Genomic DNA, 144179 nt, shown 5'->3' on the forward strand with positions numbered 1-144179 from the left:
TGACCTGAATTAATTTGGGGCTGATTAATGTGTCACAGAATATTTTTTTAGCTGGCACCTGCTTCCTTAGTGCTTCCTGATTAGTGATCTTTTGCACTTGCTAAGTGCTTTCATTGTTGCAAAATTAGTTACAACACCTGCCCTGCCCCAACTGACAATAATGAATTAGGGGCTGATTAATGGATTTGAACTTCCAGCCTGGCTCCTGCTTGTCTCCCTTAGCTGTAATTCAGGACCTTTGTGGCATATGTGTAACTATTCTGAGGTTCAGAGCAGGGTCACATAATAGTTGCAACTGGCAACTGAACTCTGGAGGGGCCCCTCAGGAAGCACTACAGGAAATGGCTACTAATGATGAGCCTGAACTTTTGAACCTGGTAAGTAGTTTCAGTTTTGCTAAGATCGTATTTCTGCAATTTTGCACTTATTCGCGGGGCGCGAAGTTGTACTGGGAAGCCGCGAACTCACGCGAACAGTGCGAGCAGTGCGAGCAAAATCCGCTGCTCGCGGATTTGCGGATTTTGCGGGAGATTCGCGAATCTCGCGGATTGCGAATTTACCGAAAATCCGCAAAATCCGCGAGCGAAACGGATTTTCCGCCCATGCTTAGTGTTACGTGAGCGTCGGTGATAGAGAGGTCCTGCCCTGATTCCTGTTCTAAATCCTGTCCTGAAGTCTTTGTTCGCCAGATCTTTCCTGGGGAACCCCTACCAATTCCTAGGATTGGGAGTTGGTTTTCACACCATTCTAGGTAACTATAAATATATCTGTGTATGACCTTATGTGCTTTTCTCTCTATCCTCTCCCTTCCATGCATTGTCATTGCAAAATATAAATGAATCGATTTTGATTGATTACTTGAATTGTCCTTCATGTGAGAAACAGAGTTTGTTCTGTACTGTGTAAGTGGTTCATATGAATTATTCTGAGATAAAATGTAAAATAAATCCTGACTCTGTGATCATTTCCAACGTGTAAGTATATTGAATTACTCCGTCAACTAGTTCAACTAATGGTCCATTGATCAGAGGAAAGAACTCTTTCATTAGTGAAAAATTAGTTAGGGACTAGAGATAACTAATCTAGAGAATTACAAAACATGACCCCAGCAGTTATTGCCAGTGTGTTGTGAATGAATTGATGGGCCCAGGTGAGTATGTAGTGTTAGACTACCAGTTGCTGGTAACCGGCTGGATCAGCTACATTCTGCAATGGCTACAAAAGTAAATACATGGGAAATAAATGCAGTGGCTGTCCATCTTTTTTTTCTATTTATTTACTTTTGTAGCAATTCTGTCACTCCCCGCTTTAGCTTCAAATGTTTCAAGCTATTGTACAGTGAGCTAGCATTGCTACAAAAGTAAATAAATGGAAAAGAAATGCGTTGGCCACCTTTTTTTGTGCTTTAGATTTAAATGTGTGAAGCTAAAGTTCAGCTTGCCGCGAGTGCTAATAAAGTAAATAAATGGTAAATATAGCTTTACTTTTTAAATTTTACAGTAAAGCAGACTTTTAAAAAATTATTTCTCCTGCAGCGTAATAGGTTGCAGAAGCAGGATAACATGTCATGCCTCGTACAGCAACTACAAACCAAGGCAGGTTGGAAAAGCTGAACTGCATTTTGCTCCTGCTTCAGCAAGAGATTAATTACCACAATAGTGCTCACTCCCTGTTAATGAAACCTAGAGAATAAGGAAAAATGTAATAGGAGCTGTCCTCATGGGAGGTAACAATAAAAGAGAGGGAAGGAGGTACTAAGCACAGGCAACTAAGCCTATTCACAAATCAAAAGGAACCATTTACAAAGGACAATATGAGGAGCCAAATGAAAAGATGGGTGGAAAATGGAGGTTAAATTCTATACTTGAATACAGAGTGTCTCGAAGAGACAGAGCAAGTGTATGCTTGGCAAGACCTAAAAAAGGTAATAAAAAAATAACGAGAAAAAGAAAGATTTGGACAAAGAGTAAAGACACCAAAAAGAGAATGGGGGTAAAGGAGAGCGATAGCTATATCTTGAGAGGCATCAAAAGACTAATTCAATGTTAAATGAAATGCACTAGCATCTCCAAATTTGAAGTGTTGCATGTCTTTAATTTATAACACTCACAAATAATCAATTTTAAATGCCAAACTTAATATCCGATAATAGAATTTCAAAGGTAAAGATTTAGGGCCTTATGGGTATGGTGGGTCCTCAGGACTGCTGTTCGCATGGTGGCAGTCAGACTGCCACAAGACCGCTGTCCCTGCCGGGATTAAGGATCCTGCTGGGCCGGCAGTCTGCAACCGGCCTTAATATGATGATGCTGCTGCTGACGGGACAACCTAGGATATTAGGAGTTGTATTTTCCTGCCCTTTTCAAGGCAGTGAACCTGCCATGAAAAGGGTAGCGGAGATCCTACTAAGAACCCCCTAACAGAGGACCCTACCGGATCGGGGCCTGGGGTGCATGAAGGGGGCACATGCTGTGTACCCCTGTGATTGCACCTCAGTTCCTACGCGGTGTTGGATGTATACCACACTTTGCAGGAACATGCTGCAGGTGCTGTTATGGCAGCAGGCTGCATGTTAGGCTCTCCTATGAGCCCACCACAATGAGACCACCACAGCACAGCCTGCCCCCCATGGAATACACTCCGAATCTGGTGGGCGGATCCACTATGGACTTGGTGGTCTTCCTACCAGCACAGAGGTGTTGGGCTGACAGGAAGGCAGTCAAACTCGTAAAAAGGCCCTAAGGGGGTGATTATGATGGTGGGCGGATCGTCACCGCCAGGCCAGCGGTGGTGGTCCTCCCACCATCACAACCACATTTATCCTCCACCATATATTACCATGGCGGGGGTTACTGCGGCGGACAGTAAAGTCCATCTGACGCTTTTCCGCCAGTCAGTAATCGTCACAATTGCCTGCCGGGTGGAACTCGGACATAGTATGGTGGCACCGCCATCCATAATATGATGCCTGGTGGTAAAGGCCTTTCCATGGCGCCAATGCCGTAATGGAAAGCTGGTGGTATTGCTTTGGGGGTGAGGGGCTGCATTTGGGGGGTCCATTTCTATGCACAAGGTGGCAGGCACATCGCGGTGCCTGCCACATTGTGCATGGCAATGCACAGCATGCCTCTGTGGCATTTGAGCGGGTGCTACCTAGAGCAGCACCTGCCCCAATGCTGTAGATGCGGAATGCGACTGCCAGGGTGGCGGTCACATTCTAATTGGCGGTGTGGGACCACTGCACCGCTTGCGGCCGGTCCCAGCACCGATTGCGTGGCGGGCGGACGGATGTCCGCAAGCCATCCTAATGGGGTCCTTAGTATTTTAATGTCAGTTCCATATCTTCAGAAAGGTCTCATATCTAAAGTTGCTGAGAAAAAAGCACCAAACGTAATTTAATGTTTCTGTCAGTTGATTACTCTGTGGGTGAGTGCACAGGGCCTTTTCCATGGATTATCCACTGCATTATGTACAAAATGTCACACCTCCTCTATATTATTTGTTATGTAATCCAAGTGAACCTATGATTAAATGGCAGACTTAAAAGAAAATAGGGCATATTACCAAGGGCCATTATCGCCGCATTAGCTGGACTTTTTCCTGCTAATGCGGCGATAATTTCATCGCCCTATTACCAAGTTGTCGCTAACACCAGTTAGCGACAGCTTGTAGGTGATAGCGGGCATTTAGGGGCCCACTTTGCATGTCACCGAAAATTATCGCTAATTACATGCAAAGTGGGCGTGCCAAGATGTTAGCCACTGAAAACAGTAGCTAACATCGCTATCTCCGATTACCAACTTTTGGAAATATTTGCGCTGAGTGCGAATATCTCCAAAAGCTAACACCTGCCCTGAGCAGTTCTTAGCCATGCTATCCAATGGTAGGTGGATAACATGGCTAAGAGCATTAGCTCGGTAATGCATGAATATCACTGACTTTTCAGCGATATTCATGCATTTCGGCCAATTTTTATCGCTTACGAGATAAACCTTGATAATAGCAAGGCTCCTAAGCGATAAAAATCGGCGAAGCACGGCGATAAAACTATTGCCTCTAACCAAGCATAGCAATAATTATCGCTTATGCTTGGTAATATGCCCCAAAATGTTTACACTAAAATTAGACTGGCAATATCTCTTATGAGGGAAAGATATTTTTATTAGAGGGAGCAAGGTAAAGATGAAACAGTGGAGTATTTTGCAATGGTTTTTTGGAAGTTGGTATCAAGTTATACGTTTGGGGCAGAGACAGATGAGAGGATTAGGGATCTGTTTGTATTAAGGTGTTATAATGATGAAATATGGGAGGAATCGGTGTTAAAATATGAAACACATTTGTAGAAAGTAAAAACTATAGCCAAACTGGTGCAGCCCATGGTGAAATGTGTGATGGGTTGAATATGCAAGGTTATGTCCAGTCATGCAAGCTACTTCTAACACATGTCGTAGAAAAGATCAGTTTTCAAAATGTTTCTGAAGTAAAACGAGAAAAGATGTGCACCAAGATGTTGAAGAAATTGTATTCCAAGTGACTGGTGGTAAAATTGAGCAACCTGCGAACAAGGTGAGAATTGAGTGGGTGATCTTGACAAGAAATTTGATTTTTGTTAACATCTTACAATGGTTTCAAAGATCATGTCTGACACTCATTTCAAAGAAAACGTAAGATTGAGAAAACTGGATATATCTTGGTTGGGTTATGGTGAAGTACATAAAACAATGTTTAGGTTTGTCATGGCATGCATTGAAATCACTGGAAGAATGAGTGCAGGGAAAGTTTGTGTTTCAAAAAGAGGATATGACTTCCTGAGTTGGCTTTATCAAAGTATGTTGGGAATGGTAGTGAACCCAAATGCCATTCCTCGGTTTCAGGTGCAAGTAATTGAGAACACCATAGTGGATTTTGAAAAAGAGTTTAAAGGAGTGTTTCATGACGAGCTGGGTTGTCTCACAGGGTATAAACATAACATACAGTTAAAATGTGATGCAAAACCATTTGTTGCAAAGGTGCGTAGAATTCGACAATGCATGAATGGAGAACAAAAGGAAACTGAATGATTAATTAACTTGAAAATAATTGAACCAGTTTAGGCTACCGAGTGACTGGCCCCTATTGTAGTAGCAAAGAAAGCCAATTAAGAGATTTGCTTATACATTGATCTTCAAGCACTAAATAGAGAGACTGTAGTATACAGGTTTCCATTTCCCAACATTAGGGGGGTTCTGATTTTTTTCCCAACACAGGATCTAGCATCTAGCATCAGCTTACTTTCAGGATCAGCTAGATAAGTCCTCACAAGACTTGACCACGTTTATCTCATCCTTAGATCATTTGGATTTCTAAGAGTGTCATTTGGATTAATTTTAGGGGCCTCATGTCTTCGGTTCTGAAGGGAGTCTCTGGGGTTAAATGCTACCAAAATGATCTGCTGGTTTTGGGACGGACAAGAGAGGAGCATAATGCTAGGTTGTGCATTGTTTTGGAAAAGTTGTGGAAAGCAGAGTTGACTTTTAGACAGGACAAATGTAGGTTTGGTGTATAGGAAATACATTACCTGGGACATCATATTTCATGAAAGGGAGTGTCTTTTAAAGAAAAATTTAATGGAGACTATTGATACATTTCCATTCTGGGTGTCGTGGAATACTATTGTAAGTTTATTCAATATTAGGCAGACAAAACAGTTCATCTGAGGAGGTTGTTGGGAAAGAGTTAATTGCTGTAAAAATGGTCTTAACAATGCTCCTTGTTTACAGGCTTTTGTTCCTGCTGATGATACTTTTATAATAACAGATGGGTGTGCTAAAGGAATTGGGGCAGCGAGCATCCAAAAAAGAGGAGGAGTTGAATGTAGAAGGGGTAAAGGTTTGAAGTTTAATGGACGTAGTGAATGGAGGATAAAAAACCTAAGGGCCCAATTGCGATTCTGGAGGTGCCTCACAGGCTCTCCACCAACACAGCACCACTAAGGCCGCGAAATGACAACTTGCCTGATTAAGAGCTCAACTCATACAGGTTGGCAGTCCTTTAGCCTTTCCCAAGGCAGTGCCCTGAAAAAATGCACTGCAATAGGAACGGCAAAAATGTCCCAGCACGGCATGGACTGTGAAGTCCATGTCGTGCTGGAACTGGGGATGCAAGCAGACAGGGGAGCACATGTTGAGCGGCCCTAAAGCGATCCCCATGGCAGGGCATGGGGGTCCTGTAGGCCCCCTTTGTTTTCCCACCCCCATAAATGTCATGGTGGGCTCCCCGCCATGAAAAGGCTGGTGGTAGAAGATATTTGTAGTTTTCTCTGTGGGTCTGCGCCAGTCCCAGTCAGCATATTGCATTGCCCCTCTGCCGCCCCACCACCAGGGAACGGCAGTTCCTTGGCGCAGCCAGCATTCCGCCACTAGAATGACACAGAGAGTCATAATCCTACAGACGGAACACTGCCACTGCTAGTCTGGTGGTACATGGACAGCCAGACTCAGAATCAAGCCCTCTGACATCAGAATTGCAGGAAGGAATATTTTGATAGAAGGAAATGTGTAGCTCACAAAAATGTTTCTCTGGGAGATGTAGTGAAGATAAGCTCTCCGGTGAGGTGTAAACCCTTGTCCAAATTCTCAAGGGAAAGGAAGGTGGAGAAGTTTTTCAAATGTGCTATTCAGACTGTTGATTAAAGAATTTGGAACAAGAGTCACATTGTGGTACTTGGCCTCAGCATTGCTATTAACTTTCATCAAACAGCTGATGGTTTTGTTGCTGGGCATTCTCCAAATGACAGATATTCAGTTGTTCATGGGGATTTAAATCTGATTGTTACAAGAGAAAGATGAAGTAAGAATGCGTTAGATGCTAGCATACATGAAGGATAATGTATGTGACTTGCAACCTTGCTCAACTAAAGCATTTTTTTGAAGTTAACTAGTGTTTATAGTTAACATTATAGTTTTTAGTCTTTTGTAAAAGAAGGACTAGTGTGGGATGACATATTTATGTTCCGTTGTAGATCCTGGTTAAGGGGACCATTCCTTTACTGTGATGAAGAGAATGTGGGAGATTCTAAGGATCTCAGATGGACCAGCGCTTGATGATAAATGAAGTGCAATAAAGAGCTTCTCAAGCACTTATTCTACTTGAGAGTGTTTGTCTTATTTCCATTGTAAACACCACACCAAGCACTGTCATTTTGTTGTTTAATGAGTTCCAAACTGATCAGAAAAGAAGACAAGAATTGTAATTTTATTATGGTGGGGTTTTAAGCGAATTAAAGAAAGACAGCAATTTCCACACTAAGGAGCCGATTACGATGTCGGTCAAAAGCATTCCGACCGACTCAGTGTCGGAATGCTTTCTGACTGCCTCGGGCTCGGGAAGTCCGACTGACCGATTACGTTGTTTCCGAACACTGTTCGACAGAGTCTGTCATAGCACCCTTATACAACGCCTCAACAACATCGGAATTCAAGGAAAAGCACTGGACTGGATCACCTTGTTCCTTGCCGGAAGAACTCAGAGAGTCCGCCTCCCACCTTTTAAGTCAAAGGCCACCGAAGTCATCTGCGGCGTGCCACAAGGATCTTCTCTCAGCCCTACCCTCTTCAACGTATACATGAGCCCCCTCGCAACCATCGCACCACAACACAACCTCAACATCATCTCCTACGCTGATGACACTCAACTGATCCTCTCACTCACCAAAGACCCAAACACCGCCAAAACCAACCTACACGAAGGGATGAAAGAAGTAGCCGAATGGATGAAGCACAGCCGTCTTAAACTGAACTCGGACAAAACGGAAGTCCTCATCTTAGGTACTTCACCTTCCGCCTGGGACGACTCTTGGTGGCCAGCGGCCCTAGGAAAAGCACCCATCCCGACGGACCACGCCCGGAACTTGGGCGTCATCCTGGACTCCTCACTCTCGATGACCAGACAAGTCAACGCCGTTTCATCATCATGCTTCAACATCCTACGCATGCTCAAAAAAACATTTCGCTGGATCCCCACCGAAACTAGAAAAACCGTCACCCACGCACTGATCACAAGCCGAATGGACTACGGAAACACCCTGTACGCCGGTACCACCGCAAAACTTCAGAAAAAACTCCAACGCATCCAAAACGCTTCAGCCAGACTCATACTAGACATCCCTCGCAAAGACCACATTTCCGGTCACCTGAAAGACCTCCACTGGCTCCCCGTCAATAAGAGGATAACGTTCCGTCTCCTCACCCACGCACACAAAGCCCTCTACGAACTTGGACCCGAATGCCTCAACACGCGACTATCCTTCTACACCCCCACCCGCCAGCTGCGTTCGTCCAACCAAGCCCTCGCCGCTGTTCCGAGCATCCACAAAACCACCATGGGGGGAAGATCCTTCTCCTACTTAGCGGCAAAAACCTGGAACTCCCTTCCCATCCACGTCCGCCTTACTCAAAACCACCTAGCCTTCAGAAAACAGCTTAAAACCTGGATATTCGATAAGTAATTCTCCCCCTTCCTCAAGCGCCTTGAGACCCTCTGGGTATGTAGTGCGCTACATAAATTTCTACTTGACTTGACTTGACTTGGACCACCGAGCACACACTATCTTAAAAATAGATGCTGGGATGGTCTCTCCAGATGCAAATGATATAAACAAGGCAACTACTTGTCTTCTGTCTTGCATCATAATTTTCACCCTTTCTCTGTGATTTTTGTTTGACATATTTCTCCTTCTCCCATAGCATACCAAATTCACCACCATTGATCAGCATGATTACTAGACCAATAGGGGAAGCATAAATAGCAGGTAACCTATATACAACATGTGAAACTGGCAAAACATGTTTGTTTAGGTAATGTGGCAACTCCCATCTGTATTGTTCAACATATACGCTGCCTTCCATGCCTAAATCTAATATTTATCATTACAGAACAAGTTAACATGTTAATCTGTGGACTTCTGCTCTAAATTGTTCCAAACCCACATCTGTCACCCACAACGTTCAATACCAAACAAACAGACTATCAAATGTTGATTCTATCCATTTTGTCTAAACTCCTGTATTTCACACTCTGAAAACATACAGACACGCCACTTAAATATTGCATGAGGCGTCCCAATCTCACATCCTCTCCAGATCACAGCTCTCATGGCCATAACTTCAGCCACCCACTCTCACCGAAAGCTAAGCAAGCCTTGCAGTGCATCGAAGCAAATTTCCCTGAATTCACTGTGTATCTGTTTTTTAAATAGCTGATTATTCTGCAACATAAATATATTATTATTATAGACAACTTTGTGTCACTGAACTCTTCTCTAGACCTCACTGCAACCACGGGCCCAATGCTTCTTTTTAGTAGCTCTCCCCGATAATCATGCCCCATCTCACATACATCCTGACTCAGCTGCAAAAAGTGGATCATTTGATATTTTAATAAATTAAACACTCACTAGTTCCCTTCATTTAAACCCACTACTCTGCCTCAATTCAAATTTCACTCTAATCCAATCATTGCACCCTTTAAAGTCAAAATCAGGATGTTTTGCTGCCTTTCGGGCCCTATTGGTTTGCTCTTTGAAGTACCTGGTAATAGCGTTCTTTTACACTGTTTCCTGTTTAGAAGTGCAAGGCTGTAAATTGGAAGAACCATCCTAAATAGGGCGGGCCTTCTAACATAACCATGTCTTTGGTGGGCTGGGAGTGCCACCTAATTACAGTGCCATTCCTGCTCCATCAAACTCTAACAGAAGCCATATGCGCTCTGAAATGAACAGTCTAATGCTACTGTTTTGGATACATCCCTGGATGAGAACCCTCAGAGATCCCACTTAATGTAGTACTGAAATTCTTCGAACATCTAACCCATCATATTATCCCATTGGACTTTTACAGGCATATATATCCCTCCCCATACTCCTATCCAAACACGTATTCAAATCGAAACCCGATTACTCACACATCTGTTCACTCAATCATGAATTGCTACAAACAGTAAGCAATCACACATTTTCCCTTTTAGAATATCCAACATCTTTACTTCGTTCAGATTTTGTTTTGTATATTAATTGCTTTTGGGTAAAATGTAATTCAATCAATGATTAATGTATTCTTTTCATCTATGACACCATAAGGATAGTCGAGAATAGTAATGCTTTTTAAAGTAAAATTAGGGAAATAAACCACTGAATTCGCAAGACACTTCATTTGCATATCTGATATTTAAACAACTCGTAGAAAGAGACTCGGTCACCTAACACCATCTATAAAACTGACAGAGAACAGCATGTCTTTCACTGACATGTTCACACTATACATCAGTTCCAAGATATTCAATTAAACTGTTTCGACTCGAACTTTCTATTTTTCCAGACAAAATAAATGTAGCCCATAAAACAAATTCATTTATTTGTCTTTGCATTTTTCTCATGGCATACAAATGTGTCTATTTCATATCTTTCTCTGTGCCTCAAATATCTTTTTTAATTCTGACGTAGCAGTTGTCAAAATTACACTGTTAAAGGATCACACAGAATTTTTAGGAGTACAAATTAGATTTAAATACATATTTTGAAGTCCGTTCGAGCAGGTGGTAGGAAGTGGAACAGTGAGCTGAAGGAATAGGAAACTAGTTTCGTCAGTCACTATGAAGTAGACAAGAACAGTGTGAGAAAAATTGGTGGTAAAGTTTTAGTCTACCAAAGTATTTGCTTTACGTTTTCAAGCATTGAAGGTAACACACCTTGTAACTGAAAACAAAAGCCTCATTTGGAGAATGGGGCGCAGATTTACAACCCTCTTGCGCCACTTTTGCGTCATTTTTAACATGGGAAAAGTGACGCAAAAGTGGCACAAGGGGCTTGTAATGCTGCCCCTAGTGTGCAAAATTTCCTCCTTAGAGAGAGGATGGCCTAACGGCTGAGCTGCTGACTACCTAATTTAAGGGAAGATGTACTATATTTTTGTGCAACGAAGTAAAGCAACCACAGTCAAATTTATCATTGGATTGCATTGCCTTTGCGTCAAACTTGGTGCCGCAAGGGCAAAGCAATCTTAGGTCAGATTTACCAAGGAGCGCAAGGCCACCTTTAGAGTAAGGCAAGACAGCTCAAGATGGTGCCTTGTGTTACTCTGCCCTGGTAAGGTGTTGCATTGGTGGAGCATGAGTGTTCCCATGCATCCACCCATGGATTCTGGTGCATTCAAATGTTTACCAAGACTGGCTAACCTGGGAATGCGTCAAAGTGCTATGCCTTACCAGGGGGAGGTGCTCCGAGGAGAAGTATCTTTCTGCAGTACACTTAGAAAGAAAAGCCTCTAAGGATTGTTTTTGTGCAGGAAGGGGTACCTTCCTGCACAAAAGCAATCCTGCTTGCAAAGCAGCCACCCTTGCACCATGGCACAAGGGTATCTGAATTGGCGCTAGGCAGCACATAGTGTGTATTTTATAAATGTTTTCAATAAACAATACATATAACAAGACCAAAAAAACAAAAATCTAATAAGTAGAGGTATTGAAGTTTATGATGTTAAATAGCACCAAAAAGCACTTTTAGGGGCATCTGGATTTGCTGGATCAGGACAAAGTCAAAGGTTCAGGCCAACTGCTATAGAGCGCCGGCCAGCCACAAGGATCCAGGTAGGCCAGCTGAATTGAAAACTTGGTTGCTGAACATTGCATGATTCCGCATTGAAGATGCGTTGCACAGCCGAGGTGATGAGTTGGTTGCAAAATGTGGTGAGGCTGCAGTGCGAGGTGTTGTCTGATGTCAGGCATGCACTGCTCAGTCAAGGCAATGCATTGGTTCCAATGAGCAGTGAAGCTGAGATGTGGGGGTCATCATCAAAGCTGTGCTCAATAAGAGACTAACGGAGCTGCATTGGGGAATGTGTTGTGAAGTGGCGGTACTGATACAGGTTGTGGCGGTGAAGCAAGTCCTTTGTGATGGGTCCAATCCGTGCAATAGAAGCAATGGATCACCTCTGACTGGGGATATGACTCTCAGCTGAGTAGATGCGTCAGTTCTGCTTGGGGATGCATGGCTCAGCAGAGAAGATGCATTGGTTTAGCCGGTAAGCACCTTTGGGCCACTTCCAAGGGTCCAGGACAAGGGTGGCACCACCTGGCAGTGTAAAATCACAGATGGCAGAGTCAAGGTGCAAGAGCCTGTTATGTCTCTAAGGACTCAGATCATTTGTCCAGCAACTAGCCCTTGGAATCACTCTGGGTTCTGGGGTCAAGAGATGCAGGTCCAGTCCTTCTCATTCAGGCAAAGGGGCAGCAGATCAGCACAGCAAAGCTGGAGTCCAGCAGAATGCAGTCCACAACAGAGTGGCAGTCATTCAGCAGCACAGCAGTTCTTCTTCCTGGCATAGTATCCACAGGTACAAAGTGTACTGAAGTGGTGGTGTCTGAGGTCAATTATTTATACCCAGTGATGCCTTTGAAGTGGGAAGACTTCAGAAAATCGCCTTTGAAGTTCACAGATGTCTTCCCTTCTTGCTGTGACTCCAGACTCACTACAGGAGGGTATGCAGCCATTTGCATGTGGACGAGACACAACCTATTCAAATGTAAGTGAGGCTGGGACCAGCTCCCCCCTCCCATTCTGCCAGAGATGGCCTATTGCTAACTATTGCAACTAAGCTCTCATTATGTACGGCTGTCTAAAAGGAATACACAAAGCTCAACTGCCAATTACACCCAGCAAGGGTGATGGCTTATCTCTCCCCAATTGGAAATTACACTTATAAAATGTAATAACCTCAACAGACGACTTAGCTTCTACACCCCCAACCGCCAGCTCCGCTCCGCCGACCTCGCCACAGTCCCCCGCACCCGAAGAGCAACCTCCAGTGGCAGATCGTACTCCCACCTCGCCGCCAAGACCTGGAACACCCTCCCCCTTCTCCTACGGCAGACCCAGGACCTGCTAACATTGTGAAGACTCCTCAAGACCTGGCTTTTCGAGCAGTAGCAGCATCCCCCCACCCCCGCGCCTTCAGACCCTCACGGGTATGTAGCGCGCTTTACAAATGTCCTGATTGATAGATTGATTGATTGATAACTTAATTCCAATGTTTTACTATGGGAGAGATCTGGCTTGCAGTAGAGAAAAAAGAATTTGGAGTTTTTCTCTACCAGGACAAGTAAAACTTAAAATTATTTGTCCTGCCCTTCAAATACATTACACCCTGCCCTCTGGGTTGTCCAAGGCCTACCTTAGGGGGTGACATATGTACAAAAGGGAAGGTTTTGGCCTGGCCTAAGGTTTATTTTGCCAGATTGAAATGGAAGTCTAAGTTACACACACAGGCTCTGCAATGACATGCCTGATACATTGTTAAAGGGCTACTGGGTGGCACAATACGTGCTGCAGGCCCACTAGTAGCATTTAATCTACAGGCTCTTTGTACATGTATTACCACTTTACTACTAATGTAAATATACCAATTGGGGTTGTACCAATATTACCATGTTTAGGGGAGAGAGCACAAGCGCTTTTGCACTGGTTAGCAGTGATAAAGTGCTCAGAGTCCTTATACCAGCAAAAACAAGGTCAGAAAGTGTAAAGGGGAGGCAAATAGTTGGGGGGAAGACCACCCTAAAGCTGTCAGGAGGGACATATGTTGTGTGTGTTTGTTTGTTCCCAAACCCCACCTTTCTATTTCATTCTTACAGGCATTTATCCAGCGTCTTCTGCAGCACTGTGATGCATTCCCCAACTTCCCCCTTTAACCCCATAGCAATTCACAGGCCCCCTGCAGTGTGGCTGTTCAAGGATAGTGCCCTGCTACCTATGTAGGGCCATAACACTGTGAAATCCCTAAGAATAATGTGATTTCTCACACTGTTGTCATGTGTATGCTATGGAGCTCCAAGCATTATTATTTTTCAAGCAGCGTACCATTGGTTAATTTTGTGCTTCCTTCCAGCAGTTTCCTTGCAGTGCTATACCACCCATGCAATGTGCGCCTTACATTAACAGAGTATTGGAGTGCCTTTGATCACAATCTGAGCCTGTATACTCTCTTCCAAAACTTGATGCCTTGATGCAGCTGTAGGGTCACATTGAGATTCGAAGTCCCAGAATTCCACGAATGCTCTGTCTTTGCAGTAGAACACCTGCGGGTTGAGCTTCCCACCAGCATTTGCTGCAATCAAAGATTTTCTGAAGTCAGAGGGTGCCTCCTTCATGTTTTGACAAATACCTGAAATATTTATGAGTTTAAAGTTTCATGGAATACTATTGTCTGCTCTCATCTGCCGACAAGTCCTGCCCTTTGTAAAGGTGAAAGCACAAAAATAAATTTACCTGGAAAAAAAATCCGAACAGCGTGACATTTTAAAAGATAAACCTGTACATCACAGCAATGCCGATTCTTACCTAGATTTTATACACCAAGAAGAACAAGAAACAACAAATAAAGTAGTGTGAAAAAGGCCTGCATTAAACTAGTTTAAGACGATAAAAAGAAAAAAAAGAAGCATTTATGTTGCACTCTCTCTTTCGCTCTTTGTTTATTTCTCTCTGTCCTTCTCTAGCTCTCTTGATTTTTCTGTCTGCTTTTCCTTCTCTGTCTTCCTATTTCTCTCTCTTTGGCTCTGTGAATATGTATTAAGAAAGGCAGGCCCGCACAGCGTAGAAGGCACCCTGGGGCGTATTTACAAGCCACTTGTGCCGCTTTTGCGCTGCCGTTGCGTCACTTTTGTGACGCAGCGGCGGCGCAAAAGATGCGCCATGGTGCGAGGTATTTACAACGTGACGCCTCTGGGAGATGCGTCACGTTGTAAAGCTCTGCGCCAGAAGGAGGCGTTCCTGCGCAGGGGGGGGGGGGGGGGGGCGTTCCGGCGAATGGACGCCTCCTGAAAGTGGCTGAGTGAAATCTACAAGATTTCACTTAGTCACATTGGGGTATCGTGCACAAAAAGTGGCGCATCCCTGCTGATATGCAGGGATGCACCACTTATTGTAAATATGCCCCCGGTTTCTCTGCAGGGACAGTGGGATGACTCCAGAGGTGAAGATGGATATTGTACCCCTCGGCTCCATAAGAAACAAGGTTCATGTGTAAAGGGTTGTGTTGGATGATTTGGACGTTACCTGCAGATGTTCACTAGATGGGTCACAGGCCGGGAGCTGGGGGCTAATGCTTCGAAAGTAGTCGGACAACCTCTGGAAAGCCATATGGCCTAATGGATAGGAATTTGCAGCTGGTGACTCTTTCAGAAAAATGGCGAGGACTTACTTCTATGAGAAAGGCTTCTGGGTCTATCCGACGAATGGGGAGATTTGTGAGGTGGATCGGCACAGGAAATGGCAGGTCAGGATGAGATGAGTATTGTCAGTGGAGTTGCTGAAGGGAATAATACAGCAAGCAAGATTTGTTATATAGGGGTATGTTAATTCTTTTCTTTAGAATGACAGCTGTAATGATTGGGCCTCTGGCCATGAAGGGTTGACTCAAGGAGTCTTGCAGGAAGCTGGTGACAGGTTGCATGTTGTAATCCACGGGATCAAGATAGACCAGAGGAGAAAAGTTTTGAGGGTGATATTGTGTGTGTCAGGAAAGATTTACCTGGTTAGAGCTTACAAGCAGCATATGGATGTGAGGGGACAGGGGCAAGATGCCGATTTTAGGCATGCGGATAGCAGCAAGATGAAGGATAGGCAGGTCCTGGGTTTGCTGAGAAAGTTTTTAATAGGAGGAGTTTGGTTGCTCCCTAAAATTTGGACTGCTTATGTTTAGGATTTGGGTGTCATCAGAAGGATACAGCTTGGGATGAGTCACAGATACTGGAGTGCCTTAGGAAGATAGATTTCCATTTGTTTTTGGGACAATGTTAGACCAGGGTTTGAGCCATAGCTTGAGGAGTTGTTATTGTTTGCAAGATGGGGAACTCTGGGACATCACAGGACAGAATCTAGATTCATGGGCATTTCATAGTCAAACGGGCCCGGCCGCTTGCCAAGAGACAATGAAGTGGTTGTCAGCTCCCAAAGATAGATCTGAATGGTGAGGAAGCGTGATTTGGGTGAAAACTAATCTTGCTTGATCAAATATGCTCATAACTGCGTTCTTTCAAAACAATGACTAATGGCCTGAAAATTATCATTAATATTTACGTGAATATGTGCACAAAATGCACAACACATTTAGTAAACAGAAACTGCAACGTTTAACATGCCGAAAGCATGGAAAAAAATGAAGTGAATTTACATGAGCTAAAATGTTATGGGAGAGAGAGATTTGAAAATTTTGCATTTAAAAAAGGTACATGTAGACATATGAAATAGTGATAATAGAAACGCTTACAAAAAATGTTTTATGAAATGTTCATCTTTTCTTAAAGACAATCATTATTAATAACTTAATTATTGAAAAATTTAGATTATACTTATGAGTTTAATTATAATAATGAACTTTGAATAATGTATTTTTTTATGTATTTTCTTTTGTTTCCTTTCACTGAAGTGTGTTTTGTTCTTCAGAAAACTAATGGTTTCACTGGTTTTGCTATGAAGGCCTCAAACTCTGCTAGAGTAAATGTCCTTTTCCTAAGGTAGGCCACAGAAGAATGTAATAGTCCTTCATTATTTCTAAAATGCTGATTTTATTTGTTCAGCTGTGCTTAACATATCACTAGGATTTCCTATCTATGGTTAGATTATTACTTTCTATGAATAATTGTGTCAACTATGCTGGAAGCTGCTGTGGAAGTGAGCACAAGGACATGAAGAAATTATAATTTATTTTCCTGCTTCTGAAGAGCAATGATGACATTCAATTTTAAACAAAGAACTTTAACAGAGAAATCCGGATGAACTGACTGTGACTATGATCACAGCATAAAGTTTGACCAATAAAATTGTGTGGAACTGTGGAATTGCAACTTCAGGGAGGTATATTTATTACAGTTAGAAAAGTAGCTTTTTCTATGAGAAGAGAGCCTTTGCAGCTGTACTCTCTATGCTTCTCTGGCTGGCTATAATCCTTGCAAATCCTGAGAAAGACTATCCTGATTATCCTGCACTTCATCGGTTGGCGACTCTTACTCAAGCTATACATTTTCGTCTGAAGGGTTAGCTATTTGTGACTTCTGCATGCTGTGCATTAGTATTTCTTTGATCCAGGTGCGGATGAAATTTTGATTTGCATTCGAATATTGCAATGATTTATTTCTTTTGTCTCTCATCTCTCTCCTCTCATGCTTGTTATTGAAATTTGACTTAATTTATTTATTTTATTTATTTATTTATTTATAGTGTTTTTTATAGCGCGAACAAGACCCGTGGGTATCAGAGCGCTTAACATAGATGATTACAGATTGACATTATAATAACAATTATAACAGTTATAGCAGCAAACAGATATGAAGGTAGAAGGTGATATGCTATCTAGGGTGATTAGATAAATATATTCATAACGCCTGTGCAATTAGCATTTAGAGGTGCATAGAGTTTCGCTTGTGTCATAGTCATACAGTCAGCTCGGTGAGGTAGGGTTCCATATTATTATCAGTACAATTACCTGAGTAAATTAGTAATAAGAGTTGAATAGGTTTAGCTAGTAGCAAGGATCAAAAGATAAACAAAGTAAGGTAGAGGTAATATATTTTGGGTGTGAGATACAGTGTTGAGATCACATAAATATGAGGTAGCAGTAAAGTGTACAGCCGAGGCTTGAGCTGTACTCAGTCAATTGTCTTATTGATCTTCAGCTTATTCATGATGAGTCTGATCCTCTTTTGGCGTAAATGTTCATACTAATGGTCTGTAGGCATCTCTATGTAGGGTATTTACTCATCATGTGGCTTTTCAGTTCCCGTTTAAATGTTACAGTATTTTTAATCTTCCTGATGTTAGGAGGGAGTGAGTTCCAGACTCTGGGGGCGGCTCCGGAGAATGCTCGGTCATAGGTCTTTTTCTTCCGGAAGAAGGCCGGCTGCAATAGCAACTCTTTAGCGCTTCTAGTTGGTCTGTTACCTCCTGATAGCTTAATTTTCTTGGCTAGATATCTAGGCGTGTTGTAGTGGACCGCTTTGTGGGTGATACAGGCTATCTTCATTTTAATTCTAGCTTCGTAAGGTAAATAGTTTAGTGCCTTCAGGTGAGGAGATATGTGATCGAATTTCCTCATTCCCGTGATGAGTCTTGCCGCTGCGTTGAGACAGGCTTTTAGTGGTGCAGTGGATGTTTTCGGTAGGCCGGCTAACGTGGTGCAGCCATATTCGATCCTCGAGATAACTAGCGATTGGATGGCAAGTTTTAGATCCGCTTCTGAGATAAAGGGTTTCAGTTTTCTTAGATAGTTCAAGTGGAAACGGGCACTCTTCGCCATAGAGTTAATGTGTTCTTTCATGTCGAGGTTCTCGTCTAATGTAATTCCTAGGGATTTGGCTGAGTTAACTAGGGTCGGAGTGCAGTTAAGCGCGGTCACCAATTTAGCCCATTCCTTTACCTCTGGTTGACTCCTTGTCGGTGAGATTAACAGGAATTCTGTTTTGTTGGCATTAAGTTTCAGATGATTGGCTGTTAGCCATTGCAACGCTTTCTTTAGAGTTGTATTCATTAGGTCAATGTCATCGCTGCAGGCAATCTTCATATATATTTGCGTGTCGTCAGCATACATGTGGTAGGAGATCTGTGATTTTCGAAGAATCTCCGTGAGGGGTTCTACATATAAGTTGAATAGATCTGGGGATAACGTTGAACCTTGAGGTACCCCGATTGCGTTAGGGCATGGGGAGGAGATTGCTTGGTTGACCAGGAATAGTTGAGTCCTGTTCTGCAGGAAGGAATTAAACCATTTCAGTACGTTTCCAGATAAACCCATCCTGTCTTGTAGCCGGATCATCAGGATCTCATGATTTACCGTGTCAAATGCTGATGACAAGTCTAGAAGGATCAGTAGGCACGCATGATTTTGGTCAAGGGCTTGTAAGGCGTCATCAACAATATGTAGGATCGCAGTTTCGGTACTGTGCCCTGTTCTGAAACCTGATTGGCAGCCATCAAGTAATGAAAACTTAGCGATGTGTTGACTCAGTTGGCCCTGCACGCATTTCTCAATGAGTTTGGCCAGTAAAGGGATGTTGGTCACTGGTCGGTAGTTATTCGGGTCTGTTGCATCCGCTGTTGGTTTTTTGATGATGGGAACAACCTGCCCAGTTTTTAGGCAGTCAGGGAGGGTTCCTTGTGCAAGTGAGGCATTTATTATCTCAGTCCAGATCGGAACTAGAGTGTGGCTGATTTCTCTTACACATTTTGCCGGTAACGGGTCTTGATAGTGGTTGTTCGGTCTAAGTTCTGCTAGCGTTTTGGCGATCTTTCCCTGGTCATATAGTTCAAATGTGTCCCAATTAGCCTTATTTTTTGTTTGAAGATCCTCCGTTGACGCATTAGCCTCATTTTTAGATGAGGGAAGGGTCGTGAGGTTAGCCGCTGCACTTGTGAGCTCAATTTCTAGCAGTTTCGTTTTTTCCGTAAAAAATGAGGAGAATTCCTCGCAGCTTATGGGGTTTTTTGGGTTCTCTTGAGCCGTTTTGGTTAGTTTATTTGACTGTTGTTTTAGAATCTCGAAGAGTTTTCGTGGTCTGTTTATGGCATTGTCCAGTTCAGCCCTTATAAATTCTTTTTTGGAGTCGATTATCTTTTTGTTATATTGTTTCCTTGTTTTTCTGAGGGCTTTCAGCTCGGGGGAGGAGGGATGTTGTCTCCATTTCCTTTCAGCCATTATTAGCTGTGTTTCTTATTGTGAATTCACCTGTATTAACAGAATAATGAAGAATTTACATTTTCCTATGTACCTGTGTGTTGACCATTCATATTTTGAAATATTAGATCAAAATAACTTGAAAAGTATTCAGAGTTTTGTCACTTTAATGGAAATTTTAGACATCTGTATATTGTGATTACAATTGCTGGATAGGCTTTTCCTCATGAGGGAATTAGCATTGGTCTCTTATTATCCAGTCCCTATTAGCTCTACCAAATATCTATCGGAGTACCTGATATATGACCTGATATCTGTAAGTGATTATTGAGTTTATATGGGCCCAAAAATGTCTTGGTTTAGAGGAGGATCTTGATTATTACTAAATTAGGGATAAAGTGAATGATTATAATTGTACACCATTTCCATTTGCATCAAGGGGCTGCAAGAGAAATGAGAGGGTGCAGAGCTTGCTACACCCCAGGATGGAATGAAGGGCTGCCCATGATAGCGAGGGAAGAGGTAAACTGGAAGGTGTCTGGGTTTTGTTGGTCAAGGAATATAGGGGTGGTGATGATGCACATTTTGGGCACAAGTGGTGTATATTGTTTAGGCAGGAAAGAGTGTAATTATTCTTTTTGGGATAGTATATACTTAGTGGGTGCTCTTGGAACATTTAGCAGACTGGTGGAACAAAAACATGTGAAGTGAAGGGACAGAAAGTACTCCTCAGGGGTACGCATTTCTGCTGGTAGACGAATAGTAGTTAGGTTATGGTTAGGGGATAACAAGAAAGTTTGTATCAGAGAAGTAGGGATAAAGAACATAATAATGTAGCAAAACACGTGGCAGCCTGACCTTCAGTCCGCAGATTGGACAAGAATTCAGGAGATATTCTAACAAATGGAATAGGGTTAAAGAAGTTAGGAGGCAGATATCTTGATAAGTGTTCCATGTTTACTGGCAGGGGAGGGGGCATTTAAGATGTAAGGGGTAGGTAATGCTTTGTAAATATAAGGTGGAAAAGTGATAATTGGTACAATGTTATTTGGAAACTCTGGGCCCAGATTTATCAATGTCTTGCATTGTCCTTGTGTCACGCAAGGTGACATAAGGCAATGCCGGCCCTTACTTTACATTTACTGTGCCAGGCAGAGCCACTTTGCATGACTAGGTGTGGAAAGTAAATCTGGAGTAGCACAAGTCAGCACAAGTCATTTTACTCTGCATGCGTAAGGCATTCCATGGGTGGAGCATAGGTGTTGCCAAGCATTTACCCATGGTTTTTGACACACTCCCAAATATGCTAAGACTGGTAAACCTGAGAATGTATCAGAATGCTATGCCTTCCCAGGTGAGGGGTAACGAAAGAAATGTGCCTATTTCTTCTCGTTATCTCCTCTTTATTTATGTGCTGCATTCTGCATCACACATAGGAAGTAGAAAATGCATTGGGATTGTTTTTGTGCAGGTAAAAGGTCCTTTCTAATCCTGTCCATACAGCAGGCACCCTTGCATCATGCTGCACGGATGTTTGCTCGGGCACTTGGCAGCCACAAGTGAGTCTGTGCAGAGAGAGGGTAGTAATGTGCCATATGTTAGTAATTAGGGAGCATTCTTGCTCTCTCCACTTGAAGCAGCGGAGCACAGTGAGTTGTCTTGCTGCAATGCATATGTCAAATGTTAGTAAATCAAAGCCTTAGGAAAGGATTTTGGTGGAATATGCCTTAATTTCTTGGTTGCATCTCTTGTCATAAATGTGTTCAGTTTGGTAAAAGTATAGTTGTGAACATGGACGAAAAGCTGTTCTACAGTCAAATATTTCAAAAAATAACCAAAAATAGAGTGAGGTTGTTCACTGTGTAATTCTCAAAGTTTTGAACTTCAGACAGTTCTGTGCAGTACACTTAGAGGAAGGAGTTGTTTTTCCTTTACGGAGTGTTGTTCAAAATTACAAAAAGGGAAAAGAAATGAAGACTTATGAACCTTTCTTAATAAGAAATACTGATTACCAGACAATCCCAAATATTGTTCAGGGTGCTAATTTTCTGAACAGAAAACATATTGCAACTTATAATTGTTTAGTGGATGCCTGGAATCAACATCAGACTTTAAAATCTTCTCACTGAGCCGGTATTGGTAACTCAAACCGTATGGAATTTATTGTGGCCAGTCTCACATTATCTGTTTAATAGCTTGAAAATTTGAAATAGAGGTACGTATCATCACATGTATTAAACACTAAGAATGCATCTTAACACCAACAGAAAAACATAATCAAAAGGCCCTTGTCAGAACCACATTCAGAAGGCCACGGGGCAACCGTGGTGGCTGAGGCTTTTACTCCCTATGTGCCGGGGCCTGCCCTCTTATGAATCCTGCTCAACTGGGCCAAGTGCCCCTTCTGCACATGACTCTCAGTAGGGTAGAATTGGACAAGCAGGAAAGGCTCCTTTGGTGGGAAGTGCAGATACAGATCAGTGAGCACGACTCATAACTCAACGTGCAAGCAATGCAAAAAACAAATGTCCTGTCAAATATTTGTTTTTGTATAAAAAGAAGTGTTTTAATTCTAAGTCTACACATGCAAAGATACACAACATTCAAAAGCAATACCACAATCTGCCTTGAGATTGGGGCTCCAGTAGTTGTCAGGCCACTCCCAGTCCCACTACCTTTAGTACAACAGGTTTGATGTTATTCCCCATTCACTGATGGCCACACCCAGGGAATTCAAACTATTAGACCTTACTCAAGAGTTCTCCCCTCCGACTCCTTTCAGAAGTTCAGTCACAAGAGTCTATGAAGTCACACTACTGACCTCAGTATGTCCTCCGGTGCCCGAAGGGCCCGATTTACGTCTTACTGGTTCCAGCGGTATGGAACCCCTCAGTGGCATAGTGAAGTCCTGCTCTGGTTCAGAAAAGTCAGTCTGCGCACAGTCCCAAGCAGCAGCACCAGTAGGCACAGGCTGTCTCCTCAGAGTGATGCTAATGGCTTATTCTATGGGATCCTTCTGGCTGCGATGATCAAATGGTAATTCAGAGTTCCCTTCATGTGTGTGGGGGGGGGGGTTGATCTCCATGCTCCGACAGGGTGTTGTCTTTATATTTTCTGGCTGCCTGACCTGGCATTGATGTTCACAGTGGCCCACTCCCTGGCATACAGGGGTCACCAAATCATTCTAGTACATGGCCTAATACATGATCGGTGCAAGGCCTGTACCTTGCTCCTTCCAATGCTCCAGTCTTCTCAGCGCGCATTGGTCTCGGTGAGCAGTCCGGCGCTCGTGCTCAAGGCTCAAGGGCAGGTGGCTTTGGTTTCCCTGGGTGATGTTCCCTCCCCATCAGGGAGACTAGCAGGCATGGGCCCTAGCCCTGGTCACAGACATATGTCTTGCAGCGCTTCCCCTCCTCACTCATCCCCATCTGGATGCTCAGCAGATGATAACGTTTGGGAGTCTCAAACTCCCTTACTTACGGTCTATTTCTGACTCAAAAATAATTCACTGTCTTTGAAGCTTTATGGTGGGTTCTACTTCTGTGAAATTGACATCTTTCCCCTTTCTTCTTCCTCCTGAAGGATGTCTGTCCCAGCAGGCAGGACTCTGAAGCTCATTAACACCATAAAGGTTCATGTGAGTGACTACAGTTCACACTGTATGTCAACCACAGTGATATTAACATAAACAAGGTTAATACTAGGCTCCCTGTCCTACTCTTTATGACTCCATTATCAGCACCATCTATCTCTTCCTGAGATGTGTCCAGGCTCTTTTCTTGTGATCTATCATTGAATCAAAGAGCCTTTTGAAATGCTAAGATAGAGACTGGCTCTCCCATCCTCCAGTTCATGTCCCTTACAGCTTACACGGAATACAGCAATACACAAATCTGTCTGAGGGATTCCTCTACTCCTCGTGTTTCCACCAGGCAGGCCTGGGCTTCCCAAAATAGAACCCAAAGTCCTCTATCTAATGTACCAGTGCAGACACACTTGCTCTCCGTGAAGATCCACAGTACCCTTACTGCACAGCACTGTCATCCTTATGTATTATGCCACCACAGCATAACTACGTGTAGCAAACGCAATCAGTTTCTCCACATTGTTCAGTTCTGAAGCCTTTCTGTGCTGTACCAGAGAATGTTATTTTAAAAACTCACACTGCCAGCAAACATACATTTACCATGCAAGCACTGAACCACACTCCACCCCTTGTGAAGTATACTTTTTGCTAGCACCCATGCACTCAGGAGCACATGGTGAAGAGATACCAGAGGGCTAGAATTTTTGATGTTAAATGCAAACACCAAAAGCAAGATTTTTTCAGTTTTATCCCCAGAATTGGGAATAACTACACAGACCTGGGAATACTGTTTCCTTTTATGTGTGATTTATTCATGACTATGGGGAAAATATTATATGCAGGCCAGTGGAAACTGGGTGTGGAAGACAGAGCAACAGGGGTCAAAGCATTTCAGGGAAGAGCCAGAGGAGCATTGTTTGCTACCCCCATTTTGTGCTGTGGAAAAGGGGGAAGGAAGTCGCTTAGCAGTGAGCTCTGCTATTGGGCCAAGGCGACCACTGTTTGGGCTAGGGGTCAGGGCTGGGTGGGGATGAGTGTCCTACTTTGGGGAGGGTATCCAGCATCCCCTCCCATATTCACTGTGAGAGAGGGAGGAAGGGTTCACCTAGCCACAGGATTAGTCATTTGTTCAGGGGGTGATGTTAATGGATAATCCTGAGATGATGGGTAGTGCCCTGTGGCTCCCAGCCGCAACCTCTCACCTGGAGCTCTGAATATGGTGGAGCTGGGAGGAGAAGGTCTGGGGCTGACTTGAAATGACTGGGCAGAGCACTGTTTAATCCCCTTGTACTGCTGCAGGGATCAAGTGAGGTAGGACTGTGACTCTGCCCCCTGGCGAAGCAGTGTCTTTATCGGGTGCACAACCACATCTTGGTCTGAGTGTTCAGACCTGGGATCGCTGAGTGTTGGAGTTCCACACAGAGGTATTACTCTACCATTGGCATAGCAAAGAGGGGGCGGTCCGCACTGGGTGGCACAAGTTTTGGGGCAACAGCTTCCTCCCACACTTACCTCCCGTCTTGGGCCAGCAATCACCAATACTCGACCAGGCTCTACAATGTGGCTGCCACTGGGCTGCAATGGGCAGAATCTTACCAACACCCTCCCCTGCTCATCAATGTGGCCGCAGGAGGTAAACCGTAGGGACTGCCATGGGCAGCCAAAGGGCTAGATACACCACTGTAATGTATTGCTTTTCGTAATGAGGGTCAAAATGGCTTTTGCAAAAGAATGAAAGAAACTAGTCTTCTACAAAGTCTTTCCAGTAATTTTCTATATGATGGGTTAGCATGGGTTTGTTGATATACTCTAGTTATTTATGTGCAAAGGGATCAAATAATGAAATATTTGAAGGCAGTGGAATAAACCTATATTTTAAAAGCGTTTCCAAAGCTGTCACCTCAATTCCCATTAAGTTGAGGCAGTAGATATTTGGCAACTCAACTGGTGCAACATACGTCCCAACATAATGTAACAAAATATGGATACAATTTACATTTTGCAGGCATAGAAATGTATTCAGGGGCTTGGATTTGAAAACAAAAAAAGAAATCGTATTTCTGCACATGGGGCTCCTTCTCTTTGACCTGATTTTTCTTTCTGCATTTTGTTACACCTTAGTCAGAGAACAAAGATAGTTTTTCTTAAGCACCGCTGAATAACATGGACACTAAAGCAAAGGGCACTACTATTTGGCTTACTTCAGGTGCACACAGTGCCTTTTCCAGAAAAATTGTACGTAGGTCAGCCCTACTATATCATGAATGTGTATGGGTAGGGAAAAAGGACTAGTGAAAGGAGGCCAGAGTCATAGTGCCTTGAGGTGACAGAAAACTATGTTTAGCCTACCATAATTATGGTTCAGAATTAATAAACAGGATAATGGTAAAAAGAGTGCAGTATGTGACCTATTAGGTTGGCTGAACTATCATTTCAAGTCTGCCACAAGGACATCCAAGAATCTGTCCACATGTGTGGACTGTGGATAGCATCATGTCTGTCTTCGTGGTGGACTTGACATCCTTAAATATGTTTTAAGATGCTATGAGTTGTTTTGCTGAAAAACCTTCCTATAATTTATACTTGTATATTGTTTACCATAGTACCTGTCTCATAGAATGACAACATGTATGAAGTGAATTGCACTATCATCTTCCCTGGTGGACACCTGTGTTGTGTCCAGCAATGAATTGCTCACATTCTAGTAGTTGTGGCATGATCTGAGCATTTGCCTGTGCTACCTTAAGACCTATTCATTCCTGGATTTTGAAAAGACCACAGACAATGACCATGTGTCAATGCAGGGATTGTTTGTATGCATGAAGTCTTAGTTGGTATGGTCACATATGCTGTTTTATAAATATTTCCTTTGCAGAGCTTGAGTCTGCATTTATGATATTGGGCTGATCCACAGATTGTACATGGACCCTGCCTTGCTTGCCCACTAGCATTCCCTACAGGAGCACTTCACTAGATAAACACATGTCACTGTAGTTTGGTACAAAAAGATTTCAACATCTAGAAACATATAGAAACGAGTTGTGTAAGGGATTTGTCAAAACTGACACAATTCTTGTAAATAAGAATGAATGATTATACTAAAGTGTAAATTATCACTAAATATTAGTGTAAAATATATACACATTGGCAAATACCATAAATGTCCAACTCAATTAAATGATCAACATTTGATTAAATTAGAATGCATAATTAAATTTATAGCCTCAACATACAAAGAACAGAAGAAGTTCACAACATTTAAGGGTCCATTAGGATGTAGGGAGGTTCGCCACCGCCTGCATGGCGTACCCCGACCGCCACCCATTTACCCCGCCATATTAGTATGGCAGAGGGGGACCCCCGGCAGACGGAAACACTGTCCACCGCTTTTCTGCCCGGTCGACAAGACTGAAAAGGGTTGAATGTGGTGGCGGTGTCTGCTAGACACCGCCTTCCATATTAGTACGCAGACGGAGGGCAGCCTTTCAGTGGCAGCATTGCCTCCACGGAAAGGCATGCATAGTCCACAATTAGGGGCCCGTTGCAGGCCCCATGGTAGTTGGGGGTGGGGGGTGCACATGGGAGGGTCCCTATGCTACCCCCCTGCATTTGCATGCCCAATGCGGCAGGCACCGTGCGATGCCTGCTAATTTGTGCATGCAAATGCACAACATGCATTTTTAGCATTGCAGCAGGTGCTGCTGAAAACACCTCCCGCGGCAATGTTAAAAATGCATGATGTGCCCGCCAGTGTGGCGGGCCCATCCTAATCAACCCCACGGGACCGCCGCACATATGGCGGGCGGTCCCATTTTCCATCGGGATCTCGGGCATCCTAATGATGCCCTAATCTTCTCCTTTAGTTCAAAGATGAATTGAACAAAGTGAATTAATTGACTGCGCTTTTTCGGATAGCAGATTAGTTAGCAGTACGACTTCAGAACTAACATTTCCATATTCACTTTCTTAAGTCTAATGGCTTCTGCACGATTTTGCTAAATAAATATACCAATTTGATGGTGATAGTTGTTATCAAGGGTGAAAGATGCATCTCCTGCATTCTGGAAGAAGCAGCTGAGAACATGGTAAAATTTTAAGTATTAAAAACAACAGTTGCTAAGAATCTGCATTTATTCTGTGCATGTAAGAGCTTAATTACAAATTATTGAGAAACACAGGCCTGGGCCCGATTCACAAAGGTAAACTGAGACAAAAGTCTACCTTTACGAATTTCGGTATTCACAAAGGGCTTTTACTAGTAGTAAAGTTAGACTTTTGTCTCAGTTAAACTTACGTTTTGGCCTTAAGATAGGACTTTTGTTCTCAGTTTATCTTAAGCCTGAAACTTACGTTTAACTGAAACAAAAGTCTAACTTTACTACTCTTAAAAGCCCTTTGTGAATATCGAAAGTTGTAAGGATAGACTTTCAGCTCAGTTTACCTTTGTGAATTGGGCCCTCATTGTTTAGTATGGCTCTATGTCAGAAAGCCGTTGCAGGCTGTGCAGTAGGTGGTGAAGTAGGGAACCAATCTGTGCATGTACAGCATGCAGAGAACAGCTGCAATTCAAATGCTTTTCTTTTCTGAGAGCCACTGCAAAATGCAAACATACAAAATATTCTGTTGACTGATCGAAGATGCGTAAAACACTACACCAGGCAACGTTTGAAGGATTCTTACCCAAAGCGCACTTTATAGCCCTCATTACAAGTGTGTCAGAATGGCTTGGGGTATTTACCACACATGTAAATCCCATTTCTCTCGGGAGAGGTATTGACCGCATGTGGTAAATACCTCCTCTTGCGAGTTTTCAACAGGGAAACAAGGCATTAAATTTGGAGTCCGTTTTAAACACATCAAATTCGGCATGCTTTGCTTTTTCCCCAGGACTTTTCCCCAATAGAATTCAGTAAGTTTGACTTTCTGGAATTTAGCAGAGGAACGAGTGTGTGATAATTAGCATACAGCTCATAATTCCAATACCTGTATAACCCCTGCACTCGTAATGCAAGCATAAGTATTCTTTTTTTCGGTTTATGCCAAAGTTGTGTTTAGTCAGACCATAAAAATCAGTAATACACTGTACTAAAGAGTAAAAAGGGAGAGAAAGAGCTGTTGAGCACCACATAATATTGTTTAAAGCTAGATAGTTGAATATCCTTAAAAAAATCTATAAAGTACAATAATAAGAAAATACCCAAAAAGTATAACTCATTACATGAATACATTGTCCAGGGGCACAGAATTGATTTGATACATGAAATCATAAGGGTGCCTGCCACATGGCGCAGTGAAATGTAGGGTTGTACCATGGGTACCCCCTCAGTGTACCCACACCTACCCCCAACACAAGGGTGGCCCACAACGGACCCACAAAGCCAATCTCCACCAGCCTTTCAATGGCGGTTTTGTCGCCCCAGAAAGGCTAGCTGAAGACAGCATCCTAATTTGGTGGATCGTGCCTGCTAGGCACCGCCACCATTTTATGGATGCAGACCGCTCTGTCAGGCAATTGGTACGATTGCCTATGGCAGTTCCGTGGCAGATGGTCTGTGATCCTGCCACAGTCTCAGTGTGGATCCCCCGCCATCTAAATGTGGCCCTGGGAAATTCGCGGTCGAATGGCAGAAAGACGGCCACCGCATGGCTGGCGGTGATGGTCCTTCTGCCATCATAATCGGCCCCTAAGAGCCATGTTTGCTAATGTGTTGAATCTCTCTTGCATATGGCAAGGGAAGCACAAGGGCGATGCAACACTAAAGTAAGCTTTATCAAGCCATGCAAGGCCACCTTTTGTGGCCCTGTGTGGCTTGATAAATCCAGAGTAATGCATAGCAAATCGCTGTGTTATTCTGCCCCAGGGATACATTCCCTGGGTGGAGCATAGATGTTCCAATACATCCATCCATGGATTTTGGTGCATTCCCATATTTATCATTAGTGGTAGACCTGGGAATGGGTCAAAATGCTACACCTCCCCAGGTGAGACATAACAAGGAGAAATATCTTTATTTCTCCTCATTTTTCCTCTCTCTATGTATGCTGCAGAATGGAAAATGGCTTAGAGGTTTGTTTTCGTGCAGGAAGGTGCACCATGGTACAAGGGTGCCTGCCTACATTGGCAGTAGGCAGCCAAGAGTGCACCAGTGCAGGAAAATAAGTGTTATGCACCGTATGCTGTCTAATACAAAAACTGCTATGTTGCGCTGTGTGAATAATTGATGGATGTGGCCCAGAATCTGTACCCCTTGTGGCAATGGTTTGCAACTATTATTCTAGTCGCAAGCTTATGAACTGTTACTGACCCCAAAGTTGGAGCAGTAATTCATTCACAAAAGGGAAGTGGTCACTTTGGGTCACTTTGTCCTTTCGTGAATTATGGAAAATGTTTCTGGGGAAGAACGCCGTGATCCAGATGCCCAGTGTCAACTTTCAGAGAAATTATTTTAACAAATACATCTTTTTTTTAAAAACAACAGCCCTGTTTCCTTCAAGGACACAGCACTGCCTTAAATAACAAAGTGCTTTTTTTAAATGCAATCACAGACCTCTTGCAGGCCACCATCCTAATGACTGTATCCAATTAGCGTGAGTAACAACACTAATTCAGTTGATTCTAATAAAGCACCCAGGAGTAGACAAAATTCCAAGGGATTTAATCCAGAGCGAGATTAATATATGGAGCACTTATTTTTCACCACTGTTTACTGTTTTATTGAATGGGGCACCGTTGCCCTCAACGTGGGCAGGGGATGAAGTTATACCAATATATAACAAGCATTTACAATGGAATAGGTCTCGTGTTAATTAAGTTTGAGCTATTGGCATTGCTTAATATTGCAACACCAATTGCACCAAAAGTCTATAAATTGTAGGCCCAAAAAATGTGTATTTATTTTTGTAGCAGTGGTGGCATGCTTTAGATGAATATGTTTGAAAGTAAAGTGCGCCATAATGCGATTGCTACAATAGTTATTTGTGAATGCGTTAACAATTGATGTGTGCACTGATGGCTCACTACTCACTACTCTGTACTCACTACGCTGCACTCACTGCTCACTACTCTGCACTCACTACTCACTACTCTGCACTCACTACTCTGCACTCACTACTCTGCACTCACTACTCTGCACTCACTACTCACTACTCTGCACTCACTACTCACTACTCTTCACTCACTACTCACTACCCACTACTCACTACTCACTACTCTGCACTCACTACTCACTACTCACTACTCTGCACTCACTACTCACTACTCTGCACTCACTACTCACTACCCACTACTCTGCACTCACTACTCTGCACTCACTACTCTGCACTCGCTACTCACTACCCACTACTCACTACTCTGCACTCACTACTGACTACTCACTATTCTGCACTCACTACTCACTACTCACTACCCACTACTCACTACTCACTACTCACTACTCACTACTCTGCACTGACTACTCACTACTCACCACCCACTACTCTGCACTCACTACTCTGCACTCACTACTCTGCACTCACTACTCACTACCCACTACTCTGCACTCACTACTCTGCACTCACTACTCACTACTCTGCACTCACTACTCACTACTCTGCACTCACTACTCTGTACTCACTACTCTGCACTCACTACTCTGCACTCACTACTCACTACTCTGCACTCACTACTCACTACTCTGCACTCACTACTCTGCACTCACTACTCTGCACTCACTACTCTGCACTCACTACTCACTACCCACTACTCACTACTCACTACTCTGCACTCACTACTCACTACTCTGCACTCACTACTCACTACTCTGCACTCACTACTCACTACTCACTACTCTGCACTCACTACTCACTACTCTGCACTCACTACTCACTACTCTGCACTCACTACTCACTACTCTGCACTCCTCTGCACTCACTACTCACTACTCTGCACTCACTACTCTGCACTCACTACTCTGCACTCACTACTCTGCACTCACTATTCACTACTCACTACTCACTACCCACTACTCACTACTCACTACTCTGCACTCACTACTCTGCACTCACTACTCACTACTCACTACCCACTACTCTGCACTCACTACTCTGCACTCACTACTCACTACTCTGCACTCACTACTCACTACCCACTACTCTGCACTCACTACTCTGCACTCACTACTCACTACTCTGCACTCACTACTCACTACTCTGCACTCACTACTCTGCACTCACTACTCTGCACTCACTACTCACTACTCTGCACTCACTACTCACTACTCTGCACTCACTACTCTGCACTCACTACTCTGCACTCACTGCTCACTACCCACTACTCACTACTCTGCACTCACTACTCACTACTCTGCACTCACTACTCACTACCCACTACTCTGCACTCACTACTCACTACCCACTACTCTGCACTCACTACTCACTACTCACTCACTACTCACTACTCACTACTCTGCACTCACTACTCACTACTCTGCACTCACTACTCACTACTCACTACTCTGCACTCACTACTCACTACTCTGCACTCACTACTCTGCACTCACTACTCACTACTCTGCACTCACTACTCTGCACTCACTACTCTGCACTCACTACCCACTACTCACTACCCGCTACTCACTACTCACTACTCTGCACTCACTACTCACTACTCACTACTCTGCACTCACTACCCACTACTCTGCACTCACTACTCACTGCCCACTACTCTGCACTCACTACTCACTACCCACTACTCTGCACTCACTACTCACTACTCTGCACTCACTACTCACTACTCACTACTCTGCACTCACTACTCACTACCCACACTCACTACTCACTACCCACTACTCTGCACTCACTACTCACTACCCACTACTCTGCACTGACTACTCTGCACTCACTACTCACTACTCTGCACTCACTACTCACTACTCTGCTCTCACTACTGTGCACTCACTACTCACTACTCTGCACTCACTACTCTGCACTCACTACTCTGCACTCACTACTCTGCACTCACTACTCTGCACTCACTACTCTGCACTCACTACTCACTACTCACTATTCTGCACTCGCTACTCTGCACTCACTACTCACTACTCTGCACTCACTACTCACTACTCTGCACTCACTACTCACTACTCTGCACTCACTACTCTGCACTCACTACTCTGCACTCACTACTCACTATTCTGCACTCACTACTCACTACTCTGCACTCACTACTCACTACTCTGCACTCACTACTCACTACTCTGCACTCACTACTCTGCACTCACTACTCTGCACTCACTACTCTGCACTCACTACTCACTACTTTGCACTAACTACTCACTACTCTGCACTCACTACTCACTACTCTGCACTCACTACTCTGCACTCACTACTCTGCACTCACTACTCTGCACTCACTACTCACTACTCTGCACTCACTACTCACTACTCTGCTTTCACTACTCACTACTCTGCACTCACTACTCACTACTCTGCACTCACTACTCTGCACTCACTACTCTGCACTCACTACTCACTACTTTGCACTAACTACTCACTACTCTGCACTCACTACTCACTACTCTGCACTCACTACTCTGCACTCACTACTCTGCACTCACTACTCTGCACTCACTACTCTGCACTCACTACTTTGCACTCACTACTCACTACTCTGCACCCACTACTCTGCACTCACTACTCACTACTCTGCACTCACTACTCTGCACTCACTACTCACTACTCTGCACTCACTGCTCACTACTCTGCACTCACTACGTTGCACTCACTACTCACTACTCTGCACTCACTACTCACTACTCTGCACTCACTGCTCACTACTCTGCACTCACTACTCACTACTCTGCACTCACTACTTTGCACTCACTACTCACTACTCTGCACTCACTACTCTGCACTCACTACTCACTACTCTGCACTCACTACTCACTACTCTGCACTCACTACTCACTACCCACTACTCTGCACTCACTACTCACTACTCTGCACTCACTACTCTGCACTCACTACTCTGCACTCACTACTTTGCACTCACTACTCACTACTCTGCACTCACTACTCACTACTCTGCACTCACTACTCTGCACTCACTACTCACTACTCTGCACTCACTACTCTGCGCTCACTACTCACTACTCTGCACTCACTACTCACTACTCTGCACTCACTACTCACTACTCTGCACTCACTACTCACTACTCTGCACTCACTACTCACTACCCACTACTCTGCACTCACTACTCACTACTCTGCACTCACTACTCTGCACTCACTACTCACTACTCTGCACTCACTACTCTGCACTCACTACTCTGCACTCACTACTCTGCACTCACTACTCACTACTCTGCACTCACTACTCTGCACTCACAACTCTGCACTCACTACTCTGCACTCACTACTCTGCACTCACTACTCTGCACTCACTACTCACTACTTTGCACTCACTACTCACTACTCTGCACTCATTACTATGCACTCACCACTCTGCACTCACTACTCACTACTCTGCACTCACTACTCTGCACTCACAACTCACTATGCACTCACTACTCTGCACTCACTACTCTGCACTCACTACTTTGCACTCACTACTCACTACTATGCACTCACTACTCACTACTCTGCACTCACTACTCACTACTCTGCACTCACTACTCACTACTTTGCACTCACTACTCACTACTCTGCACTCACTACTCACTACTCTGCACTCACTACTCACTACTCTGCACTCACTACTCACTACTCTGCACTCACTACTCTGCACTCACTACTCTGCACTCACTACTTTGCACTCACTACTCACTACTCTGCACTCACTACTCTGCACTCACTACTCACTACTCTGCACTCACTACTCACTACTCTGCACTCACTACTCTGCACTCACTACTCTGCACTCACTACTCTGCACTCACTACTCTGCACTCACTACTGTGCATATTCAAGTGCAGCAGGTGCTTGGTAAACTTGCTGAAGGAAATCGAACCCTAAAAAGTTTGACAAAAGTGAGTGATGAAACGTTTGAAGCAGCTTCGACTCCAAAAGTAACAGTGAGATTGAAGAGGGGGAGATCCCACATAATAAATAAAAAACCTTGTTTTGATTGTATTTCTGCTGTTCCACATTGCACCTACGGCACCTGCACTCTACGGTATAACACAAAGTGTATGCCGGGAGAAGACCTCCAGCTGCAATGGGTTGCCCATAAACTTAAATGAAATATAATTCTCTTTAACACAACACACCTACCGTACGCTGTGAAGTTCTTTGCTTTTTGTGTACTTTCACAGCCTACACACGTGTTCCCGCATGCCATACTTCATTTTAAGTTCCACAATTGCCAGTGAATTTAAGATGAATTTTAACTCCAGATATGGGAGACCCTTACCGGAAACAATCATCCCCTTCACCTCTGCACCATCTGCATATTAACAGCCTTTCAGCATTCGAAACCTATCGTGGGGCGGAACTTCAACATCAGAGAAAAATAAACCTATCGTGGGGCGGAACTTCAACATCAGAGAAAACAAAACTTATCGTGGGGCGGGACTTCCGTCTTTTGAAGCCCAAGCCCACGGAGTGCCTGGCCAGAGGAGCGGTGGTGACTGGGAGCCCCACCGAGGCTGAAGAAGTCCGTAGTGGTGGTAAGTGGGCAAGGGGGGGGTGGGGGTCTCTCGGTGCGCTTGTGTGTGTGTGCGAGAGTGTGCATGTGTGCGACACCATGGGGTGGGGGTGTCTGTATGTGTGCGTGCGTGTATGTGCGCTCGTGTGTCTGTGTGTGCACATGCGTGCAGGGGGAAGTGTGCCTGTGTATGTATGCGCTTCCCAGGAGACAGACACGGCGAGCGCGTTCGCGCGCGCGTGGCCTGCGCCGATCTCCTTTTGCGAGATGCACGCGGCCAGGTGCTGTCTCCTGGGAAGCAGAGTCAGTAACAAAAGATCTCTGGCGAGACACAGCGCTTACGCGCTGTTTTCGCTACGAGACCTAAAAAGGGCCCCCCTGAAATGCCACAATTATAGACCTCTTAGTCTAATTGACAGCTCACAAAAGCTATTTAGCAGAGTTATGCTTGGCAGATTACAGGAATGGCTGGCTGAAAATGATCTCCCCATTACAGGAGGGCTTTAGCAAGACCACAAGCATGGATCACAGATAAAATATCAACGACAAAAACACCGGCCTACCAAAATATTGCGAAAAAAATATCATACACACATATATCGACACGCTATACTTAAACAAGAAATGACACAAATATTAATTAAAGAATCTCCCCTAATTAAATATCAAATAAAAAAATATTGGCAGCAAAAATGTAGATAACAAAAATATCAATAACATTAAATCATAATGAATATTGAAAATGCCATTTAACATTGAATGAACACTGGATACAAATATTTAGTTATTTAACATATCCCAAATAATTATAATAAATTATAACAACATATATAAAAAATATTAAATTATTTTTAAAACTATAATATAATTACACTAACCCAAATAAATAAATAAATACATTCACAATATAACTTTTAACATTTAAATTACTTTCTGATGATATTAAAATTACATATGTATAATATATAACAACAACAAATTACATTTACTAACAAATATATTTTAATAACAACAACAAATCACATAAATATAAACATACAATAAACATTACACATATCTACCTAATTAAAAGGTAACTGCTTTAAAATTCAAATAAGGTATCTCAACCAATGAATTTAAACCTAAAACATACAAACCAATAGGAAAATGTTAACTAATTAACTAAACACTATACAAACAATGAATTAATTAACAAATTTTACAGTTTATCGGCCAAACAAGGAGGGAGAGAATTACTTTGCGAAAGAGAGACCAGTAAAGAAAGAAAATCTACACAAACTACTATGTCAAATTATACTACAACAGAGGTAAGAACAACATATTTTAAAAAATATAAATACCTCGACGTCCTTGACTTAAATAACTTAAATAATGAAATGGTCCCCTTTTTTAAATCAAAACTAAAGTGCACTACGACCACACTGATAAAATACAACACAAATATGTTGATGGTACCTCATTTAACTCAACATTATAAAGAATATTACTATTTAAATGTACAACTTAACCTATAAAGAAAATAAATAACTCTGATTTTTTAAACGTGTAAAAAGTACACAATATAACTAATAATTGCGTTTCTCTTCACAGCTTTTACAAACTACACCTACAAAGAACATCCATGAAAATAAATGAATCAACTACAAGAAGTATTATTTGTTTCAGTGCTAAATAAAAAACATTTCAAATAATTTAAAAACATATATCACATTTAATTAACACATATTTATATAACGTCACAGATATACCCACAAAATGGCAGAAGGAGCGAAGTTTATTACATCTCAAAAGGGGAAACTAATGCTTTGCTACATGGGTTACACTTACACAGAAGAATACATTATAGAACATAAAACTCATTGGTAATGTAGCAAATAATATTCCAATGCCTGTTATGGGAGAGCTACTACAATAGATTTAAATGTTGTGAATGGTAGAGAGCACAACCATCCACCCAATGTGACTGAAGTGGAAGGAAGAGATGCCCTAGAGACGATAAGGGGAGTAAGCAAATGTTCCCAGCAGACAAGTACTCAATTTCTGAAAAACGTTTTAACCACAGTACCAGAACATGTCACAGGACAACTTCCTTCTATCATGATATCTTAGAGAGAGAGTACCCCACTACCACCAGGGATCAGGGTACAATGACAACCAGTCTAGGAAAAATCCCTGGGTACACACTAATAAGGAATTTCACTCTTTTTCCATACCATATCAGTCTAGGTATTCACAAAATCGTATTCCCACCAACACAACCCAAACAATCACAGTGATGGTAAATGGTCAATTTCCACACTAAAATTGAACGTTCACAGTCTCTTTAATAAAAAACATACAAGAATATATATACACATAAACAAGTTAAAATTTCAAAGAGTAGTCTTTGAATCTATGCATTAAAAAAACAGATATTCAAAAACAATTCAATATAAACATTAGACAAGCATAAATTCATATATCACAATTAATATATCAAAACATGTTAAAAAACAAATATAGCAGACAGAAATACTCTACAATCATAAGAAAAACCCCCCTCTACAATGTGGCCTTTAGATTCCTTTGCCACTCTAATATCTATATCCAATGGTCTTTAATTGATTTGCACTTGGTGTAGTCAATAGTACCCTAAATAAGTTAGTATCTATTGCTTCCCAGACCCTACTTGGATTCTACACACAAAAAAAGAATGCGTCGACGCGTTTCGGTGCTGTGGACACTTGATGTTGTAGCACCTTCTTCAGGACTGCCGTTTATTTGGGGTCACCGGCTTCAGGGATTACTACTTAACACACTCCCCTGTGGGTATAGGTGGATTTCCCCTACGGGAGTTTATCTGGTCTACTGCATTGATTCATGCCTTCTCACATGGGGTGAAATCCTTCCTCATTACCTCTTCGCTGATATATAGCTGAAGAAAAAAGGGAACTTTCCACTTCTTTGTAGATCTATGGGGACTCCTTCTTGTTTGACTGTATATGTCTGTTAAAAAATTGGTAAAATTGTTTCTGGACGGGCATATATCCACATATTTTTGTTGGGTAGCTTGATATATTCTTGTTTGCTCAGCGTTCGTGCTTCTGCCTCGTCCTTGTCCTCGTTCCGTCAACTTCCTTCTATCCCCAGCTTAAAAAGATTAATATAAACCTCAGATCAAACTCCACCTACACCCCAAATATTTGGAGAAATCCAAATACTCCCATAGTACACCATCACCCACAAAGAAGAACAATTCTTGCTCTATGACAACAAAAGTCACGAAAAATGAATTATTATGTTTGTAACTAATACTGCAAAAACATAGAAACTGCAAAACCTGGTTGATGGACTGAACCTTTAAAGTTTGTCCCAAACTATTTTATCAGTTTTATACAATTTCTGGAGAATTTGAAGAGACACATATCCCATTAATTTATGCATTGCTGCCTAACACTCAAAAGTAACTCCCTCGTGACCTATCTATTATATCATATGATTCAAACTATGTGGCCCATTAGGATGTCGGGCGGATCGCCACCGCCATGCTGGCGGTGGAGATCCGCCCGACATCCTTGCCTGCCCGCCACCCATTTCCCCCTGCCATATTACTATGACAGTGTTTCCGTCTGCCGCTTTTCCTCCCTGGTCGCCTTGCGGCCGGGGAGGAAAAGGGTTTATATGGTTGCTGTGTCTATCAGACACTTCCAGCAATTTTATGATGGGCTGTGGGAGATGCCTTTCCGTGGCGGCATTGCCAAGGCAAGGCAAGCCAAGGCAGGCGGTCTTTACTTTGGGGGCCCCCTGCAGGCCCCAATGGTGAAGGCGAGGTGGGGGTGCACATGGGGGATACCTGTGGTACTCCCCTGCATTTGCATACACAATGCGGCAGGCACCACCCGCCACAATGTTAAAAATGCGGGATGCGCCCGCCACTGTGGCGGGTGCATCCTAATTCCCCCATGGGACCCCCGCCCTTATGGCGGGTGGTCCCAATCCCCAGGAGGATGGCGGGAGGGCAAAGTCCACCCGCCATCCTAACGACCCCCAAAGATTTCAAACATGGGCTTTGAATTCATAGTTTGAATCATATGATATAATAGATAGGTCACGAGGGAGTTACTTTACAGTGTTTGTTGTATTTTCCCCTCTTCTCCCTGACCACAAAAGAAATTTATTCAGAGGGGGTCCCATCATTTTTGCATCGCATTGCAGCCTAATAAACATAACACCACCTATATGAAAGTACTAATTACAATAAAACAATCCACAGAAAATTACTATCCCCAAGAATAATAATAGATTTTGAACAGGCATTGATTCAAGCAATGCCCATATACTGCAATACAATTGTGCTACTACCATTTTAACCAAAGCATATGGAGGCACCTACAACAATCTACTTTGAGCATGTAATATTCAATTAACAGCAACTTTGCTGAACAAATTAAAAAATTAATATCCCTGGCCTACTTACTTACCAACTATTGAAGTATTCATCACTACAACTTACTAATAGAAAGTCATTTCTATCAAGCCAATGAAACAAAATTAAGTCCCCTGCTCGACTACTTCAAACACACCTGGGTAGGAAGGTTACATAGGTCAGGGCATCGTAGACAACCTACATTTCAAATCCCCTGGTGGAATGTGTATGCCAGTACTGTGGCTCAAAAATCCAAAACCTTCAACGCAGTGGAAGGATGGCCTAATGCCTTCCAAGCTACAATAGGAAGAGGACAAACAACATTACACAAACTTGCTGAAGCTTTTAAAAAAGAACAAAGCTACCAAGAGCTCAGACTAGAGCAATCTCTAAGCAAAATAGGACCTAAACTAAGCAAACAAAAGAAAACTATGAAGGCCATTAGGATGACGGGCGGACTTAGTCCCCCCGCCATCCTATTGGTTATTGGGACCACCCGCCATAAGGGTGGGGGCCCCATGGGGGGTATTAGGATGCGCCCACCATTGTGCCGGGCGCATCCTGCATTTTTGGCATTGTGGCGGGCGGTGCTCTCAGCACCGCCCGCCACAATGCTAAAAATGCACGTATGCATTTGCATGAACAAAGCAGCAGGCACCGCGCGGTGCCTGCTGCTTTGTTTTTGCAAATGCAGGGGGTACCACAGGTAGCCCCCATGTGCACACCCCACCTCTCCTTCATTCTGGGGGCTCACAGGGGCCCCCCAAAGTGAAGACCGCATGCCTTTCCGTGGCGGCATCGGCGTCACAGAAAGACATCTATACAAGCCCATGTTAATATGGCTGGCGGTGTCTATTAGACACCACCACCATAGTGGACGTTTTCGGCCCTGGTATTTCCGTCCGCCACGGTCTCCTCCGCCATCCTAATATGTCATGGGGTCATTTAGGTGAGGATGGTGGGTGGATTGCCCCCGCCAGGCTGGCGGTGGGCCCCTATGTATGAATACCTTCAATATAAAACTAGGATGTATCCAAATACCCAAGGTCTAGAATATCTATATATAATTGCTTAATCAATTCTTTAAATTAAATCAAATAGCAAACCTATTAAACATAGAAAACATAAAAACAAATTATTTCTCTTTTTTTCAATTAATAAATAGAATTGTCATAACATTTTAAATATAACACAAAATTATATGGCACAATATGAATATTAAAAAAGAGAATGTAAAAATAAACATTTCTCACCTACAGCAATAAAAAAAGAATTACTTACAGTTCTGAAGCTGTAGAATATCCTCAAAATCGATAACATCCACACCAAACCAAGCACAAATGTATCCATTAGAAAAAGGAAACCCCAAAGAAAAATTTAAAAATACAACTGTAGAAAAGGGAAATCCAACGCCGCAATCCTCTGAATAACGAAACCCTAAAAAAACAATAAATACTTTATAAAAAAACCCGGGAAGATAAGGAAACGTATAGTAACTTGTTATCAATCAAGAATCAACAATTGTACTTTATTTAAAAGAAAAAAAAAGTGTGAACAAATCTATCTGTGCACCGAAGACAGTACCTGTAAATTACAAATAAACATAATCCACCCACAACAAAAATACAAACCCACAAGAACAAATATCAACATAAAATACACAAAAACACATGTAATGACACATAGGGGCCCGTTAGGATGGCAGGCGGATCGCCCCCGCGAGGCCGGCGTAGCCACCGCCGGCCTGGTGGTAGCCACACAACACCGCATTGCCATTCAGCCCTAGAAGAATGTGCCGACAGCACTGAAACGCGTCGGCTAACAAGAGAGAATGACGGCAGCTGAGACACCTTCAATAGGCAATATATCAAAGTTTTAAACTTACCTGCTGTCGAGTGCTTTTTCTGCTGCAGAGCCTTTGGATGATAAAATTTAACACAACAGCTTCGTTGTGAGAGAAAGCACCACCTGGAAATGGAGGTAGGAGCCGCTAGAGTGAGGGGCCGTCATGCAGGGACTGTCCCTGATAAGAAACGGCACAGCAGAATGCTACTCTAATGCGTGTGTACTCTCCAGCCGGGGCACACTGGAGTGCCTGAATAATGCAGTGGACTGCCACAATACCACTGTGAACTTGTATAATTGCATTGTTAGTGCGGAACCCACTGTGGGTAAAAGTTAGCGGCAACACATACTACAATTCCCAGAATTCATTGCGAGCAATCACGTGCTACAAAGCGCGTTCTAAGCGGAACTACTAAAGTCAGCGGAAATATGGAATTGCAGTAGCCACACAACACCGCATTGCCATTCAGCCCTAGAAGAAAGTGCGGACAGCACTGAAACGCGTCGTCTAACAAGAGAGAATGACGGAAGCTGAGACACCTTCAATATGCAATAAATCAAAGTTTTAAACTTACCTGCTGTCGAGTGGTTTTTCTGCTGCAGAGCCTTTGGAAGATAAAATTTAACATGACAGCTTCGTCGTGAGAGAAAACACCACCTGGAAATGGAGGAAGGAGCCGCTGGAGTGAGCGGCCGTCACGCAGGGACTGTCCCTTACAAGAAACGGCGCAGCAGAATGCCACACTAATGCGGAAGTACTCGCCAGCCGGGGCACACTGGAGTGCCTGAATAACGCAGTGGACTGCCACAATACCACTGTGAACTTGTATAATTGGATTGTTAGTGCGGAACCCACTGTGGGTAAAAGTTAGCGGCACCACATACTACAATTCCCAGAATTCATTGCGAGCAATCACGTGCTACAAAGCGCGTTCTTAGCGGAACTACTAAAGTCAGCGGAAATATGGAATTGTAGTAGCCACACAACACCGCATTGCCATTCAACCCTAGAAGAAAGTGCGGACAGCACTGAAACGTCCGGCTAACAAGAGAGAATGACGGAAGCTGAAACACCTTCAATTTGCAATAAATCAAAGTTTTAAACTTACCTGCTGTCGAGTGCTTTTTCTGCTGCAGAGCCTTTGGAAGATAAAAAATATATATGTATTACTCAAAGTATGTAACAATACCGTAAATTATTTAACATGTTAAATATTATTTAATAAAAAATAATATTCAATATACTAAATTATAAAATATAATCTTGTAAAATTTAAAATATATGTTTTCAAACTTATTAAATTGATATAAAAAATATTGTTAAAATGTAAAGAAAATTATACAAATCTTTGTACAAAAAACAAATGAACAATACAAATGAAAATATTTATTAAAAAAATAATTGAAATGTTGTACTTTACCATTACATAACTATGCTACAAAAATGTACACTTGTTGAACACTGTACCAAAAAATATACATATGTAATAATATATGATTAGGTTGACATTTATGAATATTAAATGCATATTACAAATATATTAAACTATTAAAATGTGAATAACATCAATATGTATGGTTTATTGTTTTAAATGTTAAAATACATTTTCTAACCAAAATAAATATTAAAAATATAATTGTGAATGAAAATAAAAATATCTTTTTATCAAAAAAATATTCCAAAAAAAACTAACATCCATCTTTTGACTTATTATAATTTACACTTACAAAATGATGAATAATGAAAAATAATAATATACAGCTACAGGGCCAAATTCATGAAAACTCAGGGAAAGTGCTGGATAGTAAACAATAATAATTTACTATTCTAACTACAAATCCAACTAAACTCAGGGAAAGTGCTGGATAGTACGCCATACTAATTTACTATTCTAAATCCAAATCCAACTAAACGCAGGGAAAGTGTTGGATAGTAAACCATAATCATTTACTATTCTAACTTCAAATCCAACTAAATGCAGGGAAAAGATGGAACGTAAACCAAAATAATTTACTATTCTAACTCCAAATCCAACTCAACTAAAGGAAACTGCTGGATAGCAAACCATAATAATTTACTATTCTAACTGCAATTCCAAATAAACGCAGGGAAAGTGCTGGATATTAAACCATAATAATTTACTATTCTAACTCCAAATCTAACTCCAAATCCATCTAAACTCAGGGAAAGTGCTGGATAGTAAATCATCATAATTTACTATTCTAACTCCAAATCCTACTAAATGCAGGGAAAATGCTGAATAGTACACTGTAATAATTGACCATTCCAACTCCAAATCCAACTAAACTCTTATAATTTAAAATAAACTTACAAAACGCTGAATAATAAAAATAATAATTTACAGCTACAGGGGCCAAATCCAACTAAACTCAGGGAAGGTGCTGCATAGTAAACCATAATAATTTATTGTTCTAACTTCAAATCCAACTAAACGCAGGGAAAGTGCTGGATAGTAAACTATAATTATTTAGTATTCCAACTCCAAATAAGAATAAACTCTACATAAAAAATGAAGAATACCCCCCATTTTGATCTTTTAAATCAATATATAATAATCCTTAAATAAAAAATACATTACTAAATTTAATTTATCTTTCAAATATTATACAACATTTTTAAAATTTCTCAAAAATGATATTTAATTATAATTAATAATCCTTCACGCAATTTTCAAAAAAAATATTAGTACATTTTAATACAATTCAATTTGAACAATTGTTATTTTTTTACTTTTCTAAATTTACATTAATAATTTTGCCACAAATTTAACTTCAAACTTTTTAATTTTGTAAACTTTTATCAAAAATAAAATGTTAATATATATATATATATATTATATATATATATATATATATATATATAAATATATATATATATATATATATATATATATATATATATATATATATATATATATATATATATATATATATATTTAAAATGTTGTACAATGTATGAAATTATTAATACAAATTTCCATTCAACTAAATTTACAATAATAATTTCACAAACAATTTAATTTTTATTATTTTTATATTTCAATATTTGAAAATTTATTTTTACATTTTATTTTACACAAACATTCTTCAATAACCCAATAACGAAATACCATAAAAACCCTATATATCACAGCAAAAATGTATTTAATATTACTAATATTACTTCTCCCCTATACACCCAACATTCCGCTCCTAAAATATATACACATTATTAAAACATATGAAATTTTAAACAACATTTTTAAATGACTACCCACCCTTATCCTCTATTAACTCAACATCCCACTCCTAAAATATTGCAGCTTGCAGCACCGCCCGCCGCAATGTAAAGATACAGGATTCACCCGCCAGTGTGGCAGGCGCATCCTGATTCATATAGCAGGACCCCCGCACGTATGGCGAGCGGTCCCTTTTGCCAATGCGATGGCGGGTGGACTATGTCCGCCCGCCATCGTAATCGGCCCCTTAGATTCCATTGGGAGATGTCATACCTACTAACAAATGATTTTTGCTTAAGCAAGCCTTTAGTCAGCAAAAGGCACTCCAGTGGGTTTACTAAAAACAAGTAAGCCCTTTGAAGGTTGTGGTACGTGGAGCTGCTCTACTAGTGATATTTGGCAAAGACTGGCCATATAACACTTCACAGTCTTGTGCAGTCTTCAAATCAAAGTGGAAATTTCATTGAATTCTGCATGTAGTGTAATCAAACTTCTTTAACTTGAGTGCACAACCCAACAGAAAGTAATCACAACTTCATGATTGATTCAAAATTATAGTAGAATATACCTGCAAGGAGCCAATCAAACACTCTCTAGTCCTGCATTAGGGATCCAACATTCATTTGCAGAGGTGTTACCAATTCTTACACCCTCCTATCCTTGTAGGGGCAATATAAATGCACTTGTTGAAGACATTCCTTACATTCTAGTAACTTTTAAATAATGATTTCTCCCATCATGTAAGCTCAACAAAATACATTAGCTAATTTACATCTCTCCCTCAACTTGTGTGGATCTGTACTGAATAAACACACACACAACAAAAAGCATTGGCATGGTCATTAGCTCTACTGCTGCATACTAAAGGTGATGCCTATTTCTTTGCCTAAGCTTGTTGATTGAGTATCAAGGGTTCTTGTGTATTTTTCTCCAGAAATATGAGCATTAGTTGCTATTGAAAAACTAGTGGTTTCCAGGATTACCTAAGATTCTACATTTTTAATCAGAAATGTGAAGTACAAATAATCGACAACTAAATTGTAAGATATCTAAAATGAACTGTGACCTGCATGTAGCAGTTCTGTGAGGAAATATTGACAACTAAACTATTGCGTTTAGCAATATTGTTGTCAAATACCAAAAACTAACATATTAACTTTAATTACATCTAATGTAAATTACAGTAACATTGACAACATAAACATCATGGGCCAAAATACATTTTAATTTTTTTAAGTAACCAATATATATCAATAAAATTATATCTCCAAGAATACATAACACAAAAAGAATAATTTATTAACTTGAAACAGGAAAGCATTCAGGGACCTCTACTGTGCTTTTGAAATTGTTAATCATGCAAAGCAGCGGACCATGTTGAGGAGCCTGAGAGTCGAGAAAGCTTCAGACTACTTGCTTAGCCCCTTGCATAGGAACACATCTGCTAAGGTTTGCTATGACCAGGAAGGAGAACGTACCCACTCTAATTAGCTTGAAAAGAGGAGTTTACCAAGGTTTCATCTTGGCCCCTTTGTTATTTCACATATACATGAATGGCATGGAGAATGACATTTACCTTAAAGGGGAAGATGTGCTGCCAATGATGTCTTAAATTGGGATCACAACAGAGTGTTTGAAGCTGTTTATAGATTTTATTCTAAGCAGCATCATAAACCAGTGAAGGAATTTATGCTTATTTATAAGAGCTAATACATCCAGGTTGGGCTCTACAGGACAGGAGTGTGGGGATATACCAATGCTGAATCCCTTCAGATGGCTCATGTGTAGCTCACCTTGAATTTAAGATTGAGGAAGTTATTTGTCTCAGAGTTATTGATGGATGTTTGTCAGATTCATTCAGATGAATTTTGAGAGAAATTCTTAGGGCCTCATATATGAGGCTCCTTATGGCACTTTTCTGCTGCTGGAGCATCACTTTTTTTACGTTCCGGTGGCCATCTGTGCCGCAACATATTTACAAGGCAGCATGAAGGCACTTTTCTTTTCGTGGCCTTGTAAATATGTGCCCCTTTTGCGCAGAATACTGCGTGAAAGGGGCATTCCATGGGTTATGCTGAGGGTGTTCCCATGCAACACTCCTGAAATATGAAGCATTCCCAGATTTACAGACCTCGTAAACCTGGGAATGCGTCAGTATTTAGCGCCACCCCAGGAAGTCGTACTTCAGGTGTGGATTTTCTTTTCCATACAAAGATAAATGTCCCCCCTTTGGACAGATTTACAAAGGCTGTGGTTTGCAAGTTGAAGAGAAAAGTAAGTGCATCATGGCTCAAAGAAAAAATGACCTCCGTAACGCTCCGGAAGCGGCACTAGACACACTCCCACAAAACCAGTTGAGGTAAATCGGCACAAAATTAATTGTATTGTCATCTAAATCATCATCAAAATAATCTTCAGTATCAATATCATGTAAAGTGAAGTAGATAGTCATGCAATGTTGATGCTTACCTTAGTAAAATGCACATGTTGGACTGGTTGCATGTGAAGAAAAATACAGATCAAAGAAATATGTACATGAAAGAGCACCAAAGTCATTCAAACCTTGCCAGAAGAATACCCTAAAAGTAAACAGTTGCTCAAAACCTTTTGTTATTGACAGTGATGTGATGATAATGATCATGCCTGAGGAGAAATACAATTAACTATATCCAATGTCACGACATATGGTATTGAATACTAAAGTATATGCATGGACTATATCAATGTCAATAAAACACCATGGTTTATTTGAAGCAAATGATGAAACACAAGAAAACAAAAGTACAAGCACCCATGCTGTACTTCAAGGTACAGCATCAACTGCCTGTTTACTGAGCTTCAGCACAGTTGCTGATAGCGGACTGATATCAGTGAACTATAACATGAACACTCATCTCAAAATAGTAGGTCAATTCCCTTTATTGTTTCATGGGTTTGGAAAACTCAACACTATGAAAGTACAGCTGCACAATAATGAGGACCTCCGTCCTGTTGCTCAAAGATGAATTGCATTTCATTTACAGGAAGCTGTTGAAAAAGAACTTGAATCATTACTCAAACAGGATATCATTGAGTGATCCACTGGTCCAATGCCATGCGTCTCTTCCATAATGTTAGTACCCAAAAAGGACAGTGAAGGAGCTGTACGCATCTGTGTTGAGATGCATCAAGCGAATAATGCGATTGAAAGAGAACAACACCCTATTCCCAACTTTGCGTCATGATAACACAATTGAATGTAGCTAAGGTCTTCTCTTACCTTGATTTGATTAAAGGATATCATCAGGTTGGAACTTGAGGAGAATTGCATTCAATGTTGGGGTGTATGATTACAAAAGTAAAACTATACAATCATGCACCATCCAAGAAAAGATCAAATCCTGCGGACTACTTCTCAAGAGTCAATCAATCTATCATTTGTAAAGCGCACTACATACCTGCAAGGGTCTCAAGGCACTGGGGGGGGGGGGGGGGGGGGGGGGGAGCGCACTACTGATCGAACAGCCAGGTCTTGAGTATCCTCCTGAAGGTCAGAAGGTCTTGGGTCCGTCGTAGGCTCAGTGGGAAGGTGTTCTATGTCTTAGCGGCGAGGTGGGAGAAGGATCTCTTACCAGAGGTTGTTCTTCGGATGCGCGCGATGGTGGTGAGTGAGAGGTTGGCGCAGTGTAGCTGGCGGTTGGGGATGTAGAAGGAGAGCTGTCTGTTGAGGTAGGCTGGGCCGGTCTTGTGAATGCCTTATGTGTGTGGGTGAGGAGCTTGAAGGATATCCTCTTGTTGACGGGGAGCCAGTGCAGGTTTCTCAGGTGGGGAGTGATGTGGCCGTGGCGTGGTACGTCAAGGATCAGTTGTGCCTAGGCTTTTTGGATGCGTTGTAGTCGTTTGATGAGCTTGGTCAGGGCTCCTGCATAGAGGGCATTTCCCTAGTCGAGTCTGCTGCTGATGAGGGCCTGGGTGACTGTCTTTCTTGTATCTGTCGGAATCCATCTGTAGATCTTGCGGAGCATGAGGAGGGTGTTGAAGCAGGAGAAGAAGACGGCGTTGACTTGCTTGGTCATTGAGAGCTTTGAGTCGAGGATGATTCCCATGGTACGTGCATGGTCGGTGGGTGACGGGGCTGTCCCCAGTGCCATGGGCCACCAAGAGTCATCCCAGGCTGAAGGGTTGGAGCCAAGGATGAGGACCTCCGTCTTGTCCGAGATCAGCTTCAGACAGCTGGTCTTCATCCAGTCGGCGACGGCCTTCATTCCTTCGTGGAGGTTGGCTTTGGTGGTGATGTGGTCCTTGGTGAGGGAGAGGATCAGCTGAGTGTCGTCGGCTTAGGAGATTATGTTGAGGTCGTGCTATCGGGCTACATGTGAGAGCAGGGTCATGTAAATGTTAAACAGCGTCGGGCTGAGGGAGGATCCCTGGGGTACGCCGCAGATGATCTCAGAGAATTTGGAACGGAATGGGGGGAGGCGGGCGCTCTGGGTGCCTCCCCAGTGCCATGGTGCCTCTTCCAAGATAGCTGAAGCCTACATCAATTTAATTGCGGCATTAAGCACACAAGCTGTCATTCTGTTGGAACAAATTGCCACTGCCACGAGTCAAGATAGTGACATGCTAAAATGAAAAGACATTATTACACATCAGTTTTGGAATCAGCACACTCAAACTCCTGTCAGTGACAGGTGTACCAGAACTTTAAAAATGTCATAGACATGCTGTCAATTACTCAAGCAGGCGTTATCCTGAAAGGTCCGAGAATGGATATTCCGGAGAGTCTGTAACAACAGATACTTAAAGTGGCCCGTGAAGAAAATCATTTAATCATTGCCACAAGCTCTATTTGACCGAGTCTGGTTTCCTCACCTCAACGCACATTAAACATGTCAGAGTTGACAAAGCATGTATGGGAAAGAATTTCTGTTGATTTCTGTGATCCTCTTCACAATAGGCACCACCTGAAGGTGATTGTTAATGAATACTCTTGTTTTCAATTGATAGAAGATCACTCATCTATCCTTAGAGAAAGAGTCATTGACAGATTAGACGGCATCTTTGTGACTAGGGATGTTCTTGTGATGTTAAAATATGAAAATGGCCCCCTTTTTAACAGTCAAGAATGCAGAGACTTTCTCAGTCATCTGTATGTGAAGCATCAGAAGAGCCCACCTCTTTGGCCTTGTTGAACTTTTCACAAGTATTCTTAAGAATGCTGTTCAGGGTGCTGTATTGGAAAATGTCGAACTTAAAACAGTTTTTAATTCTATTCTTCTAGCTTACTGTTCAACCCCTCGTTCAATACAGGTGAAAGCCCTGTACCCTTGATGTTCGGGAGAGCCATGACAACCAAGTTACATCAATGGACAACAGATAATCAAGTACTGAGGAAGAAATCTGTATAAAAGATTTGGATTGTAAAAGGAAAATGAAGGCCTATGCAGACATGCAAAAGACTTTGCTTTGCTTTCATTAGAGGAGATATCTGTCTGTCAGTCTTAAAAACAACAGTCTGATGTGCCTTTTAAAGCTGAGCCATTTCATTTTGTGACCAGCAAAGGACACATGGTGAGGTGACTTCCCAACATCCTTGGAAGTCCATTACACAAAATTCCGCACATTTCTGACATGCGGCTCATTGCTCATCAGTCACTGATGTCAATGTAGAGACTGGGTCTGAAAGGACAATTGAAGACCCCTTACTGCTGTTGTTCCTACATCGCCAATGCAGATAAGGGACACTTCTACTGTCTGTCCCCAGTATCCGAAGACATGATCAGGACGTGTGATCAGAGCACCAAAAAGACTCATTGAAGAACTATGATTGTATAAACATTTTTAAACGTGTTATTTTTTCATTTAGCAGAGGGGGAGATGTAGTGTCATGTGAGTTAGAAGTAACGTAACCCTTTTGGCTCATGATAGACTCTGTAGAACTGTGACATAAGTGTTAGAGCATAATTAAGTGAATGAAGGTTCAGAATTTTGAGTTTGTGTTTACACACAGATGAATAAAGACGTGTAATACCTAAGCTCCATCTGTGGCATAGTTATTGGTGGGTACCGAGGCTGGGGAGGAAGCTAAACATCCCTCCATTTCTCAATTCTTTTCTTGATAGTTTCTCACATTTGCTAAGATTTTTTTTTGCAGCGTAATGTTCTTTTTTGCACCAGGTAATTTTGGCTCTTTTTTGCCCAGTTTACTTGGCTTTTTATAAAAAAGTTCCTTTGCTTCTTGTCTCTATTTGGCATTGCTTTCTGTTGCAACAATTGTATGTTTTGATGAATAATGTTGCACTGTAACAAATCCTTGTGTTATCCTTGAAAAAAAATCATAGGCTATGGTGAGTCCCCCAGCTTTAAATGGACCTTGTCTCATATGCAAATTTCAAACATTAGCATTTTGTGGAACGTAACTTTCCCTGGTGGGAGCTTCTTAGTTGGCCCCATCCCTCTACTAGGTCTGAGGTTGAGCTTGAATTTGGGTCTGTGTTACTCTTCTTCTTTCGAAATTTCTCGGGCTCCATTCAAGAGGTGATGCGATGGTTCCAAACTATTCTTCAGCTGCACCCTCTCCTGCTTTCCTGGTAGGGGTGGTGTTCCGTACGGAAGCAAGGTTCCAACACACACATGCTTTACACAGTTGCGCTTCAACATTCCCGGCTCAGAACTTTCCCACTCCTTGTTGCTGGTGCTAATGAAGTTTAGAGTATCACCTGCTTATAAAACCACCATATATTAGCCTACCCAGCCTAGGAGATGCCAGTTAGGGCCTAGTCCTACTCCCATCTTAATTATTAACCACAGTGCTAACCAGAAACTATTACCATCACTGCATAACAAAAGTGTGCACAATATTAGAGTGCTGTTATATTTCACCTTATAATTACTGTTTTGTAATCATCAATAGCATGTAAACGTTGCAAAGTGGGGGTTAGCCACCCTGCAGCAAGTTTGACTCAAAAATTGTTATGTGCATTTGTAAAGTGCGCTATCACCCGTGAGGGTATTCTGGTGCAGAGCAGGTGTGTTTGATGAACCCTGCCTAGGGTGGGATAGTTAATTTAAAAAAACAGGTCTTCAGGTTCTTGTGACTTCAATAAGAGAGAAGGAGGTTGTGATGTGGAGTAGGAGTTTGTTCTATGCTTTATGAGAAATATAAGTTAACGCTCTCCTCTTGATGTGGTTCTGTGTATGCATGGGAAGCATGCGAGTAGGAGTCTTGCAGAGCGGAGTTGTCAGGGTGGTGAAGAGTTTCAAATGAGATCATTTCAAAGAGAATGTGGCCTAAAGGCCATGGCGGTCAACCTCGATGCTGGGGATCTGGATTCGAGTCCCGGCATGGGCGCTCAACATCCTGTGAATCTGGGCAGATCACTAAGGCCCTAATTATTATGTCGGTCGGAAAGCCTCCGATTTCTGACCGACATCTTGGGTTCTATTCAGACAGCCATAGCCCGTCGGCCAGTGGGAACCAGCATGTAATCCCTTATGGACAACGTTTCCACCATTATGATGTCAGTTTCCCACAGGCTTTCATGTTGGGCTTTCCCACATAAAAAGCCTGTCAGAAAGCGACTTTGGGGGTTCCTAGCAGGGCCCTCCTGCAACAGCGGCCTCTGGTTGTGGGCCTGAAGGGGCAAATATGGTGACCCCCTGTCAATGTGTTGCCTGCCACTCAGTGCAGAGAGTAACACAAACTTAAATTTCTCTATGGGTGCCTTTTCTGTGGCCGGTTTCTGATCACAGCACAAGCTCCCATAAAGAGTGCTTCCTAACACTAAGGTCGGGAGTGCCAACTGGAGATCGGTCAGTCCTGGTTCAGCAATGGTGTCGGGTGGATGCGAGTCCACCTGACATCGTAATGAGGCCCTTAATCTCCCTGTGCCTAACAGAAAACATTTTTTTGTCTATCTGTAATGGAACTAGAGTTCATGCAAAGAGCCCTGATACCTTTGTGTCTAGTTCGCCCCATAGAAATAAACTCCATAAAAACAATAAACAGCTACATTTTGTATATAGGGAGCTGTGCCGCTCCTTGGGGGTGGTGTGATGTGAGTTCAGTGTAGGAGGATGAGGATGAGTATGGCTATGGAGTATTGGATTGCTCATAGTCTTCTGGTGAGTTGCTTGGTGATACTGGCATAGAGGGTGTTCTCATAGCCCAACTTGCTGGTGACTAGGACGTGAATGACAGTTTATCTGGTGTTGCTTGAGAGCCAGTAAAGACTTTGCGGCCCATTAGGATATCGGGCGGAACGCCACCACAATACTGTGGCAATCCGCCCAACATCCTTGCCAGCCCGCCATATTACTATGGCGGGGGGACCGCTGCGGACGGAAACACCGTCCGCCGCTTTTCCGCCCCGGTCGCCTTGCGACTGGGGCGGAAAAGTGTTTATATGGTGGCGGTGTCTGCTACAATCCATATTAGGATGCAGGCGGGAGGGTGCCTTTCCGTGGCAAAAGCATGCAGTCTTTCAGTTTGGGGGCCCATGGCGGGCCCCCAGGATGATGGGGGGGTGCGGGAGGCACATGGGGGGTACCCACAGTACCCCCCTACATGTGCATTCACAACATGGCAGGCATCGCGCGGTGCCTGCCACGTTGTGCATCCACATGCACGACATGCATTTTTAGCATTGTGGCGGGCGGTGCTGAGAGCATCGCCCACCACAATGTTAAAAATGCAGGATGCGCCCGCCACTGTTGCAGGCGCATCCTAATACCCCCCACGGGACCCCCACCCTTATGGCGGGCGGTCCCAGCATCCTAATGGCCCCCTTTGTGTCCACCGCCTGCAAAAGCCGTTTGCAGCAGGGCTTGGAAGCCCATGGAGGATTAACTATAATTTTCAATGTCTCTGGGAAAGTTGCCCTCTGAGTTTGCACTCTACACTGAACAGTATATTGATATGACCCTGTATTTTAAATTAGCACATCTCATGCTTTAATTATGTGATACAGCCCTATGGCAGTAAGAGATGGCACAACCAGGCTAGATCCATAAACTAAGTAGGGTTTCACTTTATTCGCCAACATGTGGGGGAAAGTGCATTTAGTTCAGGTGTAGGCTGTTTGATTGCCTGAATCTTAAAGTCTATATAAATTAAGCATGAATCTTTCTGTAATGTGATTCACTGAAGCAGCTCACAGCCTTATTGGATACCTTACGACAATTACACACACTTGTTGCAACTGTCTTTTTTTACAATATTCTACTAATAAGATTCCCTACAAATAAACCAAAGTGTCAAAGCTATAAAAACATCTAAGTCAATGAAAATATAGTCAGCTTTAAGCACGTAGGCGCTGAAAGCTTCTTTACCTTTGTACAACCACATTAGGCAAATGTAACATACCGAAGTATCCCATTATTTTATTTTAACCCTCAAAATTGACTTTAATAATTACCTGTCACCAAGTAACAGATTGACATTATCTGTGACACATCCATGCTCTGAATGATTTGTGAAGATGGCGTGTGCTTTGTTAATTGTTTAATTCCCTTCATTTATCAGCACTTGGCATCGTAATTTGCATTGGAGCTATTTTTCTAACACGCAGCTGCCATTGTGTTACTTTGATAGGCTCCAAGCTATCTAGAAAGAAGTTCATGCTGAAAAGTAATTGTTTTAATTCTCATTGCAATAATCAATAAAATTAGCTCGACATTTGACTTCAGTTAAAATGTATATACCTTTGTTACCAGCCCAGTACTAATGTTACACTTCAATTAGAACATTATGCTCTATCATTGAAAAGGTAGTTTGTACCTCTGGTTTTAGCTTTCTTGCAATCCTCAACAAACCAAGCTATTCATAAATAGAGAAAATAATTTAATTGTAATTGCATTTATAAAGCGCTTACTACCCCTGACAGGGTGTCAAAGTGCTTTTCGGTGAGAAGAACGCTACTCCTGAACCAAAGAAAGGTAGGTGGTGAGTTAGTATAGGGAAATATGAAATTTATTTGAGCGGACATGCACGTCTGTTATTTGGTTTTAAAAGGATTGTGGCAAGATAGAAGAGGTAGGGGTTGGAATTTATATAGCGTCTGGTACCCCTGATGAAGCATTAAAGTGCTTTTTGAGGAGTTGCGCACTAATCCGGAACACAAACATGTTTATTGGTGAATTGATATAAGGAAATATGAAACTAATTTGAGTGGTGGGCTTGTGAATCTGTTACTTGGATTGAAAAGGATAGTGGAGGGATAGAAGAGGGAAGGGTCTAGAAAGTGTTTATGTGGAGATAACAGCAGCAGGAGCATGTTTGGTGTGACCAGAGGGGGAGGGGATGAGTCAGAGGGAAGTGTTTAGAAAGGGTTGTTTTGGAGACTTGAATAGTAAAAGAGGTTTAAGATGATGCGAGGGAGGGGTAGAAGAGGGAAGAGTCTAGAAAGGGTTGCTTTGGGGGTTGTAGTAGTCAGAGAGTGGAGGTAGAGGATATATTGAGAGGGGTATGGGCCAAGAAATAGGGTAGTGCATTGAAGAGAGTAGTAGATTAGTTTGGGATGATACAGAGGGTCGAGGTAGAGGATACAGTGAAAGAGGTATGGGTTGAGATATAGGGTAGTGCATTGGAGATGTTGAATTAGGAGTAAAGTAATAAATATAAATATACATAAGCACAAGTACATGGAAGGCATATATGTATAAGTAAGGTAATATATCTAGATTTAAGTTGTAATACAGAAACTCAGACTTTCGAGTGTTGCTGTACTTTAAGCTAATGTATTTGTTTTTATTTACACACACATATATATATATATATATATATATATATATATATATATATATATATATATATATATATATATATATATATAGACACACACGCACACAGATATATATTGATATTTATATATATATATATATATATATATATATATATATATATATATATATATATATATATATATATATATATATATATATATATATATATATATATATATATATATATATATATAAAAATATATATATATATATTTACCCCATTTTTGAAGCAATTGTAGATGAATAGGTATTATAAAAATATACTCATTCATGCAATGACCTATATATATGTTAAATATAGAAAAATATAACCATAAGTAAAATGTACATTTGTTAAGCAGAACTAATGAAAATCTATATATTTATAAACAAGATTATACACATTTATACAAAAGAATACCCATATCTAGGTACACATATAATTCAAATACCTACTTATTAACAAAGGGGCATGCTGTTTATTTATGTTTGAGTATGGTGGTTATGTGGGTAAGAGTAAGCTCTTGAGTAGTCTTCTGAAGATAAGGCAGATATCCATAAATCTTATGTTTGGGATTAAGATTTGCATAGTTTGGCTACTTGAACAGAGAAGGATGTGCCACCTTATAAGGGGTTGTTACAGATGATCTGTGGCATAGGCTACTAGTGTAATCGAGTTTTGACAGAAGAAGAGAGATAGTAGTTCTGGACCTTGTTTGGAAGTCCCTGGTGGAGGAAAATGCGTTCCTGAGGTTTAATTGTAACAAAGCAAAATTTTGCTAGTTTGCAAAGTTGGGAATTCAAGTCCATGGTAATACCGAGGTTTCTAACTTCCTTAGATACTTTAGGTGGCGTTCCCAGATCGTCAGGCCAGGCGGCGAGTGTGGCATAAGTTTTTCAATTGCCACATGTGAGTATTTCTGTTTTAGAAGCATTCAATTTGATATGGCTCCATGTCATCCACTGAACAACTGCTCAGAGACAACTGAAAATGAGTAAATTGTTTGTGAGTTTGCAATGCCTTTGGGGCTTTCCAGTTTAAGGGCTATTTGTGTGTCATCTGTATAGTTATAGCAAGTGAGGTGAAATTGATTGATCAGTGCTACTAATAACTTCATGTGGATGTTGAAAAGCATGGGTGAGATGATAGAGCCTTTGAGGGACCCTCGCTTTTTGTGAAGCATGGATTGGATTAAATTGGTTCTGTTTTGAAGGTAGGGTGTGATCAATTCGAGAGCAGTCCCCTCTATGACAGATTCATAGAGTCTTCAGATTAGAGTGTCATTGTCAACCATGTCAAAGGCGTCTGAGAAGTCCATGGAAAGTAGTGCAGCAACTCTGTTCCAGTCAAGTGTTCTTAAAGTCATCCCAGAAGGCAATGAGGGCAAATTCTCTTCCTGGATGGAATCCTGTTTGGAAGTCTGAAAGTATGGAATTATCTCAAAGAATTGTGACATCTTGGCGAATGCTGCTCTATCAGTTTGCCCATAAAAGGTCCATTTGTAATCCGTCCGTAGTTGTCTGGGTTAATCGGGTCTAGGTTTGTTTTCTTTAGTAATGGGCGTATGTATGACTTTTTCAGGTCATCTGGAAATATTCCATATATTTTACTTTTTTTGTTTTTTTTTATTTGCATTTGAATACGAGCAGGTAGAATACAAGAAATGTATACAAAACATAAAAAAATAGGATACAATTTGTCTTTTCCCATATGGTTAGGTAATAGATAGCTCTATGGAAGGTAAAAGGATAGCAAGCATATAAAGCGTAAATATAAAGTTATATAGAAATAGATAGATAGAGTACTTTTGAACTGAATCCCCACAGTCAAACAATAAATAGTTAAATAGTTGGTGATTAACTATCTGGTGTGCACACAGCCCCTTTCTTAGGCATCAATCCAAATGATACTTTATTTCATCTACACTTGGTAGAGAACAGACCTTAATTTGATAAGTAAATTCATAACTACTTGAAAAGATCTTAATTTGTGTTACATGATTTGATTAGATGAATACTTGACTAGGCCCCCAAATGCCTCATTACATCCTTGCAGGAGCCCTTAGTTCATGGTCACTTGTTTTGATCATGGAGGTTGTTGCAGTTAACCTTGGATACTTCCCCTTCACATATTTTACCAAATTTGGAGATCGCCTCCATCCGAAGCATAAAACTCTTCCCATGTTTGCACCTGCTGCATCTTTAATACCCACTGCTCAAAAGAGGGGGCGTCTCTCGATTTCTGTTTGTGGAGGATCCGTGATTTGGCCACTAAGGTCAAAATAAAATATAACTTTATGATGCACCGTGAGGTTTTCTAGGTTAGATATCCCAAAAGGGCCCCTGTGATTCTGGTGGTATTGGAATTTGGCGTTATGCCCCTATCCATTAAAATACTTTGCTTCAAAATAAAATCAGAGCTGGACAGGAGAAGATTGTATGGAGCCATTCGTACTTATCCACCTCACATCTAAAGCACAACCCTGATGAAGTTGGAAGCATCCTTTGAAGCTTATCAGGTGTATAGTATGGAGGCCACTTCGAAGAGAACACCATCCTCTTGATGTGGCACCTCTAATGGCCTTATGAGCCCAAACATTATCAGATTTCCACATAGAGGGCTCTATCTTACATGCAGTAGTAGCCGTAATATTCCCTAGGGCTGCAGGGACTACCTTAGGATACAGTTGTTAGAGCAATGTATTATACCATTTCCCAACCCCCTACTTGTTCAGACACATAAAAAGCCTGGATTAATTCTAAAACTGGAGAGTCTGCAGGGGGATTTTAATCATGAATGAAATGTTGAATTTGATCATATGAAAAAGGCAACCCATCAGAGACTGTCGGGACGGAGACCTAAGACCTCACATTCTTCCAATAGAATGTCTTGGTGAAATTGAGTGAATTGGAATCATACAACTCCTTAGGATGGTGAAATCTTGAGGCAACTATCACTGGAAATTTATACCTAAAACCTTTTGGGAGCTCAGGAATTTTGAGAAAAGGGAAGAGCTTGATATTTGCTCAAATCATTTGTGGGGCAGCTTTAGCTTCCTTGCTGGTCCTGCAAGGGGGATGTGTTATCCTTTGAGCCACCTGTCCCCTGCCATCTCAGGCGCACTTACTTTTTTTCACCGCAACCGCTACTGACTGGACACACACTCTGGTAGGACTCCAAGTCCCAGAGTGCAATGCATGTTTCCCGCCCACAGCCAGCTGAGAGGGAGGCGTCAGCAGAGCCCTTAGTGCTGGTGAGACCCCGCGGCTCCTGTCCTTGCCCATCATTGTCAGGAAGAGATAGGGCAGGGACACTCTCTTTTCATCTGTCATGAGGTGGCAGAACCGTTTTTATGGTGGGAAACCAAAGGTACTGTGATATTGTATGATCCTTTCTGAGTCTATTAATTACGTATGGACTGCCTATCCGGACCTGTTGGTTGTATTCTAAGCTCCCTTAATTCTCTATTATTTCCCCTTCTTATTTATTTTTTTGGCACCCGAGAGCTAAGGTATATCCCGAACTAAGCGAAGCCCATTTACTTGTGTTGGCAGAACCAATATTTCAAAGGGTTGTTGGCAGCTTAGCTTACCTTAGGTTAATGGGGTAAAGAAAGACATTGTAAGAATGTGGGGAGGGAGGAGAGGCTGGAGCAAGGCTGCACATCAGGGGAAAGAAGGCCAGGAAATCACAAACAAAACGGCAGGCAGTAACTGTGTAATGGTAATGAAAAAAACAATTTCATCCAGGAATCTCATGCTGTCTTGGAACATCGCAGGACTGAGCACGAAGATGGGGTTTCCTGAGTGGCACGTATTCATAGAGGAACATGACATCTGCCTCTTTCAAGAAACTTGGGCAGAGGCTCCTCTTTTTTGTGTAGGGTATTTAAACTATCATATCCCTGTTAGTAAGGGAGCAAAAGGGAGGCAATCGGTGGCTTGACCATTTGGGTGCGACAAGAACTAGAGTAAAACCTACAGGTACTCCCAACCCAGAGTCAAGATATCCAGCCAGTTAGATTGACCACATGCAAACACTGGAACATAGACATATATAATGTTTAAGAGAGGTACTAGAGGGAAAAAGTCAGGAGTTTTGGTGGCTCTCGATGATCTCCTTGACTCACAACAGGAAGTTCCTAATATTATAGTTGAGGGGGATTTCAACACGACGTTTGAGCCCCTAACTAAGGAGGGAGGCCACCTTACAGATGAAGAAGATAATAAGTGGGGCATCCCAAAGTTGGAGCTAGACCCTATAAGGAAATGGTCTGATGTGGTTATTCAAATAAATAATATTTGTATGGAAAAGGGCTTGTGGGCCGTAAACAGATGTACACAATCTGATAGATTTGGGGCTAACTCCTTTGATAATGGCTATGATGATAGCAGGATAGACTACGTATCGACGAGCCTGGAATTATGGCATGCCCGAAGAGACATGGTGATCAGAGGTAGGCTTGAAAGCGACCATAACTCCTTGTGCGTGTCTATGGATTTGAGCAGCCAAAAGGCAAATACCCAACTAAGAAATGAATATTCTCCGAATGATGTTATTTCATCTAATGATTTGAGACATCTTAAATGGGTAAAAATAATAGAAATGCCAGATCTGCTAGATAACATTAACAAGGGCATGGACAGTGCTACAAATGAGCTAGAGGTCAGTGTAGCAAACCCCACGGCCGTAGCCCAAACAATGAGGATACACAACACATTTTCTACTCATCAGCACACACAGTTTTTTAAGCAAAGCAGAAAAAAGAATGTTCAAAATCAGAAAGTGGGGCAGTGGTACAATAAAGAATATTGAGAGGCACATCTAGCCCTAGGGGTAGCCATTAAAGCAGGTTACCCTACAAAAGTTCGAGTAGCTATCTATGGGGGTACCAGGACAAAAGCAAAGAAAACATGGAATGATAAAAGTTGGCAGGAATTAAGGGAGGCCTGTGCCGTGAAAAATTCCAAACAGTTTTGGAAGATATACAAATGGGACAACGGGGGACAGGCCCAGCAGCCCCAAAACCATGTATCACAGAAGGACTGGGTGAACCACTTTAAACCCCAATATGCCACATGCTCAGTTGAAGATGAGGGTGATATCATCAGAACACTGTACCAGGACAAGGCCTTCAGTAGGGCTGAGGTAGAAACAGCACTTAAATCGATAATCGCTGCTAAGGCACCCGGGCAAGAAGGCATACCTGGGGATGTCTTTCTATATGATTAGGCTAGATGGCGCCAATACATCTTTCTGCTGACTAATGCCATCACCCAAGGAGCACCAATCCCAGACTTCTTCAAAGGAGCAGAAATCATTCCTGTTTTTAAGAAAGGGGATACGTCATGCCCAGGAAACTATAGACCAATCAGTTTAATTGACTATATGCTAAAGGTAAAGAGTGGGTTGATGAGTTCAAGGTCTTATCTCCATTGCAAACAGAGTTTCAGGCTTTTACTAGCACCATAGTTTAGGTGTTCGGGTTTGTCTTGATTTATTGGAAGACAGTGACTTTGGGTAAGGGTAGTTTATATGCTGCTTTCTTCGACCTCAAGTTGGCATTTGACCTTGTACCCCGCACCAAACTATGGAATACTTTACAAGAATTAGGGATGCCACCTGAATTACTGTCTCTTATCATTAGACTGCACAAAGATAATAGTGCCACAATTAGATGGGGCAGGCAGGGGGAAGTCACTGAATCGTCCCCTGTAGAAAGAGGCGTGTCCAAGGATGAGTGATGGCCCAACGCTATTCTCATTATACATCAACGGAATAGTGAACTGCATGAGTTGTACCCCTTCAGATGCCCCGGTATTAGCAGATGAAAAAATCCCAATCGTAATGTTTGCAGACAACACATTGATAATCTCCAATAACCCACGGGGAATCCAGAAATCCCCTAAAACCTTTGAGGAGTTTTGCTTACAGCTGGGCTTGGAGGTCAATGTTTCCAAGAGAAAACTAATGGCCTTTACCACGCATAGGGCCTACAAGGTGGGCATCGAAATGAATGATAGGCTATTAGAACATGTCAAAGAGTTCATCTATTTCGAGGTTAACATTCAGGATAACCTGAAATGGGATCATCAGATTGACGTGGCATCCCTCAAACATAGGCAACTGTCGGAGGTGCTACATATGGAACATAACACCTCACACACTAAGACCATTAGTCCAGCACTAGAGATTAACAACATGAAGGTTATCAGCTCAGCCCTCTATGGACCGATGAAAGAATCTTGCGTACTGACACATCAGCAATGATTGCCATAGCCATGGCAAAATACTTAGAGTGGTCATGGTCATTAAGGTCTAACTCCCTACGTTTAGGCGAGGGTAAATGAGGGAGTGATTGACATCATCCACTAGAATCCCTGCAGTAGGTGTTAGATTGACTACCTATGTCTAGGCCAAGATAAGTAAGTGAGGAAGTGATTAATAATATCCAACCGAGTTACCATAGCAGATGTTAGAACGAATCAAGTGTTACATTTGCTCAAAAAATGTAATGCAAATTGTAATATTCAATATGTTTTAAATTGTTTGCTACCTTGCCAGGTGAATTCTTCTGTTATTGCCACTTCTATCACGGACTTACCTGATTTGAGCATAGCTCTCAGGTACCGGAGTGGCACCCTGTCAATTACGCCACAGCTGGGGGCAGTCTTGTGCATCTAGGGACTTCAGTTCCCGGCATCCCTGTGTGGCGCTCTTTTATCGCATCATACCATTGTACCCGGAGGCGCTTAAAAGAACTCAGTGCCTCCCACAGCGCGGGACGTGTGCGGCCGTGCCCGGGCCAAGCCCGGGCCCATCTGCGCCCGTCAGCGAACGTCAGAGGCCGGGCTGGGCCACCCCCCTGAATTTTACATTAAGATCTGAAGTAAACGGGACAATAACTTTGGCTCCGGTATTAAGGAGAACACTGTTGACATTTATTTGTAAGTACGAGCAGAAAGTTAACTGTGGAATAACTGCCTTGGCCATATCTGGGTAATATAGTGATTTATTGTGGGTAATTGATTAGTGTATATTCAAGATAAGCGATAGCTTAAGATATGAGTAAGCAACACGCACAGGAGGAAATGGGGGGAGAGCAGTGGGGACCCTGGATGCATTCCTCTCTAGGGCTGAGCCCATGTTATTACATGAGATCCAGCTCACAGAGCAGAGGTAATCACTAGAACCTCTTAATCGACTCCTACCTCTGGTCCCCCTGCTAGAGCTTAACATTGTCATAGTTAATAGACAAATAGCATCACAGAGTCCGGTACCCAACCAGCAGCAGGCTACCCCTGAACTGCCAACGTCGGTTAACTCCATATGTACAACACCATCTCCCTCTCCTCATTCTACCCGCACTAGGCAATCAAAGACCTTGCCAGCACCCACAGGAAAAGACCAGTCGAAAAAAAGAAAAGCACGTAGAACTCCCAAAACAAGCAACCAGATCACCAGACAGGCTAAAAATAGGAATGACACGCATGAGCAGGGAGGGCCGGCAGTTATGCTTCCAGCCTTAGACACCCACAAGGGGGTGGGGACAGTACTAGTTTGACAGAGGGAGTGCTGTCCCCCCAGGGAACAACGGATGTTTTAAAACAGTTGGAAGAGAGGCTTTCAGCAATAATCAATCCCGTGATGGCGAAGCTGGATGCAATTGCAGCCAGGTTAAGCAAAATAGAGAAACACCTATTTACTGATCCACCTAATTCTAGGGCCTCCAAGGGAGGGTGTTGATGGGTGCTGTGACATCGACAGAGCAGACAGGGGTACGGCCAAGCGTCCGTTACCGACACCGGCAGTAGGTCTCAGGACGAGATGTCTTCTAACTCCTCAAATTCTACGGTACTAGATCTACCTCCCCAATCTACACCCCTGGTGGTAATCCTGACTAACGTACCGCCTCTTCCTCATGGGACCACTGAAGTTTACTCACAACTCAAGAACAAGGTGACTCACTGGCTTTGCAATAACGTATCAGTAAACCCTGCAATAGATTGTAATATCATAATGGCTCGTCGGGTGGAATGGGTGGGAAACTCAAGAAAACCTGGAGGGGAGGACTGCATTGTTGTAAATTTTAATGACCGCGTGCTTGTCGAGAGGATATTAAGAGGAAACAGATCAGGCATCCTTAATACTAACACCGGAATCCAGATCCTCCCCCTGGGTTTTTTCTACCACCCAGAGCATCCAACTAGAAATAACCCACCATTACATACCAATTGGCAGCCATGTGGGCTACCCATAGCCATCAGAACCACACATCATATCCCACAGTCAGCTAATCATGTTCCCCAGGCGAATTCTACCTTACCTAGCCTACGTAATAGATTTGCAGCCCTCTCTTCTTTAGAGGACTGCGACTAACTAAATAGTCCTGAAATTGTCATGGGTCAACTGGGTTGCGGCAGAATGGGTGGTATACATTTTGAACATACTAGTCGGGGTGATGCCCTTAACCACTAAATGAATGAACATGATCTGGTAAGAGCTATGTCTGTGGTGGACGTTGGTAGCAAACAGGTCGTCCCCACATTCAAGGGCCACTCAGGGGGGTCCTTTATAGATCATATTCTAATTACGGAGGGTTTACGATCACGTTTATTGGGTTTCGAAATTTTAAACAGCATCTACAGCGATCATAATCCTGTCTGTAGCCACCTGGCTGGGAACTTATTGTTTTCACGGGAAAAGTCCTTACCTATCTGGGTACTGAAGCCTACAGACGGAAGGCGCCGTCTCAAGTGGTCAAAAGTGAACTCGGAGGCACTTTATGATAGTATCCATAAAACATGTGCCCCAGAACTTGAATCCTGTGTATCCCATGTCTCTGCCCCGCAGACATTCTTAGGGCCTTTGAGACAATTTCAACTAAAGTGGAGATGTTGTTGACCACCCCGATAACAGCCCCGAAGTCTAGGGACCCAAGGTTTCATCACAACTGCTCAAGGGCCGCCAGAGAGACCCCTTGCAGATCTGCTCACTACGTTCATCATATAAAAAAGCGCTTGTAAAGCGTAAGGGTGAACTAAAAGAAATGATCTGGATGGACCTTTTAGACCCCAGCACCTTGAACTATAGTGAGAAATTCTGGGGTATAGTCAACAGACCACTTTTTGACATAGGGTTGGTACCCGAACTAGGTACTCATATCCCTGAAAATTACTGGGTACAGCATTTTAGCTCCATTTTTAAGGCCAACACTCCCCAGCCTGACTTGGGCGAGGATGGGCAGGGTGCAATACGACCGTGCTTTTCTCCAAGTGAAATTGGGAGAGGAATTACCGGGTTGGCGAGAAATAAAGCACCGGGCCCTTATGCCATGCCCCCGGGTCTTTATAAGTCAAACACGGCGCTATGGTTGCCGGTCCTTACAGCAGTACTCAATGCAGCAGCATCCCTGGGCTGCCCTGGGTCATGGGGCACATCCACGATCGTACCTGTTTTCAAGAAGGGTGACCGAAATAGCACTACTTGCTATAGACTGATCTCCCTGATAGATTCTGTGGTTAAGGTTGTGGGAGGTGTGGTCTTGAATGGACTGTCAACTTAGGCCGGGGAAAATAAGATTATATCGGATATTCAATACGGGTTCTGCACTGGCCACTCTACACTAGCACAATGCCTAAATCTATATATGGTACTTGGGAAGTATGCCATGGCCAGGCAGAGCACCATCAACATGGCGTTCATGGATCTCTCCTCCGCATTTGATTGTGTAAAGCAGGGGAAATTATGGGATCTCATGGGCGCCACAGGGGTGGAGCCCTCCCTGGTGAATTTTGTAAGGGACCTTCACAAGGACACCAAGGCAAATGTAAGATATTCGCAAGACCTTGGGCTGTCCAGGGACTTCCCCGTTGAGAGAGGAGTAAGGCAGGGCTGCATTCTGGCCCCCTTCCTTTTTAACTTATACATCAACGATTTGGACACGTTTCTGGTAAAGACCAATGCTGATTTCCCTTATGTAGGGCGCAGGGGTCTACCCGTCTTGCTATATGCAGAAGATGCTGTTCTTTTGGCTAGAACCCCTAGAGGCCTGCAATCTCTATTGAACGCCTTTCATGGATTTATGGCTGCCCGTGATCTTGCCATAAATAACACAAAATCATATATCATGCAGATAGGGGTGCGCCCAAAGAAACAGTATTCATTTGTGGTAAATGCAGAGAAGGTACCTCTAACTACATCATTCTCTTACCTGGGAGTCTTATTTGACGACCAGTTAAAATGGGGCCGGCTGATACAAAGGAAAAGAGGGGCGATAATACGGGCAAACTCAGCAATATTCAATTTTGCGACTAAAATGGGCAAACGTCCGGTAGCCGCACTATTGAAGATATACTGGCAAAATGTGTTGCACTAGGTAGTTACGGTGGTGAACTATGGGGGTACGCCCCAGTTGAATGTATTGAGGTGGCTGAGAACACCTTCTTGAAACAGTTATTGGGGGTACCCAAGGGAACAGCCAATCTAATAGTACACGAGGAAACCGAATAACTTTTATTGGTGATACCATAGCACTGCTGCCTCTACTGTTTTGGCTTAAGTGCTGGTTAAATAAAGACCTGGCCCTTAAACTTTTGCTGTTAAGAGAAGTGTTGTCTCAGGATGACATGCTTAATGTACCATAGTTTAAATATCTTAAAAGTTGTCTTACTGATCTGGGGCGTCCAGAGCTTTTCTTAAACCCAGACCTGATTGTCACCGCTGATGCAGAGTTTGTTAAAAAAAAAACTTTATACTAATGAAAAAATCTGCTAGAGATGAGGGGGAATTGGCAAAACCCAGCATATGCAAATTTACGATGCTCTAAATCAAGCCATATCTATTATGGCCCATTACAAATCATGAGCGGTTTCTGCTAACAAGGTTTCGGCTGGATTATTATCATCTATTAATTGCTGTACTTAGGGGATCACATGGAGGCCAGATGTTACCTCCCTGCGGCTGCGACAATACATCTCTGCAGGATCTGGTGCATTTTATATTTTTCTGTCCTCTCTATAATGCTCCCCGGAGTTTTTTTTTTTAAACCTTTATTAAAAAAATTTAATTTTAATCAGCTCCGCCCGCACCGTGTTACCTGCAAATGCTAAAACCCGAAAGCACTTTATATGTGGTTGGATTTCTAAAATCAGCACTAAAATCCAGAAACGTAAGAGAGTCCTGACAGTCTTTCTTTTTTGTTATTAAAAATTTATTTTACTGATATATCTTATACCCTCTATAAATGAAATGATTTGTATAAAAACTAGAGCAATGATCATGTTATTTATTCTTTTTAAAGTTTTATGTCCATGTTGCAATTATGCTTTTATGGTTTTAACACAAGTAAAACCGAATAAAGTATTTTTAAATTGAAATTGAAATTGTTTTTTATAATGAGATTTTATCAACTTTTATGACAAGTGTACATATTCTATTTTTAAAGGTTAGCTTTGCTTGCCCTTCCATCCATTTTATATGATATACCATTGCAGATGTCTTATGTAACTAATTTTTATCTATAGTTTGTAAATGCGTTCATGACTTAATCTGTCGAATAAAGATGTTGGAATGGATACTTGCTTCTTTTAGCATTTGATTAAGATAGAAATTATCAGTGAGATTCTGGGAGGCTGCAGCCCTCACTCACCAATCTAATAAAGAAGCTTGAAAGTATTTCTTGAAGTGTGAAGTTGCAAGGCCACACTCTTCAATAGCTGGTAGCTGTAGGGTTTCTAATCTGGTCCAAGGCGTTTTGCCTGCCCAAATAAAATGATGCAACATTTGGTTGATTTCTAAAAATAATTTTTGCCGAAATTTTATGATAACTTTAGAGAAGATGAAAAGAAAGAGAGCTGGTATCATCATCTAAATTAAAGCTACTCGTCCAATGATGGTAAAGGGATATTGGTGCCATTGCGATAGTAAGCTTTTAGCTTTCGCCAGTGTGGGTATGTAGTTAATTTGGTAGAGATCGGACAAAACATGTGAGATGAAGACACCCAGATATCTGATGGGACGTAATAACTTGGACCTGAAGTTGCATTTCACTCAGTAATATCGAGATTGGAGTGTTGAATAAAAACATTTCCGATTTTGACTGGTGGATTTCATATCCCCCAGCTCAGAGAAGGCTTGAATTTTATCAAAAGTTATTTTAAATTAAATTACATTGTTCGGCGTTCAGATAAAGGATTAAGTCATCTGCAAACAGTTTTCGTTTTGGGGCCCCAAAGACAGGAGGTTCGATTTTCAGATCTAGCCAGTGAGAAAGAGATAACAGTACGATAAACAGTGCAAAGAGCATCGGACAGATCAGACAACCTTGACGAGTGCCTCGAATAATTGGGATTCTCCCTGATGGATGGGAATTAATCATGATCCGAGCTTGAGCTTAATTATATAGAGTGTCCAAGCACCTCACCAATTGCGATGGACAGCCAAATGTAGTCATGACAGCGAAGAGAATTTCCCACTGCACTAAATTAAATGCTTTTTCGATATCTATCATAATTATAGATGCCTTGATGTTATTATTAGAAAAATAATCTATAGCTTGGAGGATAAAGTTAGTATTCGCTGAGCGGATCCTTCCTGGCAGAAATCCGACTTGGTTGATATACACTACTTCTTTCACCAGAGGTGTTATTCTACATGCAAGTATTCTGGCAAAAAGTTTATAATCACTATTTAGACGGCTAATGGAATGGTACAAGCCAGGATGATCTGCAGGTTTTTTAAAAAAAGCAAATGATTACTGCTTCTGAGAAGCCAGAGGGAATATCAGTACTTTCTAAGATCTCATCGAACAAAGTGACCAAGAAGGAAACTAGATGGGTCCAAAAATGTGATACATTTCTGCTGGTAGGTCATCGTTCCAACATGCTTTCCCTGTGGGGGCGCTGTTAATTGCTCCTACAATCTCCTTAGGGGAGATGGTAGCGATTGCACTCTGTCGCTGTTCTTGATCTAGTAGATGCATATCAATGCCATCAAGAAATTTGTTTAATACCTCTGGCCTGGTGGCCGATGAAGATGCACACACATGCACATAGTGTGTTAGAAATACTTTTCCTATTTCTTCTGCTTAAGAACCATCTGACCACTGGATATTTAAATCAATAAAACGAATTCCGTTGCACGCGCTGCATCGCCAAATGAGATGCAGCGTGTGCAACAAAATTCATTTTATTGATTTAATTGTCAATTTACCTGAATTCATCCATATTCCGGTGTTTTCTACCCCCCACCCTGCCCCTCTCCCACCCCGCCCCGCCCCTCCCCCATCCCGCCCCTCCCCCACCCCACGTCATTGCTCAGTAGCACTCCCACCAGGAGCCGCTAGTGCCTTTATAGCTCGGTGTGGATAGCACTGTGCTAATCCTATGCTTGAAACTTTCCTGGAAACACAGACATTTGAGGTGAGACGATTCAGAGTGTTAATGGTGTTGTAGGGTGCTATATACAGGAGCTGATCTCCACCTAAACTTGGAAATTACCCAGAGTTCGATGCTTCTAATTTGCATATATATATATTTTTTTCACTGAAAAAAACAAAAGTTACAGAAATGTTATAGTTCGGCTCAAGTTTCACTCGTACAAAATCAATTAAATTCAGCAGTTATACTTAGCTGAGCTATAACTATAACCATAACTCACTCCCCCGCAATGTACTGCTTATGACCGCACATATTAAATCCCTCATGATATGATCAGTGACATCACTGATGACATCTCAAATGACATCACTGATGACATCATCCACAGAATCTCTGACGCACCACTCTCATTCAAAACAACTCTAAAATGTCAACCTCTTCAACTTTCCAATCTATCATCATGAGAAAAGGAGCAGATAAAATCATGTCTTTCATTTTAGACTACTGCATATCCACTTGTTAATGGTTAGCATCCGTTAACCCGTTCCCTCTATTTCAAAACGAGGTTCCTGTCGGTGCATTTTCATGATGGTTTCGCATTATCGCTGAGAAATCGGGGAAGAAAGAGGAGTTCAAACTTATATCTAGCTTCATTTTTCTTAAATACTACACAACAGTTTATGACATAGTCCTAAGTTAGAAATTAAAAACTTGCCATTACTTAAATTGTGTCATCACTCCTCAACTTAAAAAAAAAATGTTCTGTCTCTTTAACACCCTTCCGCCCCAATACTGTCTTAGCTCAGTGTACCAGCCTACCCAGTTGAACCAGTAGGTCACAGGTTCACAGGACATTCTAGAAGAGACATGCTGCTTCCAAATAAGATACAGCACATGTGTTTTTCTCCACAGATTCAAAAGCACATCCATGTCTGTATTTCATTTCTTTTTCCTAAACAACAGTCAATGATAAGACATCTTGCTAAGGCATCCAACACACTAGCTAATTGCAGTAACTTTCAGGCTGACAGCATCCAATTAAATATATCTTTTAAAAAAATGTTTTAAACTAAATTTTTACTACTTTTCATTTGGAAAACAACCTCATTGCGCTTCAGCCTTCTAATTATTACTATTTCTCCTTAAATTTAAAATGGTTACAGTATGGATTATGGGCCACAGCTATATCAATTGGGCTAAAGAGGCTCCAAAAAAGAGAGGTATTGACAGGGTCTTTGGGTTGCCAAATGTGCGGATTACTTGGTTTTGCCAGAGAGGGTTAAAGTTTCATCATTTGCTGGCTTTGGTTAAATCCATTGTGGATTCCCAAGCTCTTCACCTCATGATTGTGCACTACGGTGGCAATGACCTGGGCACATTGACTGGGGTAGGGTTAGAAATTCTAATGAAAGAAACGTTTGCAAAACTGACATTGCTTTTTCTTCGCACTGTCTTGGGGTACTCTAATATATGTCAAAGACAGAAATGGTCAAATCAAGTCTGTCGAGAGACTGACAAAGCCAGGAAACATGTTAACAAAGCTGTTTCTGCATTCGAATGGGCTGTATGTATAACAACAATCTGCATTTTGGCATGCATGAAATTTATAGAAATGATAAAGCACACTTTACAGATGAAAGCCACAGGTTGTTTCTAAGGAACCTGAAACTCTGCATCTGGTCTTATGTATAGCAGCCATATGCACACAACCAACATACCGGTTCTTGTCAGAGCCACTCTAGTACCCAAAATATTTTGAAGTTTTGTTTTGGAAAAGGATTCATCCTTTAGTTTTTGGGGATCTTCGTAATGATGATGCGATCCCCACGGACACGTTGCAAAAACGGAAAAAAAGCAGACGTCAATGACCATCAACGCATCCCAAAATAATATGTAAAGAAATCCATTCTGAACATTGCCCTACACATATTTCTATATAAATATATACTTCTTTCAAAGCATGTTTAAACTCATATTTTTCTACTAAGTTGCTTTAAAAAACATCTTTAAGACCTATTTTCCATTGTTGCGACTATCTGGGACGTTGCGATGATGTCGTTAAGTGTGACGATCATGCCTTTTCCATAAAGTGAAAACACATATATACAAACATATTACAGTATTTTACACACTAGGAGTTTATATCTGTACACTTCAAACTATTGGTTTATGGTGTTTTTCTAGTACAACCATCTCTAAAACCTATTTTCTACTTTTGCGGTGAGGCCGGAGTTCGCAATGACGCCGTTAATTCTTATCCCTGCAGTTACGTCATGAAAGCAAAAAGCAAAAGCAGGAATTCAACAGCCACCACTATCTTAAAAATGTATAATTATATAGGTAATTCTTACCATCACAGTATATAACTCATTATAAAAATACCTCTATAAAAAAATGTATGAAAGTCTCAAATCTAAAAGAATGCTTATTAACGATTCACTGATATTTTTCATATTTTCACCAAAATTCGCGGCAATGTTGATAGGTGCAATGTTGCCGTGATGGTACAAGGGCCGTGCTGGTGGTTGCTAACACCCCCGTTTCTCAAACATGGGGTCAGATAGCCAGGGTGTGTAATATTATTGGGATTCCCCAATTGTTGTTGAGACCCAATATGGTGACGGTACGTGCCTCACAAATGGCTACACCCAGGAGCCATTAGAAGAGAGATAATGCAAGTGGTTGGTAGAGGTTCGTACCCCTTAATCATGAAATTATTTATCGGAAATAATATCTAAAAGATATATTGTGTTAGACAATAGTTGGCACTCCTTTATTGTCTTTGCTAAACGTGGTAATGATGCCACAAAACAACAACAGACGAAACGTGTTTCGCCCAGTGGCCGATCAGCCAAGGGCTTTTCCAAGGCTGATAGGTAAAAGAAATCACGAGTATGAATGGTACATGCATCATAAATACCTCATATGAGATGTGGGGTGAGCCCCAATCAGTGGTTGTGAATGAGTAGAAATAAAGAGAGTAAAAATTGTGAGAGCCAGACGATATACAAATATAAGAACAGAGGTAATATCAAGAAAAAAAGGACAAAAGATGAAAAAGGAAAGAAAGGAAAAAACACGGAGAAAACAATTATTAGAGTTTGAGATGTGAGGACACCTCCGAGGCATCATGAAACATATGATCAACAGCTGGCAAATGCTCATGATAAGAACATAATGTTTACATCTAGGGAGAGAGACACACAAGGTTACTCATTAGACAAAGTTATGAAAGGTAGCAGAATGTTTTCACATCAGTCAGCCTGTGTAGCAAATATTCTTCACTTGAAAGTACCACAGGTTTTTAAAAAACGAGGGACATACTTCCTTTTCAAGATAAATGTACATGTATATCATACTGGACGTTAGAGTGGGGTAGAAAATGTAAGTAGCTTATCAAGATTCTGTCAGACAGGTCCCTGTAAACTAGAATTAAAAGAGGGGGTATGACAGGAAAAGCAGACAAAAACAGCTTGAAAAAGGAAATAAAAAACAATCCAAAACGACCTCGCGAATATGAATCAGGGTTAAGGGTCAGTCTGCGGCATTAAAGCTAGTATCCCAAAGCCACCTATTATACATTATCAGAGGTATGGCAGAGATAGGCTAGTCCATAGTTATTAGGGTCAAGTGCGTGTATCAAATGGTTGTACTGCACTGGTCATTAAAAGCAGGAGAATATCACAAGGGAAGCAGCGGTATGAAGTATGCCTGCCATGAGGTCTCGATTGACAAAGCAGTAATGAACTAAGGACGTTAACCGCTGAAATACACAGTTGCAGTCATTCTCTGGCCCAGTACTTAATTTGAGCAGGTGCTTTCGGGTGCTCAGCACTGCACTTCTTTCACAGGGCCGGGGCTACAATTTCTGAACCTGCAGGTGGTGGTCTCAATATTAATTGTTCAATTCAAAATAAAAAGAATAACATACATTGCATGGTGACTGGCTGGTAAATGTTCATAGGCAGACTGGCATACGCCTATCCAGGCAGGCATGATTGTGTATCACCACGTTAGTGATGATGTCATCACGCTGATCACAAATCCAAGAAGTCATCGACAGAGTATGGCTTGCATTCTATTCCCCTAGTCTGCTGCACACTGCCAATGCCTGAGCCTAAACCTCCCATTGAATAATTGTAGCTGGGGGCTGGCTCATGACAGAGTTGAGGCAAGGAAGCTGCAAGAGCGCATTTGGAACTTGGGAGTGAAGGCTCTCGAGGAAGAATACATGAAAGTAAGTGTGGACTTTCCACTTGTTGCGTAGCCAGAGTAGCATATCAGGCAGCACTGCATTGCTGCTATCCTCAATGTGCTCGATGAGGCTGTGGCCCAACACAACTTTTGTGCGCCATGGCATCACCAGTAGAATCTGTGCACTGCACCCCAGCATGATAATTGCTGAGCTTGAGTGAGTCCAGTAGGCACCACAGCCATACTTACCGGCATTGGCAGCATTACTGCTGGGGACAATGCCTGTGCTGTAGCAGGCAGGATCACAGCAAGCTGAGCAGTGGATGCCGATGCCTGGACCTACTAATTGCAGGCAACACTAGCAGTGACATGACCTGCTGTGCTCAAGCAGCCACCTGTTCCGCAATAAACCCAGTCATACCACAATGATTAATATATGCAAAAAAGCATTTTCATTTGGTGTGCACTTGTTTTTGCACTCAGTATAGGTAAGAAAGAAAAACGTCTTCCAATTCTTTAGGAATGACAACAGGAAAACGCAGAGTTCAAAGTAGCAGGGACATGTACAGGCTGACGACCGGTCACAGGCAGCAGCAATGTTAGAGATGAGAGACAGCGAGAGTAAAGAGGAGAAGAAACAACAAGAGAGGAGAGAGATAAAATGGAGCAAAGTAGAAGAAAAAGAGGAGAGCAAATCAGATACAAGGAGAAAGCAGCCATGATGTGAAGAAGAGAGCATTAAGAAGAGAAAAGATAGAATAAAAGGATCTGGAGGACAGGACAGAGGAAAAAAAGCAGACAAATAATAAAATGGAGACACAGCTCATCACTGCTAGAGAGTAATAGTAAAGAGCCAAGATCGAGGAGAGAGAGAGCAGAGCATGGATAAAAGTGAAGAGAAAAAAGGGCAGGGCTACAATGGATAGAAGGCAAATCAGAAAAACAGGGTGTGAAAAAGGTGATAGAAAACAATTAGAGAGGTGAAAGGATAGACTCTTAGAGCAAAGCCTTAGGGGACAGGCAACAGATCAAGGTTAGAAGATAGAGACTGAGGCAGTGAGAGTGTTGAAAGTGTGGCGCACCGGAGGAAGATGTGTGCGGTGGCATCTTTGGCAAAATGTTCAGCACCTGCACTTCTTTTTTTACAAATTAAGCACTGCTCTGGCCTGTGCAGGTAGGGATGCCTCAGTGGACGAGAGGGTGCCCAGTTACGTACTTTAATATACTATTTCAAAACCGTGATCTCTGCTTTCTATGGGGTCTCTGCAGTCTGTAAAAAGATTTCAGCTCAAAGCTGTCAGGGTGCATTGTACATCTACCCTCTCACCCAACGTGAAAAACGTACTATGTCATCCGACCGGGAAAGTTGGGATGGCCATAAAAGAGGTACTAAAGGGAATGAAGGGAGTAAATACAGGGAAGCAATTAATGAGGGACCCTATAAATGCAGGAAAGTTACTACAAACCAAAAGTGTTAAACTAAATACAACTCAAAAGAAAAAAATCAATGTCCATGGGACATAGAAGAGTTAATCCTGGTAATGATGCTCTCGATGGGTGATGCCAAGAAAAACATGAACTACTATGAAATAGTAGTTAAAAATTGTATATTGGGGGGATAGAGGAACGGAAGCACAAACAGGGGCAAAGTATAGATCGACAGGGCCAGACCATTCCTAATGGACAAGATTGCAAGAACACAGGTACAAGATTTGATGATTGACAACACTCATTAATAAGACTTAAAAAAGAAACTACATGACTATACTCACCTGGTCCTGTGTTTAGTTCATTGGTGGGAGGAACCCTCCAGGGAAGATCTGTAAAAACCATAAGAATGGTGACGAAATTGTGATTAAAGCTGAAGTGATAATATTCACTTACAAAGCAGTACTATGAAGTAAATTTGCTTACATCCTATGATTTATATAATGCATGATGGCCTCAGGACACGGTGATACATGCAAGGGTAAGTACTAAGAGTGACTTTATAGTGTTACATATTTGATGATTGTGAACTGTGTTGCATGCAAAGTACAACACATAGGCATTCAATAGAGCCAGTAATGCATCTTTGCATCTTTATTCAGTCCTTGTTTCACAGTGTTCATACGTAGGATGTGTTCGCTCTCCTTCTGTGTTAGGACAAATTCATTATTGCCAGCTCTGGATGGTGGTTTCACCTGTTCCAGTCCAAAAAATGTGAAGTTTTTGGGATGTGGATTGTATTTTCGGAAATGTTCTGTTAGTGGAGGACCCACCTCAGTTCTATTTATGTTCCGATAGTGCTCCAGTATCCTGATCTTGAGGGGTCGTATAGTGGGACCTATATATGCTTTGTTGCATGGGCAGATAATGACATAAATTACGAAGGTGGAATTACAGTTTATCCGATCCTTGATTTTATGGACCTTCTGTTGTGTGTATTTAAATTCCAATTGTTTGTTATTCCCCAGTTTACATGCATTGCACTTGTGGCAGGTGTGTGGTAAAGGCATTTGTGGTAAAAGTATATATGTGGTAATGGATTTGTTATAAAGGAATATGTGGTAATGGCATGCTTGGTTCTGTCATACATCCCACTCGAGGGTGCTGGTGCTGAAGACCAAAACCCACTCTGCCAACTGCTCCTTGTCGATGTTGAACATAATTCCATGGTCAGTGTAATACAGTTGACAATCTAGTAGCTGGGGTGGGCGGAGCTAGGTGGGCTGAGGGGAAGAGGAGGAGCCAGGACAGGACGAGGGTCAGTTAGAGTAGGGACAGGGTTGATGCTGGACGTGAGAATAAAGATCCAGTGAATGAGTATACAGAGTGTCTGTAATAATTTGTAGCGCGATGCTACAACTGGCGACGAGGGTGGGATATTAGACTCACCGCCTGCAGCACGCTGAGAGAACACCCTGTCCCCAGGCAGCGTCGAGGAAAACACTGCCAAGTGGAGCTACGCTGCCGCCTGAAAAGACGAGGCCAGCAGCCGGTGACCCTGCCCCTCCAGAGACCGTGAGGGAGCCGAGAGGGGCCGCAGGAACGAGCGCTGAATCGCTCGACAGCAAAGAAGCTGATCGCGTTGAAACGCGTCTCACTCTGGAAGCGTGTGCCCTGGGTGAGTGGTACGAGTACAGAGATCGGGAGCCCACTCCGACCCTGTGTTGCGCCCAAGAACGAAGAAGAAGTGCCCCCAGCGCAGTGGACATCGTCCGTGAAGTGCTGCTGGCAAGCGCTGCTGAGCGTGCGAGACCTGGAGCCCGGGTGCCGTCGGAGGTCGGAAAACCTCACGCCTGATGCGTGAGCTTTGGCACGCTATCGGCGCAGAAGAGCGGGAACTTGGAAAGTGAGCTGGGAGCCCACCCCAACCTCACCTGGTGGTCGCAGTGGCTAAAGAAGAGTGAATATTGGTGTGGGCTGCCCCTGAAGTCAACCGCCGGTGAGTCCTGGGTGAATTGGAGGTGAATGAACCTGGAGAGAAAGCCTCGTGTGTGCCTGCAGTGACGGCGGCCATCTTGAAGTCAGGCGCTATTCAGGACAGGACCCTTGATTGTTGCAGAGCGGCCATTTTGAAGTCAGGCACCCAGCAACAGAAACAAGCACTGACCAAAGCAAATAAACAAGCATTGGCGATTAAAAGCAAACAAGCATTGATAAGAGCAAATAAACAAGCATTGGCGAGTAGAAAGAAACAAGCACTGTCAAGAGCAAATAAACAAGCATTGGCGAGTAGAAACCAACAAGCATTGGCGAGAAGAAACAAACAAGCATTGAAAAGAGCAAATAAACAAGCATTGGCGAATAGAAAAAAAACAAGCATTGACAAGCGCAAATACAACAAGCATTGGCGAGTAGAAACAAACAAACCTTGGTGAGTGGAAATAAACAAGCGCTGTCAAGAGCCGATAAACGAGCATTGGTGAGGATAAATAAAGACACAGCGACACCATGACGACCCCAGCCAATTCACCGCCGCGAAATGAAGTCAAGGGAGGAACACACCTGTGAGCGCCAGAACCCCTGACCGTGACCACAGGAGGGAGCATGGGACCCAAGTGGCAAGAATGGCTAGAAGACTTCGAAGACTACAAAGAGGGGACCAAAGTAACAGCAGATAAGGAAAAGCTAATTGCCCTCCGCAACCTAGCAGGTCGAGAAGTAAGCAAAATAATCAAGGACATCCCTCCTGCAGATGCTGGGACGTATGACAAGGTACGAGAGGCATTAAATAAGAAGTTTCTTCATAAAAGGAACATGGACTATGAACGCCACACATTTCATCAGGCATGCCAGGGAAAGGAGGAAGCGATGAGTGCATTCATCACCCGACTACGACAGCTGTCGAGACACTGTGAGTTCGAAACCTTCTCGCCTGATGCTGCCATCAAATCGCAGATCATAACTGGCTGTCACTCAGAAACGCTCAGAAGGAGGTTGCTAAAAAAACCCCATGAGTTAGAAGAGATTGAGGAGATGACTCGCCTGTATGACCAAGCGAAAGAACACGCCGCCACCATTGAAACGGGACACAGTGTGAGTCATGAGCAAGCACACCGCATTCAAAAACAACGCCGGAGCGGACGAAAGTATTCACAAGAGAAGCAATGGAGGCCCAGACAATCATCACACCAATGACGCCCGGAATATAGAAGAAAAGAACCAGGGCAAAGAGACCGGAAACCAGAAAGGACTCGACGATGCTACCGATGTGGATATGATTATCCCCATATAGACTCCTGTCCAGGTATGGGCCAGCGCTGCAGGAAATGTGGGCGATCGAATCACTTCGAGGCCTTGTGTTGGGACTATCACAAGGAAAGGCGAAGTGGAACAACGAGATCGCCTCGCTCAAACACAAGAAAGCATCACATCCGGGCCGTTCAAGGAGAGCCCGTGTGGTCCCCAAGCTCATTGCGTTCCAGCCGAGAGTCACGCAGGTCACGATGGGAACGCAGATCTCCATCTCGAGAGTCAAGATCGTCATCCTCCAGGGATTTGGCTTACACCGTGGAGTATGTAAACATGATTGCTGATCCCGATCAACTCAAAAGGTATCCACGACTAGACATAAAAGTGGGGAATCATGACCCCAAATTCGTAATGGACAGCGGGGCTTCGCTGAACTACATTCCAGTAACAGAACACGAGAAAATGAATCCGAAGCCTCCACTAACTTTTGCACCAGTCCGTGTCTTCACGTGGATGTCCAAAAAACCACTTCCTTGTCTGGGTAAATTCCACACGACACTCACACATGACAACATTTCCATACCGGCAGTAATACACGTCATCAAGGGCCCTGAAGCTGACTGCCTACTCAGTCTCCCTACTGCAGAGCGTCTGCGTCTAGTGGAAATCTTGTTCAAAGTCAGTGATAATCCAGACTGCATCAGCAAATTTCCCAAGCTGTTTCAAGGCCTAGGCAAACTGAAAGGGTGTCAAATCAATCTGCACATCAACGAAAGGATCAAACCTGTTGCGCAGCACCCACGACGTGTTCCATTTCATCTTCAAAGTGCCGTTGAAGACAACTGCAGGAACTTTTGTCCGCCGACATCATAGAGCGGACAGAGGCCCCGACTCCCTGGGTGTCCCCGGTGGTCATTTTACCTAAGAAAGGGGCTCCCAACAAAGTGAGACTATGCGTTGACATGCGCCTGCCGAATACTGCGATTGAAAGGGAGCGACACCCTGGACCGCATCTAAGTGACATGATTCCTGCACTGAATGGCGCTAAAGTATTCTCAAAGTTGGATTTGAACAAGGGCTATCACCAACTTGAGTTAGACACCAACTCTCGCTATATCACCACGTTTGCAACTCACCTAGGACTTTATAGGTACAAACGGCGGAGTTTTGGTGTCTCTTCTGCCGCTGAGATCTTTCAGGAGGCGATCCGGCAAATCATCCAACATATCCCAAACACCTTGAACTATAGAGACAACATCCTAGTCTATGGATCCGATGTTCGCGAGCACGACATCGCTCACGACCGTGTCTGTCATGCCCTGTTGGAGGCGAACCTGACGTTGAATAAGGAGAAATGTGAGTTTCACCAAGCTACTCTACAATTCTTTGGCCACATCTTCTTAGATGAGGGCATGAAGCCGGATCCGGACAAAATTGCGACTCTGAACAACACCAAAAGCACGCAAGATGTCGATGACTTGAGATCCTTCTTGGGGATGGCCAGCTACTGTGCCCGCTATATCCATGACTATGCGACCATCAGTCACCCCCTTTGGGGCGTCACCAAACTGGGTCAACCATTCGACTGGACCCCTGAGTGCGAGCGAGCATTCAAAGACATTAAGCGTGCTGTGGAATCAGCTGACAGCCTCTCGTACTTCAACCCCCAACGGAAAACCGAGATCACCGTGGACGCCAGCCCTGTCGGATTGGGAGCCATCTTGGCTCAATATGACAACGACTCTGACCAGAGGCGTATTATGGCTTATGCCAGCGCAGCTTATCTGATCCTGAGAAGAAATATTCTCAGCCGGAGAAGGAAAGTTTGGCAGTCGTTTGGGCATGCGAACACTTTCATGTCTTTGTATATGGCAAACACTTTACATTAATTACTGATCATCAAGCGCTAGTTACCATCTACGGCAACCCAAAGTCTAGGATGCCTCCGAGAATCGTGAGGTGGGGCCTCAGACTTCAGGAGTACACTTTCACCATTGTCCACAGACCGGGGAAGGCGGAGAACCCGGCTGACTATATGTCCCGCCACCCTCAGACATTGTCAGAGTCCAAACCATCGATTGCTGAGGAGTATATCCACTTCGTGGCCGACCAGGCACTGCCACCTGCCATTCCCATGGACGTCATTCGGGAGGCCACCGCTCAAGACATCATCCTGCAAATGGTACTCCACCGGATCCAAACCAATAGATGGAGATGCAACCCGCAAGAAGAGGACACAGACCCCACAATCCGGAAAGAGATACAAGCATTCCGGCACGTCTGCGATGAACTGTCGGTCACCACTGACGGAGTCATTCTAAGAGATCATCGACTTGTCATTCCTAGGCAGGGCGTTGTCAATCTGGCCCATGAAGGCCACAGAGGAGTAGTATCCACCAAGCGCGCGTTAAGAGAACGCGTCTGGTTTCCTTCTCTTGACCAAATGGTAGAAGAGACATTGAAAGACTGTCATCTCTGTCAGTTGACCAGCAAAAGTAATCCTCCGGCACCACTACAAATGACCACCCTGCCCAGCCGAGTGTGGCAAGAAGTTGCCATGGACTTTTATGGACCGCTTCAGTCTGGGAAGTATGTGGTTGCTATAATCGACGAGTACTCCAGATTTCCTATCGCCCAAATAGTATCGTCCACCAGTGCCTCCTGCACACTCAAGGTGCTTGACGAGGTATTTGCAACTTGGGGTGTTCCCAGAGAGGTTAAAACGGACAATGGGCCCCCATTTAATGGACTCGAATTTAGTGCATTTGCAAAGCACAAGGACTTCAAGCACAGAAAAGTTACATCACTCTGGCCACAAGCCAATGGCACCGTTGAAAGGTTCATGGCTACCATCAAAAGGACCTTCCAGCAAGCGACAGCTGAGAAGAGGGAGTTGCAGGCTGCCCTGAATGAAGTTCTCAGGGCTTACATGACGACTCCTCACTCAACTACCGGGCAATGCCCCGCGACCCTCATGCTAGGGCGGACAATGAGAAATCGCATCCCGACATGGGAAGGAGCCCTGCAAGAGGTATTGCTAAGTCACAATCACCAAGAGATGGCCGTGACCGACAGACACAACAAAGACAAAATGAAGGCATACGCCGACGCCAAAAGGAGAGCGAGATCGCCTTCCTTGCATGAGGGAGATCATGTCCTCGTCAAACAGGAGCAACAGAAAAAGACTGATTGTCGCTTTCGTGATGAGCCACTGCTGGTTACCCAACAGAAGGGCACCATGCTGACAGCGGAATCTGAACACTGTCGAATTACCAGAAATGTTTCTCACTTCAAGAGGTGTCCTCAAGACATGAAGGAGCCGGTGACGAGCCTGACCAGCACTCCTGCACTTGTAGAACCTGACCATGGTCACATGGAAAACAAAGGTCAGCAGGATGGGCCCTCACCAAGTGTGTCTACTGGGACCATGTCTTTGCGACCACGTCGTGACATTCAGCCACCAAAGAGACTCATTGTAGAGATGGACTGAAGCCTGGTTTGTCTGTTTTTTTTATTAAGAAAGGGGGAGATGTAATACAGTTGACAGTCTAGTAGCTGAGGTGGGCGGAGCTAGGTGGGCTGAGGGGAAGAGGAGGAGCCAGGACAGGATGAGGGTCAGTTAGAGTAGGGACAGGGTTGATGCTGGACGTGAGAATAAAGATCCAGTGAATGAGTATACAGAGTGTCTGTAATTATTTGTAGCGCGATGCTACAGTCAGAGTAGGTGGGTTTAGAAGAAGAGGGTATCAAAGTAATTTTTGTAGGTCATATAAAAATGAGCCAGTCTACCCTACAAGTGGCCGGTTTGTTCCTGCTATTCATGAGTGAATGCTCTTCTCTTTAGTCCAACAATTAATGTTGACAACTTACAAAAGTGTCAGTCAGTCATTCACACTTTTTTTGAGTGTGCAACTGTGGGCCAAGATCTAAACATAGCTCGTCTCTTTTCTAGCGAAGTTACACTAGTTGCCTCTTTTGGCATATATTTGCGGTTAAAACTTGTATCTTTCTTGCTAAGATTTTATACAAATCTCGCATTTTTATCTAAAAAGCAAACTGAAATTATTTGGTTCTGTTTCTAGTCTACTTGGGGATGACTCACTCGTGCTGGAAGTTCCCTTGATTAAATAAAATGAAAAACCCTTAGTCAAGCTTTTTCAATTGATGGGTTTCTGCTTGTGAATATCCTTGTTGCTGAACTGTGAACTTCAGCGTTTTTGATCTTTTTTTTAGAAAAGCCTATATACCCAATTTGTTGTTCAAATACACTGTCAAAGATGCAGAGAACAACTTAGCTTAAAAGTGGAATTTCAGATTGATACCAAGTAAAATAAAACGTAGACATTTAAAAAGAACAGCTCTCTTGGGAAGCTTGTCAGAATCACCAGGCAGAGAATGTATTGTAAAATTAAATTGATCCTTATATATTTTTCTAGATGTGCAATTTCCTGTTTTATGGCGCTGCATTGTCTGAGACCGTATTGCTGTACATTCAGTTAATGCCAGTACTAAAAAGCCCTGGCACGATTTCATATCTCAAGATGAGGGGTAACCAGCACAGAGATTTACTTTGGCTTATTATCTCTGTCTACAATTAATATTTTATGGACATTTATAGACCGGTGTCTAAAAATGTATCACAGTAACCATACCAAGACCTCTAAATATGCATTGATAGTTATAGGTTGGCTTTATTGTCTTCCTTCAATACATAATATTTACAATGCATTGTTTTCACTGGCAAGCTCTCTCTCTTTGAATGCTACCCAAGTTTTTCTTTCAAAAGTGTGTTTTATTTACAAGATATCCAACGTGTGGAGCATCTAATCCACTTTTATCTGATACCCCAAACTGTGCAAATGTATAGTTTATAAACAGTGGCGGCTGCCGCCTAACTAAAGTGGTACGGCGCCTGTGGGTGGAGAGGGTGGCAGGTTAGGGGAGCAATAAAATGGATGTTAAAAAATAAAAAAGACTTATCTGCTGCACTGCTCCCGCTGACCCCTGCTTTGCGGCTTCTTTTGGTCAACCGACCGGATCCAGACACGGCTTTCACACGAGAGCAGCACCAGGATTGGTCTAAGAGACCTTGTTTGCCGCTCAGATGGTAAATTGGAGCCTGTGGCTTTTCTCCAACTCGGCTGTGCAATACAGCCGGTTGGAGAAACATCAGTGCGCATATGTGTTTTGCCGGCATAGGATGGCCTCCCTGCCATGCCCAGCCCCGCCCTATACCTTTTGTATTGAGATGCGCAGACAGCATAAAAATATGACTATAACATTGTGTTATTATCATTTTATGTATTGTCTGCTGGTACAGGCTTTGGGGGGACGCTCCTGCAACAACTGCTGCATTTATCTACTTTTCTTCTGTGGCAATGCAGTGTTGTGATTGGTCTGAATCACTGTTGGTTGATGCTCAGCCAGAGAATGGGAGGCTTGAAATGTTCTCCATGCAGGCTGTAATGCAGCCTGCATTGAGAACATGCAAAGTGTGCATGACAGTTTGACCGGCCAGAGTTGGAGATTGGAGATTGGAGTGGGAAAACGAATCCTCCCCTGCCGTACTCTGTGATCAGAGCAGCCCAGCTCCTGCCCAGATGAGCAAGGGGGAAGATAAAATGATAATAACAATGAGTTATTATCATTTTATGTTTTCCTCTTTGACCTGCTCAGTGGAGCAACTATCCTCTGCCTTAGTGGAGAAGCCGCCACTGGAAGAACAGACAGCTAAACCGGCCTTCTTGCCAGGGGGCCTACATGCCTGATAGAAACGTAATTGTGCACAACTGGTTAATCTGCAAAATGTTAAGGGTTTTTGAAAGCCAGTTTTGGCTTTCATTGATGGAATCACTTGAAGCTTCCTGATGTCACAGATGTATTTGAATGAGTGGTGTTACAAGGGTGTTATCAGCTTATCTGTGAAGTATGTGCCTTTAAATGACTGATGATAAAAACAATTCCACTATGTAGAGTCTGGGGTTCACTAAAATCTATATTTTGGAAGCACTTTTTTTAATCTTAAACCATTTCGCGTTTTGTAGCAGCCGTTCTGATACTGTGCGCACTGCAAGTTAAAAATAATGGCTAGCATATTCACAGTGCTTTTGTAACTGACTGGCACCACATTGCATTAAACATATACAAGCCTCTATCCTCCATTGCACCAACCAGGATTCAGTTCTGGGTTTTTCTGGTTATAGACCCAGAACTCTGCCGTGTATTAACTACCAAGCTAACTAATGTGCAAATAGTGCTTTTCCCACTCATTACTTTAACTCACATGTATGTTTCATTAAAGCTGTACCTTATTTTATATGTAGTTAGCTGAAGGCAAAAGATCGAATTTTTTAATGCACTTCGACCACTAATGTAAAGTGTATTGTTTAACAAGTCATGTAGCAGGCATATGATATGTACATGCCTGTGTGTATGCATGAATCACCACTACGGTGGTATTAACATTTTAAATGCCAATTTTACTTGATGTTTTAAAAACATCTATGGTTTAAATGAGGTCAGTTTCCTGCAACTTAGCATCCCCATCGTCACAAAGGGCCAGATGTAGGTCGCCCAACGGTCGGTAACGGCCGAAATTACCGACTTTTGGCTGTTACCGACCGGTATTAGGCTTATGAGATGTAGGTGGCATGATTCCTGGATTCTGTATTTTACCCAATCGGCAATTTAAGGAATCGGTAAATTACCGAATTCTTAACATACCGATTCAGTAAATTACTGAATCTGTAATGTAGGGAGCACTCAAGTTAGTGCATTCCTGAGTTAAGGATTCGTTATTTACCACCAACTACAAGTTGTGGTAAATATCGAAAACCTTTGAAAAAGCAATTATTTTGCTTTTACAGCAGTGCGATGTGGCAGACATACATGCGCTTAGGGCATGTATGTGTGCCACATGTGCACACATGCACTATTCAGGGGTGCAACAGGGTGTCAATGTGACACCATGCCACCCTTGAAAATGTTCCCCCTATTACCGATTCGGTATTTACCGAATAGGTAATACTGAATGGCTTCCCATTTATCCCTATGGGCCTCCAGGCACATAGGAATGAATGGGAATTACAGAATCGGTAAATACTGATTCTTAATGACCTTAATCCTACTGATTCGGTAACATTTACTGAATAATTATCTACATCCCATTTACCTATTCTTAAATACCGAATCAGTAAAATTCAGTGTATTTAAGAATAGGTAGATTGAGATTACCTACATCTATCCCTATGTGTTTTAATCAAGAATGATATCATAATGATAATGATAATTACACACTTATATAGCGCACAACTACCCGGAGGCATCTCGGCGCTTGTACAAATACCACCGAGGAACCCTTCCTGGCTTTTCCCTGTGAGGAACCCACTCCTGGGCACCTCCAAGGTGAAGTCAGGCATCCTCTGCATTGTTGGGGCCATTGTAGAGATTACGCAAGCTATTGCCCAAAGATGCAGAGTAGGGCTCTGAATAGGCACCAAGGAAAGAATTATCAGGTCCGAGGAAATTGAGCCTGAGACCCGCCAAGGCGGGAATTGAATCCTGGTCACAGCCAGACTACTGCAACAGGGTCTGCCGCTCTAACCATTGAGCCACGCTTCTCTACAGGGATAACAAAGGGTCACCTTTAAAATATGAATGTGAGGTTGATTATCCAACAGTCATGTTTAAATTGAATCTGGACATAAAAACTAGAATTGCTGGAATTATACTTTAAATCAAGAATAATTCAACGGTCAAACCTTTGTATGCATTGAGGTTCAGATGTTTCATCCCATAAATATTTTTCCTGTTTGCAATTAAACAAAATAATTGAAATGTTTAATTTTATATTTGGGAGGAGGTACCCCAATAACCTAATGAAAAAATGCCTTTCAAGTACAAAACACAGTTCATTGAGAAAATATGGGCTTACGCCCTGGGCCTGGTGCAAGCAGCATGCTTTTCAGTGGAGAGATACATATTAGGATTTTAGGCAGCACCAAAAAAACATTAAAATCAAGAAGAAAGCGTAATAAAGAAATCTGACCGTGTGAAAAAGAAACATTGAATAAGAAAAAGTGGCTTAAATTTGTCAAATATGGAAAAAGAAAACCTGACATATGATTTAAAAAAATCACCAAAACGCTACATGAAATCATAATGCACAAACACAAGACATTGTCTGTGGTTAACAGGGATCTAGACATGATTTCAGGATGACCGCAATAGACTGCAGTTTTGGTAATCGTGGGGAGAGGGTGGTTCTCTGGTTAAATGTTTTACTTTGGGACTTGGGCAAATACATGGAGGTTGGTGGAAATGGTGCACCAGCCAACAAAATTGATGCCCCATCAGCCAAACATATGGTTTCCTTGTTCCAAATAGGGTAGAGAACCGCAGGGTGTCCACCAGCAGAACAGGACAGGTTTGAATGCTACAGTCATGCAGTATTCCACAGGTCAGATATCTTTGTTGGGAGGTCACACTGAGCTCACAAAAAAGCTCACAGCATGATTAAACTGGAATCTTGCCTGTCAAGGTTGCGGATTTCTTGGGTATTCATGGCACTTGTTTCCGGTACTCCAGGGTAAAAATTCACTAAAGGCCTTATTTAGATCTCAGCGGATGGGTTACTCCGTCACAACGGTGATAGACATCCCGTCCGTCGAAATATAAATCCCTGTGGGATTTATATTTTGGCAAATGGGATATCCATCACCATTGTTACGGAATAACCTGTCCACCGAGATCTAAATCAGGCCCTAGGTCCTGCTTTTCTTCAAGCACTGGAAAATGTCCTTCTGATCTCTATTCCTGCTACTAGAGTTCCAGAGAAGACTCAAAGGGACAAGGTTCTATTCCAGTGAGTTCTTCAGAAGGGACCTGTGCAGTCCACTCCCAATGCGTCACCTGGAGCTTACACACAGCTGGAGCCCTTCATTAGCATTTTCTGAGGCTATCTGGAGGAATTAGCCAGTGCAGAGAATGTCAAGTCACTGAATTCAAGTAAAGAACAGGGCACACCATAGTCATTCCTGTAGGCAGAGCCAGACAGACCTTCCGCAATTTATTGCTTTATCAGGTCCAGTTATGTTTTCAGTGGCTGCTGGCAGGAAGCCAGTTTTATAATGCACAGTAGCTAATGATTGGTTGACAATGCTAAGTCCTATTAATTACTGTTAAATATACTGATAGTTTACTAAAGATCAGCATGCCTGTTGCATAACAATTAAACAACTGAGTGACAAATAATTTCTGTGAAAGGCTCTGGTTTTTAGGCAAGAATATATCAACTTCAATGATTTCAATATAGTCAACCAGTGTCAAGAATGCAGTTCTGTAGAAATATGACCTCACATACCCACATTCAGAGCATCAAGGGATAAGCAGGAGCTACTGGCTCCAACCGTAGGGGTTGAGGCCTTTTATTCCTGATGTTGTGTGGCCCGACCTCCTATGGACCTCAAGCAACGGGGCCAAGTACCCCTTCAGGACTTGTCTCTCAGTGGTAGCACAGGGCAGACAGCCCAATGCTACTCAAGGGGGTCGTAAGACTCAAGGGGGTCAACAAAGGCTCACAACTCAAAGTAAATTCAATAGCAGCCATATATGATTGTCCAGTCAAAAACTTTCTTTTGTGACGATAGGAGTATTTAAATATGACCACACAATGAAATATGGCATACACAAACAACTCAAACATTCGCTGAGGTCATGGTTCGAGTGTTTTAATATTGGTCCCTCTCACTAGTGGTAGTGGCTGTTCCCTATTCGCTGTAGATGGCATTCAGGTTAGACCCCACTAGAAGTTTAGGTCTCAAGAGCCCCCCCTCTGACTCTTGTTAGAAAAGCCAAAAGTGTTCCAGCAATGAAGAACTAGCTGGCATACATGTTTAACCAGGCTCTCTGGCCCTTTGCTTCATCATACCAGCAGGGATTGTCTAATCAGAGTCTCCAAGAGCATCTCTCTTGCAGGCACAGTGGCTGAAGTTGCTACCTCGGGTTGAAACACATGCAGCTCTGCAGGGGCCATGGCTGGGTGTCCTCTGCCCTCCTCCAATGCAACTGAAAATTCCCTTTAGTTTTCGGCAACAAGGGGAGGGGGATTTCGGTGGCGTATTGTGCTGAACCTCATTCCGGGTCACCACGGTGGCCTCTCCTCATGATAATAGCATCCTCCAGGTTTCAATCCTTGTCTTCCTACTGTGGCTTCCTCTGGCATATAGGGTCACCAACTCTGAACTTCACTTGGGCGATGGACCTATCAAAACATTAGTAGCAGGTCCCTCTCATGTCCGGCATACGGGGTTACCAACTTACAAACTACACACAGTCAACTTCCCAGTTGGCAAGGCAAACTTTGCGGTGGTCCCCTCTGGCATACGGGGTCACTGACTTAGTACAGCAAATTTCATGGTGGCCATCTCTGGTATATCGGCTTGCGACTTACACATTGCAGATGGGAGACAGCCCGGTCAGCATAGAAACTTCACGGTTGCCTCCTCTACACCTATTTACATACCACACATGGGTGATAGCCTGATTGGCACGGCACACTTCATGGCTAGCATTACGAAAGCTCTCTCTGGAATACACAGCCACCAACGTGACCCTGCATACTGGGAACAACCCTATTGGTATAGCAGCTGTCTTCTCACACCTTATTTCAGAGATCCACTCGACAGGAACCCTCACTGGCCCTCCCTACCTCCAATTCTCTTCTCTTCTGCACAGGCCTTAATGGTTTTGGCAAGAAGCCAGGAACTGGTGCTTTAAACTCTAGGCACAGGTGGTCTTGATTGTCCTTTGCAAATGTCCCTTCGCCTATCTGGGAAATTGACAGGACTTGGTCTCCAGCCCTGGACACAGACATAAGTCTTACAGAGCTTCTCTGCCTGGCACAACTCATCTGGCTGCTTAACAGTTCACCATTTTTGGGGGTTCAAGCTCCTCTTCTTATAGTCTGTTTTCAGACACCAAACATGATTTAGACGTAGTCCTTGAAGTTTGTGTTTTGGGTCTGCTTTCTTTTGAAATGCACTCTCCTCTGCCAATGCCTTCCCCCAGAAAGCAGTCTGTAATCGCAGCAGTGACTCCAAATCTGATAGCCCCACACTAGAGACCATGGAAGTGACTAGAGGTTCACCTAGATGTCAGCCACATTGATATGTGTGTCAAAATGTTACCCCAGGGCCACAGCTCTCCTTGTTATGAATTTCTTATTAGCCCTATCTCTTTCCTGAGATGTGTCCTCCAGCCCTCCAGTGATCTCTGTATGAATCAAAAAGCACCCTTTGAGGCATGTAGGAGAGCCCGACTCTCCTTCCTTCAGTGTGTGCTCAACCCAGCTCCACAAATCTGTCTGGTTGGGATGCTTCTAACTCTTCAGGCTCCTCCAGTCAGCCATGGGACTCCCATTATTGAATCCAGAACACATACATCTAACACATGAATATTACAAAAACGTAATGCACAGCCCTACATTGTAACGTGATGTAGGGCAAGGGTGAGTTAAGCACATAGTAGCAGAACTGTACATGAGTGAGCCGGTGGCCTCACTCCATTGACACAGGTAAAAGTCACAGGCACATTTCCCTCCAGATGAAAAGACAAGCAACTGCAGAGCAGTCTGGGGTTGCTTAAGTTCTTGTTCAGAGGTGACCTGGCTTGGCATTTCCGGGTTGGATTGCTTCTATTGAAGAAGGATCTAGGCCAATATACATGTATCAGGTCCCTGTTTAAGGTGGCATGGTGGGCAATAAAAGAATGGTTTGGGATGTAGGCCAGAGAACATTGGCTGTGATTAATGCAGGTAATGCAGCCATCCCTTTTTCTCATCTTCTGTCAATAAATGGATCCCCCTGGACACTGCGTTTAATACCCTCTTCTCACAATGCATGTGAGGAAAATGTTAAACAGACACAAGAATGCTGTTTTGCTGTGCTCAAGAGTCCAAAGCACCTTCAATTGATTCTTCCACACAGATGAGATGTTAGTATGGTTAGGTAACAGGTATCATGACACCACTGATCTTCTTTAATCTCTGTATGATTTTTGCACGAGGAATAAATACGATTTCACATTAATATTGTATTATAAGTGTTACATGCATTGACAATTTTAATGAACTTTTATCTTGTTTTCAGACAGTACTTTTTACTACTTTTTTTTGTTCTTGTGACAATATAAACTTGTGGTCAAAAAGAGTAATTGTCCTCACCACTTCAGCAGTGGGTATACTTGTAATTCAAAACAAAGTCCACTCACAGCTAGGGTCATAACCAGACCATAGTCCTAAAAGAGTACACATCATCATCTTTCCATTTCCCTGTCCTGTTCCACAATGGCCTCCGGCGTCCAGGCAGGGGAGTAACAGTGAGGGGGATTATTGGGATTTGACCCCCCCCCAAATAAAATAATTCTTAGCATTGTGATTCAGGATGGGGTCCCTGAGTGAGGTCAGATATCTTTATGTGTTTTTTACTCATCATGAACCAAGACTTAAAGATAAAAAGTAACATTTGATGTGAACGGGAGAAAACGCGCGCAAGAGAGATAAATGGGAGAGATAGATAGCGGGAGAGAGAGTTACCCTTCTGGTGGCTGAATTTCAAAATGTGAAGCCAGACAACCTTAGAATCAAAAGTGACTTCCCAGATTGTCTGAATTGTGAGATTCTAGGCTCATATTTTATTTCAAAGAGACTCCTTTTATATTATTATCACATATGAGTGCATTTTTAAATAACTGAGTTGAGGATGTGCACTGTTCAAGCACCTCTTACATTTGATTTAAAGGACTGTAATGTTTCTTCAACTATAATAAGAATCTATTGCACGTTTAGGGTTTACATGTCTATTGATTTCTTAGTTCTCTATTTGCATTGCGACAAGGGGCGACCCATGAATATTTCTATAAACAACGACTTTAATTAAATGTCTGTGTATACAGTGATCTAACCTGATGTACGAAGGTGAAATGCTTCTACGTGTTAAAGAAATACACTTTTTAGAATTTTAGAGAAATTATTTCATTTTTTTACATTATGTTTGTTGCATGATATACATGCCAAATGCTTTCATGGCTTGGTTCATGCATGGATTCTTAGAACTAAGCCAAACCCATGGCTCGTCTCTGACTCAGCTCACCCAATTAATTTTCCCTGTGTGCCCTCCTCTATACATGGGACTGTCACTCACTTGCTAAATTTATTTATGAAAGGTGAGGACTAGAGACATGGAATTCTGCCCACATACACTGATTTAACAACTCTACCATCAAAATTTCTTGTAACAGAGACAAGGACTGTGCAGTGAACATACACTTAAAATAAGGGATTCCAGTGCAGGGTTTTTAGGCTGTTGTGTGGCGTGTGACTGTTGTCATGAGTTCCCAGGGAGAAGTACCAGCCCATTTGGGTCAGTCAGCGGAATAGCATCAGTGGGGGAGTTTGGGTGTGACACTCCTCAATTGCATTCTTTGTTTGGTGGGTGGGTCTGGGGGCACTAAGCCATGTAAATGTAGAGGTACTTGTATAGCACACGACTACCCGGAGGCCTCTCAGCACTTGTACAAATACCGCTGAGGAACCCTTCCTGGACTTTCCCTGTGAAGTGCCCACTCCTGGGCACCCCCAAGGTGAAGTAGGCATCCTAGTGTTGTTGGGGCCATTGTGGAGATTAAGCAAGCTATTGCCCAGAGTTGCAGAGTGGGACTCATGATTAGAATAGGCACTGAGGCGAGAATTAACAGGTCCAAGGAAATTGAGCCCAAGAACCACCGAAGCAGGAATTGAACCCTGGTCCCGGGCCAGACTTCTGCATCAGGGTCTGCCACTCTAACCATTGAGCCACACTTCTCCACGCTTCTTGTCTGCTATATTTGTTTTGAGTTTTCTCTTGTTCTCTGATTACTAAGAGGTTTTAACTTGTTAATTTTTGGGATCAGAGTCTTAAATACATGTAGTGACTGGTCTACCAAAAAAGTTGAAAACTTGCTCCAATAGAAGTACTGATTAAAGGTGTGAACCCTGAATATCCAATCCACAATATCAGTGGGACAGAATCTCAGGGACAAAATATTGAAAAAAATAAAATAAACAGGTCAGCAGATGTAGATTTTCAATATCTAACTCCACATATATGTACCTACATGGTACACGGTATTCAAAGTACATAGATGTGGAGTTAGGGATAGCACATTTATACATCATTATATGCCCTTACCTTTCAATATTTTGTCCCTCAATATTCTGTGCTCGATATTCTTCGATCTTGATATAGTTGATGTTGCTATTTAGTAGTTCAACCCTCCTTAAGTAGGTGCAAATGTGCTACATTTTAAAATTCATAAACATTGGCAGTAGTAGGCTTGGAAAGCTGCACCAGTCTTAAATATTCAGACGTATTACTGTTAATCAAACACCCACAAGATGATGGTATGTATACTTGCATATAGTGTGCCCAGTAGTAATTGCACCAGGGAAAATTCCAACCATTATTCTTTGCCTACTGTGCCACTCTAAACAGAGTCACACCTAATGCAAATCAGAGGTTATACTATTCCCCATGGAATAGTTGATGGCAAATCAGGTCAATGGGCACCAAAGTCTTACTTCAACATGGAACATGAGCAGAAACTTAACAGAAAGACACACAGTTCAAGCAGAGCCAACCCTTTCTCTGATGACACATTGGAAGAAGTCAATTTGGTACCCTCACTGCTGTTTGTGAACAAAATGAGGCAGAAGGAAGGTGTCATTTGTGTTCAGAGGTAAGGGGGTGCAACAGTTCTGTATGCCCCTCTGTGTGTTGGCAACCTGGGACTTGGCCCGCATGGCGCATGCCTAAAGCAAGCTCTGAACTCAAGTACAGCAGTAACAGCTAGCCTAGAGTGAGATGAAGGGCTTGGGGTGGTTTGAGTCAGCAGTTCTATTTAGAGTAAAAGGGTACTGCTATTTTCGTGAGTCACTCAGCCTCAAACTACTACTCAGTTACTTTGCATGTCACAGTTGACTTCTCTCTCTATCTCTCTCTCTCACTCTCTCTCTCCATCTCTCATTCCCTTTCCATCTCCCTCCCCTCCCCCTCCCCTGTTCCTACCCCTCGCACTTCCCTGTCTCCCTCTTTGCCCCCTGCCTCCCTCCCTTCCTCTCTTTCTCCCTCTCTCTCTCTCTCTTTCTCTGGCTCATGCAAGCCGACTCAGATATGACTACTTGTTCAACTCCTGTGCAGCTGCAGGCATAAAAGATACACAACCTCTGGAGGTCACTTGTGCAGCCAGCCAGTGCAGCACCTGTGCACACTGAATATCAAGAGCTCAGCTGAATATCCTACCACCTTTTCCTCACCCGGGTTTGGATCAGCAGTTCTAACTACAAGACAGGGGACTTTCAATTTCTTCGAGCCACTCTGCCTCAAACTAATACTCAGTTACTTTGCACACATTGCAGTACTCTGCAGCAGATGCCGATGCATGACCTCTCACTCTCACCTCTTGCACTACTACAGGCAGAAAAGTTACGCAACTACAAGTGATCACATATGTAGCATGGGCCGACAAGTGCAGCACGTGCCCACAGTAAATGTCCCAAGCTGAATTACCCCCTCTAACTCCTCTTCCTCTAACTCTACCTCTACCTACAAAGTGAACAAAAAACTTCAGGGGCATAATTACAAGCCCCTACTGCCACCACAAGGTCACTTTTCACGACATTGTGATGTTGATAGGTGCTTTGCCTAATTTACCAGGCAGCCTTAAGTCACTTAAAGTAAGGCACTCTTTCACGCTATACTTAGTGTGAAAGGGGAGGGCAATGGGTTTGGTGGTGGGCGTTTTACCCCAACACCCATTGATTTTGACACTGCCCCATATTTACACAGGTGGTGTAAATATGGGGCAGTGCCAACATTGAGACAAGGAAAAACCTGATCTTACCCTGGCGCAATGAGGAGAAATGTTGAATTTTTCCTTGTTTTCACTGTTTCCATGTGTGCTGCTTTGTGCAGCACACATAGAAACAGCAAAGCACCATTGACTGTTTATGTGCAGGAAGGTGTCCCTTCCTGGACATAAACGAGCTTTAAAAAAATTAACTTTCGCAACTTCTATGTGTGCTGCATTAAGCAGCACACATAGAAGTTACAAGACAGCATTTAAATATTGTTTATGTGCAGGAAGGGACACCTTACATAAACAAACTTCCCCTACAATACAGAGAGCCTTGCACTATGGTGGGTCTGCGTTGGTGCTAGGCAGCTCAATTTAGCACCAGCACAGGGGGAAGCGCAGGGCTTTGCCATATGGTTGTATATATGATGCAGCCCATTATTTCAGAAGTGGCGGATCGCGACAATAAGCCAAGAAGGCTAACACTGCACTCTGCCACTGCTATTGTAAATATGTCCCTAAAACCACTGGGAAGCACTGAAAATCAAATGCAGACAGGTTAATCTGTTGACACACTGAAGCTAGTCCACCTCTTTGGAACACCCGTGCAGTGCACCAGCTGCACCACTGATAACTATGCCACTCTCTGCTGCTCTAAACATGGAGCTTCGAACACAGCTAGTTCAAGTGTCTATTGTCAGCACAACCAATATTAAACCAGGGGCTAATCAAGTGATTACCGGAATGGAATGGTTGAAGTATCTTTCTTACCAACTCTGTGAATTTTTACATTCAAACATTCTCTCTTCTACCAGGGCTCAGAATTTACAGGGCATAATGCCAAAAAGCTCTGTCCAGCCAGATTGTGGATAAGGATCCATTTTACTGAAAGAAGCTTACATTTGCAGAGGACTGTCCGAATACCAGCAGCATACCCTAGACAAAATCTGGAACATTAAAATGACCCTTTTCAACATTGAACATTTTGGGCATCTGCCCCCACACACGAAGAATACATGTTCTAAGGCACATCATCTATCCACCACCATAACTCATACAGCAATGGGGGTATGACAGGTGAAACTCCACAATTCAAGAACCTACCAGTAAGCCAACCAATGGTTGAGGAGTATACACCCACTCTTTGATGGAAGTTAAAATTGGAAAACGTGTATCCACCTATAACCTGCACATTCTAGGCTGCATCAGAAGTGGGACAGATGACCTCCATGTCAGAAATATAAAAAATTAATTTATTGCCTGTTTTCTTACTCAGTAACACATATCAAATTCGCTCAAACATGCCCAAGCTAATGTGAAGAAGACAAGGTCAACCTCCTATCTGATCCTTTTAAGGTTTCAGAGGAGCACAGGGACAGGAAAACGAATCGCCTTGTCCACATTAGCAAATTTCACTGGGCAAGCTTACTCTCGGTCTTATACCAGCCCAAGGCACTTCTAAAATTAGACACATCCTTCTTAATATCTTAATCTTATTTATTCCTTTTGTCCTTTTTCCTGGTGACACAGTTTTTCCTTTGCTGCTACTCCCAGGACCTGTTATCCAAGACTGCCTGAAACTCTGGTCGACTGCAGAGCCTGGTGCCTGCCTCTGTCCCCCTCCCGCCGCCGCAACCGACATCAACAGCGGCCGCCGAGCGGAGGGGGGCTCTGGACTACGTTTCCCGCCCTGCCTAGCGGCGGGAGATGCAACGAAGATCGCGCCAGGCGGCGCATAAAGGTCGCGTCACCCCGGTGGAGTGGGTGACGCCGTTTTCCCTTTGCTGCTACTCCCAGGACCTGTTATCCACAACTGCCTGAAACTCTGGTCGCCTGCGGAGCCTGGTTCCTGCCTCTGTCCCCCTCCCTCCGCCGCAACCGACATCAACAGCGGCCGCCAAGCGGAGGGGGGCTCTGGACTACGTTTCCCACCCTGCCTAGCGGCAGGAGACGCAACGAAGATCGTGCCAGGCGGCGCATAAAGGTCGCGTCACCCCGGTGGAGTGGGTGACGCCGTTTTCCCTTTGCTGCTACTCCCAGGACCTGTTATCCACAACTGCCTGAAACTCTGGTCGCCTGCGGAGCCTGGTGCCTGCCTCTGTCCCCCTCCCGCCGCCGCAACCGACATCAACAGCAGCCGCCGAGCGGAGGGGTGCTCTGGACTATGTTTCCCGCCCTGCCTAGCGGCGGGAGACGCAACGAAGATCGCGCCAGGTGGCGCCACCCCCGCGTCGCTAAGCCCGGGCAAAGGGCGGGCCCTCTACGGCCCTCCGAGGCCAGAAGAGGCTGGGATGGGCCACCCCCCTAACTTTACTGCTACTGTGAAGAAAGTATTTAAACTTCATAAAAACCATCTAATGCTTCGATTCATTTATACCTTATGTGTGTGGATAATCTCTAGTACCATCTAAGAACAGTCAATCTTTAAGTGCTATCCATACCCTTCTGTTTTTGTGTAGTATGAGGAAGGTCAGCAAAACCACTAGGATGCCTACTCTACGGTCAAATACCAAACAGAAGGTGGTCGCCCCCCAACTTGACCCCACACTTACAGCAATTGATATAATGCTGCAGAAGACCATAGGGGCAGTATCAACTGCAATAGCTAATACAGAAAGGAGAATGTCCTTACCACCAACAATATTTGTCCATGACTCACAAGATGTTGTAGATGACCCTTTGGTAGCCACCATAGACGCCACTGATGATGTAGACCTAGGTCTTGGTGTCACCGCTTCCTTTGCCGATCTCCCATGTGCTCAGGCCCCTATTGAATCATCAGGAGATATAGAAAACACTCAACCCAATTTTAGTACTTCACAGGATGGGGAGAAGTTGATCCCAAGTATTTTAGTGCCTAAAAAAGCTAGTGAAGCTCGTGCATGCAAGAAGAAAAAAAAGGGCAAAATAATACATTAAACCGTAATCTAGTGGCCCCTATCACCAATTCTACTCTGGGAATACCTTGCTGGGTAGCAAACATGGTGGCTGATCTTAAGGCAGACCTGGAAGATACCATCATCACCCACATCAAACCACTTATGTCAAAAATGGACAGATTGACATCCCTAATAAATAACAAAGGGATGGGTCCCACTAGGCAAGTGGTAAATGATGGTATACCAACTAAAGGGGGGTCAAAAGGGGGTACTACCAATAACACACCAAAAGATAAGGTTACTCCAGTTAATCAACCCTTAGCTTGCAAACCTAAGGATGCAATGCTAAATAACACTCTGACTGGGAAGAAAGCCCCTGCATCCCTGAACCCCAGTGTATCTAGCACCATGCCTCAGGCCCAATCGAAGAAAGGAATTGGAAATCCTTCAGCCTCAGATGATAAAACTGGTCAAAATTTTAAAAAAAAGCATACGCACAGACACTCCCCAAAGAAAAAATCAAGTAGAAAAGGAAAGGTTGGCATGCTTCAAGACAATCAGTCTTCTGCCTGAAGCTCTGCCCTTTGTGGTTGTATTGACAGGAGTGCAACCCATGAAGGATGGAAAAAAGGAAACACAAATAGAACTAAAAAACAAATGTATACAATGGTTACAGCTAAATAGACCTTTACCTCCAAACATCTCTGGGGAGATATTAATGGTTAGACGAGGGGAATGGATAGGTAGAAGTATTAAAACAATAGCAGGGGATATCATAACTGTTAATTTCAGGGACACAGCTGCAGTTAAATATATATGTAATGCACCCCCTAGTGGAACTAATACACAAATCCACCCTTTACATCTTTCATATTTCTACCCGACCATACCCCAAAGACAAATGCTGAGAGATAGAATACCTATGAGTAGGGCTTATCAGCAAGCACCCCAGCAGAGATTTCAGCAATGGCAATCCCCCTGGCAATGTACCCTCAACTTTGATCCTTTTCTATCCCAGTACGCACACTGGAATAGGTTCGGCGCACTGGACGAGGTGGACTGACTTACGTTTGAGGAAACCAACACTCTGTTACCAGACACAAGAATACATGAGGAGGGGCACACAATGATGGAAACCTCAATTTTATGCCCTCACCCTACCTCTACATTAGTGTCTAGCAATGTTCAGTCTATACCTCCAACAGTGTCTATGCCCCTAATTGAATGTCTGGGCCCTCAAAACAGTAACGGCTATGACTCCAAGGGTTCATTAATGATTCTTAGTTGGAACTTAGCAGGCATCAACAGGAAACTGGGTCCACTTGAGAGGAATACTCTGGTGGAGGCGCATAAGATCTGCTTGTTCCAAGAGACCTGGAGCTTAGAACCACTCCATTGTGTTGGTTATGTTACATACTTTGTGCCTGCGGTAAAACATGCAAATGGGAAGGGTCGCCCCTCGGGGGGCCTGCTCATTTGGGTAAGCATCTCCCTTAATTGCCGCATAAAATCTAAGCAGATCAATAGTCCAGATATTCTGGGACTTTCTTTGAGAGGTCCCCGTAGGGGTTTAACCCTTGATTTGTTTAATATATATGTGAGAAGTACTAAACATGGGTCTATGTCCCCGATTGTAACCCCTCTTGAAGCAGAACTCAGAGAAAATGTTGAGGGTACCCAGATCCTAGTTGCGGGAGACTTTAACTGCACCTATGAGCCACTCTCCTCAGATGACATTCTGGACCTGGGAGAGGATGACATTAGAAGGGGTATCCCAGCCCTAACCATCCCCCCGATTAAAAGATGGTCTCATAGTGCGATCCAGTTAAATGCTCTGACTTTGGAGTTTGGCCTAAGAGCCGCAAATGGTCGTACATCTTCAGACCCCTTGGGTGCTATTAAATATAATAGAGCCAATCACACCTCGAGGATCGACTACATTCTGCTAGATTTTTCACTATGGGGTCTAGTGCAAGACATGGTAGTTTTACCTACGGTAGAAAGCGATCACAATTCGCTCTCCCTATCTCTAACAAATCCTTGGCCTAATAAACCAGCCAAAACGTCCCCTAAACATGCCCACAAAATCTCTGTTTCTTCTTGTGGGAGACGTTTAAAGTGGAACAAAATCTCAGCTGATAAAGCCAAACTTAATACAATTAATGAATTGCTTACGGCTTCTCAATCGGAATTGGATACTATCAATTCGGCCTCTTCAACTGGAAGGGTGACATCTATCTTTGAGGATACACTCAGGTCTATAGGGGACATATTCCTGAAAAAGGGGCGTGTGGAGAGGAATACGGCACCCCGAAACTCTAGGGGCAAGAATGACTGGTATACATCTGCATGCAGACACGCAAAATCCCTTTTGATTGAGGCTGTCAAAGGTAGATCACAAGCCCTGATAAAGGAAGCTAGGAAAGAGCACACGCGAATACTGAAAAGCGCAAAAAAGGACTGGGAAGAAGAGTACTGGCGTACTTTAAAAGAGGCTAGTACCAAGAAAGACCCAAGGCGCTTCTGGGATACAATTAGAACCAGAAACAGACCAGATTGCAACCTTATAACATGTAACATCACTAGCCAAGCGTGGGTCAACCACTTCTCTAAACTATACACCCACCAACCTGGACATAACATCTGAGATGCACCCAAGGAAGATCAGGGATGGGAGGTGGCCCCAATTATGACCCAACCAGACTGGGAGGCAGACCTAATAGATTCTGACTTTTCAATAAAAGAAGTAGAATATGCCATTAGTACCATCATGCCCCAAAAGGCGGCCGGCCCAGATGGTATTCCTGGGGACCTATTGCGCTCAGATATTCCGAAATGGGGGAAACTCATTCATTGCCTGCTTACTGCCATCTGCAGGGGTGCACCGATTCCCACATCCTGGAAAGGGGCGGAGGTCGTCCCTATTTTTAAAAAAGGTGCTAGGGACGACCCATCCAACTATAGACCTATAAGCTTGTTGGACATAAGCCAAAAGGTAGTTGGTAAGGTTCTGCTGGTTAGAATACTGGATTGGATTAATGATAATAACATCCTCTCTGATTACCAGGCAGGATTTAGAGTAGGCACTGGCACAATAGAACAAGCCTTTAGATTGATGCTAGTGTACTGGAATGTGGTGGTTACAGGCAAAGGCAGTCTTTATCACGCATTTATCGATTTAAAGACTGCCTTTGACCTTGTACCTAGGGAGACCCTCTGGAGAGTCCTTACTGACATGGGGATACCGCATTACATTCTATCGTTACTTGTAAGGCTCCATGAAAACAGCTTTGCCCAGATAAGATGGGGTACAGGAGGGGTGCCGCTCGAAGTCGTTTCCAGGCCAATAGCAGGACTTGCTGATTGTTCCTACCAAACGGATTGCTCCAGTGGAAGTGTGTGTGACAGCGGGAGCCGGCGTGCTCCACTCCGGGTTTTCCTGACCCCGATCACAGGCAGAGGACTACTCCAGCGGGAGCGGGACTGCGAGGCCCACAGGTGATTGCGCCGGACCATCGCGCACACCTGCTGCCTCTTCCCGCCCCCTCCTCCCTGAAGGCGCTCATATACGACTCGCGGCCCCCGCTCTGCGGGAGCCGCTCGAAGTCGTTTCCAGGCCAATAGCGGGACTTGCTGATTGTTCCTACCAAACGGATTGCTCCAGTGGAAGTGTGTGTGACAGCGGGAGCCGGCGTGCTCCACTCCGGGTTTTCCTGACCCCGAGCACAGGCAGAGGACTACTCCAGCGGGAGCAGGACTGCGAGGCCCACAGGTGATTGCGCCGGACCATCGCGCACACCTGCTGCCTCTTCCCGCCCACTCCTCCTCCTACTCGACCCCGCCCATCAGCACGAACGCGGGACGCGTGCGGGTGAAGCGCGGGCGAAGACCGGGCAAAGAGCGGGCCGTTTGAGGCCGTTCGAGAACATTAGAGACCGGACCGGGCCACCCCTTTTACATCCTGACTGTCCCCCTCATTCGCTCATCTGGTCTCTCCCTGCATCCTCAAGACATATTGCTCACTATGAGTAAAATGGAGACGAGGAGCAAAGCTAATTTGGCAGTCACTGGACCTACGACAACCATTCCTACCCAAGGTAAAATCGATAATTATTTTTTCAAGGCGGGATCTCTGTTGATCGATGATATTACTCTCCTAGAAAGACGCATTTCGCAAGAAATAGAGTGGGTACGGAGGTCGTCGATGGGCATCATAGCGATGGCAAAAACTCCTGAAGACAGGCGGAATATAGACAGTTCGCAGCTTGGAGCTTGCGGAGGGGTTCAGCCACCTACCAGCATAGATCTCTCAGAGGGAACCCTAAGCGACCTTGAAGATATGAGTCTTCTCTCACTGCAATTGGCACAAATCACGCAACCGCCAAACATATCAAACATGGGAGAAGATACTGAAATAATTACACAAAGCCCTATCCCACCGAGGGAATAACCTCCACTTATAACAAACACACCAAATTAAACAGGGCTACTAAACACAGATCGGGGTCTAAGGGAGGGTGCAGTTCAAAAAAGAAAAATAGGGAAACAGAGCAACAAGGAAAGGAAGGCAAAAAAACCAAAGACAGGGGTAATACACAACACATTCAGCATTAGCAATGCTACACAGGATAGATCGCCATCCGTGACATTGAATGGCTCTCCCTCGGAACCAGCCAGTAACACTATCACTGATCTGACAGTTCCTGCATTAGAACACAATACTGAGTCAGCTGAAGAGGATATACCATTAGCAGACATAGGAAACCTCCTTAAGTCAATCTTAAGTCCCTTAGAAGCCCGCCTGATGAAAATGGAAGCAAGACTAATTAAAATTGAGAAAACCGCCTCACACTTCATGGACTGTTGGAAACCTGGGGTTCCTTGTCCTATAGCCCCTAATACTGATCCGAAACACAAAAAGAATCCTGTCCCCCCGAAACTTGCTAAAAGCAACGAGGCCGTAACAACATCAACTGGTACCAAAAACTCCAAACCACCCAGTCACCAACCACCGAACTTAAAAGCCAAATCATCTACGCCAGCGACCCCAGCAGGTGCCCCTAACAAGCAACCTCTTAGTGCACAGCAAACATCTTCAGTCACTAATACCACGCAATCTCACTTAGTCCACCTAAATCTTCATCAACTATTAATCAAAATTCCCAGGATCCCAATAACATAGTGCCAAAAACACAAAAAATAGTTACTGTTAATCTTCCGCCAGAGGTAGCTCCATACACCGTCATTCTAGCTAGGGTACCTGAACTAAAATCGGCCGCAATCGAGACTGGGCATCATTAAAAAACAAAGTAATCAACTGGCTATCCACACATAGACCACTTCCCAGAGGTATGACCAGCGACATTTGCATGGTAAGAAGAGTCTCGTGGGTAGGAAAGAGACCTAAAACTATCAGTGGTGACTGTATACCGGTGAGCTTCAAAGAACCAGGAACAGTCTCATATATCTGTGGTTCCTTTCTAGAGGATGAGGGGAATAACATCCACCCACTCCCTCTTTCCTTTTTTTACCCAGCAAACACTCACATAACCAATGACCAGAGACGAGGGTACCATCAGAACTCACAGGGAAATTGGGGGGTAACCAGGGAGGGAGGAGAATCCCCTATAACCAAATGCGAACGCCTCTTGACTACCCGTCAACTTATGATGATCTCCAAGGGTGGGAGACTGTAAAAAGAAGAGGAATGGGAACGGGTGGATTCGAAAGAGAAGTACCTTGGCCCCCTAGACACTACCAGCCACCGTTTCTACCGCTTTTCAACCGATACGACTGCCTTGAAATGGTGGACTGACAATTGGCCCCTGAAGAAAGGGCATATAGGCAAACATCAGGGCATGATGAAGGCACCCATAATACCCCCAACTCCACCTATGGGGAGGAGAACTCTCCCGCTAGAAATTTAGGCCCTTACCAACAGAAAGAAGAAAGGGGAACTAACCTGGAGGGTTCATCCAGGGGTCAAGGGCAGACACAGAGGTCATCCGGACCAGTCCATATAAGACAAATGCCTAATCAAATCACTATGCGGATTGGGCACCATGTCCCTCAAACATTAAAACTGCTTTCATGGAATCTGGCAGGCCTGGCCAATAAAATAGACTCGGACTTATGGGTCGACCTAATAAATTCAAAAAATATCTGTCTCTTTCAAGAGACTTGGGCAAGGGAGGAGACCACGTACAGGGGCTTTCAGACATTCTCGATACAAGCTAGTTGGGGAGGGAGAGGCCGACCTTCTGGAGGCTTGGCAATCTGGGTGGCTTCTGACCTAGGCTGCTCAGCTATACGACATACTGTGGATTCGGAGGATATACTGGCTGTTCTACTTGAATGGCCGGGACTTTACAAATTACTTGTAATAAATATTTACTCTAGGCCAGTCCCAATTGCTGCCGCCTCCAAAACCATTGAGGCACTGTCCCGGCTTCTAGAAACCATCCCAGAGGGTATACCATACCTAATAGGGGGGGATTTTAATTCTCATTTTGAACCTTTACCTGGATTACTTGATGGACCCTCCCTAGAGGAGGATTCAAGTTGGCAGGTTCCTCCAACAGAGGCCCCCCCCCCCTAGAGCTTGGACACCGCTGGCCCTTCAAATAAATACTCTAAATCTCACCTACGGTTTGAGAGCTTGTAACGGCCGCACTAGGTCTGATATCCCGAGCAAATGTACGTTTAATAAAGCCGGGAGGGAATCCAGACTAGATTACTTCCTGGTACAGTTGCATGCGTGGAAAAGGGTGATCGATTGTAGAGTAACGCCTAGACAGGACAGTGATCACAATACTTTAGAACTAGATTATGCCATCCCCTGCTTGGAGGAGAGTGCGTTAAGTGAGCAAAAGCCTAGAGAGGGACACCTCCTGGACAACAATAGGAAGAGGATAAGATGGAAAAATGTTGCCTCCAGTGAAGATAAGTTAGCCTCCCTATACGCTGGAATCATTCCAACCCTAGAGGAGGCCTTCGACCTATGGAACTTAGACTTTACAAAGTAAATTAGTGAGGATCTCGCACAGGTACACGAACATTTAATCAGGAAGTTTGAAGCTGACCTCTTCAGCACCAGACCACCGAGAAACCAGGGATTGAATAAAGGCACTTGGTTTAATAGTGCTTGTCGAGCTGCAAAACTCGACCTCCTATCTATTATAAAAGCAGGAGGCCCGAGGGAAGAGATCTCCTCCAGAAGGAAGGCCTATAAAACACTTATAGCCAATGCTAAGATAGAGTGGGATGTACAGCACTGGGAGAATCTATCGGAGTCCCTGGCAACAAGAGACTCCCGTAGATTCTGGAGAATAATTAATCACGGATGTGGGGATCTGCCCACGGCAATTGAACCCAATATTGCCACAAATGTCTGGCAAAAACATTTCCAGCAGTTATACTCTCTAGAGAATGAGGGGACAGATGCAGCAGTGCCCATTACCCTTGATAGACAGACCTCTGATCCCTTCACCATAAAAGACATTAGGATGGCGATAGCAGGGCTTTCCTCAGGGAAGGCACCGGGCCTGGACGGGGTCCCGGGTGACCTTTTTAAGCACGAACCTGGAATCTGGGCACTCTACCTCATGGTCTTATTCAATGCAGTGCTGGGGGGAATGAAAATACCAGATACTTGGCTGGGAGCGGAGGTGGTCCCGATATTTAAAAAGGGGTCGCCCCTGCTCCCAGCCAACTATCGCCCAATCAGCCTCATTGATGTATCCCAAAAGCTGTTTGGCAGATTAATTCTTAATAGGCTGTTAAGCTGGATGGAGGAGACTGACATCTTAAGCCCTCTCCAGGCGGGATTTAGAAAAGGAGTTTCAACAGTCGATCAAATACTTAGACTGAATATTTTATATTGGAAGTCGGTGCTCTTAGAAGGTGGGACACTGTATGCGGTCTTTGTGGACCTCCGCGCCGCCTTCGATGTAGTTCCCCGGGCTAAATTGTGGGCGGTGCTGGCTGACCTGGGCGTCCCAGGAGACATCCTCCATATCTTAATCAGGCTGCACACTGACAACTATGCCCGAGTTAGATATGGGAAGGGCGGCAGGTTGACAGACAGATTCCCCGTTCGCAGAGGGGTAAGGCAGGGCTGCGTATTGGCGCCGACCCTGTTTTGTTTATTTGTGAACGGGGTGATAGAGCACTTGACCAGGATCCCTAACATCGATGCGCCACAATTGAACAGCAGCAGGGTGCCAGCGATCATGTTCGCGGACGACACCCTGCTGCTGTCAAAAACACCAATGGGGCTTCAGAGGGTCCTGAATGGGTTTTTGGAGTTCTGCAATGAAAGGGGCCTAGAAATAAACCCCTCCAAGACTAAATTTATGATTCTTAACCCCAAACCCAAAAGCTGCTCAAATCCCCGCCTAGGTTCAACAACCCTAGAAAGAGTCCATGTAATAGAATATCTTGGCATAACCCTCAACCAGAACCTGACTTGGTTGCCACATAAAACAAAAGCAACCACAAAACTAGTCCAGAGGGCGGGTGCCATCACAAGAATCGCCAAAAAATCACCTCTTCGTCCACTGGCACCCGCCATCCATATTTATAAAGCCCAAGCACGGGGGGGGCTTTATTTATACGGGTGAGTTATGGGGACACACACCGCTACATACCATACAGAAGGGGTATTCAAACTGTGGGGCGCGACCCCCAGGGGGGCCGTGGAGCGATGCAAAGGGGGTCGCGCCTTCACAGTGTCACTTCTGCTCTGGCCTCCAGGGCTTCAGCCCCCCTCCTCCCCCATCCTGTGTCTCAGCCCGGGCTGCTGCAGTGCAGCTCGCACTCCTGGGGCCTCGGCTGGGGTCTTATCTCCGGCCTGAGTTTTTCACAGGTCTTTAAAGACCATTAGCATATTTACATGCCTTTGTTAACTGATTACCAAAGCTTAGTTTTTTTATGGTTCCAGTACCCCCTGGATTCCCACTCTGCCTATTCCTTACATTTGTATTTTTACACTTACTGCTGTAGTGTGAGAATGCATTTAATGAAAAGAAATATAAAGTTGGGTTGCCAAAAGAAACATGACTGCTATGTGTTGTTTAAAGATCCTGCAGAGACCTGCCCTTGACACTAAATTGAGTTATAGATAAAGTATGTATTAATTAGTTATGTGACTTTTCTGTCTTTATTCTCTTTAATTATTAGTCATGGATCTTTGAGGCATCTCTAGAACACAATTGCTTTCTATTTATATTTGCTGTTCTAAATATTCACAGATAAGTGCAAAAAATACAGCTGTAGGTGACTGCTTATTTCTGGGCCATCAAAATAATGAGCTGGTAACCCTAATCATTAGACTGGAAGTTTGTTACAGGATTAGCACATTATTTATTTCCTCCACTCTCGAACCCTGATTAATTCCATTATAGCAATAGTTTAACTTATATCTGAAACCCTACGCTTCAAATTTCTGGGAATGCACCCTGCTTTCAGACAACTCACTTCTCATTCTCGCCTTCACTTTCACGTTCACCCTGTACTCCCAGCGATCACCCTGCACTCCCAGCGATCACCCTGCACTCCCAGCGATCACCATGCACTTCCAGCGATACCCATGCACTCACACCGATCCCCATGCACTCACACCAATCACCATGCTCTTAAACAGATCACCATGCACTCACGCCGATCACCATGCACTCACGCCGATCACCATGCACTCATAGCGATCACCATGCACTCATAGCGATCACCGTGCACTCATAGCGATCACCATGCACTCATAGCGATCACCATGCACTCATAGCGATCACCGTGCACTCATAACGATCACCGTGCACTCATAGCGATCACCGTGCACTCATAGCGATCACCGTGCACTCATAGCGATCACTGGGCACTCACACTGATCACCATGCACTCACGCCGATCACCATGCACTCATAGCGATCACCATGCACTCATAGCCATCACCATGCACTCATAGCGATCACCGTGCACTCATAGCGATCACCATGCACTCATAGCGATCACCATGCACTCATAGCGATCACCGTGCACTCATAGCGATCACCGTGCACTCATAGCAATCACCGTGCACTCATAGCGATCACTGGGCACTCACACTGATCACCGTGCACTCACACTGATCACTGTGCACTCACACTGATCACTGTACACTCACACTGATCACCATGCACTCACACTGATCACCGTGCACTCACACTGATCACCGTGCACTCACACTGATCACAGTGCACTCACACTGATCACCGTGCACTCACAACATTCACCCACTCACCCTGCACTCACAGTGATCATAATGCACTCACACTGATCACAATGCACTCACATCATTCACCCGCTCACCCTGCACTCACACCAATCACCATGCACTCACACCATTCACCCGCTCACCCTGCACTCACACTGCTCACAATGCACTCACACTGATCACAATGCACTCACACTGATCACAATGCACTCACACTGATCGCAATGCACTCACACTGATCACAATGCACTCACACTGATCGCCATGCACTCACAACATTCACCCACTCACCCTGCACTCACAGTGATCATAATGCACTCACAGTGATCAGAATGCACTCACACTGATCACAAAGCACTCACACTGATCACATAGCACTCACACTGATCACAATGCACTCACACTGATCACTCACCCTGCAGTCACTCCTTTTACCCTACTCTCCCACTGTTGCATTGCTCACCCTGCAGTCACATGGGCACTCTTGTCACCCACACAGTGCAGAAGGTTAAAGTGCCTGGTACAAAGAAGATGTACCATGCACATCACAGAACTGAGTGTGAGTAAACTATGAGTAGCGCTATAAAAAATGAAATGTTTGTCAGACAGGTGCTATAGAGAGATGAGGTGTATTGTTGGTGAGTGGTAGCGAGGGAATTCATGGAGAAGGTGGAAAGACTGTTGCACCATGTGCGACCAGTGCTTGGACAAGCCCTGGCTGGGAGTGTTGAACCCCCCCCCTCCGAAGTTCGGGTCTAGTGGATCCCCTGCTTCTACCTATTATTTACATTTGTAGTGCGCTACTGTTACCAAAAGGTGTCCTGGGGCGAATAACCATCTGCCTGCAATGTGAGAGAGGGATCCGGGGTTGGGAGAGGAGAGATGAGAGGGATGGAAGAAAGGGGGTGAGAGGAAAGGGGCATGGGTAAACTGCTTAACTCTGCACAAGTCCGCCAGGGTTTGAATGCACCCTTGCTGCTCCCGGCCATGGCCAGGTGAGCTTCTAATTTGGCAGCACGTATTCCTGCGGATTGGGAGGCCCTTCACAGAGGTTGACTAGACACCTTTCTGATGTTAATTGCTGTATTTTGGTTATAAACTGGTACTGATGGGGTGAAATCTTTCCTCAGCATTACTGTGTTTAAAAAAATTCTAAATAATAAAGCATTGCTACCCCAAAATACGCAGCATCACAGCACATTATTTACATTTTCTACTCACACAATTTAGTCAAGCCTGTCGCATAATTTGGTCCTCACCTTCCTCATAACCTAGAGGTTTAGAAATTTTTGTCAGGAGGGGGTCCTTACGCTTGAAAATTTTGACAGGGGGATCTCGGCATCCAAAAGTTTGAGGACCTCTGCCATACAGGTTGCAGAAAATAATTTCATAAGACAACTGGCTGCACTCCCCCCGAGCACTCCTCTTCTCCCCCTAAGAATGGACTTGGCATTACGACCAATAACGGAGGAATTGGGCCTTAAACCCATGACCTACTGGAGGCGCTTGTGGAGCAGCCTGGATCTGGCACATTACAGAAGTGAACTGCAGGAACTCCTTAGATCAACCTATGCCACCAAAATCCCGTGGATAAAGTACATTAGGGACATGTGTACGATCCTCGGAGTCCCAGAGTTATGGTCCAACCCGGAAGTAGTGTCCGTAAGGCTCTCTAGAAAAGAACTTTCAAATCTATTCTATAGCGTTATGCTTCAGAAATCTATGAATTCTATCCGGGAAGGATTCCTAACCGACACATTCATTAAGACAAAAGATTCCTATAGTCCCGAATATGTACTAGACGGTATGACGCCTGTGTTCGTACGGAAGATCTACATGCAATGGAGGTACGGCTCTCTCCCCCTGAGGTCCCTTACTAAATCCTGGGAAGGTAATCTGGACTCAGGGGTGTGCCCAGCATGCAACTATAAACTGGAAAGTGATCTTCACGTGGTCCTGTTCTGCAGAGCCTATAGCAGAATCAGGAGCTATTGGTTGGTCCCTCATTTAAGGAACTTGGGCTTCCGAACTTATGCTCCGGCCTACAGAGTCCTCAAGACAGACTTATCGGCTCCAACAGTGTTCGTAATGGCAAAATTCCTGACGGCAATGTGGCGATTGCGTGCAATAATTATCAGGGACACTAAAGCTGCATGATCATCCCCTTCCTTTTTATAACCAAAATGTATTTTCTAGTAATCAGATCGTAATCATGAGTCTGGGCAATTTTTTAAAACTCATAGTATATTTTATAATGTTTTTAATGATGAAAATTATTTGTACATCTTTTATGATCTTTTATGATCGAATTAAAGATTATTTGAATTGAATTTGAATAATAACATCCTCTCTGATTACCAGGCAGGATTTAGAGTAGGCACTGGCACAATAGAACAAGCCTTTAGATTGATGCTAGTGTACTGGAAGGTGGTGGTTATAGGCAAAGGCAATCTTTATCACGCATTTATCGATTTAAAGACTGCCTTTGACCTTGTACCTAGGGAGACCCTCTGGAGAGTCCTTACTGACATGGGGATACCACATTACATTCTATTGTTACTTGTAAGGCTACATGAAAACAGCTTTGCCCAGATAAGATGGGGTACAGGAGGGGAAAGAACCAGCAGTATCCCGGTAGAGAGAGGGGTTCGCCAGGGATGTGTTTTAGCTCCCACCCTTTTCTCCCTGTACATCAACGGAGTGGTTGAGCATCTGTTGAAAGATCCCTCAGACGAACCATTCCTGGCGTTGGAGCGTATCCCCACCCTTCTCTTTGCCGATGATACTCTTCTGCTATCTAAATCCCCAATGGGTCTCCAATAACTCCTTAATAACTTCCAGACTTTCTGTGCAGAACGGGGCCTGGTAATCAATACTGATAAAACGAAATACCTTGTGATGAATCCCCCCAAAAAATCTGTACGCCACCCCAAGCTGAACACTGTACCTCTGGGGAGGGTAGACTTATTTGATTACCTAGGCATCCGTTTGCTGCATAACATGCAGTGGGCCCCTCACTTAGATAAAATGCTGTTAGCTCATAAGAGGGTAACAGGGGCTCTCCTAAAGGAGCAGCGCTCATGCGCTTTAAGACCTATAGCCCCTGTTATCGATATTTACACAGCAAGGGGAGTTAGCTCTGCTCTTTACGGGACAGAACTATGGGGCTCATGCAACATCAATGAATTGTCAAGATCCGAGAGGAAGTTCTGTAGGGCCATTATGTCACTCCCCCGAGGTACTCCCATGGCCCCACTAATGCTTGACTTAGGTTGTCGTCCTATCGAAGATTTAGCAAAGTTCCGGCCCTTACTCCTATGGGCCCGGTTGTGGCGAGTTCCGGAGCTCGCCAAATATGCGAAAGGGCTCTCTGAAATTATGTCATTACCAGGGTGGCACAGAAGTAAATGGTTAAGAGACATGAAATCCCTCTTGTGCAACTTGGGCCTAAGTGAAGCCTGGGCAAATAGGTCCTCTCCACCAAAGGCAACACTTAAGAGTCTATACTGGAACTGGATTCTGTCTCAGCGGAGTAGTAACTGCACATTGGGTAGATTGACGGAGGACTTTTTTAAATTTAAGGACCTACCGATTCGAGAACTCTATCTAGATATCATTGAAAAACCATTTGATAGGACCCTTTATTTCAAATTTAGAACTGGAACTCTTCCCCTGCATGCCTTTACATCACGGTGGAAACCGCCAGCACAGACCACAGAGTTTTGCCCCACGTGTACATCCAGACAAGAGTCAGTGGCACACTTTATGTTTGAGTGCCAGGAGTATGCACGACCAAGAAGAAAATGGCTTAAACAATTGTACCGCTTGTTGGGGACCAGGCACCACGTTGAGGCACTACGTATTTTAATGTCAGACTCTCGCCCACTGTATGTTTGTACCCTCTCTAAATTTTTATCGTGGGCCTGGTGTATTAGAAGTAAAAGGCTCAACGAAATTGTTTAATTCCTTTTTAACTATCCTCCTATGATATGCTTCTTTTATCCGTAAACCAAGATTTTTTAAGCTGAATGTAATTAAACTGTTGTATCGTCTTTTCTTTTTAATCAAATGAACTTGTGTATTTGTAAATTGTGAAGCTTTTATGATAATTTTTATCGAAATAAAGCCTTTTTGACTTGACTTGACTTGACTATTCCTTTTGTCTGATGATTGAGGGAATAAACCCTTAAAACTAGAAGTAGAAACTTGTACATATGTGAAGCACCCTACCTGTTGGTAACTAACTAATGCTTGGAGACATGAATAACATTGAGAGATTTTTCTACAGATAATCTGTAGGCATGTATTATGCTGGTGAACTTCTTACATGCCTAAACGCTGTTTTCTTCATACTGCACCTCTCAAAGAGCGCTGATTGGATTTAGTATGTTTAGGTTTTGTTTATTTTTCTTGAGTACACCTGTGATAAAACAATGGGCAATTATGAGTTCCAGTTCATTTATGCATATCTTTGGCTGCAGCATTTACTGCAGGGCATGTACAGCATTTGACCAAAAATCTGTATAACACAGAAAAAAATAATACTGTCAGAGAATGTCCTGCATGATTTGAATTTTTGCTTCATAATGTCGATGTCCGTGCCCCATAATCCTACTAGCCCTGGCAACGGTGAAGCTCTGCAGAGTTGTTTGGTGGTTGCTATGATGAATGATGAAATCCGTATGTCACAGACCACCATGAAATATTTTCCATATTTCACTGCTTACTGTGAAATATGGGTGACATATCACTGTATTTTGTGCAATAAAAAAAAACATGCACTTTATAGTGTATATGGGGATTTGCAGAGTGTAATATGTTATTTTATTATAGTGTTGAGTGTATGGAGGAGCTATGATTCAGGGGAGGCAAATCCTCAAGTGAGTCATGATGCCCATCACCTCCTGCAACAACGCTATTAATAGCATATTTTATTCTGCACATCTGCATGTAATGTTTATGCCATAATGCACAACAGTTATGAACAAAGATATTTACTGTAATCATAAAATGATGGTATATAGGCTAAAAGGCATGGTTATTTTTAAGGAGAATTTCTAAACTTTGAAAGGAATTAATGTGAACCTGCATTTCTGTTTTATGGCATGCAGAAAGAGCGAACAAAAATAATGTTTCAACAGATTTGGTGGAAGTTTCTTTAACTCCTTTAATACACCGAGCATTTCCTTCAGCAAAATGTGATATTTTTGAATATCCTAGTTTGATTTTAAATAAAAAATGCGTTTCTGTTTCATTTTAAGAAGGCATAGTTTTTTTTGTTTCAGATCACACTTCACATTCTGAAAAAAAGTGGTTTCACTTTGATCCTAAAATGCACCCTGTGCCGTCTGCCTCTTTCCTGAATCAAGCAAGGCTTATTTTTCCTCCTCACTTGAATTTATTTAGTTTTATTTTGTTTTCTATCACAATATTTTCTCCTGAAAACTGCAAAATTCCAGACCGGCACCCACTCAAGATGATTCAGGAGTTACTGGCAGCTTACTATTTGAGGATTAGCAATGATTGATTGCCTTGTTATAAGCAGTTAAGCAGAGTTCCTTTGAGTGAGCTTGCAAGTTACTTAGGCAAAAGCATAGGCATAATATTTCAAAAGACCTTTGCATTGTAGTAATAAACATGGGACCATGCATTTATTAATACACTTGTGTTAGACCTGGCATCCCTGTCATGGTTTCCCAAAGCTTTTTGCCTTCTGACCTTGTGTTTTTGCTGACCTCATTTTTGCTGGCTTTAGGAGTCTTACCAATACTAACCAGTGCTAAACTGAATGTGCTCTTTACTTTAAACATGGTAACATAGGTTTTATCCACAACTGGCATATGGGCCGGGATGCCCGCCACCCCCTCCCAACACCAATTCCCCATGGGAGGAGACAGACACAAGTTTGAACTTTTGGAAGGCAGGGGGAGTCACCCCCCCGGCCGTATTTATTAAAATATGAAACAAAATTTAAAACTTTAAATTAAAACGTTTCATGAATCATGTACAATTTTACTTCAATTACATTTTGATGAAGACAAGTTCTTTGGCTAACCTTAACAAATCTCTAATACAAAGGTTTCCTAGCCGAGTCTAGCATCCTGAAAATGCATAACATTCTAAAATAAAATTGTACATCCTAGCATTAAGGGCCAACGGCAAGGTCTTAACCGGTGTCAGATCCCTACTACCAAATTCCCGCCCTCACGGTGTGAGTGGCGCATGCGCAGAGGACTTTACCCTTGCTGCCAACTGTAACTTCCCTTGTCGTGGGGGCCCCCTTTCACTCGACGCCATCTTAAAGGTCGTCCGAGTTCTCGTGCGAGGTATCCGTAAGAAGGACAGCGTGGACTCCCCTCCCTTCCCCACACTCTCTTCCGCCGGAGCGGATATCCGCCCCCCGGGAAATTTGTAGGAGGGGCATACAGCCGTCTCCCCCTGGGAGGGGCCTATGGCCGTCTCCCCCTAGGCGACCCATCCGTAGTGGGTGCCGCCTCCCCGTGGGAGGGGCCAAGGGCCACCTCCCCCAGGGCGCTCCCATCCGTACTGGGTGGCGCCCCCCCTAGGGACCTTGAAATCACTGCTCACCGATCATGACCTTACCGCCACAGGCCGGATAGTTGACCGACTATCCGGCCCCCCCACACCTCCTAAAGGTCATGTCTCCTCAATGCCACTAGCCATGCTATGAAGTCTCCTATGAGTAAATCATTCCCAGCCCTGGACAGGTGAACCCCATCATTCAAGTAACAGTGATCACCCCGAATACACCCATGGGGAATGCTTTGCAAATGCGTGGAGCGAAACAATTTCTCAATTTTGTTGTTGACCCTCTTTACCGAGTGGTTCAACGCCGTCACAGAGATACCCCCCGCCAGATTCTTCTGGGGATCATGTGGGACCATGCAATCGTACACCCCGGGAGCCTCCTAGCCAACCAGCTGACTGCCGACAATATGTGTTCAACTAACACCCGTCTTCCCAGTCTTACCAAGTCATTGCCCCAGAGGCGTAGCTAGAGCTTGTGGCGCCCGGGGCTATCCCACAGGTTGCCGCCCCTGGGGGTGGGGGGGAGGGGTGCTGGGCAATAAGTAAGGCGAGCACTTGAAAGAGGTCCAAGAGACACTTAGTATTGCCGCTAATAGTTACCTTGATCAATCCTGCAAGTTCCATGCACATGCATGACACGGTCCAAGGCTACACAGTTGAATACACCGGTGACCGGCAGTACAAAGGAGAACACACAGACTGCATAATCTATCTGGGGACTCAGAAACACCGCATGCGACATCCATCAGAGAGATGCATTAACAATTACCTGGTAATCCCCTTAGCACAATGCAAACATACACATACATGACACTGTTCGGGTATCCATCATCTATAGCTGACATTAAATGACCAAACATCATGGTCCCCCCATTAAAGCAGTGGGGACATGCACAAACGTGATGTGCTCTGACTTGAGGTAGAATAATGCAATTACGAACTCAGAACAGCATGAACTACTCAAAAATTCCAAGGCCTAGTCTGGCCCAAAAGCCTTGCAGCTCTTTTTTTACTAATGGAAGGTGTTATTCATTATCGGGATAAAACAAAACTGTAGGGAGCAAACATAGCTTTTGGCATCCTCTGCTTTTCTATAGGAAAGGAATTACTTGTTAAATTTACTGCATTTGTATCCCAACCTCAAAGATCTGAATGGTCCCCTAGTACTTACCGGGTCTGGGAATCCTAAAGGGTTCCGGAACATAATTAGCCAGAGTCGAGGTGGTCTGATGTGGCTGTGTTTGGTTAGATAATGTCTGTCAAATATATGGCTTAGTAATGGCTCATATTGCATGATTTTCTGAATAGCAAGTCGTTGTTATTCTCTTGGGTTAGGGGAAGAAGAGAATGGGACAATATCGAGGGCGATAAACAGAGTCTGCCAGTTCTGAAAGACAAGGATCATATATATATAGTTGATTGTTATAGCCCTGTACCCAATGCTATAAAAGAGAGGGAGAACATTTACCAACAAATGTATCTCAAGGGTAGAAGAGCTATCGTGCTGCTAGAACATTGCACTCACTATGCAGGATTAAACAATTAAACAGAGAGAGCTGAAAGAAAAGTGTGTATATGTTGCATCAGAAGGCAGATACCAACTATTAGTCACCCTCTGTCCCTCCATTGTTTTAAATGGTGCTCCGACACTCAAACATTTATGAATGGGAGTCTTGTAATAGTGTTGCCAGCCCTCCAAGCCATATCCACACTATATTTCCTGCGTTATATTGCATGACATAATGTCGCATCCACCCCAGCCTAACCACTACATTGCAAGGTAAAATATAGGTGAGTATAATAGATTAACAGAATAGGCAATGAGGTTCGATATATTATGTGAAGGTAACAATAATATATTTAGCATGATGACGTGGTCGTAGGCAGTGTACTGGAAGTGAGATCATTTTAGACCAATATAATTGACCTCAATGTAGTGTCTTAAACCTCTTGCGGTTTGGCAGGGAGTCCCCGGCAATGGGCATCCCTCTAAATGTCAATCTGCAGTTCAACACATTGCAATAAGAGTTTGAGACAATACTTCCAGGTAAGAAATAAAGATAATTTAGACCCTAAACGCAGCAAGGGCATCGGGTTGCACTCTTGCTCCCCCTGTGCATTTGGTGCAGAGTTTAAAATGCTAACTTCGTAACCTGGTGACCTAGTTTGTAATCCTGGCTTCAGCATTTTATTGAGTGATCCTGGACAGAGCACTTTTCCTTCCTGTGACTTAATGCAACATTATGTAATGTACATATGCAGACCCAACTGAACATGTGTTGTCTAAAATGTTTCTATAATAAGTACCCCCATGCCTCAGATCCTCGCATTGCAATCTAGTCTCATCCGGACCGCACACACACTTCTTTTATGTTTGCAATACTTCTGGCGACAATAAAAATGTTCTACATAAACTGTTATGTTCTAGTTACGGCAAACAGCTCAACAAACAGTTCCCTCCATGTAGTGCAGCTAGAATGGGAAATTGTCTCTGTATATTACCCGCTGTCACTTCCCTGCAGTGCCTAAAGTTAATGTACTATAACTAAAATATTAACTCACAGTACCTTATTTCACTGCGAAGCATCAGTGACTAGCTGCAGGCTCTGTGTGCTGTCTCCGCACTGTAGGCAGCGCCCGATGCAGCCAGGCCTCTCATGATGGTGACACTGAGTTGACTCTAGTACAGTGTGAGGCTGCGGCCTATCACCCTGTAAGGGCTATTGGATGGCGGCCGCGGGAGTAAAAAGAAGTGCGTCACTGCGTCCTCACGTTGCGCGCACGAGATGTGTGACTAAGCGTGATAGGCTGCTGCCTCACCTTTAGCCATATTTATCACGCGCGCAACGCCGAGACGCACTTCTTTTTACTCCCGCGGCCGCCATCCAATTAGTCGACCAATACAGATAATGTACCTTGAGTTGCGCGGCCGTGGCCGCCCCAAAAACAGTGCCGCCTGGGGCGGACCACCCCCCTCGCCCCCCCCAGCTACGCGGGTGCATTGCCCCCCAGGTGCACTATGATTACAGATGGCAGTGACCTTTGCCGCCCTAAGAGTTCCTCCACAAAGGTTTGAAATTGGTCAAAACAGAGGCCTCCCTTCCCATGGAAGGTCACTCTGAACCCGTATTCCCCAGATGCGTGAATCGCGTCACCTGCCTTGAATACGTCCCCGGCACGCCTCACGTATGAGTGGCCCACGACCCATACCACTTGATCTCCAGTCGGTGATCCTTGACCGCCGGTCCTCTGATGTTGGGTCGATCCGAAAGACAACAAGCGTGAGTGCATTTCATCAGTCTTTTACAACATGTGCAGTCGCACATACCTCTTGAAACAGTTCGAGGACCAACGGCCTAACTGCTTCACTTCCTCAGCACCCAGACCCCGAGCCGTAGCCTCAGTAGCGGCCCCTATTCTGAATGAGTGGGTCCCAAAATCGCACGGGTTCAAGCCCGCCGCAGCAATCGTAATTCCCAGCACCCTCCGGAACTGAAATCTCGTCAGCGGGGTGCCATCCTTGTGTCTAAGCAGGGTCCCCCCCCATGTTGTCGACCTCTGAGCCAGGTAGTCCTCTAAGTACCTTATGGGACAACAGGAGCTCCTTTGGGCGCGCTGCAAACCACACTATTCCCCAAAGCCTCCTGGTCTGTCTTGGACCTGGCTATCGAGATCAGCAGAGAATCACCTCGTACTTGAACATGATCCCTGCATAGACCTCCCTCAACATCCTTCTTGTTCCTTGCTACGAGTTCACTTACCCGCATGGCCCCGTGGAATGCCAATGCGAAAGCCGCTCGGAACAGAATTACCTCGCAGGGCGAGGAGCATGTCTCATCCAGCTTTGCTAGTAGCAGGGACAACCTGTCTAGCCCAATCGGGTGCCTTGTATCTTGTCTGCGACCCTCCAGGCGCTGCCAACCGCGGAGCGCTTTCCTGACTAAGAAGGAACCCGTTGGGTCCCGTATCCCATGGAGTTGCGCCATGAATGATATGGCTGCCCTATATCTGTTGGCAGTTGCCGCCGATCGGCCTTTCTTATGAAGTGCCACCAAGAACCCGAGGAAGGATTCTTCCCGCCCCCAGCTATGGCTCCCCACCGGCCCTAAAGAGGCGCAGTATGAACGAAACGCTCCCTCTTAAGCTTTCCTCGTCCTGGGCGCTAAGCTGGCTGCCACGAGGTCTTGTAATCCGGGGCACCGATCTGCCATAGTGCTTCGGGGAATGGTGCTGCTACTAGTTCCGCTGTGGGTAGATAACCCCTGAAAGCCTGCATGTGTGAACGAGAGAGTGCATCAGCTGCATTATTTAGTACACCCGGCACATGTTTTGCCCTGAATTGTACATTCAATCTCATGCATCGCAATACAATTTCCTTCAACAATCTCAATATCCACTTGCAGCGTGCTGCCTGGTGATTAATGCACTTGACCACCGTCATGTTGTCCGACCAAAACACCACTGAGCGGTTCCTAAAGTCTTCCGGCCATGCCAGCAGAGCCACCCAGATGGGGAATAGCTCCAAGAACCCAATGTTACCTGTTAGGCCACTTGAGTGCCACCACGTCGGCCATGTTTGCGCCGACCACCGGTTACCAAAAATTGCGCCAAATCCCATGCTCCCAGCCGAGTCGGTCCACAAACCCAATTCGTCAGACGATGCTGGGGGTTTGTTCCACGCCACTCGACCGTTGAAATCCACCAGGAATACCAACCAAATGCGCATGTCCTGGCGAACCTCTGCCAACAGTCTAGTGCGGTGGTGACCTTCCTTGAGGCCTACCATAGCTTGCGCAATGGAACGTGAGAACGGGCGAGCCATCGGTATCACTTTCAAGGCAAAATTAAGCTGACCCACTGTCTGTTGCAACTGGTGTAGGGTCACCTTGTCCTTACTGAGACATTGTATCAAGGAAGCCCTGAACTTGGCCACCTTTTCAATTGGCAGACGGAAACATCCTTCCACTGAGTCGAGCTCAATCCCCAAAAACTCTAGTGCAGTAGATGGCCCCACCGTCTTACCTGGCGCTAATGGGACCCCAAACTCGCGCATGAGTGTGCAGAAGTCCCGTAGTGTTTGCGCACATTCCGCAGTGTCCGCCGGACCTAGAAAAAGGAAGTCATCAAGATAATGCATCACCCGTCTATGCCCCGTGGCCTCGGTGAACGCCCATTCCAAAAAGGAGCTGAACATCTCAAAATAGGCACATGAAATTGAACAACCCATGGGCATACATTTATCCATGAAATACTTCCCTTGAAACGTGAATCGCAACAACCGCTGGTCCTGAGGATGTACCGGGAGCAACCTGAATGCCGATTCGATGTCTGATTTTGCCAACAGTGCACCGGGGCCCAGGCGATTCAGCAGAACGAAAGCATCATCGAACGATGCGTATCGAACTGAGCACACTTCAGGGTCAATGGCCTCATTCACCGAGGCCCCCTTCGGGGCCGACAGATTGTGAATGAGTCTATACTACCCCGGGTCCTTCTTCGGGACCACTCCTAAAGGTGAACACACAAATTCGGCCACTGGCGGGCATGCAAATGGCCCTGCCACCCGTCCCAAGCTGACCTCTTTCGCTATTTTCTTGGCGGCCACCGCCGGGTTATGTTGAATAGACAGTTGGTTCCTACAGAAGGGGCTCCCCCGAAAATTTCCCGCCGGGATTCTGAAGCCATACAGAAAGCCATTCCTCAAAATCCCAGCGGATACATGATCTGGGTATCGGTTCAGCCAGGGGGTCAAAGCCAAGATATCGATGGGCGAAGATGTTTGCTTGCAAGGCACCACCTCAATCCTGCTTGGATCCCCCCCTTCCTCCCGCCCCATTGGACTTGGAGCGGCAGCTAGTTTCAGGGTGTGAGGAATTCCCACAGCCCGAACAAGCGTGCCGGAACCTACACGTTCCTTGAGGCCTGGTACAGGTTCCTTTGTTGAATTCCCAACAAACCCCCCGCTTGCCTCCATTCCCACCGGACCTGGGATGCGGCTCCCCCCCGGCGTTCGTCCGAAAGGGGTGTGCCGGCTTCTGCTGGAATGTCCCAGAGACGCTCGTGTTCGGCACTGACGTTCCTGCGGGTCCCGGCAACAGCTGATTATGCCAGGACACCGTGTCCAGACAATCCCATGTTAAAGCCTCGTTAAACTCCTTCGCCTTTCTAAAATTAACGTCATATCCCTTCCATTCGTTTCCCCCGTACATTGCATAGAAATTCATGATCCTGTTCTGATAACATGTTAAGTCGGGCAACACTTCAGGTCAACGCTCCCCCATAACTGCAGTGAAAACAGAAAAGGCCCTGACCCAGTTCACCATGGTCTCGTCGACCCTGAATTCCGCCATCTTGGCCCGCCATACGCTGGGGTGCCATAAATCCTTCTGGGTCTTTGCATATTCCATCTCTCGATGGTCAGTCAAAAGGGAAAACATATTGATGTATTTGTCCCCCCATATCATTTCCTTCGTGGCCGCCGGAATGTGCTGAGACAAACGTTCCCGCCTCGAAGGCACTGAACTCTCCCCTGCCAATGGCAATGGTCTCTTACCGGGTTCAGCCGCCGTGTCCGTTGTCTTCGTTCGACCACCATCCGTCGTGACCCCCGTCGCTACCTGTGGGGAAATACAAGGTACATTCGCTGTCCCGGCATCCCTTGACTGCCGCAACTGCTCAATTATTAGTCTGGCTTCCTCCGCCGGATCACTCGCAGCCACTGTTCCCCCAGCTCCCTTCTTTAGCCAAGGTAGTACTGCCTCTAACTGAAGGGCCAATTCTGGGGGCATTTGGTCATCCCCGACAGGCGTTATTACTACGGGGATTGGTAAACCCACATCCGGACCTGGTACCGGGCTATCCACCGGCGCGACTGGGCTCGGTGGAGGCATTTCTGGGACTGGGACCTCCCTATAACCTGCCCTCCCCTTGCTTTTCTTACCCTTACCCTTCGGGGCGACATCCGGCAAGGCCGGCCCTATTACCTTTTTTGGCCGTCCCGAGGGGGTGTTCTGGGCTGCCAACTGCTTCTTGACGTCCGCTAAGCCTCGACCGATTACGTCCACTTTACCCATTTTTCGGTCCATCACCGCTACCCGGTTTACCAAGGTGCGTAGCATCTTCTCCATCTCGGAGCTCTTTCCCGCTTTCTTGCCAGACATACTCTCGGTCTAGATCTTCCACACGCCTGACACTGAAAAAGAAACAAGAAAGACTACAAGTTCTCGAAATTGCCGCTTGTTCCTTCGAGGGCTCACGAGCGACGAGTGGTGCAGCCTTCAGAGCACTGGAACAAGAGGATGCTTCGTTGGATTCCCGCTCTATTTATCCATCTGCGGGAGGGCGGGGGCCCGCCTCAGGTACACCCCTCCGTGCGCGGACTTCCGGGCGGGTGTCCAGGACAACCCCTTCTGGGCGGGAAAGGGCGTGCTCCGGCTACGCCGCTTTGGGCATACCAGCCGAGACACGCCCCCCGCCCACAACGGTTTCCCGGGGGGATCGGGGCACCCATCCATACGTTCGGGGGGACCGAGTGGTCTTCCCTTTCCATTTTTTCTTTACTTAGAAGTCGCCAAGAAAGTGCACTACATGTGCCAGGCCTATAAACCAAATGCTTATAGTTCACATGCATCACTGATTGTGTCACCCACTTAAGTAGCCCTTTAAACATGTCTCAGGCCTGTTACTGCAGAACCTCTGTGCACAGTTTCTTCAACTGCAATATTGACCTGGCAAGTTAACCTACTTACCAGGCCCACACCTTCCTTCTTATTACATATAGGCCACCCTGAGGTAGGTCCTCAGCAGCTCAAAGGCATAGTGCAGTGTATTTAAAAAGTAGGACATGTACTTTTATGTGTTATACATCCTGGTACTGGATTTCACTTAAATTCATTTTTGACAACTGTAAGGACTATCTCTCCCATAGGATAATATTGGATTGCATTATTACATTTTATGAGTGTAATTGTTGATTGGGAAAAATTGGAAACTCAAATTTGGTGTCCCTGGAACACTACTGATGGTGAAGGTGGTTTTTAAATGGCAGTTCAGAAAATGGCATTTTTAGAAAATTGACATTGTCTTAAACCATTTGATGCCCTCTGCCTGTCTCTGGAATACATGTCTGGGGTGGGTGACAGCTATCTTCCTGCATTCCCTCTGGACTGCCACACACAAAGGAAGGGTAGGTGTGACTGAGAAGCCATCTGAATGTTGATGGAGCATCCTGAGCAGGATGGGAGGAAGGAGCCTGAATGGACTCTGTCCTGTTTTCAAACAAATTATTGATACAAAAGGGGAAATTATTGCATACCCTTCTGGAGTGAGTACGGAGCCAGGGCAGGAAAGACAGGGTCTTGTGCACTCCAAAGCTTCTCTTTGAAATCTTCCCAGTTCAAAGGCCCAACCGGGTATAAGTACTGGACCTCTGACACCAAAGCAGAACACTTCTGGAACTGCTGCCTGCTGCTTCTTGCCTAGGAGTGATAATTACTGGACCTGCATCTCTACATCCCAGAACCTTAGTACTCTCCAGGAGCTTTTTGGCATGCCTCATGTTTCAGAAGTCTACTGGATATCAAAGACGTCACTTTCGCCTTCAACTCAGCACCTGGACTTTACTTGGTGTAAGTCTTTCTCTGCCAAGTGGTGCCAACCCAGTCCGGGGCCCTTGGAAGTGAGTTTAAAGTGCTGCATCCACCAGACCTGCGCATTGGTGGTGTTGCGCTCATCGGAAGTTACACATCTGCTGCTGTGAGATCAGGATGGACGCATGACCCCTGTTGCAGGGACCAGAACCTGCACATCAATGCCACTGCTCTCATTTGAATGTACGCATCTCCTGTTGCGAGATCAGGATTGATGCATCATTGCTGTTGCCAAAACCAGAATCTGCACATCGACGCCACTGCGCTGATCAGAACAGATGCATCACCTGCTGCAAGAAAGATGCATAGCCACTGTTCCAAGAACAAGGTCAGTGCATGGCACTCAGAACGGCCGCCTGACTCTGGAACAACTGGTTTGAAACCAACGCATCACCATCACTGCTTGGAAAAGATTGATTCATCTCCCGTCCAGTGTGGATTGACCTAGCGCACAAATTCAGACCTCTAACATTTGAAACTGCCACTTCACTCAATAGAACTCACGACTCTCTGCAGTTGCGTCAAGAAATCAGAAGCAACACCCCAACTAAGAGGGGGCAATCAATGCATCTCGTACTGCGACAAGGATTGAGAGACTTTTGTACAGTGGGCTCTGAGTGGGTACTGTAGCTGACCTGGGTTCCATTGTGGGTGCCCTGAACTTTTGACTTTGTCCCAGTCCACGGCAACCCTTTAACTCCTTGAGTGCTACTTGCTTCTAAGAGCTATTTTTACATTTATTCTTTGAAAATTCATATTGACTTCTACTTATTGGATTTTTGTCATTTTGGTCTTGTTTTCTTTATAAAAACATTCTCTATTTTTTGTGGAGTGTTTTTGTGGTGTTTATACTGTGTTACTGTGTGTTGTGTGCACAAAACTTTACACATTGCCTCTAGTTAAGCTTGACTACTCTGTGCCAAGCTACCAGAGGGTGAGGAGCACAGTTAATTTATGCCATGTATTTGCTTATCCTGACTAGAATTGTGGTCCCTACTTGGACAGGGTGCAACCTCTGTCAATTAGAAACCCAATTTCTAACAACTTTATTCAAGTAACATATTTTGTTAGCTTATATATGTTTGCACAGAATAAAATCCACAGCAAAAGTGCATAGATTCTAAAAACGTACTCAAATTTAACAGTTATGGTTCAGTAAATTAAGCATTACTTGCATCACCGTCATGCACTGCTTATGACCTAACATGTTCCAGCTCGGCCCTAGTGTCTGGGGTACAATTTACATGCCACAGGGCCTTGCATGCAAACCTTAATTCACACACCAAAAGCAATATTTATGACCTTATCTTTAATCAAACAAATGAAATTACAAATGTTGAGCATAATCTTGCACAAGAGATTACATAGCACATTACCCTCATCACTTTAACAAAGATGACTATAAATATATTATCATTTATTTGGTTGATTATGCGTTCTTGGCTAATTATGGTTTTCTTTTAGGTTTTGTTATTCTTTAGCCAAATTATTGACTGGTCATAAGCATTGCATTTGGTGTGTGAGTTATGGCTTGCAGGGCTGTTATGGAGTGTGCTCCTAACCATAACTTTGGAATATCAGTAGTTTATTGGTATTAGTTTGAAATGATAGCTGCACATAAAGTGCTATTTTTAATGCATTTCTGAGTATTTTAAAAATATATATATACATTGAAATACTAGAACCAAAGCTAATAATAAATTCACCTCAAGATGATCAAATAGAAAAGACAGGCCAAATAATATTTGATCTGCTCATGACGTTAGTGCCTTATCACACATCTGCATGAAATTTACTAGACCCTTATCATGTTTAGCTTAAACTTGATAAACTGAGGGGCATAGTTACAACAGAATGGAGAAGTGTGGTGCGAAGCAAACATTGCTAATGCCACACTTCTCCATTCTAATAAAGCAGAGATGCGCCTTATTCACATAAATGTGATGCACCCCTGCATTCCCCCTAGCACTGCCCCTGAGTTCTGCTGTCTAGCGCCAATGCAGGCACCCTTGCACCATAGTGCGAGTGTGTCTGGTTTGGGGGAAATGATTGTTTATGTGCAGGAAGGGTCAAAGGCAAATTTCTGTTTCTATGGGTGCTGCTCAAGGCAGCACACATGGAAACAGCAAAAACTAGGAGAAATATAGCATTTCTCCTCATTGCGCCAGGGTAAGACCAGATTTTTCCTGGTATTAATATTGGTGCTGCCTCCTATTTATGCCATTTAGCACATTCAATTATTTTTGCTAAATGTCAGCCAATTTTCAATTAGTTTTGTCAAATGATTCCATAGTTAACCCGTTTACCGCAGTGATAATTTCGCCGCAGCGCGGGGGGTTCTATTGTATGGGCAGGACCGCGTCGGCCAACGGACGTGCGCAGCACTACCAAGGTAGTGCTCGCGATGGCCGTTGGCTGACAGCAGCAAGGAAAGGGTTAATAACAATTGTCTTACTTTATGACTGGTCATATAAAAGTTGCTCGACAGACTAATCTGCAAATGTGTCAACGAATTCTATAGATATAGGCAAAATGTACCTTTACAACGATCGAGATATCACTACATTTTCACCTCTTCAGACATAGACACAATCACTTTTTAGACACTTATACCACTAAATGGATTTCCATCAAACCAAGCAAAGGCACTTTCTTGAGTACAATTCCGTGTACATGCCACCTTTGGTGTATTTACATTCAGCCATTTTTTTCTGTATCAAGGAACAAATAACCCTTAGGGATGTAAAAAGAGAAATCCCAATCATCACTTTTTGTTTTTTTCAGAGTAACCCCATAGGAATGTGAGCAATACACTTCACTGTCTGGGAAACATCCTCACCCCCATTTTTTGCATAGGAAAAGGCTGGGAGGGGATAATGATAGGGGAGAAGTGATAAGCTTCTAAAATGGAAACCAAAGTTCTCTCTTACTCCTTTGCACAAATGCATACAATGCATGTACTGTATTGGCCACATACACAATTGTTTGGAGCATTCATATTGATTGTTAGCCCAAGGTACCTTTTGCAGTTGCTCATCTCTGCTATACAAATAACTGAGAATTGAATCATGAAGCATCCATTTTGTAATTCCTTATTAGCGAAAAATAAGGAATCGCTAATAAGGAATAGCAAAATGCTATGCAAGAAGAACTCGCTCAAAAAATAGCTATTTCTTAAAATTCCTTAATTGCAACTTGCAAATTGCGAGTCGCAATTAATGAATACCTCCCCATTCATTCCTATGGACCTAGAGGCCCATAGGAATGATTGGGAAGACAATCTCAATTTGCGATTCTCAAATAGAAAATCTCAAATTGAGATTGCAATTTCAAGGGTGCCAGGGTGTCAAAAGGACACCCTGCTGCACCCCTGAAATCTGCATATAAGTACATCTTGCACACACACATGCCCTAAGGGCATGTTTGTGTGTAAAATGGAACTTTGAATGCACTTTAGTGCATTTTTCAAAGTATTCGCAAATTACCATGAAGTTCAACTTCTTGGTAATTTGTTCCCCCATTAGCAAAATCGCTATTTTTTTTTACTTTAATGCATTGCATTTAAGGAATCTCAATTTGAAATTCCTTAAATGCAATAGCAATTTAAGTAATCACAATTTTGCGATTTCTTAAATTGCGATTTTTGCATTTGGGATGATGCATCCCAAATGCAAAAATACCGGTCGCAAAGGGGCAGATTCTGAGAATCTGCCCCTTTGAGAGCTGATTTCAGCTTGATGCATCTATGCCTAGGTTAGGTAACTCAAAAAGGCATGAATCTGATTGCACATTGGCGAGATACTCTCAGCCACTGCCAAGTGAAGCATATTTAGTGAATGAGCTAAACAACCTTTAAAGCAGTTAAGTAAGATCATTGAAAAGCCTCCTTCCACTAGACACTCTAAACCTTTCAGGCAAAATTATCCTTGATTTAATTCAGTTTGAATCCTCTCCCATCTTTCTTCAAAGTGACCCTTTCCTTACCTACCAACCTCTGCAGGCCTTCAGTTTCGGATTATAGCTTCTTCTCACTCTCATACCTGTCTTCTGTAATCCCTATTACTGTAATTCTGCAAATGTCTCTCACCTCACTTTGTACATCTCAACCTCTCCTTTAAAAACCTATCCCTACAACCAGACAATACCTATTCTACGCTAGCCTAATTATCTCACCAACCAATTGCCTGAAACCACATAACATCACAAATGATTGCAGTAAATAATGTTTTCGTAGTTCCAGGAGTTCGGCAAAACTCTGCGAAGTGATGTAGAGCAGAGTTCTTTCTCTTGCACAACTCGCCATGGTTGTTGACGAGAGCGAGGAAGAAAAAACGCTCAGTAGACCTCCTCCTGGCGACATTTCTCAACATGGGATGTCATCGCGGTCACTCGCATTGAGAGATCTGCAGCTCATGTTGAGGAAGTTGCTGCTTGATTAGAAATGAAATGAATGAAATGAAAAGTAGATTTATTAAGCGCTACAGCTGCCCTCAGGCGTCCCGGTGCTAAGACTAAAAAAATGCTATTAAAAGAAACAAAGGGGTTCTAATTACTGGAACAGAAAAGTTTTAAGCTGTTTACGGAAACTAGACAGATTGGGATTAGTTCTCAGATACAGAGGAAGAGTGTTCCACAGCTTTGATACATTGTAAGAGAAGGACCGGCCTCCTGCTCTGGCTCTATGAATTCTAGGGATCTTGGCCAGGGATGCAGATGATGAACGAAGCGCTTTATTGGGCAGATAAGGGGAGATCAAAGAGTGATTGATTTCTGGGCCCAGTTACCAGAAAGCTTGATGAGCAATACACAGAGATTTGAACTTTACTCTTTCCCTGATGGGCAGCCAATGCAACGTTCTTAACCCGGCCTTTATTGACGTTCTTCGTGGGACTCCAAGTAGTGCCCGAGCTGCGCAATTTTGGGTGCGTTGAAGTTTTTGCAAGCTATAGTCTGGCACCCCAAGGTACAGGGCATTGCTGAAGTCCAGGCGGGATTGAACAAGGCCCTGTATAATTGTCTGCTTGGCCTCAAACGGAAGAAGGGGAAGGATTTTTTTTATCACCCTAAGGAGGCCGAAGCAGGTGGCCGCCACCTTGGTAGCCTGTGTGTTGAAGGTCAATTACTTATCTAGCCATACCCCCAGACTTTTGATGTTATCTCTGGGGGCAGGGACTGCACCCATGCTCATGGGCCACAACAGTTCCAAGGTGGAGGGGCCTGCCGAGCCAAAGAGCAGGAGCTCGGTCTTATCGTCATTGAGCTTCAAACAGGACCTCACCATCCAGCTCTTAACCTCTTCCAAGCACACTGCTAAATTGGGCAGTGATTGGAGGCCACTCTTCTGCACAAGGGAAACCACTAGCTGGGTATGTCATCCGCATAGGAAATGATGTTAGTACCATGCGGACGAACAATCCCAGCCAGCGGTCTCATATATGCATTGAAGATCATAGGGCTCAGCGAAGAACCCTGAGGTACTCCACACCCTAGAGGCCTGTTTGACGAGACGGATGTGCCATCAAAGACCTGGAAGGTTCTATCAGTTAAAAAATACTTGAACCAAACCAGGGCTTCTCCGGACACACCCAGGTCGGCGAGATGGTTCACGAGAATTTTCTGATGTACCGTATCAAAAGCGGCACTCAGATCGAGGAGGATCACTTCCACTGATCCTCACCGATCCAAGATCCGCCTCGCCTCACCTCCTCTGTCACAGCCAGCAGGGCGGTCTCCGTCCCATGTTTCGGGCCGAAGCCCGTCTGGGAAACATCAAGGAGATGGTTATCCTCGAGAAACTGCGTCAAGATGGTGTTGATGTGTTTCTCGAGGATCTTGGTTGGCCATGGGAGCAAGGAGATCGGGCGATAGTTGCTGGGATTAGTCGGATCAAGGGCAGGTTTTTTCAGCAAGGCCCGTACCATGGCATGCTTCCATGCCAAGGGTACCATCCCACTCAAGATGGAGGAGTTCAGCAACTCCATGAGTGTAGGGAGAATGGCTTTGCTGGCCGAAACCAACGAGCCTGGGGAAGCAGGATCGCACAGAGACCCAGAAAGCCAGATCTTATTTGGTGTTCTAGAACCTCTAGTGTTTCCAGATTCAACAAAGGGAAATGGTCTAGCTTATTTTGAGAAGGAATTTCTGTGTCCAAGACCGGTTCGGGGCTTTGGGTGAGTAGTTCAGTGACTGGGTCCGGAAAGGAAAGGTAAATTGTGGTGACTTTGTGAAAGAAAAAATCAACCAGCTCGTTGCATCTAGAGAGTGAATTATGATTGCCTTCCACATGCGGAGGGGGCTTTATCAGAGATTTAACTATTCAATATATTTCTTTGGGCTTAGATTTAGCCAGTGTTATCTTCTCATTGTAATGGGCTGCTTGTGTGGTTTTTTTGGCGAATTTATAGGTCCTAATGGCTTCCCTATAGAAAGCTTTGTCAGTGGAGTCATAGGTCATGCGCCATTTCCTCTCCAATCTTTTACAAATACGTTTTTTTTCCCTAAGTTCCTCTGTATACCACGGTGCAGATTTATTCTGTCTCTTCGACCTGGATAGGTGAAGGGGAAGAATCAGGTCTAAAGAGGTGGTGATCCAATTGTTATATTCGTTGTTATTCACAAATGGATCATGAGAGAGTAATGGTCTGGTGGTACTAAGGACATTCGTCCAATTATCTACATGAAGTTTGGACCAGTTTCGAATTTTTCTTTGCGTGAAAGTAGACGGTGGAGATTTGTATGTGGTCTAGGTAAAGGCTATCAAAAAGTGATCCGTCCACGGTAGGCAGCTGACGGTGCCCACTCTGAGATGTTCGCAATTGCTGAAGATCGGATCTAAGAGATGACCTTTTGCATGCGTTGGAGAAGGGACAAGTTGCTCTAATTGAATAGCAGCTAAACTCGCCATAATCTCTGTAGCCATGGTATCTGACATATTATCAAAATAGACATTAAAATCTCCAAGTAGTGTAAAGTTTGAGGGAGAGGTGGCCAGTTCGGCAGCCACCGAAGGGAGGGATATTTGAAATTGTCCAATGGGTCCGGGGGGAACGATAGATAAGGATACCTGAAAAACTGATATTAGGGGAGAATTCAATCACGAAGGGAAGACTTTCACAATCAGCAATCGCCTCCGTCAGGCAACGACAAACATAGCTATCTTTATAAATGATAGCAAGCCCTCCACCTAGAATAGCTGGTCAAGTGAAAGAAAGAAGTAGCGTACTCTGGCATGACACGTAGTGCCATTTGATGTGATTTTACAGTACGGGGTAAACTCCTGGTGCTAAAAATCAGTTCAGGCAGCACAACTTGCAACACTCCACAGCTCACGGAACTCAGAGGAGTGCGCCGGAATTATTTCAGCACTTTGCAGAGTTCCGTGGAGCAGAAGTGTGCAAACTCTGCCCAGGCCTAATTTTTTCCCCTTGAGAGCACATGACTGAACCTAATAACCAACTATAACACTGGACTAACCTCTAAACTTGGGTACCGAAGTAGCTTGCTACTTGCCATAAAGTGCTTCAAAGCCTCGCTAAGGGTAGTGAGTGCTGTACAAATGATATTACAACTACAATTACAATGGGTGCAATTGGAATTTTTACACTTGGAGCCATGTTCACTGTGCCATAAGACCCATGTTACACCTCATCGAGTGTTAAAATCACTCTAGGGCTTGGTTGTTCTTGTTCACATGGCGCCTAGTCTGGCAGTTTAGCCTGGTGAGGAAAACAATTGATGGACTTTGGTGTGGTCCCAAGTAACTACTTTTGACTGATAATAATTAAATCATTCACCCATCACTTTTTTTGCTTGCAAAAATAAATATGTAAGGCAAGTCTATTGACTTTGTCAAGGGGTAGTCACAATAAAAACCCAATAACAAAATGCTGCTGCAAATCCTGTAGCCCCCCACAACACTTTGCCAACAAGTTGGGGGTACCCCTGCCCTCCTGGGGCCACCAACCACAAGGACAAAGTGTACAAATAGGCCCATGCTGGGCGTTATGGGCTCTTGCTTACCAGAGCTATGAACATTTTATTAGTGGCTTCGGGAAATGTGTTTGCAAGTGTAGCCCCACGTCACATGTTTTTTTTTCTTTTCCTTTTTTTGAAAATGGGGTTGCCCTCTCCCACCCAGGACACCCTCAAAGCTGGTGGGGGCAACTCTTGAGACCCTGGTGACCCCATGGTCTGCACTCTGTGGTGGGTAAGTGGTGGCAATATATTTTGCCCCACCACATGGCAACACTTCACTAATGCTCACACAGCATGGAGCAGTTTACTTTTAACTGGATCCGGGGATGGGTTCTCAGGATCCAGTACTGTTCTCCGAAGCCTGAGAAAAGGGTCCCCGGGCCCCCTTCAAGGTTTATGCTGGGCCAGGAAATGGGTTCCCTGGGCCCAGTTTAAGTTGGGGAGGGGGCCAAATGCCCTATTCCTTGGGCAATTGTAATAATTCAGTATTGCGTCCTCCCCTGGGGGCTTGGCCATCCCAGGAGAAACTGAAATGAGTAGTGGGGGAGCCAAACACACTCCATTGCTTGGTATTTATGGCATGTTACATTGGGAAAATCTTGAAGATGGCATATCCCAGGCCCTGTTATGATGATGTCCTTGCCATTGGGCTCATTTTGCTCCTGGTGGAGAATACTATCGAACTGGACCATTTTCAGCAAGCCTGGTGGCCTCATAAAAGGAGCACTTTGCAGGAAGCTGTTTTCACCTGCTCCCTGTACCATCTTTTTCCTGTGCCCTTGGTCCCCTTCTTCTGTTGAGTCACAGAAGCCCAGGTCTTTCCCAATAGGGTCATCAGGGGGTGTATGAGGGCCAGCATAAATGGCCGCAGAGAGATCCACTAGGTCTGGAGTCCATTCAATCATCTGGTGGCTTGTCCTTCTAGCTACCCATTGTTTTGCCACTTTCACAGTTAAGGTACAAAGTCTTGCTCTTTCACATTATGTGATTGGGGGAAACCCCTTTGATGGGTGTTACTGACCCTACACCTTCAGAGTGCCCCTGAATTGGAGTATCAAGGGAGTGAACTAACTTGGTGTGTCAATCAATCAGTATTTGTATAGTGCAGCTCTATCACCCCTAGCAACTAATCCTTAGGATCCAAACTGGATATTTTAAAGGAAGAATTCAGTAACATGGTCTGTAATTCTCTGATAGAAAACTTGGTATTAATATTACAACCGGAATATTCTTCTAATTCAGGAAAAGAAGGAACATTTAACTTTTTTGTAGAAGCCAATTCAAAGCAAGTTGTTTGTGAAATTGTAGAATTCAAAAACAACATATGGTTCGGGATGAGGCATGCACGATGCAAAGCCTCAGTGCCTTGCACTTGCCAACTTTTAGAACCCCAAAAAGATTTAAGATAATAGTATCTTTCCACAGCTCGTAGTCATCAATGGCCAATTGGTCTAAAAAGGACTTTGAATACAATAATTTTGTGTGGGTAAGTCTAACCTTGGAAGTGGACTTTTCCGTCATTTTAAAATAAAATGCATTGGGATTTGACTGATTAAAATCAGTAAAATAAGAGAACCTCTTTAACAAAGAAGTGGAACTGCCTTGTACAGGAGCAGGACAATGTTCCCACTTGGTATAATTGACAGTATTCTTCCTGGTATTTGCTTTATGCAGGTAGTGATTGCCAAAATGTTGATAACAAAACAAATCACCCTAATTTGCGGAATATAGATACAAATCTTCAGCATCAAAGGCAGCATAATATTTCAAATCAGAAAACAAAGCTTCTACGGCCTGAACATCCCAATCATCAGAACGTATATTTTGTTTAATAACATCCCCCATAGAAACTCTTAGGACATTTGGGACATTTATAACCTCAGTGGGCCCATGGATTTGAAATCTAATAGCATCCCACACAATCCCATCTAAGACGGGCCAAGCAGTGATATTAACAAAAGTCAGGTTCCTCTTCAATCTGTGTGATGAGGAATGGGGAGCCAATGTTCCATTAATATGTTGAATGTATGTTCTTTCTTCAACATAGTGTCCGTTGACAAGGCGGAAAAAATACACCACAAATCCAATAGAAATGAACAGGTACATTGAAAAAAGCACCAACCAAATGTAGGTCCAAGGAGGAATCAAAAAATGCTTTTTAAACAGAGTTACAAGAACAGAAATCTTGGAAGGGGTCTTCAATGTGAGAGAGTCAGTGTCAAATGAAAATCTGGATTCTGTAGCCAAACGAGTTTGCAAATCAGGCATCGATAAGTCAGTGGGGTAAGTATATTCAGTCTCATCAAGGTGAGCACCAGGTAGTGAACCCAATAAAGCACTTAAAACTGCAAGCATCTCGAGGGCAACATCAGGCCTGGGGTTAGGAGCCGGGGCCAAAATAGAATTTCTCAAAATCGATGGACATGAGACTGCAGGAGTCATACTAAGAAGAATCGGCCACTCTGTGTAGTTTGACATTGTCAATGGAGATATACCTGTTATCCTTACGACCTGGAAGTGGTGGTAAAATGACTGTTCTTGTGCCCTTCACGCCAAGCACTGGAACCGGAGCTTGATATGAGGGACCAAACTCCATGTTTTCGATCTTCGATCAAACTAGTTCTCCAACTTGGGGTAGCCAGTCAACTTCCGAAATCTACAATGCAGCTTCAGATGTGGAGGGCAAGTGTTCCTTTGCAAGACTGTCTCTTGTCTTTTGTAGATCCTGTAAAACATTGCAATATTCATCTACGTCAAAGGAGGCAGCAACTGCCACCTGGTCTAGACCGTCAAGGTCAGTGACAAACAGCTTGATACCAAAGAGCATTTCGTATGGGGTCCGCCAACCCAGAGTCCTTCTATGGAGATTATTAAGTTCCTGCCAGTGCCTATAACCCTAGCTGTCAAAGACTGCTTTAAATCTCAGTTCATTCGTTCCACAACGCTATTACCCTCAGGTCTGTATGGAGACGAAAACTTGACTTGGACCCCCCCAATGAAGTCATGGCATCCCTATATGCCTTAGAGGCAAAAGCAGGACCCTGATCCGAATGGAAGGTGGCACAGGCAAAAATCCCTACAAAGACACGCAAGTCTCTTATGACAGTTCACGAATCAGAGCTGTGGACACACCCACAAAAAGCGTGTGCATGAATCAACTGCTACTAAGATGTACTTATACGCAGTATTAGAAGAAAAAGGACCGCAGTGATCTAAGTAAAAACAACCAAGTGGTTTATTTGAAATGTACAACTGTGTCTGGGGCTGACGCGCAGCAGTTGAAGGTTTAATCTGCTGGCAAATGTCACATTGAAGGACATAATCAAGAGTCTGTTTGTACAGTCCCCGCTACCAGAAACGTTGTTGTAACTGAGATACAGTAGCCGAAACGCCTGCATGTGCAGACGCAACACCTTCATGGGCAGCTGTAATCAGTGTCTGTGTTGGGAATTAACCTTTCACCAACGTCCGGTATTTTCGCATAAGAACTTTCACAGGACTTAAGTGGTATGAATACTTTGAAGGGAACGCCTTAGGATATTTACTTCCCTTCTCAGTTGCGGCTACAGCCGCCAAGATATCATCATCAATCTTACTCTTGGAACGTGTAACTGCTGCAACCAAATATGACGATACTGCTGAGCGTGAACTCCCATGCGCTGATGACCGAGAGTGTGAATTACATACACGAGTGACAACTGCTCTTTAAGCTCAGCCACTCGGACCCCGATCATTTTATGTTTTATTGTGCTACCTTTGGAGTCACGAAAATCGTTCTGAAACTAAAAGAACAGGTTCTCATTGTAAGACTGGACACAGTAGTAAGAATCACTCAGAATAAGAGTCATCACACTGGGATCAGCGTACTTCAATGCAAGCATCGTAGCACGGTGCTCTGCCAATTGTGTGGTACAGTTCCCTAAAGTCTGCGTGTGCACGACTGTGGACTTAAATTCATCATTTACCATGGTACCTTCCACAATGGCCCAACCTGAGATGTATGCGTGCTTAGACCCATGCGCAACTTGCGCTGAACCATCAGTGTATATGATACAATAGAAATCCTCCAAAGGTCGCATAGTCAATGGTGCAGGATGAACAAATTCATACTGCAAAAACTCTTGTGACTGTAGGAGGCATCAAAAATAAACGTCACATCCGGAGATGTCAAAGATCCTGCCCATTGTATCCAGCATAGGTGCAAAGCTGTAGAATTTGGTACACTGGCCTTCGTCACTGCCTCTAGTGCAGGATACAGGGTAACAACCATCATGCGTTTTTACTGCGACAGTGCACGTTCCTTAAGAATCGCCATTTGCACTGCTGTCAAAACTTTTTCCACAGCGGAAGTGTGACTTGTAAGCAATAGGTACTGTGTCTCCTTCGTTAAAAGTAAGGTAAGTGAAACCCACCGCCCCAGGGATGATTCTTATCACCAGGTTGGTGTGGTTAACATGAGTCAGTAAGAATTTAGGGCCCGATGTAGGTAAAAGTCATTTACCGAATTTAAAATACCGATTTTTACCGAATCGGTATTTTGAATTCGGAAAATGATATGTAGGAAAAAAAAATCGGCAAAATACCGATTCGGAAACAATCAGTATCGTGTTTCGATACTTACTGATTCGGTATTCACCGAATCGGTAAATACCGAATCGGTGAATACCGAATCGGTAAATACAGATTCGGTAATGGCAATACAACCTTATGGGCCAAAAGGACCATAGGAATGCATTGTAAATACCGAATCGGTATTTACCGATTCGGTATTAGCCGAATCGGTAAATACCGAATCGGTAAATACCGAATCGGTAAATACCGAATCGGCGAGCAAGTAAAAGTGAAACTAATGACAACAGCCAATGAGGTGGAACCACCCTCCCCCACCCTAGCAGGGAGTGGCTACCCAGGCAGGTGCAACTCATTAGAACTTTCTGGAGAGGCAGCCTGAGCTGAGCATTCAGAGTGAGCAGCAGAGAGAGTGGTAGCACAATCCTGATCACTGTTGAAATGGCAAGCAGCTCTGAGAGCCAGAAGGCTGAGCGCAAATGCAAAGTCAAGTTCAGCAGCATGGAGCTGCAAGTTTTGGTGGAGGAGGTGGTGAGGGTCCACAGGCAGCTGTTTGGGAGGCTGTCCCTCACAGTCCCTGAGTCCACCATGAGGAAGCTGTGGAGTGGCATCGGTGAGAGGGTGAATGCAGTTGGTGTCACCCCCAGGAGCCTGGACGACCTCAAGAAGAGGTTTTATGACATACGCAGCCTCACCAAGAGGAAATTGGCCGAGCTGCACAAGCATGGTTTAGCAAAAAGGGGTGACCCTGTGTCCCTCAGAACCTGGGTATATGCGATTAACAAACAAAATGGTTCTGTTGGGTAGTGATAACAATTCCTTTGGAGGAAGCTAAAGACAGCTCCTAAACATACAACAAGCAAACACTCTCTGATATGTAAAGTTTTTATATGTATTAAAAACATGAAGAAAGAGACAATATACTGGAATTACTTCATTCCACTACATTACTATTAAACACTTTAAATTCGTGAATGGTGACAATAGTGATTAAAGTGACAAGTGCAATGTATATAGTGACACTTATATACACAACAATTTATTTACAATAAAACCACACAGGGAAAGGACCGGGGGGAGGAAGAAAACAAGGTATTTTCTGTCGTTTATGAGGCCAGTCTTTTACAAGTAAGTATTCCAAGGAAAACCAAATGGTTAATGTCCAGGTTCCTGGAGTTTAGCTTGGCCAAGATAAGAGCGTCGACGTTTCGACCCTGGTTGCGCCCCAGTTGGTGGTCGCGGCGGGTCTTTATCAAGACAAAGGGGCTGGAAAGAAAAGGGGGAGGTGTCAGAGAGGTGCTTGTGAATTACGTCAAAAAATGACCTGAGTAACTCAGGGTTACTTACAAGGGAAACGGTCAGATGATGAGTAATTCCAGAGGGTCGCCCGTTGGTCAACCTAGATAGAAGGAGAGCCTTTAGACACATGTGGTGTGGAATATTCGCAACCACATTTCAGTCTCCCATTAAGAGGCCTAGGTATTGACTCATAATACAGAATTAAGTGCCTAAGTGAATTGGTTAAGGCAAGGGAAGTGCCTAAGTGAAATTGAATTTATTTTAAAAAAAGAACTTCTTAGTACAATTCCGGGCACGAAAGAGCACTTAGAATCCTGACAAGGGGATTTAATTTAAGGCGAAAATCACTCGGTAAGGCTCCGAGATCAAAGTTCAATCAGGACAGACAGAGCGTGAGCTTACCCTCGAAGTGGTATCAGCCGCGATCTAAATCCGCGGTAAAGTTCAGTGTTCTGCACACGAGCGCCAAACAAGCTGTCCGTGGGTAACGCTCGGACTAATGGGCTCAGGCTGGAAACACTAAATATGTTCGTAACCAGGCAACCCAAATCGGGATTGAGGCTGGAGCTGTTTTAGCCAATCAGAGAGGAGGCGCAGCCTGGGACGACGTCAAGTCTGTCTCCTCGTGGACCCACTGTGCGTCCGTTACTAAGCAACGTGTATTAGGTTGTGACGGGCCAAGGTCTGCCCAATCATAGAGGGGGCGTAGTCCATTGGATCGGTAAACGCCGTGGCGATACCTCATGTTGTCACAGAATTTGAAGCATTTTACCAGGGGTACAAAGCGCACAAAAAACTCGCATTGCTTCATGATTTCACAGAACTTGAAGCAATTTACGAGGAGTACAAGGCACACAAAAACACGCATTGCATAGTCTTGGAAAGGTGGTTGCCTTGATGTCAAATGGCAATGCCACACGTTTTCAACAGAAAATGAAGATATATATTAAGCACACAAGTTTATATAGTTACATGCTCTATGGAAAACAGTAACAAACAACCGCACTAGTATGTTGTAATGTGAGAAACAGAGCTCATATTCCAAAACACACAGATATGTACACATTGCATGTTCTATGTAGATACAAACAAACAGCAACATAGGAATGTTGTCATATGGGAAATATTTGAAAATCAGGTTAAAGTAGGGCCATCTGTTTGGAGATTTCCTCATGTTCATTCAATCCCTGACTCACAGTGTTCAAATTGTGGATCCATTTACACTCTTTTCTCCCCAGTGTAGCGGACACGGAACCACCTCTTGGATTCACATTGATTTTTTCTAGGATGCGCCAGCGCAAACTTAAAGGGTCATGGTCATGAGTGAGGAAATGGTCTACCATAGGTGCGCCCTGTACCTTACAACGAATCCTGCTCATATGTTGCAATATGCGGGATTTTACTTTTTGTGTCGTTTGTCCTACATAAGGTTTGTTACATGGACATAGGATGATATATATGACATTGGCAGTGTTGCAATTAGTCAGAGTGGGCAGGTTATACGTTTTGTTGTTATAAGTAAAAGATGGTCCATCTATGCACATGGGGCATGCTTTACAGGTTCCACATCTGACATGTCCTTTTATGGGTGGTAGACCCAGGTGGTCTCTGAGGGTTGCTGGTTTGGGTGGTTCCAGGAAAGCTTTGACCACATTGTCCTTTATATTCCTGCCTCTTTTGAATGCAAAGAGTGGAGTTGCTTCAGTTTTTAGTTCAGATGCGACTAGATTCCAATATTTCTTTACTGTATTTTTCACCACATTGCTCTTTGTATGGAAGGTGGTGACGCAGACCAGGCCCACCGTGTCGGGATTTTTTGTTTTCAGGGTCAGTAGTTCTTCTCTCGGACAGTACCAAGCTCGTTTTTTGGCCCGTTTCAAGAGTCCTACTGGATAGCCACATTCACGTAGGCGTTTAGTGAGAATCTCACATTCATTGAAGAAATCCGTTTTCCTGGTGCAATTGCGTCTGATCCTCAAGTATTGGCCAAAGGGCAGATTGTCTCGTAGATTGCGTGGGTGGTGGGAATCATATTTCAGTAGGGTGTTTTTCTCCATCGGTTTCCTATAGAGATCACATATTATCATTCCCTCTTCCGATTTAAATGAAATATCCAAAAATGCAATGTTCCTTTTATCATAGTTCATGGTAAATTGTATATCTGTACTCCTTGCATTGAGCCAGAGGAAGAAATCCTTTAGGTCAGTTTCAGAACCAGTCCAAATCATAATCACATCATCGATGTAACGTTTCCATATCGATATAGAGTCAATGAATGGATTGTTTTCTGTGTACAAGTGTCGTTCCTCGTATTGGTCCATATATATTAGCCAGGCTCGGGGCATAGGTAACTCCCATAGCTACCCCTTTACATTGTATGTAGAATTGTTGCTGGAACACAAAGTAGTTTCGCCTCATAGCAATTTCCAGAAGACCAATTAGAAAAGAGGTAGGTATCCAATGGGGTGCAGGCCGTTTCTCCAGTACGTCTTGGATACCCTGGATTGCACTGTCTTGAGGTATCGATGTGTATAAAGACGCAACGTCTAGTGTCACCATGAATTGTGTGGCTTCGTCATATGGTTGACCTTCTAGGAGTTGTATGATGTGCATTGAGTCCCGCACATAAGATTTCGTTTCAGGTACCAGTGGTTGTAAGAAATGATCAATAAATTGGTTTACCGGCTCTAAAACAGATCCACAGCCAGATATTATTGGTCTTCCAGGTGGGTTGTTTAACCCCTTATGAACCTTGGGTAACGTGTAGATGGTCGGAATCCTGGGTTCTTTTTTGATCAAAAAGTCTCTTCAATGCTCATCATCACCTCTTGCATTACGATTTGTTCAAATGCCAGTATCCGCTGGCTCATACAGTAAGATCCAGGGGTAAAAGTAGATGGCGGTCTGAAGGGTGTAGCAGCCATTTTGGGGGTGTATTCATTCCTGCCAAAGTAGTACTGTAATCTCACTTTGCGGAAAAAAAATTGTAGTTCTAGTTTTGTGGTGAAGGCATCTGGTCGGTTACTCGGCACAAAAGAAAGACCTCTGTTCAGAATACTTCTTTCAGCAGGAGACATCTGATGGTTAGAGAGATTGAAAATGGAGTCATCTGGTGGTGGAGGATCCACATGAATTTCAAAGTTGTTCTGTATGATTTCCGTTGTAGGTGGGATTATTTGACGGGATGGTTCCATTCCCAAAACAGCTGGGTTTACGCAGGGGCTTCTGCAAACAACCCGCTGTGTATCAGTACCAGTCTCAGCCATTACTGGGCTTCCTTCTTCAGGTGGGCTTACCATCTGTAAGTTTGTTTGCGAGTTGAGATCTCCCCATTTGTCTCCGGTTGGTAGAATCTCACTCTCGTGTTCCCTCTCGGGGATCCTCTCGAGTTGTTCCATGTTCTTCTGGGTGTCCAACCTCGCTGGGCAGTGCCGCCTCCGTTGGATGGACGGTAGCCTTGCTCTAAAAAATTTTGCTGCGGGGCATCCGATGATTGCCAGCTGGTTGAAGCTCCTTCTTGTTCTGACTCAGATCCACTGCCTGCTGATGAGTATGAGGTAATTGAAATTTTTATGGTCAAGTATGTCCCCTAACGTGTACCCCAACGTCTCCATGTACGTGCTTCAAGTACATGTAATTTCCCTCCATGACCGAATATGAAGACGCAAATACATTTGCGTCCAACGTTAACATGTCCTCTTTCAGATCCACCATCGATAATTCAGTTCCTAACCATACCATGCCAACGTCTTTACATGGTACACTTTTACGTTTTTCCTGGCTCTGCTGAGCTAGGCCCTGATTTCTGTCTCCGAGCCCTTTATGTTTTCTGCCTCTGAGAGCTGCAGCATGGACACGTATCCCTGACCTCTGCCTTACTTCCTGCCAAGCGAAGCGGTGCCTGGCTCAACCTGGCCTGCCTGCCAAGACAGTATTTTGCCTTCAAGTTATCTGTTATCCTCGAAAATACATTCCTGTCTAGTGATTTAGGTAAACATCTCCCCGGCTGCAGAGCAAAGAGCAAGTCTTCCTGTCTCCATGCAAGAAATTTACAGTTCCCGTTGCCATAGTAGGCCTATGGCCCTGCACGTAGACACATATGCACGCACTAGCATTCAGTATAGAATAGCCTCTGCCCGAGAGACCTTCTACTCCAGATAATACATCCTCCAAACATAAGATACTAGATATGTTATAGGTCCAGGTCGTTCTGACATCCCAGACTTCTGTCTCCTCTACTAGTGTTAAAGTTCTCCCCAGTTACACGCCTACGTCACGTCATGCCAGCTGCGCGCGCATCCGCACTTCCTGCTGACTCTGCAGATTATCTCTGTGCATACACCCACTTATGTCACTTTCTGTGACGTCTACATTACGTTCACATTATACGCCTCCGTGTACGCCTATTACACGCCTTCTTTCACGCCCACCTGTTACGCACATGTGTTCTTATCTCGCTCTTTTCACTTGTTACGCCTACTGTATTGGATTCAATGATGTTACTTTACTATATATAATGTGTAATGTTAATAAAACGTTGACTGTCCCTTCCCGAACCCTAGTGGTGACGGAACATGATCTCCAACCTCGAGGTTTTCCATTAAACCCTGTATGACTCAGATACCACGGACTCTGCCTCTTATTTGAATGAGCTGTCTTGTAATGATAATTATATGGAAAAATTGATTAGGTAAATTTATTTACCACATAATTGGCGCCCGAACTGGGACCCCTCCCCCACCCCACGCGCCGGCGATGCGTCGCAGGCCTTGTCCCCTGCCACAGCCGTGATGGACACCTATGCGCATCTGCAGGTTTTCCTGTATCTCCCTCAGGCCTACGGAGGTGACGGAGACTGCGGTCGACATCCAGACGAGGCGGTGAGGAGTGCGGAGGATCCCGACCAGAGCCCAGCCGAGAGTAGCAGTGTCCGAGGTATCCAGAGGCCCACCTGTTCCGAAGTACCGAGGCGCATGCGTAGCAGTAGCAGTACCAGTAGAAGTCCAGTCCAGTCCGAGGCCTTCAAGTTCAAGTTCAAGTATTGCTCCCGGTGAGTACCGTTGCTAGGGAAGCATCTAGACGGGTGCATTAGTTTGTGTCCGGTCAAGACAGGTCTGGGTACACAGTCCTGGTCCGTACGTGTTCACTTAGGTGAGCGCGGTATGACGTGTCTCTTTATGGGACCGGTCTGTACTGTTTAGCAGTGCATCTAGTGATTCAGTAATTCAGTGATTCAGTATTCAAGCCTTCAAGCATTATTTCACGTGATTCCAAGTATTGTGTTTTATGTACTAGACAGTATCTATTCGAATTGTTTTAATGTGTTTTATGTCGTGGTATGAATGACTGTTTGCTTTCCATTACTGTGTTTATTGTGTTCGAGTCAAAGTCATAATGCCGTTATTTACAAAGTTACGTCAGATAGGAACTAGGAAAGGGATACTCGAAGAAGCAGTGCCTGTTCCGCCTAGGGACACTCCAGGGCACTTTATGTACCACAAGCACGGCTTAGATGCCATACTGTACTTAGACTTGTGGGTCAATTACACTAAGCACTTGGAAGAGAAGTTTGGATGGCCTGTTTCAGGAACATGGGATGCTGAATGCATCATGAGAGTAGAAGAAGCGTTATGGAAAAAGAAAGCCAGACAATCTCAGAAAGATGCCATAGAATTGTGGCGTAAAGAATCGCATAGAAGGACAGAGAAAGAATTCAGAAAAGCAGAGAAACATAGGGAAGATCCAGAAAAAGCCAAAGAAAAAGAGTTACTAGAAGAAGGAGAACAGGTCAGATCAGAACAATTAGACCGCCAAAGAAATGCACTCATTACAGGCACGTATCCAGTTCTTACCGAGGGCCCATCTAAGGCCAACCCGGAAATGCCAAGTAATTTACCGCCACCATTGGTTCCGATTAAAGTACGTCACCATAAAACCGCAGCAGATATTTTCCTTTCTTCCTATTTAGATGATGTACCTCCCGCATATACCAATATACCCGTACATCCTGCTAATAATAATCTGCCACAGCATATTCCTGCTGATCAAGTCACGACCCCTCCACGTCAATCACTTCCTGCACCTGCTGTCACTTCCCCTTCTGCTGTTGTTACTGGTCCCCCTATTTCTAGTCCTCTTAACCCTTTTGCTACTGATGCGACTCAGTCGTCCTTGTTAAATGTACTTTTCCCACACGCAATGACGTCAAGTCATGCTCATGGTTCTGCCTCAGGGGGTGCTTCAGGAGGTCCATATCACACCCCGCCACAATTACATCGAGTGACAATGAGAGAATTAGCTACACAACGTACTCCGGCAGCGATGCCGTATGAAAAACTTAAACAGTATCTTACGGATTGTAGATATGATCCAGTACCTGGCAAGGCAGGAGAGATGATGTTAGCCTCGTTGCGTCTAAGACGTGTTACAGATTATCTAATGTTATTACCAGAAATGCCAGAACATCTAGACAAAATATATCATTTTATTAGAACAGGAGAGAGGCCAGAATGTGTCCGAGAAGCCATGGCCTATCAGAAAGTTGAGACACAAGGTTTACTATTACGATTCTTGATTAATTGTTTGATAAGGGAACAAGATCAGACAGGTGTTGTTAAGGAAGAGATGAAAGTTCTGACAAAATGGAGTCAAAATATTGCGGATGGCAAACATGACAGACAGAATTGTATAGAAGCTAAGACCAGAAAGGTCCGTAAAGAAATAGTAGCGATACATACCCGACAGAACGCCGAAAGGGCAGCTGAGTCAGATAAAAACGAGTCCTCAGAGGAGGAAGAATTAGAGAGTCCGGAAGTACAGCAAGATACGATAGCGTATGTAGGTAGAGTGAAACCTCCTAGACAGTATCCTTTAAGTAGTCCTTTCGACAGACCCATTCGTCCAGACAGCAAGAAACGTTACCTTACCCCGATACCAGAGCAATGTTCTCTTGAACATATATTCCAAGTTACTGATAAAATCCTGAAAGAAAGAATAGGTTATCATGAACTCACTACCTTACGTGATCAGGAACTAGCCCGGTCAGCAGTCCAATGGGCCGGGGATGACAGTACATATAAAGATGATCTAGTAGTGCAAACGTTTTTAAGTCTTACTCCAGAAGAACAGCGATTAGCTGGTATATATATATGACCCAACATCTCATTACACAGTATGAAAACCAACACTCTGATCCAGGTCCATTGTATAATCTATTGCAGGACTTACTCCTGAGAAGATGGAGAGGTCTAGGTACCGATTTAATTGATATCATTTTAGAACAACGTCATAAATATAGAACGTTCCTGACTCCACGTCTTGTTTCCATTCCACCCCCAGTTAGACAACCATATCACCTAGACAGACAGAATCCCTTACGAGAAGTACACCCAATCCGGAAGCCAGATGATACGCTTGAACGTGTGTTTGTGTACACTCCTTTGACTAAAATGGAATTATTGGAAATGAAGAAAATTGTACCTTGTCACGATAAAGATCCTGCAGGTTTTCACCGTGAATTAAAAGAATGTTACTGATGGGTGATTACACGTATTCAGACATCCTTAAAATGTTGAAAGTATTATTGCCAGCAGGGATTTACGAAAAACTGAAAGAAAAGGATTGGGAGGTGGGAGATAAAAAGATTAATTGGGCCGAATTAGAGGATGAAGAAAAAGGACGTACCCCAGGTTTAGGTCTTGGGGACAAAACTAAAGCATTACCAGGATTATTAGTACAAGTTTTGCCTAGATTATTGACAGTTAAAAAGGAAGATTGGGATGCAATCTCAGCCTGCAAACAGAAACCAGACGAAGACACTAGTGATTTTTATTCTAGATTTGAGAAATGTTTTATTATTAATAGTGGCCTGAAAACAAGTAGCGAGTCATTCCCACATCTCTTCGTGACCAAATTAGTTGAGAATTCCTTACCCCAGGTTAAGAACAGAGTATTGAAAGTTGAAAGTACATGGCAAGCTAATACGCCTTCCCAAATGTTACAGATGTTACAGTACCACCAGAATAGAATCAGAGAGGAACACGATCATGAACAGAGACGCATGAAAGACACTAAAATGAAAGTATTAGTTGCTCAGTCTGTTCCAGCAGATGGTCAGAAGAGGGGTAACACTCAGAATACACAGACTAGTCATCCTACAGGTCCTGTTAAAGGAAATTGTAATTATTGCAAGCAACCAGGTCACTTTATAAGTGATTGCGCCGTTCTGAAACACAATATTGCTACAGGCAAAACGAAAGAAAGACCACGTCAGCCTAGACCAGAATATGTTCAACAGAATATGCAACAGATTCCGCAACCTGCTCCACAACATGCACAGCAACAGACAGTAGCTGTTCCCCAACCTCAACCCATTGCCGCAACACAACACGTTACACAACAGATGTATTAGTATGCGCAATCCGAGTATCCAGATTACCAACAGTATTCATGAAATAGCCTAGAGAGGGAAGTAGGTTTGCCTCTCATCGAGATTCCTGTAGATCAAGAGGGTCCTTATGTACATAGTCAGGTATTAGGAAAAGACAGAAAATTTTTGATTGACACAGGGGCAAGCAGAACTACCATTAGTCATGACGAGGTTCCAGGGGCACCCCTCTCAGGCTCACAGAATGTTTCCCTTGGATTTTCAGGAAAACCTATTGTTAATGAAGTATCGAAACCAGTTCCCCTTGCAGTTGGTCCATTGTCCCGTACTACAGATTTATTGCTTACGAAATCAT

Source organism: Lissotriton vulgaris, chromosome 7 (assembly GCF_964263255.1).
Source record: "Lissotriton vulgaris chromosome 7, aLisVul1.2, whole genome shotgun sequence".
NCBI lineage: Eukaryota > Metazoa > Chordata > Amphibia > Caudata > Salamandridae > Lissotriton > Lissotriton vulgaris.